This window comes from Lemur catta, chromosome 6 (assembly GCF_020740605.2).
Source record: "Lemur catta isolate mLemCat1 chromosome 6, mLemCat1.pri, whole genome shotgun sequence".
NCBI lineage: Eukaryota > Metazoa > Chordata > Mammalia > Primates > Lemuridae > Lemur > Lemur catta.
Genome location: NC_059133.1, coordinates 79898462 through 80042640, shown reverse-complemented (window position 1 = coordinate 80042640; position 144179 = coordinate 79898462). Strand labels below are relative to the sequence as shown.

At 35.5% G+C, this 144179-nt stretch overlaps 1 protein-coding gene, 1 non-coding gene and 1 pseudogene across 9 annotated transcripts; 1 reads left to right on the top strand and 2 right to left on the bottom strand.

Moving 5' to 3' along the window:
* The first annotated feature begins 23672 nt into the window (after positions 1 to 23672).
* Positions 23673 to 24156, top strand: LOC123639933 (annotated as a pseudogene).
* A 29333-nt stretch (positions 24157 to 53489) lies between these two features.
* C2CD5 (C2 calcium dependent domain containing 5) lies at positions 53490 to 143162 on the bottom strand. 8 transcript variants are annotated; one of them, XM_045554210.1, is made up of 28 exons: positions 142945 to 143126; positions 142666 to 142784; positions 134013 to 134099; positions 128734 to 128905; positions 127211 to 127306; positions 125620 to 125775; positions 124740 to 124938; positions 119655 to 119806; positions 116259 to 116450; positions 114609 to 114694; positions 107976 to 108084; positions 95496 to 95610; positions 92167 to 92262; positions 88804 to 88995; positions 86879 to 87065; positions 83796 to 83960; positions 80170 to 80310; positions 77644 to 77707; positions 77208 to 77269; positions 76889 to 76987; positions 76303 to 76392; positions 75724 to 75811; positions 74271 to 74357; positions 64465 to 64515; positions 63467 to 63568; positions 61928 to 62118; positions 59246 to 59392; positions 53490 to 54792 (listed from the first exon to the last, which is right to left on the bottom strand). In XM_045554210.1, exons 2-28 carry the CDS (start codon positions 142753 to 142755, stop codon positions 54661 to 54663), a joined length of 3348 nt encoding a protein of 1115 aa, XP_045410166.1. In that variant the 5' UTR covers positions 142756 to 142784; positions 142945 to 143126; the 3' UTR covers positions 53490 to 54660. The 8 variants fall into 8 exon arrangements, with proteins under 8 accessions (XP_045410166.1, XP_045410160.1, XP_045410161.1 ...); XM_045554204.1 differs by lacking the exon at positions 116259 to 116450 and having other exon boundaries at positions 142945 to 143162; XM_045554205.1 differs by lacking the exon at positions 116259 to 116450 and having other exon boundaries at positions 63467 to 63538; positions 142945 to 143162.
* On the bottom strand, positions 78406 to 78512 carry LOC123640817. The gene has a single exon (XR_006736061.1). It is a non-coding gene; the product is annotated as a U6 spliceosomal RNA (small nuclear RNA).
* Positions 143163 to 144179: the final 1017 nt, after the last annotated feature.

Here is a 144179-nt window from a genome sequence, read left to right as displayed (position 1 = left end):
TGGCAATTATTTGACTCGATGTATGTTTCACAACCCATAGAACTGTACATTAAAAAGTAAAGTTTACTATATGTAAAATTAAAATATAATCATAGACATATAGTTTAAAATATAACACATTAAATTCTAATCTTGTTGGATCCTCCCTCCATGTAGTTTTCCATTCCAGTGTGCTTTTGCCTTGTATATATTACTTGCACAATTCTATTACTATAGTGCAAGTGGAGAATAGACTTTTGTGAACAATCAGTAGTCTTCACTATAGAAAGTTTAATGCTACATGAGATTATTCACTAATGCAAACCCTTTCTATATAGGCCCATAAAGAGAAAGGATGAGGAGATTAAAACTTTGCGGATGGCAGAATAAAAAAAAAAAAGTCTCTCCTCCTTATAGGGACTTAGTAAAACCATGGCAGGCTATTCGATAAACTATTAAGAGATGAGAAAACCAACTCCAAAGGAATAGACAGGAAAGTGCAAGGCAGGATAAAAAGAGAAGAGTGCAGTGTAAAAGGGAGGAGAGAGAGAGCTGGAAAGGGAAGACGAGATTAAGGGGGAAGAGAATATGATAGAAGAAGTAGGGAGTGTATAAGATTTTTATGTTTCTTATGCAAAACATATTTCCCACTTCTGTAGCTATAAAGCAAAAACAAAGTCAACTGAGTACTAAGTGTTCCTTCTTGTTGGTAAGTTGAATTAACTTTCTCACACAGTGAAACATAGCATAGGAAATAACTTTTTTCATTAAAATAAAACACTAAATTCTTCAAATCAAACTATATTCACTAAAGTACCAACGAAAAGACATAGAAAGACAGACTGGCAAGAGCACTATACATTAAAGCTAAGAGAAGACAGTATTCCAAATTCTGAGGCTTTCCACTAAATGCATTGTCTATTGGGATGAATTGAGAAGAATGGTCTTGAATGATACACTATGTTTTCCAACCTACAACCTAAAACATGGCAGAATTTTCTTCCTGGCATTCCCAATGAGCACCCTTAGAATAGACATTGTATTTTTTGCCTTCCCATTCTCTAATGTGCCTTCTTCTAGTCCCAGCACAGCAAGAGCCAACCCTCCTTTAGTGCCTATTCTGTAACTCAGGGAAGGCTGACTGCAGCCAGTTCGAGGACCGGCCTGTGACCTAAGCGTGGAGAGTCAGAACACTTCTGCTCCCTCACTGCAGTGATTGATTGAGGAATGGGCACCTGACCCAACCCAGGCCAATCAGAACAAAAAAGACTCCAGTTTAGGACATTTCTTGAAACTGTTGGGAAAGCGAAGATCTTTTTCTTCTGGACTTGAACTACAGGTATGTGTATTTAAAGATATTGGCATCTCTCACTGCCACATGGAGAGAGTTGAGAAAGATACCACTACAAGGAAAGCAGAGCTGAGAGATATACAGGGAGACTGAGTCCTAGCAGCCTTGTGTAAGTCTCTGCCTCTACTCCTATAGATCTGCCTTTGGATTTTCCAATTATTTGAGTGAATAAGTTTACTATTTTTTATTAGACTCTTTGAGTTAGGCTTCTGCCCAATCTAATAGAAAGCATCCAACTAATAAAACTCATAAACTACTCTTTTCTACATTTATCATTCAAGTTTCTAAAAACAAATAAACAAACAAAAAAAACAGAGCAGTAAAGAGCAAAGGACCAGTGGAAGTATTAGTTAATTGCAAAAGTTAGTAGGAAAAGAGACAAGGAGAATAGTGCGTGCATGAGATATAGCACATTGTTCCTAACTGAAAACTCTACATGTCTTCCCATCTTAGATCTTATGATTTAAGCAGGAATATCTCATTTAGTAGGACAAAACTGCTAAATAATTCAGACCTGTCAATTACTGTAGTAAAGCTAGTGTGCATCACATGTATGTATGTGTATATATGTAAATATATAAAAATAATATGTAATATGGAGCCTATGAAAAACTACTTCAGTCTTAAAACAAGAAAACATTCTCCCAAAGAACAGGAAGAACAGAACTGTGAAAATATTTACTCTACAAAAACCATGAAAATTTAGTAGGCAACCACTAAACACCCTCAAAAACTTGAAAATGCGCAGCCTTGCTGACACAGGAGCGGGGAGTCGTAAGAGGAGAACTGGCTAAAGTGAAGACAGAAAAATGAAATTAGCTGACACAGGACAAGGATGTAAGAACACAAAAAAATCCAGCAAAAGGGTTCATGTTTACATTTGTATGGAACTAAGGAAATAAACCATCTACTTGGAAGCCAGGTGCAATACCTCACACCTTTAATCCCAGCACTTTGGGAGGCCAAGGTGGGAGGATCGCTTGAGGCTAGAAATTTGAGACCAGCCTGGGCAAATAGCAAGACCCCATCTCTACAAAAAAATTAAAAAATTAATCAGGCATAGTGGCACACCTATGGTCCCAGCTATTCAGGAGGCTGAGCCAGAAGAATCACTTAAGCCAAGGAGTTTGAGGTTACAGTGAGCTATGATCTCACCATTACACTCCAGCCTAGGTCACAGAGTGAGACCCTATCTCTAAAATAAAAAAAAAACCTTTCTACTTGGGTCTGATGGGTCTGATTCTCCATACAGCAGCACATGTGGTTTTCAAGCCAAAGAGATTTCATTCTCTGGGTTCGGCAATGTCCAGAGACATTTCTAGCTGTGATAACTGGGGAAAGGGAGCTACTGACATCTCATGGGCAGAGGCCAGGAATGCTGCTAAATATTCTACAATGCACAGGACAGCCTTGCACAACAAAGGATTATCCTATGCAAAATATCAGTAGTGCAATGGTTGGGAAACCCTGATCTGTATCTATTTCAACACCCATATCCTTATCTGTATCTATTTTTAAACCAGGTACTTGTTTGGAGTTTCTGGTAGTTTTTGCAGTTTGAGATGTTTGGGGTTTTCTGATAAGTGTGTTTGGTTGGAGAAGAGATAGCCAGACTCACTAGCAGACACATTGGAGGCCCTGAATGATGCCTTCAGGAACATTCACCATTCGGAGCCAGTTTCTGACTCAAGCTGCAGTGTCCTTGCACTGCCACATAAACTCCGAAGTGTAACAGACCATCTATGTTTAAATATTAGGAAATTTTAATGGGTTACATTAATAAGGGTTTATTTATAGTTGTATAAAGAGTTTGTGAATATTTGGAAAAGCCTGAATGAAGAGATGTTGATGGACATACAACAAAAAGTGAAAATTCGTCTGCACACATAAAAAGTCCTCTATAAAACTGTGTGTTTTACAAAATATCATTTGGTGTCTGCCCCTGCTTTAAGTCTCTCTGATTATAATATCATAAAGAAAAAGAAAACCCACAGAGAGAAAGCCCCGGTCAGAGAAGACTGCATTACCCCGTCACAAAATCCTTCTCCTTGCACATCACAGCACCATGTGTAGGAGTCCCTGTTTGAGAACCAGACTTCCTGGGTTCAATTTCTGTGGCTCCAACTCTTAATAGTGGTACCATCTTGAACAAATTATTTAATTTGTTTAACCACTCTCTGATTGAGTTTATTCATTGCTAAATGATAATAAAGACAGAACCTGCCCTATAGAGTTACTGTGAGAATTGAATGAGGTAACATTTTGAGAGACTTTGCATAATGCCTGAAAGCTGGGTAGCATTATTATATTACTCTAATCGCTGAAACCTTTCTCCCTATGCCTTAGGATAGGCAGGGTTGTTAGGATTCTTTTAGCATGTTAGAGACCCAATCCCGAAAATCAGAAGGGAAACTAACCAAAATCTTTCAAAACTTACCTTTGACTTCAGCAAACTGTGAAAGAAATATAAAGCTACTTTCACTAAAATGTTTTATTAACTCATTCCACAGATACAAACTATTTACAGAGTTGAAAATAAAACCTAAGATATTTCACTGAGTTCTGTTTAACACTCAAACAGGACAGAATGAGATAAAATTCAGATGAAAGGAGACATATGGACTTTCCCGAGGACGGTGACAAAGGTGTGGGGAGGTTGACATTGGCAAGGATGCCTACTGCACACCACACTCTCGTCAGGGTACCTGACATACGTTTGCTCGCACGGTCCTCAGAGCACCCTTGCAAATGGGCTCTGCTGTGACATCCAATCTTGTGAATAAAGAAGCTAACACATTGAGCTTCTTTAACTTCTCTGAGAAGTTGAGTAGCTTACCTAGGTTTGAATGAGTGGTAAATGACAGAGAAGTCATTACAACAAAAATGTTGAGACCTGTCACTCTGGGAACACAACATATTTTTTTAAGTTACTTTTGTCACAGTAATAACAACTTGCTTCTATAAAACAACAAGGTTAATAAAATGCTCTTATTGTTAATAACTGGTAACTCTTAGAGCTTACGATGCACCAAGAGCTGTTTTAAATGCTTTATTACGTATACTAGCTTACTTAATACTCACAACAACTCTATGAAAGGGATTACTGTTTAAACCCAATTTGTAGCTAAGGAACCAAGACACGAGAAAGCTGAGTGACTTGTCCAAGGTATACATATGTCGGGGCGGATAAAGGGATCAGGTCATACACCAGATAATCTGGATTAAAAAGGGATACTTCCTCTTACTATGAAAAAACAGTCTTTAAAATATTAAGCAATAAATGCATATTGTATATTTGAAACTAATGAAAAAGGCCTACTTACAGGAAAAATAGTTGAGTACCAATGCTGATTCATAAATTCTTAACTAATGCTTTTTAAATGTATACTAAAATCTTTCTCCTTAGTGACAATCCTGCTCTGATCACTGAGATTTATACAAACAAATTAGATTCAAAGAAAAAAGCTCTGTTTAAAGACAGAGCTTTAAAAATATTTCTCTGTTTGAAGCAGATATTAAATAGATTCGTGAAACTTCCCTTGCCAAAGTGTACATAACATCATTTCTTTTTAAAACCTCTGCTTTTACATGATCTAGGCCAAGTAAAATAGAATATTATTTGGATTAAATGTCTTTGAGACATTTGTAAGTTTCACTACTTGCAGGAAGGTCTATTTGACTAAATTAAAAAATGGTACTGTGGCCAGGCGCAGTGGCTCATGCCTGTAATCCTAGCACTCTGGTAGGCCAAGGCAGGAGGATCACTTGAGGTCAGGAGTTCAAGACCAGCCTGAGCAAGAATAAGGCCCTGTCTCTACTAAAAATAGAAAACAATTTAGCTGGGTGTGGTGGCAGACACCTGTAGTCCCAGCTAGTCAGGAGGCTAAGGCAGTAGGATCGCTTAAGCCCAGGAGTTTGAGGTTGCTGTGAGCTAGACTGATGCCATGGCACTGTAGCCCAGGTGACAAAAGCAAGACTCTAACACACACACACACAAAAAATGGCACTGAGACAAAACAACTATAATGTTAAATAACTGGCTTTTCTGTTTCAGATACAAATCTGTTTAGGTATGAATGGTCTTCATAAACTATGGTAGAAGAAATCTGGCATCATACCCAGATCTCACCAACATTTCAAGCAATGGGGAAAAATAATATGGTTTAGGTTAGTTTGAGGTCTTCACTGGAGGTCACGGCTTCTGAACAATTTAGGAAAGAAGTGGAAGGTTAGTTGCTCCTTTCTTACATTCTTTCATAAAAGAAGAGAGGGATGTTTAATAGACAGTATTAATAAAAGAAAAAAATGTATTATCAGAGTTTGTCAACATGCATCACTAGCTCAGATTTCAGGATCCTGAAAGCAAAACTAGTGAGAGATGAGAGAGTGGGTCTCAAACCGAAGGCTGATGCCAGGTGACCAAACTCCATAAGACGATGGATCCCCCCATACCTGCACATGCAGAGCCTGAACACAGCCAAGCTGACAGAACCAATTTTGAAAGGAAGTGTCAGAGAAAAACTGCAGAAACAAAGCAGGGTCCAAGAACAGGAGGGGTAGATGCAGGCTAGAATGGATAATTGTGATTAGCCTTATGGAAAAGCAGATAATCTCTGCCCCAGCTAGGAGGGTGGCACGATGGGTCTTCTCCAATCACCTAGAAAGACAAAGTGGCCCTTCTGGAAATTGATGGTATAAAACCAAGAGGTGCAATCACTTAAACCTTATGTAGTGTTATCTGTCCTATCTGCATATATACATTGTTGAGATCTGCAGAACAAGAGCCTGATACTTACCATCTCCAAACAAATTGTTCATTTAGGGTAGTTAAGCTCCTGGGAATCCCATGCAAAGTGATAGCCCTCCAAAGTCCAGGTAAAGGAAAAATTTTTTTGTGATTTCCATTTCTGGAGCTCAGGCTGGTTGTTTCTGGACCATCACTCCAGCTGAAAACAACTCTAAATGCTGAATACATTTATATGTTTTTACATCATTTTAAGGGCCTAGAAGAGAAGAGAAGATGAGAAGCAATTGCCAGGCCTAAATCTAGGTGAAGGCAGGTACCCAGAGTGGAAACTGAGCTCCGAAGCTAATTTTGCTCTTAGGGTATTTGCTGAACCTGGAAAACCTGTGATATTATTTTCACTGCCTCAAGGGTTATGAGGCTACTGTAGAGAAGTAAGGCAGAGCCCAACTTGCCCTAGTCTCATCTGCCTTCCATTACCTGATCAACAAGTTAACAGACCAGAGATTTCAGTGGTCCTGGAAGACCTGACAAGGCCCTAATCTCTTACCCCTGGCAGATCCTGAGGCTCTGTGCAAGCAAGTAGGGAAGGTGAAGGCAGATTTCTGAAATGCCTACTCTTGCATTGAAAACATATTCAGATGTACAGACAGAGGTGCTCAGCAAAGACTAGTGTATTTATTGGTTCAAGGCATGTAAGAAAACAACAGTTGAATCATTACCTGATCAATCAAAGAATACAGACTTTGTACATATTAGTCCAGGAAAGTCACTAAACAAACAAACAGCAATAACAAAAGCAAATAACCCTGAGGATGAAAGGGGTTGTAATTTCCAAGTTTCCAATTGGTATTATTTTAAACAAAAATAAGTTTTAAACAAAAATTATGAGATATGCAAAGAAACAGAAAAGTATGGCCCATACACTATATGAAAAAAACAGTCAATAGAAATTGATTTAGTATGCCCAGATATTGGATGTACTAGACATAGATTTTCGATCAACTCTTACAAATATTGTCAAAGAAATAGAAGTAACCATGTCTAAAGAATTAAAGGGAAGTATGAGAAAATGTCTCACCAAATAGAGAATATTAATGAAGAGATAGAAATTATAAAAAAGAACCAAAGAGAAATTTTGGAGTTGAAAAGAATATTGCAATGAAAATTTACTAGAGGAGCACAACAGCAGATTTGAAATGGCAGAAGAAAAAACCAGCAAACTTAACCTTAGGTTGATTGTAATTATCCATTCCTAGAAACAGAAAGAGAAGAATAAAGAAAAATGAACAGAGCCTCAGAGACCTGTGGGAAACCATCAAGCATATCAGCATACAAGTAATAAGCATAACAGAAGGAGAGGAGATTAAAAAAGGGAAAAAAAGAATATTTTTTAAATTATATTCAGCTAATTCACACATTGATGACTTCTTATCAGAAATCATGGAGCCAGAAAGCAGTGGGACACCTTATTCAAAGTACTGAAAGAAATAGACTTTCAATCAAGAATTCTATATCCCCCAAAGCTATCCTTCAAAAAGAAATGAGAAATTAAGACATTCCCAGATAGATAAACAAAAACTGTGATAATCCATCAGTAGCAGACCAATCCTACAAGAAATACTAAAAGAAATCTTTCAGGCTGAAATAAAAGAACACTATATAGTAACTCAAATCCATATGAAAAAATAAAAAGCATCAGTTAAAGTAAATATACTTTGAAATATAAAAGACATAAATGTATTATTGTTCATAAATCTCTTCTTCTCCAATTTGATTTAAAAGACAACTGCATATCTCCCCAGACTCTTAGAAAAAAGAAAAAAGAAAAATAAAAGACAACTACATAAAGCACTTGTTATGAAACTGCGTTGAATGAATTATAATAAATAAAGATAAAATTTCCATGACAATAATAGCACAAAGGACCAGTGAAGAAATGAAACTATATTGGGTCAAGGTTTATATGCAATTGAAATTAAGTCATTATTAATATAAACTATACTGTTTGAGGTAAAGATGTTAATTGTAATTCCCAGGACAACCACTACTAAAATAATTCATAAAAATATATTTATATCATATATTGTAATTCAAATATGTATACTTGAATTGTTCAACAATTTAATATATTAACAGAAACAAGGGAATTAAAATGATATACTACAACATATCAACTTAACTCAAAAGACAGCAAAAATGGAGAAATAGAGAAACAAAAAAGACACAATATGTAGAAAACAAATATCAAAATTCTAGATGTAAATCATACATTATCAGTAATTGCATTAAGTGTAAATGGATTAAACTTACCAATGAAAAGGAATAGACTGATAGAATAAATTTAAAAAGCACGATCCAGCCATAACTGCCTATCAGACACATTTCAAAGACACAATAGGTTAAAAGTAAAAGAACAAAGAAAGATAAACCATGCAAACAGTAAGTAAAGGAAAGGTGGAGTGGCTTTGCTAATATTAGACAAAATATACTTTAAATGAAAATTGTTACTAGAAACAAAGAAGGACATTTTATAATGATAAAAGATCAAACCATCAGCAAGACATAACAGTATATATATTATTAAACATATCAGAATATGTTTAAAAACACATAATCAGTGAACATCAGAGCCCCCAAAATACATGAAGCAAAATCTGACAGAATTGAAGGAAAAATAGATAATTCAATAATAATAATTGAAGGCTTTAGTACCCCACATTCAATACAGAACAAAGCAGAAGATCAACAAGGAAATAGAAGATTTGAACAACACTATAAACCAACTAGACCTAACTGAATATCTATAGAACATTCCACCCAAAAGCAGCACAATACACATTTCTTGAAAGTATATATGGAATATTTTCCACCTTAGGCCATATGTTAGATCATAAAACAAATTTCAACAAGTTTAAAAAAATTTAAATCATACAAAGTATATTCTCTGGGCACAAAAAATGAAATTAAAAATCAATAATCAAAGTAAATTTTGGAATTTCACAAAAAAGTGTGTAAATTAAACAACACACTACTAAATAATTAATGGGCCCAAAAATAAAGCACAAGGAAAACTACAAAATATTGCTAAATAAATAACAACAAAAATACAACATACCAAAAATTATGGGGTGCAGCAAAAGCAGGGCTTAGAAGGAAATTACTAGCTATAAACACCTGCATTTAAAAATGAAGAAAAATCTCAAATCAATAACCTAATCTCACACCTTAAGACTAGAAAAAAGAAGGGCAAACTAACTGAAAACAAGCAGAATGACAGTATACTATATAGTTTCAAATAGCTATTAACAGAATAAGGATACTGAATGTTCCCAACACAAAGAAATAATAAATGTTTGAGAAGATGGATATGCTAATTACCCTTATCTGACCACCATACATTATATGTATCAAAACATCATTATGTACCCTATGAATATGTACATAATGTCTGTTATTTGCCAATTTAAAAAATTAAAAACTAGAAAAGACTAGAGTGGAAATAAATGAAATACAGAATAGAAAGAAATAAAATAAAAAAACGAAAGTTGGTTTTAAAGATTAACAAAATTGAGACACATTTAACTAGACTGACAAAAAAAGAAAATTAAAAAAAGAAAAGATTCAACTTAATAAAATCAGGAGTGAAAGCAAGGACATCAGGACTGATCTTACAGAAATAAAAAGAACTCCAAAAAAATACTATAAACAATTGTATATCAACAAATTAGGGAAACCTTGATGAAATGGACAAATTCCCAGAAAGACACAAAACTACCAAAACAGATTGAAGGAGAAAAGAAAATCTGGATAAGCATATCACAAGTAGAAAGATTTAATTAGTGATCAAAAATCTCCCCTCCCCAACACACACACACACACACACACACACACACGCACATACACGTGTCAAGGACCAAATGGATTCAATGATGAATATTACCAAACAACTAAAGAAAGATTAATACCAATCCTTCACACACCCTTCCAAAAAAAAAAAAAAAAAAGGAACAGGAGAGAACACTTCCCAACTCATTCTATGAGACCAGTATTACCTTAACAACAAAACCAGACAAATATGTTACAAGAAAAGAAAACTACAGATCAATATATCAGTATAAATATAGATGCAAAAATCCTCAACAAAATACCACCAAATTGAATTCAGCAACATATAAAGAGGATTATATAAAATGCAAATCAAAACTACAGTGAGTTATTACTTAGCACCCATTAGAATGGCTATTATTTAAAAAAAAAAAGAAACAAAAGATAAATGTTGGCAAGGTTATGTAGAAATTGTACTCTAATACACTGCTGGTTGGAATGTAACCCAGTGCAGCAGCTATGGAAAACAGTATGGAGATTTCTTAAAGAACTAAAAATAGAACTACCATGTAATCCACCAATCCTACTCCTGGGAATATATCCAAAAGAATTGACATCAGAATCCCAAAGAGATATCTGCACTTTCTATGTTCGTTTCAGCACAATTCATAACCAAGATATGGAAACAACCCAAATTTTCATCAACGGATGAAAAGAAAATGTGGTATATACATACGATCGAATATTACTCAGCCTTTAGAAAGAAGGAAATTCTGCTATTTGCAACAACATGATGAACCCAGAGGAGATTAGTTAGGCTAAACGAAAGAAGCCATTCACAGGAAAAATACTGCATGAAAAATACTTGTATGAAGTATCTAAAATAATCACACTCATAGACACAGAGAATCCAATACGGGTTGCCATGGGCTGGAGGTACAGTAAAAACTTGGAATTGTTATTCAAAGGGTATAACATTTCAGTTATGTTAGATGAATAAATTCTAGAGATCTATTAATACTTATAAGTAAGTGCCTATAGTTAACAATATGGTATCATGCACTGCAAAATTTGTTAAGAGGTAGACTTCATATTAAGTGTTCTTACACACACATCTCTCAGAAAAAACAAAGGGATACAAGAAACTCTAGAAAGTGTTAGAAATGTCTGTTACCTTGATTGTAGTTATGGCGTCATGGGTATGTGCCTATGTCCCAGTTCATCAAACTGTATACAATAATATGTGCAGTTCTTTGTATATAATTATACCTCAATAAAGCTGATTTTCTAAGAAAGATTATATAACATGATGAAGTGGTATTTATCTGAGGAATGCAAGATGGTTTAGCATATTAAAATCAATTAATGTGTAACAACTAAGTAAGGTAATAAAACACAAAAACTACACAATCATCTCAATAGACACAGAAAAATCATTTGACAAAATCCAACACCCTTTCATAATAAAAACACTCAATAAATCAGAAATAAAGGGAAACTTTCTCAACCTCATAAACGCCATCCACAAAAATCAAACAGCTAATATCATAATTAATGTTGAAAGACTAAATGCCTTCCCCCTAAGATCATGAACAAGAGAAGCTTGTCCATTCTGACCACTTCTATACAACATTCTACTGAAAGATCTAGAGAAAAATTTTATTCATAAAAATAAAAAGTTTTAATATCAGAAAATAGAACAATTTTAAAATGTATATGTTCCTATTTACATAACCACAAAATATATAAAGCAAAATTTTACATAACTGTAAGGGAAGGTCAACACATCTACAATAAGGATGAAATTTTTTTTAACAAATCTTTCTCAGTACCTAGTAGAATAAAGACCAAAAAAAAAGAAAACTACAAAATATTTAAATAGCACACTCTACAAACTGCAAACCACATTCTTTCAAAAACACGTGAACAAATTACAAAAATTGATTGACCTGGCCCCAAAACAACTGCCAAAGGTTTAAAGTTATACAGATGATATGCTATTTCATTGACTGTCATTCAATTAACCTAGTCAGTAACAAAAATATAACTGAGAAAAATTCCATGTTTGTAAATAAAGAAATATGCTTCTTACTGATCTATGGTCCAATTAATAAATCATAATGGAAATAGATTACAAGAAAGTAAAACTGTACTAAAAATGGAGAGGAAGGACTGCATAATAATGTAATAAAAAAGGAATAAAGGAAGTGAAAGAACACTTAAAAATATAAACGGAAGTGAAAGATCACTTGAAAATATAAAATGAGGAAAAGAAAATACTGGGTTGTGGACATTGAGACTCTCTTTAGAAACAACAGGAGAAAACTAAAATAATAAGAACTGAGAATTTTTATTTTTTCTTTGTATATATTCATGAGGTACAAGTGCAATTTTGCCACATTGATACATTGCCATTCCAGTGAGGTCAGGGTCTTCAATGTACATATCACTGGAGCAACACACATTGTACCCACCCTGCAACTTCACACCATGCACCCCGCTCTCACTTCCTCAACCCTCCAACCCTCTGAGTCTCCACTGTCCACCAAGAACTGAGAATTTTTGAAAGCAAAGCAGAGTGGATGAAATTTTCTATCTAATCTTGATTTTTTTTAACTCAGTAAAGTGGTGATATATGGACATTCTCTTAACACCAACACCACATATAGATTTCAAGTCACTAGTTTGACTGACTTACTATCAGAACAGAAACAGCAGAAAAATGAAAACAAAATTAAAGAAAACAGAGGGTCATCACTCCGTGGTTCTCCTGTATACACGTTCATAAAATGTGTATGCCTTTTCTCAAAAAAAAATTTATATAAAGGAATAAAAGAAAACAGGTTTAAACTGAAGGAAGAGAGACATTTTCTCAGGAAGAAAGACAGAGGGCAAACTAGAGAAACAAGGTTGTAAAGACCAGACCAGGCTTATATGGAAAAAGACCTCCTCCTGGGATTGGAAAAGAGAGAGATGTGCAAGTTGTAGAATAGAAAGGGGATGACTGGAGCCCAGATACAACCGAGAAAGGAGGAGAGATGAGGTCTCAGACAGCCTGGACTAACCCACCGCTTGTTCTTCACAGGAGCCAATATGAAGCAGCCCTCTTTAAAGGGGCAGAGAGCCACAGTGAGATCAATGGGAAGAATCACCCTTGAAGACTGGAAAAGGTATGCAAAATTGCCAAATAAAATTTGGGCCATGCAAGAGGAAAAAACAAGAAGAATAGAATCAAATACTCAAAAAATTATTGGATGGGTTTCAAAGTAGCACAAAGTTTATTGTAAGTGGGTGATAGCTATGCCTTGTGGGGACATGCCCAAAAAATGTATGGAATTGGGACCCTAAGGGAAGGCATCAAGATAGGGTAAGATAAAAGGAAGCCAGGCAGGACAACAATAGCACAAGTGTAAGCTTGTGTTTGGTGTTTGTCGGACAGAAAAATACCTCCTGTGTCAGATTAGTCCATTTAAAAAGGTGAAGATGGATGAGGTTTATTTCAACAGCTGATGCTTTTAGTCGATCCATAACTTAATGACTCCTCTCTCTGACAATGGGAGACCCCACAAAAGAAATTCTAGAAGAGCACATGAGAAAACAAACACATGGGCCAGGATAAAAAGAGGAATTAAAAACAAAAATGCCCTCAATTTTGGATTTTTCTATAGAACAAAAGCATAAAGGATATAATTTTAAAAGCAGTTTAACTGTGAGGGATTCAGCTGGGCTTTCTGAAAGGAGTAGGGGAAGAGCAGAGGGGAAAAAGAAACACTGGAGACCCAGCCCGCAGCTGAGAAAATAGAGAGGTACCAGTAAGATGCGCCATTCAAGGCTCGACACATGCAAAGGCTGAGGGAAGCACGTCTTGAGGAGCACATGGCAGAAGTATTCGTCCACCTGTGCCCCCAGAGGCACGTGCTTGAGATCTGACAAGGGGACCTTGGCTTCGGGAATCTGCTGAGGCTCATTCTCCAGTTGGAACAAAAGTGGAGACTAAGTGAAAACCTGCAGATTTCACAGGCATTTCTTTAGCAAAAGGAAGTTGCAGACGCCTCAGTGGCACGAACTGAACTTGGCTCACCAGAGAGTGGAGGCTGAAGCCAGACGATGCCCACACTCGAAAGGTTAGTGGAAATGAAATTTTGCATATTCTTGTTAAGGCAACGATAGAGACCCAGAAAAGGCCTGGTGACTGGGGCTACCACCACTGAAAAGTCTCCATCCTTGAGAGAGATGATCATATATGCACGTGTATTTTCTTTCCCTTCACATGGAAACACGAAGTACCACGACTACCTCCGATGAACTGGCATTTACAGATCATGGAATCCAAACAGCTGGCTTGGAAGGCCCGGCATTCTGTTAAGTCTGAAATCAAAGTTTTCTCTCTCTGTCCACTACCTTCACTCTGTTTCCACAAATTTCCCATCTTTGGAGTTTGCCAAGTACTCCAAACATCATTTGGGGAATATCATCTTGCTTGCAATAGATCTTCTCTAGGAGCCTGGGATCTTTGTTTTGTTTTGTTTTGTTTTGTTTTAATTTTGTACTGGGGTGGGAGCAGGGGGTGAAATTGTGATTATCTTGTGTGTACTGTCATTTAAAGATGAGGCACGTTTAAATTAACTTTCTGAGGCTGGGTGCAGTGGCTCACGCCTGAAATCCCAGAATTCTGGGAGGCAGAGGCGGGAGGATTGCTTGAGCTCAGTAGGTGGCGACCAGCCTGAACAAGAGTGAGACCCCGTCTCTGATAAAAACATAAAAAATTAGCCAGGTGTGGTGGTGCGCACCTGTAGTCCCAGCTCCTGCGGAGGCTGAGGCAGGAGGATCGCTTGAGCCCAGGAGTTTGAGGTTGCTGTGAGTTAGGCTGACGCCACAGCACTCCAGCCGGGGCAACAGAGCAAGACTCTGTCTCAAAAACAAAACAAAACAAAACAAAACAAAACACCCTTTCTGAGATGCTGAAAGAACCACACCTATATCTGTTAAAGACAGTACTTGCTAAAGTTTTTAAAGCAGTGGTTCTCAGGGTTGCCTGGCATTAAAACCACCTTAGAGCTTTTAAAAAATGCTGGTTCTATATCCAAGGTGTTATCAAAGTGTGGTTCCCAGACCACAACCATAAGCATCATCTGTGAACTTGGTGGTGAGGCCCAGAAATCTGGGTTTTAACCTTCCAGAGAACACTACCGTACACTAAAGTTTGAGGATCTGGCCCATCTCAAGCAAACGAAAACAGAACTTCTGGAGCTGGGGCTTGGACATCAAATTAAGAACCACTTTGTTAAAGAAACTCAATCTACTCAGGCATTTGAGTGAGATTCCTGACTGAGATCAAGCAGAAAAGTGATTGGGAAACTGTAATTTGGAAAGTTTAATTTAAGAAATTTGGATTATAATTTCTTTGAACTTTCAAAGATTACGAAAATTTGATTGGGACTTTTAATTTTCTTTGGATGTATAACTCACAAAAGCAAAATAACTTGGCTTTAGATTTTAAATCTTTTGGACTTTAGCTAATTTGCAATAATTTTCTTAAAAACTTGTTAAGATGAAAATTGCCCAGCATATACTAACATGCAGAGAATAGCATAACTGACCTACATATGCCCCAGATTAAACAATGATCAACACTTTTCCATACTTGCTTCAACTATTCTTTTTTCCTTTTTTATTTATTTTTTTGATAAAATTGTTTCATTTAACCATTGATACTTACACTACCATATTTTTCATGAAAAAATAGGGACTTTTTTACATAATTACATAACCATAATCCTATTTCATTTCTAACAAAATTAATAATAAGTGTGTGGTATCATTTAATACCCTGTTTGTAATAACATTTCCTTAATTGTCTTAATATATATCATTTGCAGACTATTTGAAATAGAAACCAAACAAGGTTCTCAAATGGGGTTTGATAGTTATATTCCTTTTCCTAAGTTTCTGTTATTTTACAACTATCACCCCTCCCTTTTATATCCATGTCATTGACTTGTGGATGAAATAAGGTGGTTCTTTTGCAGAATCCCCTACATTCTGGATTTGTCTGATAACTTCCCCTTGTGCTGTTTAACTGTTCTCTCCTCCACTCCCCCCATTAAACTGGAGATTTGATCTATTAACATAACCCTGTTTAAATTAAAGTTGACGTTTTTTTGCAAGAGTGCGTCATATGTTGTTCTGCTTACTTCATAAAGTATGGTTGTCTTTAAATGTTAATACTAACAAGTATGTTCAGATGAGGGCTGTCTGATCCTTGTGTTATAGTCATCCACTTTTCTCTTGATGATTTTGAATTCCATTAATGATCACTATCTGAGTCAATTGTTATTTTAGAGATTATTAAATGATTCCACTAAATGCTATCACCCTGCCTATGTTTTAATCTGGAATTCTGTGAAACCAATTGCTTTCATCAATTAAGGTTCTTTGGTTACCTTAAAATATAGTACATACAGAAGAGGATGAGTACATGCTCAGCTCTTTCTCTCTTTGGTAACATATATCAACATTTTTAAGGAACATATTCTTCTACTCAGCAACTATGCCTCTAGGAATTTTTCCTACACATATACAAATGTGGAAAGCTGTATGTACAAAGATTTTTACTGCAACACTTTTTGTAATAGCAAAAACATAATTCTGCAAATAACCAAAATGGTCTTCAATAGGAAACTGCTTAAATGTATCATGATACACACAGAATGGGAGAAAATATTTGCAAACTACCCCTATGACAAGGGATTAACAATTAGAATATATAAAGGGCTCAAACAACTCAATAGGAAAAAAAATCAAATAATCCAATTAAAAAATGAGCAAAAGATATGAATAGACATTTCTCAAAAGAAGACTTGCAAATGGCCAACAGGTATTTTAAAAAATACTCTATATCATTAGTCACCAGGAAATGCAAATCAAAACTGCAATGAGGTACCATCTCACCCCAGTTAAAATGATTTTTACCCAAAAGACAGGCAATAATGAATGCTTGCAAGGATGTGGAGAAAGGAGATCCCTTGTACACTGTTGGTGAGAATGTAAATTAGCACAACCACCACGGAGAACAGTATGGAGGAGGTTCCTCAAAAGACTAAAAATAGAACTACCATATGACCCAGCAATCCCACTGCTAGGTATATACCCAAAAGAAAGGAAATAAGTATATTGAAAAGATACGTACACTTCCATGTTTATTGCAGCACTGTTTCACAATAGCCAAGATTTGGAAGCAACCTAAATGTCCATCAGCAGATGAATGGATAAGGAAAATGTGGTACACATACACAATGAAATATTATTCAGCCCTGAAAAGACTGAAATCCTGTCATTTGCAACAACATGGATGGAACCGGAGAACGTTATGTTAAATAAGATAAGCTAAGCACAGAAAGACAAATCTCATATGTTCTCACTCATATGTGGGAGTTAAAAATTAAAACAATTGATCTCATGAAAGTAGAGAGAAGAATGATGGTTGCCGGAGGCTTGAAAGAGTAATAGGGCTGAGAGGAGAAAGTGGGGATGGATAATGAGTACAAAAATATTGTTATATGGAATGAACAATATTTGACATCACAGCTAAGTGACTATAATCAACAATAAGTTATGGTATACTTTAAATAACCAAAAGAGTGGAATTGGAATGTTCCTAACACAATGAAATGATAAATACTTTAAGTGATGGATAACCTAATTACCCCAATTTGATTATTATACATTACATGCCTGTATCAAAACATCACATGTATCCCATAAATATATACAACTATGTACCCACAATTAAAAATAAAAATGTTTAGGCCAGGCAAGGTGGCTCACACCTGTAATCCTAGCACTCTGGGAAGCCAAGGCAGGGGGATCACTTGAGCTCAGGAGTTTGAGGTTGCAGTGAGCTAGGCTGATGCCACAGCACTCACCTGGGCAATGAATGGAGTGAGACTCTGTCTCAAAAAAAAAGAAAAAGAAAAAGAAAAGAAAAATAAAAATTTTTAATTAAAAAATAAATAAATTTGGATGTATTTGTGCAAAAGAATGTAGTCATTAAAAAAGATATACTTCTCTTAGAAAACTGAAAGAATGGAACTTCCTTAATTTAATAGAAACTATCTACTGAAAAACCATAGTAATCATCTGATTTTATAAATAAACCTTAGATACATTCTGTTTAAAATTGGAACTAAGACACTATCTACTATCCTATCTATTCTTTCATTATTAGAAGTCCTAGCCAACATAAAGAGGAAAGAAAAAGAAATAATAGGTACAAGAATTGGAAGGAAAGAGGCAAAATAACCAATATTGGTACCAGAGAATCTTATTAGAATAAGAGAGATCAGCAAGTGTGCTCAATACAAGATTGACATATAAAAAAATCAACAGCATTCCTTTGCAGCAGCAACCACCACCTAGAAAATGTAGTAGGATGTACAACACCCTTAAGAGTAGCAACAAAACTATAAAATGTCTAGAAACTAACCTAACAAAGTATATATAGAATTTTACAAAGAACAATTTTTTTTTTCTTTTTTTGAGACAGAGTCTCACTCTGTTGCCCAGGCTAGAGTGCCGTGGCATCAGCCTAGCTCACAGCAACCTCAAACTCCAGGGCTCGAGTGATCCTCCTGCCTCAGCCTCCTAAGTAGCTGGGACTACAGGCATGCGCCACCATGCCTGGATAATTTTTTCTGTATATATTTTTAGTTGGCCAGATAATTTCTTTCTATTTTTAGTAGAGACAGGGTCTAGCTCTTGCTCAGGCTGGTCTCGAACTCCTGACCTCGAGCGATCCTCCCACCTCAGCCTCCCAGAGTGCTAGGATTACAGGCCTGAGCCACCGCACCTGGCCCTACAAAGAACAATTTTAAACTCTATTGGGACTTAAAACTTAATAAGTAAGTCACCACACCTGGCCCCTACAAAGAACAATTTTAAACTCTATTGGGACTTAAAACTTAATAAGTAAGTCACCGCACCTGGCCCTACAAAGAACAATTTTAAACTCTATTGGGACTTAAAACTTAATAAGTAAGTCACCACACCTGGCCCCTACAAAGAACAATTTTAAACTCTATTAGGACTTAAAATAAAACTTATTAAATGGCAGGGTGCGGCGGCTCACGCCTGTAATCCTGGCACTCTGGGAGGCCGAGGCAGGTGGATCGCTCGAGGTCAGGAGTTTGAGACCAGCCTGAGCAAGAGTGAGACCCTGTCTCTACTGAAAAAAAAAAAAAAATAGAAATTAACTGGACAACTAAAAATATATAGAAAAAATTAGCTGGGCATGGTGGCGCATGCCTGCAGTCCCAGCTACTCGGGAGGCTGAGGCAGGAGGATCACTTGAGCCCAAGAGTTTGAGGTTGCTGTGAGCTAGGCTGTTGCCATGGTACTCTAGCCCAGGCAACAGAGTGAGACTCTGTCTCAGGAAAAAAGAAAAAAAAAAACTTAATAAATGGAGAGATAAAATATCATTTTTCCCATACACAGACACACACACAGAAAATAATCTATTAATATAAAATCTCTGTGATTTCAATGGACTGCGAAAGAGAATGACAAAGATTTTCTCAAATTTCGGTGAAGGAATAAATGGCTAAGGATAACTGGCACAATTTTGAAAAAGAAGAGTAAAGAGAACGTAACTAACACAGTTAGTTGCCTACACAGCAACCATTTCCCCATTCTTTCTTATTAGCAGAGCTCTTTTTTTATTTACCTGCTTCCACGTGACTGAAGGAATAACCCTATTTGCAGGTCATTCTCAGAGTACATCCTGATCAATCTTAGGTAATGATGTGGGCCCACTCTCTTTGCCAGTAATTAGGTTAGGTGTGGGCATTGGATGTGATCTGGCCAATAATACCTGAGAGAAAGCCTATTGGATGCCTTCCGGGAAAGGTTTCTTCACTCTTACAGAGACAAGAGAAGACAGCTCCTCTTCTAATACTGTTCTTTGGCCTCTCTGAAAGTGATCCCTGCTACTACTGCAGTCATTTTGTAACCAGGAGGAGAAAGCCAACACGCCGGTATCAATTGAGTAGAAAGTTGGAAAGAGTAAGGTATTTGATGATATTCTTGCACCTTTAAATTAACCTGCTGTAAGCTTTCTTATCTCAGGACTTCTTGTTCTTCACATAATAAATGTCCCTCATTGTATTAAAAAGGGGGTGAAATTGTATGTACTGATATGGAAAGATGTTGAAACATAGTTTGTTTTCAATAAATATGTTGAAACATATTTGAAAATCCAAAGTAGTAATATAGTATTCTTTCATTTGGGTAAAAGACATAGAAGTATAATATTATTTACACTTGCAACATGCATAAAAACTTTATTCAAGCAAAAAAAAAGAGAGAGAGAGAGAGAACCTATTAACAATGTTTGTGTTTTGTGATATCAAATTTTGCTTTGTAATACTTTTCTAATGTTGAATGTTTTTTATCATAAGCATGTATTACTTCTAAAAAAAGAGCAAAGAAAAAATGGTGATTTGTGAAGTCAGAGGAGAGCGAAAAGGGAGAATGGAGGTGTGAATAAAGAACAAGGAAACAAAGATACTGGCAGACAGTGAAGTCTGGAGTCAACATCCAGAAGCTGTGTGGGTTTGGGCTAGGTTGATGTTGCTAACTGAAGCTTCAGTTTCAGTTATAGCCACATTATAGCTATTCTGTGTTCTGGGACAATGAGGGGGGAAGGAGAATAAAGTCCAGGTGGCAGAGGTTTTTGCATATCTGCTCCCAGCTCTGAGGAAGCCTTTGTGTCCAAAATCTTGGCTCCTTTCATGGAATGTCCATCTGCATTGTTTGCCACGAGATGGATTTTGTGCTGCAAGAGGCAAGTTGTACAGTCCTTAATTATACCAGATGATGCTGGAAGACTTAACAGACAACGTAAATCTGCTTGGAAAACAAACATCCGTGAATGAGTTCAAGAAATAGCATCTGTCTGTGTATGATTATGGACGGTCACCAGTTTTGCCATAGCAGGTATCAGTCGTCGAAGTCAGTTGGATAGTCAGAAATTAAATCATCCAGAAATCCAAACAGGAAATTTCTATTTTTATAAAACATAGAATCCCAGAATGATAGATTCTAGGAGGAAAAGAATAAGTTACACTCCTTTACTTGAACAGAAATATAATCAAGGGTGAGAGAGTCAAATTGTACCCACTATGGAACCCCATAAAAGCAGGAAACTGCATACTTGTTATGATGAACAGAGACCTGGAATCTGTAACAGATTTGCTCTTTTGAGTAGAAAATGGTGTTGACGTTCCCGTAATGAAGTCCAAGTTGTGTGTTCAATCCCCTAGTGGGCTAATTTTCTTTGTTTTCATGCTACGTTGTGCAATTTGCCCTTAAACAAGACAAAAAAAAGGTGGGAAGGGGCCGTAAGTATGTACGAATCTGTCTCTATTACTGGAAAACTATTCCGATGGCTTCTCCTGCAGGTGGCAAGTCAGTGCAATCATTAAAATAGAAGAGAGGCCATCATTATAAGCACAGAAGACACTTAATACTCTTCAGTGGTAGGAAATGTTAAATATCATTTCAAGAAATATAACCTATGGTTTCACTTTTGATATGAGATAAACTAACTTTTATACCATATGGACCTTGTAACAACTTTATGCACCCTATTTTTTACAGAAAACTGTGCCTTTAAAAAAAATTTTCCTAGCTCAGCATTAAATATTAAAAGAACTCACCTTTGTAGCTCATGGAGAAGAGACACTTTCTAATGATCTTCCTAGCTTGCCCTTGATATTTCAGAAGGTCATATTGTTAGTTCTTCTCCATAACACTTGTTATAACAATATTTTTAGCACTTGGCACTTTTGTTGTGAGTAAAAGAAATAACTATTATGTTAGTGTTTATTTATTATGTTTATCAATTGAGACAGACCGTTCTCCCACATACCTGAACCACATTTTGGTTTTTTTAATTGTGGCAACATACACATAACATAAAATTTAATATCTTAACCACTTTTAAATGTACAGTTCAGTAGTGTTAACTATATTCACACTGTCATGCACCCGATCTACAGAACTTTTCATCTTGCAAAACTGAAACTTTAGACTCATTAATAACTCCCCTTTTCTCTCTTCCCCTAGCCCCTAGCAACTTGCTGTTTCTGTGAATTTGACTATTCTAGGTACTTCCTATAAATAGAATCATGCAGTATTTGTCTTTTTGTGATTGGCTTACTTCACTTGGCATAATATCCTCAAGGTTGATCCATGTCGTAATATGTGTCAGAATTTTCTTTTTTAAAAAAAGTTGAATAATATTTCATTGTATTGCATGTAACACATTTTGTTTATCCATTCATCCATAGATGAACATTTGGGCTGGTTCCAGCTCTTGGCTATTGTGAATAATGCTGCTATGAACATAGGTGTGCAAATATCTCTTCAAGATACTACTTTCAAATCTATCAGATACATACCCAGAAGTGAAATTGCTAGATCATACAGTAATTCTACTTTCAATTTTTTAAGGAACTGCCATGCTGTTTTCCATAGTTTCTGCATCATCTTACATTCCCACAAACAGTGCACAGGGGTTCCAATTTCTCTGCATCCTCACTAACACTTGCTATTTTCTGTTTTGTTTTTTTATAGTAGCTATCCTAACAGGTGTGAGATGATGCTCATGGTTTTGATTTGCATTTTGTTGGTGAAATCTCTATTCAAGCCCTTTGTCCATTTTCTAATCAGGTTTTTTTTGTAGTTATTGAGTTGTAGGAGTTTACATATTCTAGATATTAACTCCTTATCAGATACATGCTTTGCAAATACTCTTTTCCATTCTGTTAGGTTGCTTTTTCACTCGGCTGATTGTTTCCTTTGCATATCCAATTGTTTGGCCTGAAGTGAGGAGGGAAGAAGTCACAGATCCGACCACATCCTTTTTTTCTTTCCTCTTCTCCAATTATTTTCCTGCCCCCCCTCCCAGATCTCTTTCTCTTCCCAAACAAACAGCAGCCTCTCCATGTCACAGCTTGTACTCTCCCTCTTCTTGTGATCCCTTGTCAAATATGTTCAGACCTTCAATCTTTAAAGAGTTTGGAAATGTATAAATCCTTTTTCTCTAACAAACCTTGCCTTTCAAGAGCCCACTTTGACAAGAGCCTTAAATGCATTTGTGCGGTAAATAGCTTGTTCTGACCTTCCTTTGAAGGACTGAAACCCACTAGTTCATTAGGTAGAAAGTCTCCGAACACCATGATTTAAAGGGAGGGAAATACATCACTTTACTATTTTAAATGCATATCCTTTACACTCTCAGCCCTGCAGAAAAGCTTCTAAAAATACTGGTAATGTTTTCTTCCCACACATATTCCTCAGATACTACTTGTAACAAATATTATGTTTTAGGGGGAGATATCATAACTTTTCTCTCTAGGACAATGATAACACTTTGGATGACATTCAAATCCATCATTATATGACAACTTCCAGTATTTACTTCTCTGGCCCTTTTTCCCAGATGAGTGTTGAGTACTAGCCATTGTCTTACAGCCCCTCTGAGAACTTCAATGAAGCTATTTTTATGGGGTTTTTCTTTAATCCCTTCTCTTATTAGAATTTTAACTTGCTTTTGTCACTATTACAATTAAAATGGCAAGTTTTCTGTTTTACCAGTACAATTTTTCAATGAGATTTCTGAAACAAGCCTGCTCTTTGTGCTAGAAGTCTGGCTGTTAAGATCAGAAAAACTGCCTTTCGGCCAGAGCTGCCATCTTCCAGTAATTCGCCAAAATGATGAATACAAAGGGAAAGAGGAGAGGTACCCGATACATGTTCTCTAGGCCTTTTAGAAAACATGGAGTTGTTCCTTTGGCCACATACATGCAAATCTAAAGGTGATATTGTAGGCATCAAGGAAATGGGAACTGTTCAAAAAGGCATGCCCCACAAGTGTTACCATGGTAAAACTGGAAGAGTCTACAATGTTACCCAGCATGCTGTTGGAATTGTAAACAAACAAGTTAAGGGCAAGATTCTTGCCAAGAGGATTAATGTGCATATTGAGCACATTAGCACTCTAAGAGCCGAGATAGCTTCTTGAAACGTGTGAAGGAAAATGATCAGAAAAAGAAGGAAGCCAAAGAGAAAGGTACCTGGGTTCAACTGGAGCGCCAGCCTGCTCCACCCAGAGAAGCACACTTTGTGAGAACCAATGGAAAGGAGCCCGAGCTGCTAGAACCTATTCCCTATGAATTCATGGCATAATAGATGTCTCACACCTTGTGAGAAGCAGTGGAGAGGAGCCTGAGGTGCTGGGACCGGATCTGTGTATATAGCACACTTTGTGAGAAACATAAGAAAAGGATCTTGAGCCTTGCTGGAACCTATGCCCTGTGAGTTCATGGCATAGGAGACAAAACTAATAAAAAGCCGCTAGACTCAAAAAAAAAAAAATCAGAAAAACTAAAAATAATCCCATATAGAAAATTAGGAAATGTTATATAATCATAGAGGTTTGCTACTCTACGCTTTCCACATGAAGAATTTCTCTATGTCAAAACTGGTAGTGTGAGGGTGGAAAGGCTAGTGGGTGCTCACGGCACCGGTGGAGAAAGAGTTCTCACGTAGGAATTAAGATATATAAAAGTAAAAAAAGTTTATTTTTGCCTTCTCAGTGGAGAAAGAGAGAGAGAGAAGAGGAAAGAGAGGAAAGAGACGGCATGGCATCCCAAAGAAAGAGAAGGACATGCCAGCAGCAAGACCAAGTGGCTTGCTGCTTTTACAGGGACAAAAAGAGAAAAAAAAATAGAGAAGGCTGTCAGTTGATATCAAAAGCGGCAGCAGGTAGATAACAAAAACTGCAAGGATGTCAAAGTCCAAGGCTTGGTTTCCTGCCTTTCCTTGGAGAAAGGATTATCACAGGAGATGTGACTGACCTCCAGTGATGGTTGAGGCTTGGAGTTTGATGTCCTGCTGTTTACTCAGGAACTCTGTAAAAACAGATTCTCAAAAAAAACAATTTTGAAAGAGAGATTTACGTCACTTTTCCGTTCATTCGGCTCTTTTCAGAAGTTGTGCAAAACAACTCCTGCAGGGTACCTGTTAGTGAGAGAACTCATAGAATTGATCTTTAACTGTTACTGTGGAAATGATGGGATTAGATAATTTCCTGTTATTTTTGCAAGGCCACACCTTTCAGGTAGTATAGTGTCACTGTATAGGTGGCTCATTAGAGCATGTACGCAGGATTCAGGTCCAGTCTTGGGCGAGTGTGGAAGAGGAACAGCAGCAAGGCGGCAGCCACAGGGGCCAACCCTAGGGGTGGGGAAAGAGGGAGGAGATGAGGGGTCCCTTAGACTAGTGGTTTCATGTGATCTTAAAGATCTGAAACAACGTCTTACCATACCTCTGTCAGATGCTATTTTTAACCACAAACCATGAGAAATATTTTTTATTTGCAAAGTATGCATACATCTTTGGGAAATTACCCAATATCAGTGTTTTGATACTTTGAGTTGCATTTTTAAAATAGAATAAGCAGCCTTGTGAGTACTAAGCTTCTTGTCACAGGAAGTGTGGGGTTTCAATCTGGTTCCCGAAGCCACGCCACAGCAGTCAGAGTTCTGAATCCTATCTACTAGACCACAGCAGGTCGTGATCTGTCCTTGGTTCTTGGTACACTCTTGGCAAAGAATGACAAGACTCCCCAATTGCAAAGCAAGCCAGAAGCTGAGTTTTATTGAGTAAAGGCAAGACACGTTCGCCACAAACAGCTAGCGGCCCCCCTGTGCTACAGATGGCCCCAACTGTGAACTCAAGTTTTCATTTTATGTCGTGCAGGTTGGACTCTCCCAGGCAGGCATGCTTAATGCCTCACCTTGATGGACAACTGTTAGTTATATGACCTGAGTCTTACCGTGCATGCAAATTTCCTGTGAGCCTCTCTGAAAGCCCACTGCGGGGCAAGTCAAAACCCCAATGCAAATTTATGCTAACAACATGATAATTTGCCCCGAGGTTACTTTTGGTCATCTTCCAGACGCATCTGCACCTGCGATGCTTGGCTTTTGGGGAATTTCTTTCTCCGAGAATCCCAGCCACTTTTGGCTTAGCATGTTGAGTTCTGATTAGCAGGTTACTGCTCCTCCCTCCTGCTCAAGTGGGGCACTTGTCCCCTATCCCAGAGAGAGCCGGAGGCCTCTTGGCTATCTACCTAACAGAAGTATCCACACAGAGACTGTGAAGGCTTATTACTGAAACATAAAAATAGACTCCTTGTTAATTTACATTTAAGATCCACCCTCCTGTGGAATCTGAATCCAAACAAAAAAAAAAAGAAAGAAAGAAATATCTTGGAATTTGGGAAGAAAAATCATGTCATTCAAAAAAATGTTTTGATTTTAAAATAAAAATATATTCCATAATCAGAAACTTCTCGTTGTTTCACACATACAATTTTTCCACTTCTGCATTTTTATAACCTCAATGACACAAATATCAAAGCACCTCAACTTCCGCAAGGAATATCAGCAAGATGTTACTTTGTATTTAGCCAGTAAAAGGCGGTCAGAAGATGTTTTTTCCCACATCTGCTGAGCATTTACAGTAATTTCTATTTTAGCAGTTTTCAATGATGTAGCGGAAAATAGAAACCAATGTGTATCTTTCTTTTAAAAGAATTATAAATGTCCAAAATGCCATTCAGTAAAGGGAATTTCAGCTGCTCCTGAAACTCTCCAACCCTCTTGCAAATCCTCCCCTAGCTCCAAGGCCAGCCACCTCCCCTGCACACCCCTGTAGTACCATCATTAACATCTTGCTCTTAATTGCGTTTTGGGTATCCAGTAGTGTCAAAAAAATAAAGTGAGATTAGGTTAGGAAAAATTGTAAACCATATTGTCATACAATACAAGAAAGTACAAATTGCAATCAGCAGACATGAAACTGAAAGTGGTATGAAGCCCCCTCTCACACAGGGTTTCAGTGCAGCTTACAAAGCATAGATGAGAAAGTATTTTGACCTTTTTCCTGATTGGCTGTTACATGTTAACATTCTTTTTTCAGGCAGGCAGAGCTGTTTAAGCTGATTTGTCTGTAGCTGATTGATTTAATTTCATTGAATCATACTGACAGGGGCAAAAGCTTACATTTTGTGTTTCGTTTATGATTAGAGCTGGCATTTCAAGGAAATCAGAGTGACTTTAGTTTTGGCTATGTGGTTATGGATGGTTGGCCTTGAGGTATAGCTCAACTGTGGTCTCCATTTTTAGTTTTCTTTAACAATTCTCCCCTTTGGTCATTCTCCCAGCTAAACTGAGTTTGACCGGTTATTTAGCCTTACTCAGTCACCGCATGCTTTCTTTCTGTAGACATCTGTTGGTCTACAGTTGTTAATTAATAGAATCTCATTAGGTTTTTTCAGTGATTCTTGTTCTTGTTGTTTTTGTCATTCAATCCTGATGGAGATCATCTGTTGAGTTAGTGGCTGCTGACAAGCATTCAAAATTCTTGAGAGAAAATGACACAGAAAGGATATTTTGAATATGAGTAACAGGAGCATAATATTAAGGCTTTGAAAAATGCCCCAAACCCAAGGTCCCCAATGGCCAAGATTTAACCAATTAAATAAATCAATTGATTGTCCCTCCCCCCAAATCTGGTGGAATGCCTAGATCTGATCTTTTATTTTTAATTTTTAAAGAATTGTTAATTATTATGGGCATATAACAGCTGTATGTTGTTAAAGGGTATATGTGATGTTTTGCTACAGGCATACAGTGTGAATTAATCAAATCAGGGTAACTGGGGTGTCCCATCACCTCAGGCATTTATCATTTCTTTGTGTTAGGAACATTCCAATTCCATTCTTTTAGTTATTTTTAAAATATACCCTAACTTATTTTTGTGATCTTTTTTTTTTTTTTTTTTTGAGACAGAGTCTTGCTCTATTGCCCGGGCTTTAGAGTGCCGTGGTGTCAGCCTCGCTCACAGCAACCTCAAACTCCTGAGTTCAAGCGATCCTCCTGCCTCAGCCTCCTGAGTAGCTGGGACTACAGGCATGTGCTACATGCCCGGCTCATTTTTTTCTATATATATTTTTGGCTGTCCAGATAATTTGTTTCTATTTTTAGTAGAGACGGGGTCTCGCTCTTGCTCAGGCTGGTCTCGAACTCCCGAGCTCAAACGATCCATCCACCTCAGCCTCCCAGAGTGCTAGGATTACAGGCATCAGCCACCACACCCGGCCTTTTGTGATCTTTTAGATCTCTAATATTTTGGGTTACAATTCCTGACTTACTGATGTAGAAGTAGCATATTTTTTTTCTAATATGAAAGTTCCAACGTAATGGATTTTCCTGTTTGCAGTTGGAATGTCTCTGGCAATGTCATTGGGTATTCCAGTGAACTTTCTGCATGGCCCACCCAGCAAAAGGCATGAAGGTTGTGCGTGTATGAGCTGTTGTGGTGATTTCACTGACATTTATATCAAAGCATCCAGCTTCAGCTGTAGGCCTGCAAGTGTAGGAACAACTCCAGTTCAATGGTATGAGCTGAAAGTTATCAGAAACTTGTACGTGTCAGAGTTCTCTTGCAATTTTATAACATAGCTTCTTGCAAAAGCTTTTAAGAAATCATGAGAATAAAACAATAACTGTTCATGATTGACAAAAGACTCAAAGTGACCACAGTTAAAGATCTGATGAGAGTTTATTTAAATAATATTAACAAAGAAATTTGGTTATTTCTGTGACATATAACATTTTAAGGTAACAACTTGAATTATAATGCATAATACAGCCAGTAAGAATGTTGAAAAATTTCTAGGAACTTTATACAATTTCTGGAACACATATGTCAACATAAATATAACCTAAAGAAGGTTTATCACCATTTTGTATTTAATAATGCTTCCCACATAATTTAACATACCAAATAAACTTAATTACTTTAGCATCTCTCTTTGATAAGTTGAGAGATAAATGTTTTGAGGTTCTCCACCGACCCTCTGGGCAATCTCAAAGTTAGGTTTAGGTCAAGAAAATTGCGGCCGGGCGCGGTGGCTCACGCCTGTAATCCTAGCTCTGGGAGGCCGAGGCGGGTGGATTGCTCAAGGTCAGGAGTTCGAGACCAGCCTGAGCAAGAGTGAGACCCCGTCTCTACTAAAGATAGAAAGAAATTATCTGGCCAACTAAAAATATATATATACAAAAAATTAGCCGGGCATGGTGGCTCATGCCTGTAGTCCCAGCTACTCGGGAGGCTGAGGCAGTAGGATCGCTTAAGCCCAGGAGTCTGAGGTTGCTGTGAGCCAGGCTGATGCCACGGCACTCACTCTAGCCCGGGCAACAGAGTGAGACTCTGTCTCAAAAAAAAAAAAAACAAAAAAAAAAAAAAAAAAAGAAAATTGCACTTAAGATTTGGTTTTGAGAAGGCAAAATTGTCATAAATGTCAAAAGATTTTAAACACCTGATTAAATAGGATCACTGGTCACTGTGAAACAGTACTTAGTTATCTGTATAACCAAAAGGAAAGCTAAAGATTTCAATGGCAAATACAAAGTTGGAAAAAAAAAAAACTTTTAAAAGAGAAGCCTCAGTTTTTTTAAGTAATCAAGGACTTGGTCAAGACAACATGAAGCACAGGAAATTGTTTTGATAAGACAAAAAAATCTTGGTATTTAGGCAAATCACTTAAGAGGCAAAGAGAAACTTTTTATAATCTCTTATCAAAAGCAGACCAATAATCCAAGAAAACTTTGGCCTTTTAACAGAGAGAAGACCAAATTCTAGTTTTGCAAAAGAATCCATTCCAGTTTGTACCACAATGAGGAAATTATTCTCTCTGCCAATAGATGGACTGTAAGCCTTCACCTCATCCTTGCATTCTCAGGAGATAGTAGCGGCCTGGAAGAACAGAAACATAAGACCAATCACTCAAGTGCAAGAGAGAAGCACTAAGCTACAGCATTAACATCAGGCAGCTTCCCTGGAAAGCAAGATGCCTAGATTTATAGGTGCAAGTTGGGGTGAAGCAAAGTCTTCCATAGAAGCCATTGGCAAAGACTTAGATTTATTATACATTCATACTTTATGTACATTAATAAAGATTAGGGCTTGGTAATAGGGCTTAGACTCAAGAGGTAGCTGTCCCACTATTCTGTGGGACATTTGAGAGGAAACCCAGAAATGGGAAGAAGAACCTACACCAGACCAGAACCAGTTTCCTTGCTCATTGATTAGAGATTATCAGCAGTTCCATAATGAGCAGTGGCTGGAAATTTCTATCATTTTTTACATAATTTATGGCTAATTGTCTATTGTGATAGTGCGGGTTCAGCTGCTCTCAAGAAGTCTTTTTTTTTTAATTATTGTACAAACAACATAAAAGAAAAAAGCATTCTGACTTTTAGAAACCATAGTTGGATGGATTCTATGCACTTATCTGTCAAGATTCTTACAGCAAAACATAAGCAGCGTTCCTTACAGAAGTAGTTTTAATAAACCGAAATTATGAACAGTGCAAGTTTTTCTGGGTACTACATATAATAGTACATATATAATATATTATATATGAATGTATATACATATATGTATATAATATGTATGTATATGTATAAACATATATTATACATATATGTATGTGTCTATACATGTGTGTGTATATACATATATGTATATAATACTACATATAATACTTGCACAAAGAAGTAATAGTGGTAACTAAGAGTTATATAGCATTTAATATACAGCAAGGACTGTCATATATATTATAGCTCACGCACTTTATACTCCAAAGTGGAGACCATGCAAAAGCCCAAAGCAAATCATGTAGAATTTGGCTATGGCAACTCGCCAGAATGAAAGTTAACGAGCAAAGAGCATAAAATCTATATTAGTTATCAATTGCCACATAACACGCTGAGGGTGCGAATCAACTAAAACTCACTCTGTCACCTCTGGCAGCGATGCTGCTGTCTCCTGAGAACTTAGCTGGGGCTGACAGCATCTTTATATGGTGTTTTCACGTCGCCCAGTTTGGGCTTCTTGAAAACATAATGGCTAGATTCCAAAGGTGAGCAGGGAGAGGGAGAGAGAGGAGACAGAAGGGGCCGGGGGAAAGAGAGAGAGAGAGAGAGAGAGAGAGAGAGAGAGAGAGAGAGAAACTGAATGTGTCACCCCCTAGGACCGACCTAGCCTCAGAATTCAGGCAACATCTCCTCTATTTTTTTCTGTTCTGTGTCCAATTTCAAGTGGAAGAGAACTAGCCCCCCTCTTGGTAGGTAAAGGCAAGATTCTTGAAAACCATGTGAGCCTGAAAATATTGTAGTGTCAATTTTGGAAGATATAATCTGCCGCACAGTAACTCATGGCAGTAACTCATTCGACCCTCCTGAGCTGGGCCAGTATCTCTTTTAAATGCTTATAGATAGAAACTGGGCTGGGAGGGAGAAGGGTGTGTCATTCTCCTGTTGCTTATAGTGCCCTCATTTGACACACTGAGGTGATCTGGGCTTTTAAACCAAACCGTTTCATTTCGCACCTGAACCTCAGAGATATGTAAAGTACACGCAGGTGCTGTCTGTTGATGTTTTGTCACATCACAAGCAGGGGAGGGGAAGCTCAGCACTGGGTGAGCTCAGCCAGTGTGGCCAATACCCGGTCACGTCTGCTGGAATTGGAGCTAGGACGAGGCCAGTAAGGTTGTTTCCATTCACCCTAGAAAACAGCTTCCATTCACAGCAGAAGCATAAAGAGAATCTGAATGCACTTGTAATTATTCTGCCTGTCACTGTACATTTGCCCAGGGTTTCTAATCATTAAGTGTTGCCATGATGGAAAATGTTGTCTCCACCTTGGCACAAATGAGTTTTACAGAGACAACAGACTTCCCAGCGTAAGGACGCATGACTTTTTCCTCTGATTCAGGGCTGTTGTCTATGATTCACAAAATTCCCCCTAAACGCAGCCTTCATACCTTACACTAATTGAATCTTGGCTAGCTGAGTCGTTCCATCTTGTATCTATGTACTTTGCTTCCAGAGGACTCTGCTAAAATATTCACTTGCAGTCTGACTTCTCTGACCAGAGCCACTAACTTTTTCATGTATTTTCTGACAGCAATAAACACATTTTCCCCAACTATTGCTGTAATAGTCTTTTTTTTTCCAATACCAGTACCAAGCCATGTTGAATGATTCATCTAACTTATCAATTACTTGTACCAACTACTAGTGTCCTAGTAATCTAATAGCAAGAATATGGGAGTTTCAAGAAACTAGGGAACAAGATGGAGCTCAAAGGGAAAAAAATCACGCAAAGGCACCTTGAAAACTATAAAACACCACCATTAAAATAATTACAGGCCGGGCACAGTGGCTCACGCCTGTAATCCTAGCACTCTGGGAGGCCGAGGCGGGTGGATTGTTTGAGTTCAGGAGTTCGAGACCAGCCTGAGCAAGATCAAGACCCCATCTCTACTAAAAAAATAGAAATATTCTGGACAACTAAAAATATATAGAAAAAATTAGCCAGGCATGGTGGCACATGCCTGTAGTCCCAGCAACTCGGGAGGCTGAGGTAGGAGGATCACTTGAGCCCAGGAGTTTGGGGTTGCTGTGAGCTAGGCTGACGCCACGGCATTCACTCTAGCCGGGCAACGGAGTGAGACTCTGACTCAAAAAAAAAAAAAAAAAAAAAGTGTTCCCCACAACTGATAAGTCTTGTTTTTCATGTTCTTAATTGGGAGATACACCTCTTATCACTTCCACTTCAGTCCTAGCATCTATACAGAATCATAAGCAATAAAGGCTTGCATTTTAACAGTGGATACAGTAAATCAGTCTCTTGCCCATCTTCCATTTTACCTGTTTGTCGTTCATCTAGTAATGAATTGTGTCAAAATCTCCAATTTGTTATTTTTTTATTTTTTAAGCATTACAAAAAAATGTTCAGTGCTGTTACTATAAGCAAACAAACAAAAAAACAGTTGACCCAGGGAGGAAAACAAATTAGCATGTAAGTGGTTAAAAATGTGACAGGTAATTAGTTTTCCATAATCTAGAATTCTAGGATACTAGTTTAAAATGAATAATGTATCTGTAAGAGGGTGGCTGTTAGTCACAATCTCTGAGGCTTTGCAGTTTCAAAGAAAAAAAAATATATTCTATATATAACTGCATGGCATTTTCAGTGGCTGTAGAAATACCAATAACTAAGTACCTTTGATTATATTAACAAAATTTTGGCAGGGTACTTAGCCATTTTTAGCAAATGTAATATATTCAGAGCTGGTAGGATAGGATAAGTATTCCTGAAGTGGTCTTTAAATATTGAAATGAACTCCTTTCTAATATTTCTTTTATTTTGACCTGAAAGTAGAAATTCAAATTTTGCTGGGAAGAGAAGATTCCCACATCAGTGTGAATCCTTGGCACCGTGCCAAGTATATGAAGGATCTGAGGCAAGTTTAAGACATGTAAACTCTGTGTCATGTAACCAAAAGGAAATGTTTTCTGAGGCAACAAAATACAATAAATCATCTGTTCCCTCCAGAATGTTAAAATAAACAAACAAAAATACATAAAACCAAGGAATGTGCTGACTTTAGTTAATAAGAAGTAGTCCATTGTCCTTACAGTTCTCTGTGGAGGATCTCATAATCTGGAGAAAGAAACAGGCAGGAAGCAAGTAACTATAATAGAGCCAGATACTTGAGGTAACAGAAGAATGTATGGGAAACCAAATAATGTGTGGCGAAAAAAAAAATGGATCCTAATTTTCCTTATTCTAGTTTCAGTCCTTTCACTGATGTGCAGAAGGTCACTGTATCCAAGATACAGCCTCCTAAAACATAGCACAGGTAGATGTAGAGCAAGTTTAAGGCCCTCAAAATTAATTGCTATAGGTAGCCATGTTGGGCAGGGCCTATTGACATCTCTAGCTAGATGGTGCGTATCTACATACACCTTATTTGGTGGATCATGCAATTGTTCCCTAATTTTTTAAACATTGACTTGAGGCTTATAAACGATCAATACTGTACCCAGAAAGTGACATTTCAGCCACATCTAGAGATAGAGGACCCTGAGGCTGAGCACAGACAGATCTTACTTGGCAAAGATTTTTCAACATCTGCCCACTGGATCACCCACTGGCAGGCTAGCTCTTCCCACGTGGGCTAGAGAACCCACCATGGCTGCAACTGGAGGCCTGGTCTCTGCCTGGAGTCTCAAATGTTTTCTCACCTTGGCAAAGGGTCCAGAGTTCATCCCTTTCCCACATTATGGGAACTGGGCCAGAGAGAGGCTAAGAATACATTTTTTCCTGTTTATAAATCCTCTCATGGATTGGTTTTTCTCGCTGGTGGCAATGCTCTGCACACTGTATACTAACCAGCTACAACCGGGGAGACAGAAAGGGACCAACTAAGTCTGACAAGAAGCCTTACACTTCATATCACTTATATCTTCTGAGCTGAGATCCTGCCCCTCTCATCAATTATCTAAAAAAACAGCTGGGTGGGCTTCTTACTGTTTGATCTGGAAACCTGAACCCTTGAAGATCAGGCTGGGCATAGTATTTTTTCAATAGTTCACTAAAATTATATGATCTTTACCTTATAAAATTCCAGCCATTTGCAAAGCATCTACAATTTTCTTTAGCAAAAAGTGATCTTAGAGGACTTCAAGTGCAATGTTTTAATTTTCTAAATGAGAAAAATAAGGCTCAAGGAATAAACTGGCTTGCCCAAGTGCACATAGATTTAACAAGTCATTTATTCAGATGTTCAAAAATTATTTATTTATTGACTATCTATAACCCTATTTTTGCAATTTTAAGGTGTGCAATTTTTTTTTTTTTTTTTTTTGAGACAGAGTCTCACCCTGTTGCCCGGGCTAGAGTGCCATGGCATCAGCTTAGCTCACAGCAACCTTAAACTCCTGGGCTCAAGCAATCCTCCTGCGTCAGCCCCCCAAGTAGCTGGGACTACAAGGATATGTCACCATGCCCGGCTAATTTTTTCTATATATATTTTTAGCTGTCCATATAATTTCTTTCTATTTTGAGTAGAGATGAGGTCTCGCTCTTGCTCAGGCTGGTCTCAAAATCCTGGACTCAAATGATGCACCTGCCTTGGCCTCCCAGAGTGCTAGGATTACAGGCATGAGCCACCGCGCCCGGCCAAGGTGTGCAATTTTTCACATTTTGACATCTGTGAAATCAAGGTGAGTCTTACAGTTGCTGTCTGCCAGATACTGCTGACCAAAGAGCATGAAAACTTAAAGAATGAATGTCACTGTCTGGGAAGAAGATCTCAAAGACAATAGTGGAGTAATCTTTTCAAAGAACCAGCTTCACCAACACTCCTGATAGCACAATGATATTGTGTGGAAAACAGCATATATTGGCAACTTTTCACTGAAAATTAATGCTGAAGAGTTAGACTTGAATGAGAAGTTATTTCAAAAATAGGCTATTTATTTTGATTACACTATTTTTCATTTTTAGAGTGTACAGTAAGATATATGGTAAATCTATGGTCTTACATACCTACCATGATGGTGCCTCTTACAATTGACGTCATCTTAGATTTGCCGAGATATGGTATATTCCTGGCTTTCTTCCAGATGCTGGGTATTCAGCAATGAAAAAAGATGGATTAAAGTCCCTGAAGTTTAAATTCCAGGAGGATAATCAAAAGAACCAAACAAGAAAAATACCCAGTAATGAGTGATAAGTGCTTTGTAGAGAATTAAAATTAGGTGACATCAAAGAGAGTGACTGGGTGGCTTCTTTGGATTGTCAAGGTTCTCACTTTGTGGAGAAGGTGACTTTAAGCTGAATAAGTAATAATACCAAATGAATGGAAGAGCCAGAACTGTAGGAGTCTCCTGAATGACAGCGTTCTTGCCAACAAACCTCGGCAGGCTGATGGTACAATCATTGTGCCTATTTACAGTTTTTTATTTCACTCATGATATAATTCTCATTCCAAAGTGAATGTGGACTTTTGAGGAAACTACTTCCTCTGGTCACCTTTAGTGGAAATATAACTATCTTAGATGGGTGGTATTTTTATACAACAAAACATGTCCAACTTCTGATGCCACAGGTGACAGGGAGAATGAATCTTGCAAATCTCTGTGAAATGCAAAAAGCAAACAATGCAAGTAATGCTTAATGTCAACTTTTTTACTCTTCAGAACTTTTGCCAAATCTTTAAATAATTAGACAAAACCAATATTAGAATTGAAGAGTGTATCAATTTGGGGATTGTGCCAAGGGATAATTGACCTCATTGGCATTTTATTATTTTCCTTGATTGATTGATGTTTAAATAGCAGGTATTTAAAACCAGGATGTTTATGAAGGCATTAGCTCAAAAGTTCTTGGCCAGTAACCTTAGTTTTAAAGATTCTAAAAACAAGCCTGCAAAAGAAATGACATAACTTTAAAAGATAATGAAACATTGGGAGCAAAGAATGGTAAAACATTAAAACACACACACATACACACACGGTAACGCCTAGGGTAGATTAAAACTCAAATAGAATGATCTTAAAATGGTAACAAGCTATTAGAAACACATAAGCATTAAGAGGATTAACTGGTTTTTAGCTTAAAGAGCTTTATGCTTCAAAGTCTATCTTGGACCCTAAATAGCAGCATTTAATTTTTTTAAAAAAAGAAAAGTTTTTATTCATCTTATATGTAATAAACATTTACTGCATCCTTATTATGTACCAATCTCTGTGCTGCTAGTGGTAGAACTCTTCTTAATACACCAAGATCAGCTGAAGCGATATACAAAAGCCACTATAGACAGGTTATTATTTTTTTATTTCAAAATTTTATGGGGGTACAAACATTTAGGTTACATATGTTGCCTTTGCACCGCCCGAATCTGAGGGGTAAAGTGGTGCCTATGTCCATTCCATTGAGTATCAAAAAAACCGTTCTCTAGCTCGGACCCATTAAGTGGAGACCCCTTGGATTGATGCCTCAGTAACATAATAAGAATAAATAGGAAAAGCCTTTCTGGAAAATGCCCAAGAGGACAAATAGCAATCAATGTACTGAGCCCAGCTGCAACCCACTGCATTCACCCATTACGAATCAATGCTTCAGCTTTAATTTCCATCATTACAACCACTTCAGTAAATGAGATACTTGTGCCAACATGTGGAGGAAAACCTTATAGACCAATAAGTACTGTCAATATCTATACTGGGACTCCACAGTGGCTGAGTGCTTTATTTCAAAGTGGAAGATTAGGACACTGAACAATTTAAATTCTGAGGAGGCCCATCAAACATAACTGAGTGTGGCCAGACAAAAATAGAAATCATTTTTTCTTCAATTTTGGACAGTGAGAATGAGATAGAAATGACATCTGTAAATAGACCAGTTTCTCTAAATAAGCCTAACAAATACCACCCAAGGCAGGCAAGAATAACTTAATGAGGCTACTCTGCTATTAAAATGGTGTGTGTGTGTGTGTGTGTGTGTGTGTGTGTGTGTGTGTGTGTGTGTGTGTTTCTATCTTGTGGGGTATGGAATAGTTGCCTTCATCCTTATGTCAGAAAGAATCCAGCCTGTTCCATCAACCTGATCTCTAGCAGTTTCTTCAAAATTCTTATCTGTGAGGATAAAATATTGTGTGTGACTGGCTGCAATATAAAAGGAGGAGAAAAACTCTTCTAACCATTATAGATGATGGGTCATTATTCATCCTAAGCTTCATATGTCATCTTCTCTAGAAATCTAATCAATTCCCTTAAACAATCTCAAATAAATAATTTCCTGTCAAGAAAACATTACTGCTAGAAAGATCAAGTATTCCAATTAACCATTTATACTTGAACCTACTTCAAAAACCACCACAATGAAAACACTATATTGATATGCTGGAGGAGGGTCTTGAAATATACAGTACCTAGTCTTGCTGTGGCAGAACACATCTTTTAGTACACTTTTCATATGTAATAAATTTTATATGTAATTAATATTTCCTGTACCCTTATTATGTACCAATCTCTGTGCTGTTAGTGGTAGAACTTTTCTTAATACACCAAGATCAGCTGAAGTGATATACAAAAGCCACTATTGACACTAATTCATATAATTAAATCCCATAGATAAGAGTTGTTGATTAAACATAATAGAAGATTCTACTGTTTAGCAAGGAGAAATAAACCAACTTTATCAAATATTCTGAATCATTTGCCAAACACATTATCAAACTCAATAAGTAGATATAGATTTAAATCAGTATTTTGGAAATGTTTCTGAATTGATATTAATTATTTTATATTTACTTAGTAACATTAATTCCTTGTTTATTTGCATGGAGTGTAGAAGTCTAAGTTTAGACTTGTTAGAGAAATAAAATTTTAAAAATAAATGGAAAAAAAGGAGAAAAAAGGAAATAAAAAGAGAAAAAAGAAAACAGAAAAAGAAAAAAGGAAAAAAGGAAAAGACAAAAAAAGAAGAAAAGAAAAAAAACGAAAAAAAATAAATGGGAAGATGTAGGTCAAAAGGTACAAAGTTGCAGTTATGCAGAATGAATAAGGCTAGAGATCTAATGTGCAACATGAGGACTATAGTTAATAATATTGTATCATATACTGATAACTTGCCAAAAGAGTAGATTTTAGATACTCTTACCACACACAGAAGATAACTATATGAGGTGATTGGTATATTAATTTGCTTGACAATACTTACCACCTTACTGTGTATATAAATATTACAGATATCATGATGTACACCTTAAATATATGTATGGTAAACAGAATAATGACCTGTGAAAGTATCTATATCCTAATCTCCAAAATCTGTGACTGTAAATTTATATGGCAAAACGACTTTGCAGATGTGATTAAATTAAGGTTCTTGGGATGGGGGATTATCCTGGATTATCTGCTTCTCATCCTATTGTGACATATATTAATATGAATTCTCAATGCTCTTCTACACTTTACCTAGTTACTATTCATAGAAAATACCATTCAACAAAAGGAGTATGAACATTTTTTCAAGTGCATATGGAAAATCTAATAAGATAGGTCATATTCGGGGTCATAAAATAAGTTTCAATAAATTTTAAAGAGTTGAAACCATAAAAATCTATGTCCTCTGCAAATAAATAAAACTAAAAATCAACAACAGAAATATACCTGGAAAATCCCTAAATATTTGGCAGTTAAACAATACTCTTTTAAATAACACATATGTCAAAAATGGAGTTAAAAGGGAAATTATAAAATACTTGAATTGAAAAAAATTTAAAAACATGATAGCCAAGTGTGTGGGTCTAGTTAAAGTAGTGCATAGAGGGGAATGTATCATATTAAATGCTTGTATTTAAAAAGAAGAAAGCCTTCAAATCAATGATCTAAACTTCCATCTTAAGAAATTAGAAAAATAAGAGCACATTAAACTAAAAATATAAAAAAGGAAATAAAGATATGAGCAGAAACAATTAACAATTAAACTGAAAACAGAAAAAGTAAGAAAAATCAATAACATCAATAGCTAGTTCTTTGAAAAGATCAATAGATTAGATAAGAGGAACTCCTGGCCAAACTCATGATTGAGAAAAAAGATAGAAGACACAAATTACCAATATCAGGAATGATAGAGGACATATCACTATAGATCCTACAGATATTAAAAAAGAGAGAATATTATGAACAACTCTGTATCAATAAATTCAACAATTTAGAAAAACTGGACAAATTCCTTAAAGACACAAACTCCCAAAGCTTATACAAAAATAAAAAGATAACTTGAATAGCCTTATGTTTGTTAATAAAATTAATTCATAATTAAAGACCTTCCAATAAAAAAAAATGCAAGGGTTGGATGGCTTTACTGACATATGCTATCACATATTTATGGATCAAATAGCATCAATTACAGACAGACTCTTCCATAAAGTAAAGGAAGAGTGAACATTTGGTTCAGCATTTGAAAATCAATAAGTATAACTCACTATATCAACAAACTAAAAAAGAAAATCCATATGATCATCTCAATAGATATGGAATAAGCATTTGAGAAAATTCAAAGAGTGTCTTGGAAAACCCCACAGATAACATCATACCTAATAGTGAAAGACTAAATGCCTTTCCCCTAAGATCTACAGCAAGGCTAGGAAGCCCACTGTAATCACTATACATTGTACTTAATAATTTAATACAGTAATTATTAATAAGGCCAATTTAATATGGAACAAGAAAAACAAATAAAAATCATCCAGACCAAAAAGGAAGAAATAAAACTGTTCCTATTCACAATCATGACAATGACTGTCTATGTAGAAAACTCCAATGATTCTACCTTAGGCCCAAATTACTAAATGGCTGTAGGATGCAAGATCAATAATATAAAAATCAATTATATTTGTATATTTGAAGTACTACTGAAAATTGAAATTAAAATAAAAACAATAGGACCAAAAAAACTGAAATGTTTAAATATAAAGCCAAAAATTTACATTTATGTACTAAAAGCTATAAAACATTGATGAGAGAAATCAAACAAGATCTAAATAAACAGAGAGAAATGAATTAGAAGACTCAATATTGTTAAGCTGTGAATGCTGTATAAACTGGTGTATAGACTCAACACAATCTCAATAAAAAAAATACCAGCTGGGTCTTTTTTAAAGAAAAATTAAAAAGCCTATTCTAAAATGTATATGGGGAAAAAAAAGACAAAGAAGCTAGAATAGCCAAAAAAATTTTTTTGAAAAACATGAACAAAGTTGGAGGGCTCACATTTCTTGATTTCCAGACTAACTGTAAGTTTTCAGCAATCAAAACAGTGCAATACTGGAAAAGAGATAGACACATAGATCAATGGAACATGTGGCAGAATCCAGAAATATATATGTGGCCAAACAGTTTTCAACAAAGATGTCAAGTCCATTTAATGTAGAAAAGTTAGTCTTTTCAACAAATTGTGCTGGAGCAATTGGTTATCCACATGCAAAAATAAACAAACAAGCAAATATTGACCATATCTCACACCATGTACAAAATGTAGTTTAAAATGATCATATGCCTAAATGTAAAGCTGAAAACTCTAAAACGTCTAGATAATCTTTGTGATCCTGCACTAAGCAAAAATTTCTCAAGTAGAACACAAAAAGCATGAACCACAAAAGAAAAAAAATGATGATGAATTGCATTTCACCAAAATGAAAAACTTCTATTCTTCAAAAGATAATGTTAAGAGATATGAAGACAAGCCACAGACTAAAATAAAACGTCTGCAAAAAACAGATCTTACCCAAAACCCCCCCAAAACTGGTATCCAGAATATATAAAGAACTCTCACAATTCAACTGAAACACAGCTCAATTTAAAAAACAGAAACGGAGGGACAGGGCCAAGGTGGCAGACCAGAAGCAGCCTGTAGGTGCTACTCTCATGGGGAGGTTTGAAGGTGGTGCGTGGACATCCACCTTCAGATCGATCATCTAAGAGAGCATTGTGAACCAAAAGAGAGGGGACAGGAGGCACTCAAAGCAAAGAAGGAAGAGAGGCAACCTGCTCTGTGGTTTGGAGGTACACAAGGAAGACGAGCGCACATGTTAAGGAGAAAACCCTGGGTCTCCACACTCCCCCGAGGATCATTGCTACCTGAGCTACGGGCGGGACCCTCCACTGTAGATGGCTGCATGATTGACATAGGGATCTATCTGGAGACTGTGCAGCACTGTGGCTCTGGAGAGGCGGCACAGTGGTGACCCACTAGCTCGCAAACCCTGGGTACTGTGGCTGGAGCCATTTTAAAATTTTAGACCCAGAGCAATGCCTCTACCCAGAGGACAGACCTATTTCTGCTGCCTCCCCATCACGCCTGCCAGTCCAGGGAGGGAGAGGAGGCAGGGAGGCCAGGTGCTTTCCTGAGTTCTGCAGGCAGCTCCTGCACGCAGCTTCCACTGCGACTGGGGGACCTGGCTGGGCTGATGATCACCGCTGCCTTTCGATGTGGGTGGGGCTGTGCTCAAGCCAGTGCCGGGCTGACAAATGCTGCCATCTGCGGGTCTGTGAGGCGCAGATCATCCATTGCCACCTCTGGAGGGCATGAGCAGGACTGCACTCAGGACGCGCAGGGCAACAAATGCCACCACTCACAGATGAGTGGAGCAGCTCTCAAGCCAGCTTGGGCTGACAGTTGCCACTGCTGACAGAACTAGGTGAGGCATTCAGTCACTCTGCAATGTGGGGACCATCCGTGACAACCACAGGGGAACAATGAGGTAGGAGATGCAGGAGAGCTGCAATGTTAAACGCTCCCAGTGCATCTGCCCATCTCGTGCTGGGTCAAAACTCCAGAGCAGGACACGAGCACACCATCCAGGAACCTCTCCTTCTTTGCAGTAAGTAGGAGAGTTCCCAGCGGAAAACAAGTGCACTGAAGGTTTATCTGTCTTGAGCTGAGAGAAGAAATTTCAGGTGAAAAGGAACCAAAATAAGAACTCTGGCAACATGAAAAAACAAGCTGTTTCAACACCTGCAAAAGATGACAGTAAGTCTCTAGCAATGGACTCCGATCTAAAGGAAATTGTCAAAATGTCAGAGATGGAATTCAAAATATGGATGGCAAATAAAATGAATGGGATTGAAAAGAAAGTTGAAAACCACACAAAGAAGCCAAAAAAAAAGTTTCAGGACATAAATAAAAAAATGAAAAACTTGCTAAAGAGATAGACAGCATACGAAGAAATATAATAGAACTTAAAGAAATGAAAGAGTCATTTGGGGTATTTCCAATACAATAGAAAGCTTCAAAAGCCTTGACCAAACAGAAGAAAGAATCTCAGAGCTTGTGGTCAAGGCTTTCGAGCTACACCAGTCAAAGATGCAGAAATAAAGAAGAATGAACAATCACTCAGAGAAATATGGGACTATATGAAATGAGCCAGCATACAAATTATAGGTATCCTTGATAGAAAAGAAAAAAAAAAATCATGAAAAACCTACTTGAGGGAATTATTGAGGAAAATTTCCCTGGAAAGCTTCCCTGGTATTGCCAGAGATTCAAATATCAAGATACAAGATGGCCATCAAACACTGAGAAGATTCACAGCAAATAGGACATCTCTAAGACACGTAGTCATCACCCTGGCCAAAGTCAAAATGAAAGAGAAAATTCTACAAGCTGCAAGATTAAAGCAACAACTAACCTACAAAAGAAAACCCATCTGGCTCACAGCAGAGTTCTCAGCAGAGACCTTACAAACCAGAAGGAATAGGGGCCCCATTTTTAGTCTTCTTAAACAGAACAACTGCCAGCCAAGAATTTTGTATCCTGCAAAAGTAAGTTTGATAAATGATGGAGAAATAAAGACATTTCCAGACCAACAAACCCGAAGGGAATCTGTCACTAATAGACCTGCCCTACAGGGAATATTCAAAGCTGCATTGTACATGGAAAAGCACAGTAAATTCTTACCAGTGTAAAAACATCCAAAAGTTAAAGCTCACAGCTCTAATAAAACAGTAGCACAAGAGGGGAAACAAAACAGCAAGGTATCATCCAACATGATGAATATGTATCCCACATATCAATATGAATGCTATGATTGCCTTACTTAAAAGACATAGACTGATTGAATGAATGAAAAAAGACACCCCAAGTATATGTTGTCTCCAAGAAATACATCTAACTCACAAGTACTCACAGATTCAAGATAAAGGGATGGAAAAATAATTCTATGCAAATGGAAACCCAAAGCAAGGAGGTGTAGCCATGCTCGTATCAGACTTTAAATCAGCTATTGTTAAAAAAAAAAAAGACCAAGATTGTCATTATATAATGGTAAAGGGAGCAATTCAACAAGATGATATAACAATCCTAAATATATATACACCTAACACAGGAGCTCCTAATTCATAAAGCAAATTCTACTATATCTAAGCAAAGAAATAAACAGTAGCATTGAAATTACTGGAGATTTCAACACCCCACTGACAAGACTGGACAGATCATCAAAGCAGAAAATCAATAAAGAAATATTGGACTTAAATAGGACTCAAAAACAAGTGGAACTAACAGACATTTACAGAACATTCTACCCCAAAACTTCTGATTATTCATTCTTCTCATCAGCATATGGGACATTTTCCAAGATTGATCATATTTCAGGCTACAAAACAAGTCTTAACAAATGTAAAAAAATCAAAATCATAGCATGTATCTCCTCAGTACACAGGAGAAAAACACTAGCAATCAATTCCAAGAGAAGAATTCAAATCTACACAGTCATGGAAATTAAATCACCTGATTCTAAATGATGCTTAGGTCAGTGATGAAATTAAAATGGAAATCAAGATTCCTTGAACTGAATGACAAAGGGGACACAAGCTTTAAAAAATCTGTGGGATACAGCAAAAGCAGTTTCAGGGGAAAATTCATAACCTTAAATGCCTACAACAAAATGACAGAAAGATCACAAATTAACAGCCTAATGTCGCATAAATTTGGAAACGTTGAGGAAATGGACAAATTCTTGGAAACACAAAACCTCCCAAAGTTCGATTAGGAAGAAATAGAACTCCTGAACAGACCAATAACGAGCAATGAAATTGAAGCAGCAATACAAATCTCCCAACAAAAAAAAAAAATGTCCCAGACCAGGTGGTTTCACAGCCAAATTTTATCAGACCTACAAAGAAGAATTGGTATCCATACTACATAATTTCCTCCCTAATTCATTTTACAAAGCCAGTATCACCTTGATACCAAAGCTAGGAAAGGACACAACAAAAAAAGAAAACTACAGACCAATATCCTTTATGAATATAGATGCAAAAATTCTCAATAAAATTCTAGCAAACTGAATTCAGCAGTACATCAAAAAAATAATCTACCATGACCAAGTGGGCTTTATCCCAGGGATGCAAGGATGGTTCAACATACGAAAATCAGTAAATGTGATCCACCACATAAATAGAAGCAGAAACAAAGATCATATGATCATTTCAATAGATGCAGAAGAAGTATTTGAGACTACAGCTTTTTAATGGAAAAGTTGTGGTGCATTTTTTATGACACCATGCAGTTGCCTGTGTGATTAGTGCCTGGGGGACTCCATTTAGCACAAATGTAATGATAGTGATTAGAATCTGGTTGAGCAGTCAGGGAGGTATAAGGAGGAATGTGAGATTTCTAATTTTAATTCTTCTTATCCTATTGTGGAATATATTAATATGAATTCTTAAACGTTATCTGAATAACTTTCCATCCTTAGAAAGGTAGATTTAGCCTCTCAAGTAGTTTTAGTCGCCAGGAGGTTGCTAGTTCCTCCTCTTACTTAATCCTGAGTTATTAGGGCCAGCATAGGGGGAATTCCTTCATTTTTTACCCCCTAGGGGGGCAGTTAGGAGTGAGTCTACAGGCCACTAAAAAATAGGACTGCTTGGAACCAAAATAAATGGGAAAACCATGGTTTGAAAAGAAGCTTTTGGGAGGTGATGAATCATTTTGCACCAACTAATGGGGAAAATGGTGTGACCTCCAATAAACACATAATGGTTATTTCCTAAAGCAGGAAGCACTTAGGGGTTGTGGCAATTCCCAGTCTTTTATGTGTCCTGGTTTTGCCCTTTCTACACACTGTCCTTTTTGAAAATTCAAATATATCCAAATATATTCTGTTGAAACCTTGAAGCTTTGAAAATTTAGATTCTTGTCACTGTCTTAAGTTCTTCACGGTCCTCTTACCTCTCTATAAGCAGTCTCTGTTTAAGTCACATACCTGATCTCTATGGCATTTTATATCTCAGCCACTGGAAGCTGTGAAGGGAAGAATTACTGCTTTTCTCAAGAGAATTGATTCCTTCATGTCTTTTGACTCTCACTCCTTCCCTCCATCCATGTCTGCTCCTGCTGCTTGGAACTCTTTTACAGATCAGACTACTCTAGAATTGACAGTCTTGGGTAGTGAACAGAAGTGGACAAATAGGGACAGTTAAATTGGGAGCCTTTCTTACAGCCTTGATTGGGGTTTGTTTCTTTGTTTGTTTTCAACTTTCCTTCTTTCTGCTGAAATTCCACACCAGTGCTTGGATTTATTATGTGGCCTAGACCAGTGTGTGTGTGTGTGTGTGTGTGTGTGTGTGTGTGTGTGTGTGTGTGTGTGTGTGTGTGTGTGTTGGTTTTTAAGCTTCCCTTGAGAGAGCAAATAGTAATGGAGAGAACTATTTAACAAGGTCCTGGTTTCTCTTGCAACACAATAGCTAACCTTGCCTGCTTCTATGTGTAACTTTGTAGGGATCAGCTCCGTAGATGGTATCCTTCTCCATCGTGGGCAATATACCAGTACTTGAAGAGAAATGATATCTTGATCTCTTGTTTGCAAGACCTTTTCCCATCAGTCCTAGGTTAGACCCTGTCCAGCCACACAGAGGTGTTGGTTTATGTGTGCTGCAGCAGTGAGCATAATGAATAATTTACAAAGTGGACAAAAGGTAGCTTAAGTGAATTAACTTTAAATAATTGGCACAGATTGGCTAGTAGCTAGAAAGTGGGCTTTTAAAGAGAAATACACAAGGTTGAAAGGGTTTAAAAAAAAAAAACACGTTGATTGCAGATAATAAAAAGCTAGGGTTTGTCCTCTCCATGTCTACTCTCCTTCCAAAGAGTTATATCCAAAAAAGCTGGTTTTCCCACCCCCTACCTTGCCCCCACTGTTAAAATAGAAACAGAGTTTGATGTGTGCCCTGCTCCTGAATACATGTAAAATTTGTACAAAAATATCTTCTATGAAAATGATTTGTAATCTGTAGACTTAATACCTGGGAGATGTCTTGAGATGTAAAATCCCATGTTTTGGGTTGTCGGTTTTTTGTTTTCTCCAAATACATCTGATCCTTAAAGTTTAAAAAAGCAGAATTATGCTCTAAAAGATTTCATGAAAAGTACCAGGAAGCCCTATGGCTGTTACCAGAAAATCATCCTAACATTGCTAAACTCCCTTTTTAAGGGTAAGTATGAATACCTTGGAATTCCCTGACAGGGCTCCCTTTGGAGAGTAAGGGTAAGGCCCCCTGGAAGCACTTGAGGATGTATGAAGGGGCAAACCCCAGTCAGTTATGGTCCGGAGCCCCTGGGGCTTCCTGGTCCTGTGGGAGGCAGCTGCGAATGAGAACTAAAGGGTTGGGCTGGGCACTAGACACTAAACTTGCGCAGGCTTCCACGGCTGGAGTAGGCATGGAAGAAATAAGACTATGGCCAAAGAGCCCTGGAAACCTGTGCAGGGTCTCGACTTCTAAGGCATCATTCTGGTAGGAGGGCGGCTTCTTCGCTGTTTTGCTGTGTGGAACCCATTCCCACAGCGACACCATGTGACAGCAAGAAGCAAATGCAACAGGAACCAAGGAGGTTCTTGCAGGCTAATTAATAGCCGCACTTAACCGTTGGGGGCTGCATGGTCTCCCTGGAGTTCTTGGACAATTCCAGAAGTGGAGGCGAGCTCAAAGGCAGGCGATTCCAGACGACTTCTAATTATTCAGGTGGGTATACAACAATTATTTGGAAAAATAAAGCAGATATGACTACTTGTACCCTTGGTTTGTGAAGCATTTCGTATGAGATGTTACCACAAGTAGCAAAACTATATGGCTAGTTTTCCGTTGCTACCTTAACAAATTACCACAACCTTAGTGGATTAAACAACACAAATTTAATGTATTACAATTCAGTGGGCTAGAACTGACATGGTGTCACCAGGCTAAAGCCAAGTCCTGGGTGCGGCTCTATTCCTTTCTGGGGACTCTAAGGGAGAATCCATTTTCCTTGCTCATTCGAGTTTTTGGCATAATTCAGTTCCTTGTGATGTAGACCAAGATCTCCCTACGTATCTGGCTGTGAGCTAAGAGCCGTTCCAGGCGTCTAGCGGCCACCCACATTTCTTGGCGTGTGGCTCCCGTCTTCCCTCTTCAAAGTCAGCAATGGCACGCTAAGTCCTCCTCACATAGATTTTCTGACTTCCTCTTACAGCCCCCTTTCCACATTTACAGATCCATGTGATTATTCTCCCAGGTAAACCAGGATAATGTCTCCATCTCAAAGTCCTTAACCTTGATCACATCTGCAAGTTCCTTTTGTCACGTCATGTAATACATTCACAGGATTAGGATGTGGACATTTGGGGGGGGGGAGCATTGTTCTACCTACCATGGGTATTTTGAGGGTTTTTAAAAAATATTTAAATATAGTCTTTTTAAAAAACTCCAATGAACATATGTTTATTGAAAAAAGAATTTATACAGATTACTTTCAAAGAGCAGAGGAAACATTTTTATATTTTTATTTTTAAAGATACTGTCCCCTAGGCCTGGCGAGGTGGCTCATGCCTGTAATCCTAGCACTCTGGGAGGCCAAGGCGGAAGGATCGCTTGAGGTCAGGAGTTCTAGACCAGCCTGAGCAAGAGCAAGACCCCATCTCTACTAAAAATAGAAAAAATTAGCCAGGCAACTAAAAACACAAACAAAAAATTAGCCGGGCATTGTGGTCCCAGCTACTGAGGAGGCTGAGACGGGAGAATCACTTGAGCCCAGGAGTTTGAGGTTGCTGTGAGCTAGGCTGACGCCACGGCACTCTAGCCTGGGCAACAGAGCGAGACTCTGTCTCAATAAATAAGTAAATAAGGAAAAACACAGTCTTTTTTGGAGAGGATGTGGAGGAAAGGGAACTTTTGCCACTGTTAGTGGGAATGTAAATTAGTAGACATTATGGAAAACAGTCTGGAGGTTTTTAAAAAAATTAAAAATAGAACTACCACATGATCCAGCAATCCCACTACTGGGTATATATCCAAAGAATATGAAATCAGCATGTGTAAGATATATCTGCACTCACATGTTCATTGCAGCATTTTTCACAATAGCCAAGATATGGAATCAACCTAAGTGTCCATAAACAAACGAATGGATAAAGAAAATGTGATATATATGCACAATGGGATACCATTCAGCCTTTAAAGAGAAGGAAATCCTGCCATTTTTGACAACATGGATAAACCTGGAGAACATTATGTTAAGTAAAGTAAGCCAAGCACAGAAAGACAAGTACCACGTGATCTCACATTGTATATATGGAATCTTAAAAAGTTGAACTCACAGAAATAGAAAGTAGAATGGTGGTTACCAGGGGTGGGGTGTTGGGGAGATGTTGAACAAAGGATACAAAATTACTATTAGTCCGGAGAAGTAAGTTCAAGAGATCTATTGTACAACATGGTGATTATAGTTAATAATGTAGTGCATTCTTTAAAATACTGAGAATAGATTTTAAGTGGTCCCAACACAAAGAATAAGTATGTGAGGTAATACATGCTAACTAGCCCAACTTTATCATTCCACGATGTATACATATTTCAAAACAACACATACGGTACATGGTAGGGCACCGTGGCTCACGCCCATAATCCTGGCACTCTGGGAAGCTGAAGTGGGAGGATCACTTGAGCTCAGATTTCAAGACCAGCCTGAGCAAGAGCAAGACCCTGTCTCTACCAAAAATAGAAAAAATTAGCCGGGCATCCTGGCATGCGTGTAGTCCCAGCTACTCGAGAGCTGAGCCCAGGAGTTTGAGGTTGCAGTGAGCTATGGTGATGCCACTGCTCTCTATAGGGGCAACAGAATGAGACTGTCTCAATTAAAAAAAGTTGTGCATGCTAATATATACAAGTTTTTGTCAATTAAAAAATTTTAAAACAATAGGTAAGTTAAATACATATATAGTCTTTATAATGCCTTCGCTTTCCCACCAGAAAAAAGCCAAACTCTATCCTAGAAAATAGCATCTACCCAATCATTCCCAACACTTCCTTTAGCAAGGTGCCTTATCCAGCCTGATTTCAATAAACCTCCTGAAGGAGTACACTAAAGCTCATGTGTATGTTTATTTTTGAAGGTAAAGGTCCAGAGCTAGATCAGTTACTCAAAGTACTCTGTAAAAGACCCTCCCATAAAAAAAAAAAGTCCTACAAAAGTATTTGCAAATACATTTGCTTCCAGACGCCACACATTTTTATGCTTCCACATCTTTATGCATCTGGTTCCGTGAGACTAGGCGATGTAGCGGAAAGAGCACAGGCTTTTGATCTACCAGGTTTCTGACTCAAGCTAAAACTGGCAAAATAGTGATGGCATTTATTGAAATAGGAAATAGTGAAGGATAGCAAGTTTGGTGGGGAGCCACCAAGATGAGAGTAATTCGGGATGTGTTGAATTTGATGAACATTCAAGATAGCCAAAAAAATCAAGGGGAGAAGGGAGGTCACTTTAACTAAGGGAACCTAAAAGAAGGAAAAGATAGTCACATTGTCCATAATAAACTTAAAAGTCTATATATGGTAAAAGCTACTGTAAGCTGTGTGGATAGACAACAAAATAAATGGAAAATTTGTCACACACAGATTATATATTAGGTCATTAAATATGACATGTCTGACATCAAATCAAAAGTGTAGTTTATTAATTATATCTCAAACAAGAAGCAGTACAATTAACCAATGTATGCACCTAAACTGTCAACACAGTTTTGTCATCTTAACGGTAGGTTGTTCATGCCAACAGAGAAGAAGCCTGAAAAGCAGGTGGCAATGAAATCACACAAGGCATTTTCCATAGCCTGTTGAGAATTGAATATTTTTCCTTGCAAGAAGTGGTCCAAAGCCTGGAAGAAGTGGTAGTCAGTTGATGCAAGGTCTGGTGAATGCGGTGGATGACAGAGAGTTTCCAAATTCAGCTTCTGTAGTTTGAACAGTATTGTTTGTGCGGCATGTGGTTGAACATTGCCTTGCAAGAGGATTGGCCTGTCACTATTGCCCAGTCTCGGCTGCTTAATTGCAAGCATCCTCATCATTTCATCCAATTGGTTGCAGTAGACATCTGCTGTAATCGATTGACCAGGTTTCATGAAGTTGTAGTGGATGATACCAGCACTGGACCACCAAATAGACACCATTAGCTTTTCCTGATGATTATTCGGTTTTGCTCTGTGTTTCAGCACTTCATCTTTATCCAACCATTGTGCCAAACACTTGCAGTTGTCAAAAAGAATCCACTTTTCATCACATGTCACAATACAGTGTAGAAATGGTTCGCCTTTATGTCGTGACAGCAAAGACAGGCAAGCTTTGAGATGATTTCTTTTCTGATGCTTAATTCTTGCAGAACCCATCTATCCAGCTTCTTTACCTTGCCAATGTATTTCAAATGGTCCAATTTTGTTGGAATAGTAACGTCAAATCTTGCTAATTCATGTGTAGGTTGAGATGGATTCACTTCCACTACAGCTTTCAGCTCATCATTACCCACCTTAGTCTCAGGTCACCCATGTGGCTCATTTTCAAGATTAAAATCATCAGAATGGAACTTCTCAAATCATTGATGTACTGTATGTTCATTAGCCACATCCTTCCCACACACTTTGCTGATACTTTGAGCTGTCTGCACTGCATCGGTTCCACAATGGAACTCTTATTAGAACATAACACAAATTTTTGACTTATCCATGGTTTCACAAAAATTGCTCTAAAAAATTTTTTAAAGATAATCACAAGCCAAAACATGCGTTTTAAAGACTGAGAATGTACCTTCACAATAAAAATAAAACAAGAAATGTCAAAGTGATATGTCAGAGATATCAACCATCAAACTTAGTATTCAAGGAAATTGGACATTTCATACTTAATAACCTAGTTATCAACAAATGTCAACCTCACAGAACAGAAATTTCAACTTTTGCAAAAAAACCCCCTGCAAACTCAAATGAAAAATGGCTCTATTTTTCACACTAGCCAAAGACGTTGAACATGCATGGATGCACCTCGAAGCATTATGCTAAATGAAAGCTGCCAAGCACGAGATCCCATTGACATGGAAGGGAGAGTAGACAGCAAAGGGGCACAGGGAACTTTCATAGTGATGGACGTGTTCCATATCTTGGCTACATGACAATCTTATTTGTCAAAACGAACTGTACACTTAAAATAGATGAATTTTGTTGAATATAGATTACACCTAACAGTTTAAAAAATAGGTAAGGATACGTACTAGTTATTAACATGGATTGGGAAGGATGTGATGGGCAAGAGAAAGCCAGGAAAGAAGTAAAAAACACAACTACTCTAGTTAAAAATAGTATACATGATCCCATTTATGCATTTATGAAAAATTCTGTATGTATAAAAAAACTTTGCCAACTATCCAATACTGCAACTTTGCAACCCGATACTTGTATCCTTGGCATGTTAAAATTCAGGGGCTGAGCAGGAGATGGAAGCCAGATGCTTATGTTTTATGCAAGAGTGGAGGTGGGGGAAGTAAGACAGTGAGTTTAGCAAAATTGGGTAGTTTACCTTTGGAGCAGCAATGAAGGATAGGGATATGAAGAATGCTTAAATACTGTAACTGGCCTCAGTATTCCCAAGAGTAAGTCCCAGCATGTCCCTTTCAATTGGTCGTGTTTTGGGGGGAACCCACACATAGTGAACAGCAGTAGCTCCTGGAGAATAGGGTAACATTACCCTTTCTGGACAGAGCCAATTTTGACATGGGATGGTTGTGCTTCAAAGGTAGCCCACACGAGCAAACAGGCAGCAAGCCTGAGTAGTTACAGAAACTCCAACTTAGACAGAAGTCAGTCCGGGTCTCCTGGAGAGTATACATTTGTTCACACTAAACCAGAGATAATGCCATCCAGCTTGTTTTATGTGTTGTTGTAAGTATCAGCAATAATGTATAAACACAGGACATGGCACAAAACAGGTACTAAATAGTGATAGCCACCTTATTTGTCTGCCTAGAAAGGACTCTGAAACACGCTATGCAATCACAAAATAGCTGTTGTAGAGACAAATGGCCTGCATGGAGGATGGATGAATAAAACTATGAACAGTCAATTCCAGCGAACTATTTTTCCTGACTGAGCTCAAATGTCACCTGCTTGGGAAACTACATCCATTCCAAGCTACATTCACATTTTTCTTATTTATTATTGTAGTTTTAGGGCCAGCCTGCCTGTGCCTGATCTTGGCTCCACTATTTGTGCCTTTGAGCAACTCACACAAACTCCCTACTCTGCTACCTCAACTATAAAAAGGTGCTTAACAATAAGGCTTCAATAAGAATTAAAAGAGTTAATACAAAAATATATTTATTAGACTTGCTGCACAGAGTAAGCATTTGATAAATATTAGTTTTAATTGTTAAAATACTACATGCTACATTAATACAATTTAAACAAATTTTTTTGTGTAGCCACTGACTATAAGCTCTATGAGAACAAGAATTTATGTGGGCTTTGTTCACTGCCTAAAACTGTGCCCTGCAATCAGCCATTCAATAAATAGTTGTTGAATGAATACCTACCTACTCCTAAACAATGAATGTGCCACAAATTCAAACACACACATATATCTCCAAAATGAAGACCAGGCCCTTGCATATATAGTAGGTGTTCCACAGATATTTGTTGACTGAAGGAATGGAGATGATCAGACAGAAAGTGATTCAGAAAACTGACAGTACTACATCACGGAGGCAAAAAAAGATTTAGGAGTATTCCAGGTTATCTTTATAAACTTTTTATTTAAAAAATAAAATTATAAACAAAATACAGAAAAATATTGACACCTGTGATAACAAGGAAATGACTCTTAATCTTGAGGGCAGTTTGTTGTCCTGGAAGAACAAAATCATGACTTTTATAAAGAAATTTTATTGTGCAAAGGAGGAATGTAATATTTTAAGGTTCATTTACAATGGGCATTTGGCATTGACAGAAAAAGTATTTCCATGTATACATTCAACATTTTGCAGCATATTTACATTCAAGTTACATCTTCAAATTCTATGCCAAATAGTCGAACTCACCATCAAAAACCCCTAAGATATCATTAAAATTGTTTATTTGGTAGGAGTATAATTTTATTAAAAAATAATTGTATGTTCCTACTAGATCAACTGTGTTTTTACTACTTCAACAAAATTCAGACATTTTCTTCCAGTTGAAGCCAAGCCTTTTCTAGACAAATTAAATACTAACTCAAATGTGGCCAGTTGTAAAATTGTATTTTTTTCTTCCTTAGAGATATGAAAACTTTCAATGAAAGGACACTGGCTATGATAAATCACCTCTTTTCATAGCTAGCATGTATTATGGATACAAGTTGCAGAATTTTAACTTCTTTTCATATGATGGCTGAAGCATTTTTCCCTTTCAGTTGTTACTGAATTCCCCATCAAAATAACACACACTAAGAAACCCATACACTAATTTTCTAAAAACATTTCTCCATTTTCCCCATACATATCTCAAATCAGGTTGCTTACTAATTAACAATTTGTGGGCTTCTTGTTTAGTTTTTCTAAATTAAACTAGGGCAGCTATCCCAGATTCTAGATAATCTTCCCATTTCATCTTTTAAATTATGATTTTATTAAAATCAATATAAATTACAAATAGCTTCCATCTTTGCTACAGTTCTCTTAGAAATTTATCTTAACTTACTGAATGGTGAATATTCCAAGGGCCTGTCTCTCTAGAGTAGGCAAACAAAGTGTCAAACATCAAGATTAGAAAATTCTCATGCCTCCAAGAGACTCCAGACAAATCAAATCTACTCAGTTTTCTTAATTATCTTAAATTAAGTTCAATGTTAAGTCTACAAAGGTAATTAACGACAAAACAATGGAGACAGATGATTTTCATTTGGTTGGTTGAGCTCTTTCTTTCTAATTGTCTTCAGGTTGTAACTTCTCCTTCAGTACATGACGGCTGGCAGTTGGCAGAAGGTTGCTGGGCTGGTACCACTTCTAAATCAGATTCGCGAACAAAAACCACTGCGTCACCACTTACATTTATAAGACACTGTGCCTATAAGAACAACAAATGACACAGGCTCAGTTACATTCAACAACATGCTCATGCTCTTCTTTACACAAGGGGCAGTGCTGCATAGCCCCAAAAACACAGGCTTATAAATCATTAAGATAAAGACAAACAACCCAACAAAAAAATGAGAAAAGGGTAAGAGGGCAGTTCACAGGAGAGGAAACTAAAAAAGCCCAGGAACATATGAAAAAATATTTGAGCCCGCTATTTATCACATATACAAATTAAAATGACAATGGGAGACCATTTCATATATACTGGGGGAAAGATGTAAAAGTTGGATATTAGCAAGTGTTGGCAAAGACATGGGACTAGGGCAACACACTTAACACTGCTGCGGGTGCAGCCACTTTAGAAAACAATTTGGAAATATCTCTTAAAGCAGGAAAAGAACACACTCTCTGATCCACCAATTCCATATTTAATATATATTCCCTAGAGAAATCTTGGACATGTACACAACAAAGATTAACAAGCGACTTTTCACTGCAGCATGCTTATAACAGCAAAATACTGGAAACAACCTAAATGCCCATCAAAAGGGAAATGAAAATAAATTGTGGAATATTCATGCCTGCAATACTATACAGAAATAAAAATAAATGATCTAAAGCTCTGTCAACATGGATAAATCTCATAAATGCCATGATAAATTAACAGAAACAATTTGCAAAAAGATATACACAATATGAAACCATTTATATAATTATATAAAGTTTAAAAATGTGCAAACTAATCTCAATGGAGGGAACTTTGGCAATATCTATGAAAATTACAAAGGTACTGCTTTGACCTAGCAATTCTGTTTTAAGGAATTTTCCCTGTGATGTACTCACACTTGTGCTAATCACCTATGTCTCACACTGTATTTGTAGCACAAACATTCATTAGAAACAACCTCAATGTTCATCAGTAGGGCATTAGTTCAAGAAATTCTGGTTGATCCACATCATGGAGTGTTACATGATTGTAACAATGAGGATAATCTTAATGCCCTGAAATGAAACAACTGCCAAGAAAAATTAAGTAAAAGAGCAAGCTAAGCTAAGGAACAGTGTGTATAGTAATGCTATCATTTATACTGAAAAGAGAGATAAAAGAATATATATATATATATATATATATATATATATATATATATATATATGTATTTGCTTGTATGTATCTAAAAATCTCTTTTATACACTTTGGAGTGTTACATTTCTAGAAGTTACATTAAAAAAACCCTAATAATTTTGGTTGCATGTGGGGAAGAAAACTGATTGGCTGGAATACAGGGGGGACAGATGTTTCCATTTATACTCTTTTTGAATTTTGAATCATGTACTACCTATTCAAAAAATACATTAAAAACATTTTAAATACAAAATAAGACTATAATTACTGACTTACATATTTTGTAAAATATAAAGGCAGATATAGGAATGATAACAAAATCAGGATGGTTCACTCTGGGAAGAGAAAGCAGGTCCAAAGAGGCTTCAACCGTATCTCTAATATTTTATTTCTTAGGCTGAGTGTTAGGGGTAATAGTGTTTATTAAGCAATTCTCTATACATTTTTTGTGTATATGCAGATCTCAAATAAATGTGGAAAAAAGCTAAACGACATAAAGCATGGCACCTGATATGTGTGCCCATAAGTGGTGATCAGTAATTGACAGTTATTAATTGGGCATAGAGGGAGGGGGCTGGTGGTAGAAAGGCCCACAGCATTTGGAATCAAAGAAATCTAGGGTGTATTGTAGCTTTTCTGTTTATACCCCCGTACCAAGCACTTAAGGTCTCTGAGCCTCAGTTTTTTCTCCTACAAAATGGAGTTAGTATCCACACATTACAAAGTGCTAGAAATGAAAAAAAGCACAATTCATGAGGAAAACTAAACAATGCAATATACTCAGAGTACAGGGTATGTGTATGTTAGGATAGGTGGGAGGCAAGAGGTAAGTCTGAAAAGGTAGGTTGACCTTCCACCTGAAAGTGTGGAACACCTTGTATGACATTAAGTTTTATCCTGTAAGAAGTCATTAAAGACTTTTAAACATTTAAAAGATAGTAACAACTTTTACAGTATTTACTATCCACTAGACACTAAGCACATTACATATATTAACCCATGATTTCCCCAATTTTTATCCCAATGCTACAGGTGAGGAAACTGAGGCACAGAGGTAAGTTCTGTTTTCAATAAGTTGATTTTGAGGCACTTGTGAAGGTGTTAATTAAGTTAATTAGTGAACAAATCATATAACTCTAATACAAGGGGAAAAAAAACCCAAAATACAAATTTCAATCTCAAATACAAAATAATGAAACAAAAAAGAAACTTAAATAGGACTGGAAAAATCCTATTATATTAAATAAAATTATTACACAGATGTGTCCAGTTGAACAAAGTTAACTTAAAAATCTAACAGATGCTTTGTCACCAGATTATATCAAATTGTTTACAGCAAATAATCCTGATTAGGATGTGCTTTATCTGGTTTCCATTCTAAATCCATTTTCAAATGACCTCTATTGAGGTAGTTCTCAGCCTCTCCTGGTTTTCCTACCTCTCTATTCCTTTCTGGCTCTTTTCTTCTCCATGTCCCTTTTTAAACCACTCTACACAATCTCCTTGGCTCCAAATCATATCAATAAGCAGATCCCAAATCCAGAACTTCAGTCTAGAAATCTCACTAAGCTCTAGATATGCCCCAACTATCTATCAAAAATTCCTTTCACAGGTTCCCTTACCCCTCTAAGTTGTCTTAGTCATTGCTAAAATTTATCAGAAAGTTATCCTGTACTTTTATCACTATTCTTCTTCAACATCTATTAATGAAGTACAATATACTCTGAGTAACAAAAATGTCTATCAAAAAAAGCTGAAAAGGATTTAGTAAATGAAGTATCTTTCTGATGAAATTTATTAAACCTAATGATTCCAAAATAAAGCTAAAACTAGCCAGATGTGGTGGCACGTGCCAATAGGCCCAGCTACTTAGGAGGCTGAGGCAGGAGAATCACCTGAGCCCAGGAGTTGGAGTCCAGTCTGGGGAACACAGCAAGACCCCAACTCTTAAAAATAAATAAATAATGCTAAAACCGTTTTGAATTTCCATAATGTCTTTTCAAATTGCTTACATTTTTTTGATAATATCTCACTTTTACTGTAAGATAATTTTATCAATGACAAAACCAGAGTACTAAGAACTTAAATGATCTATCTTCAGTTACAATTATCTGATATAAAGCTGGGAGCAAAATATATACATACACACATCTATTCATTCTTACTCCTATTCGAATGATGAATTACCAACCTATATTAGAGCTTCCTAAACTCTGTGTACACCAAGACAGTGATCCCAATCCACACCCCCCCCCAACCCAGGGCAGCCCCTTGGGCCTGAAACCTGCGGTCAATTGCCACCAGCCTCAAGCAGCTTCTTCCACTTCCCACAGCATGCCATACAAACAATAAGATTTTTGATTTGTGCCAACAGGAGCAAGTTGGAAAGTACTGCCTTTATGATATCTCCTATTATTAACGTAGTTGTTTAATTTTTTAAGGAAATCTTTAACAATTTTAAGTGAGCTATTGTCTTAATTCAAAACTGACAGGCCGGGCATGGTGGCTCACGCCTGTAGTCCTAGCCCTCTGGGAGGCTGAGATGGGAGGATTGCTTGAGCTCAGGAGTTCGAGACCCCAGCCTGAGCAATAGCGAGACCCTGCCTCTACTGTAAATAGAAAGAAATCAGTCAAACAACTAAAAATACAAAAAAATAGCTAGGCATGGTGGCGCATGCCTGTAGTCCCAGCTACCCGGGAGGCTGAGGCAGGAAGATCGCTTGAGCCCAGGAGTTTGAGGTTGCTGTGAGCTAGGCTGACGCCACGGCACTCTAGCCCGGGCAACAGAGTGAGACTCTGTCTCAAAAAAAAATAAAAAAATAAAAAATACATTACAAAAAAAAAAACTGATAAAAGAAATTTATTCTAAAATTTAACCTAACAATATCTCTTTTATCCCCATTAAGAGAATTATATTGCTTATTAGAAACAAACCAGCAGTGTGGTCCCATCAGATACACTCTCCAGCAGAAAGGCAGTTAAATGGACAGCATCACAGTCCAAACTAAAGGATGTCGTTAGCTCTCCTCAGTTAGCCATCATGTATTCCAAACACCCACCAAAAAGATGGTGGAAATAGTAACTCAGGAGAAGAAATCCCAAAAGTGGTTAAGAATAACAGTAGTCCTACCTGTGGTGTGAAAATGGCATCTGAGCTATATATGACCACGGTTATTAATAAATTCATTAAAATATGTTTTACGCATCTAGAATCAAAGAGCCCTGAAGAGAAATTCTCTTCTGGAGGGGGTTAGGGGTAGGAGACCATGGAAGAAATTCTCAGGTTCCCCCCAGTCAGAGATTTTTAACTGCATCTCACCTGGTTTTTATTTGGATTCTCCATGAAGACACACTGCTTCATTATGTAGGAGACAACAGCATTCCCTCCTAATGCAGCAACATGAGCTCTCACCATTGCAAACACTTCAGCAATAAAAGCATGGAGAAAACCACTGACTCCTCCTTCCTAAATAATAACGAACAAGAAAATTGTACTATATATTTATGTAGATCGGAATGTATACAGAATGTCAAAGAATATATATTAAAACATCCTATATTATTTTAATATAATGATGATAGTTTATATTTCCTTCATAATGTGGATTTATTGCATGAATGAACAAGCAAAGCTTTACTGAAGTGGTCCCCAACCTTTTTGGCACCAGGGACTGGTTTCATGGAAGACAGTTTTTCCACAGACTAGGGGATGGAGGGTAGGGGGGATGGCGAGCCATGGGGAGCAGCCGCCACTCACCTCCTGCTATTCGGCCCGGTTCCTAACAGGCCACGGACCAGTACTGGTCCACAGCCTGGGGGTTGGGGACCACAGCTTTACTGAACATGTCTGGCAGGGATTTACTATACCTGCTTTACAGGATGATGAAACGAGCTCAGAGAATTTTTAAATTTCCCATGACCAGCTATGATCACATAGCTAATAAGTAAATGGCAGAGCAATAATTCAAATTGTGCCTCCATTTTCAACATCTCTATCAAATCATGCTCATCATTGTTAAAATAAATTGATGGTAAATGTAACAAAACTTCCCTGCTATCCATATATCTCATTCTGAACCATGTTCCAGTCACATTTGCCTTTTTTTCCAGTTTCTCAAATGTACAAGCACTTTTCCTGCCTCAGGATCACTGCACATGTTGTTCCTGAAAACTCCTTACCCAATTTTCAAACAGGACAGCTCTTACTCAATCCTGTAGGTCCCAACTTATACAAAACTTCAGAGATACTTTTGCTGACTTTCAAATGTAATTTAAGTTCCCCTGTTATATTCTCTGAGCACTGCTGTCTGATTTCTTTATAGCACTTACTCTCACTAGTAGTTATACTAGTTAAGTATGTACTAGTTACATGATTATTTGTTCAATGTCCACCATGCTCCAGTTCCACTAGACTGTAAACTCCATCAGGTCAGGAACTGCATCTGTTTTGCACACAACCAAACATTAACACTTAGTTCAACAGATGCACATAAGTATTTCATACTAATTTCATACGTAATTGTTACAGAATAAAATCCAGTAGTTCAGGGAACTTTTTCCATGTTCAAAAACAAACAAAATAGAAATCAAAGGCTAGTTAGTAACTTAAAATGTTTTTCAACCTAAGTTGCTACAAATTCTGATGGAGGTTAATTATAGTCTAGGAGAAAATTACCAACTTTAAACTGGAAGTTAAAGAAAAAACAAAATGCAGCGTGAGAAAACCATTTAGATTACATCTTTCTGAAATGCCAGAGCATCCCATATATAGTCTTGTAAAGGTATCTCTTTTTGTAATTAAAGAATTAAGAGAATGATTTCATCCTGCCAGCAACTCAATCATAGCTCAATACATTTTTTTTTCTCTTATCAGTTTCCTCCTTCCCATTAAATCAAGAGATTGTAATGACAGAGCAGCTTCAGAGAGTTAATTATGAAAATATTAATAGACTATAAGAAAATTACTCATCAGATAATTTGGGGTATCGTGCCATACAGTTAATAGTATAAGTCTCTGTTAAAGAGCAATCTACCATGAAGAAATATTTTGAGGTATGGGAGCTTAAGCAGTAGAGAAAACTTAGGTGTAGGACAGTGAGCATGATATTAAAGACAGTATGCAGCCTGTTATTTCTAAGAAAAGCACAGAAACACTGCTGGTAAAACAATGGGGGAAAAGGCACAATTAATTCATCTTTATAATGAACACACTTAAAAAATATAAACTGCTGCTAAAGCAAAATTTCAAGAGATTATTTGGTTTCATACCTCAGTAATTTAAAAAATTTCCCTATTCACAATATTAATTTGCTCGCAGCCCTATTCCATAAGAACAAAATATAATTTTGTTTTTTCTTGAGTATAAATCCCTGTGTTACAAAAGATATGAGCTGAATCTGATTCTGAAGTTAACCACATCAAGTAAAATATTACAACTTCTGTTATTTAAAAAACAAATTAAAGTTTAATGATACCCAGTGTGAGATAAAAATTTAATAGCATTCTCATATACTGCTGGAGAGAGTGAAAAATAAGCAGCCTCATTCCTTTTAGAAGGAAGAAACAGCAGCGCTAAATTATATCTAATATCTCCATAGTCATATACCTGAAATGCAGTTCCCTACTATTTCTAAATGTGATTCCTTAAAAATTGCTATTTAAATATATCTCAGGCAAATAACTATTGAGAAAACTAAGTGTTCTTTCAGGACTGTGCCTCTAATCAAATTTTTTTGTTTTATTTACTATGTGATGAGGACCTAGGATTTCTAACAATAAATAGGTTTAAACCTAACACAACTCTTGTGATAATACTAGCTGTTATATGAAAGAAGTCTAATCTAGAATTGATTTGGACAGATTTTTAAAATATAAATATACATATGAAAGTTATTTTGGCAAAAAATTTCAATTTGAAACTTTCTGGGTTTTCTTACTAAATCTCCAATCGGAGAAAAAGCAAAAAAACAATGAAATAACTTCTATACTTCTATAAAATTACCTCACGAAGAGAAGTGGTTTCTCGAATAAAAAACATGTTGATTATCCCAAGATATTTAGTTATTTTTGCGCCAGGAATGAAAGAAAGAGGTGTCATCTTAACAACCCCAACTGTGGAATTTGCACAAGGTGGAGCAGAACGATTCCGGAAATTTCCTTCACCCATTGGACTTGCTTTTTCAACTGTCACAGCTAAAATTGGAGAAAGAGGAGAAAACATTAAGAACAGATGCTGGTAACTTGATTATTCCCTAAGGTTTCCAAATAAGTGGTGACAACATTCAGCTGTCTGTGAGGCTAAGCCATGTAATGAAAGAAAAGAAATTATCATGCACCGCATGCAATTAAAAAAGAGAGAGAAAGAAAAACATAAGAGGAAATGCTGGAATGGAATTCGTTTGGAAGAAAAATGGCATTCCTGCAAAAGAAAATGTTGATGCAGTATAGCTACACATACAATGATCGGTTATAAAGTGAAGAAAAAGAAAAAGCGGCAGAGCATTAAAATTATCTGCTGTAAGAACAAATTATTACAAGGAGAGTGTGAAAGTTGTTATATTTCCCAGTATAGTTTTTCCATCTTTTTCAGACAACTTCATCATTGTCAACTTGTAGATAAACCTTATGTTAACTACTTGCAATATATTTCTTTTCCAAACCTTTTTGATTAAAAAAATTCATAATTTAAAAAACTTAACAAATGACCTTGGCTATCTAAGAGTTGATTGTTTATAAAGTGACAAATAATAGCTACCACTTAATAAATAACTACCATAAGCCAGACATATCTATACGTACATATATATACATATCTCTGATCCTTGCAACAACCAGCAACATAGGTTATTATCATGCCCATTTTGTGCATGAGGAAACTGCATCTTAGAAGAGTGAAATAGTTTGCCCAAGGTCACACAGCTATTAAAATGGCACTTCTAGGATTCAAAGCCAGATCTGGCTGGTTCCATATCTTATGTTCTTTCCTCTAAAATGTTCTTTCCCTTTTAATGTACTATAATATAAACTCTTTCACTCAAATATATTTACCTTAATATCTACCAAAACACATGGGGTACAGATAAAGAACATCTAAGTAATGATCCTGATTCTGGCAGTAAGATAAAAGTTAACTACTTTCTCTCCAGAAATACTTTATTCATTTAGCCCTCTAGATATCACACTTAGTAAGCTGACAGATGCCACATGCTAAATAGTACCTTGGGTCCTAGAACAATGTCTCTTCAATAAGAGAGCTGGTAATTTCCTTTCATCTAGAAGGATATAATATCTATTTATATACTTTTAAGAATACCTTCACAAAAAGTAATATTTTAAAAACACAATTCTATAGTTAAAATTAATAAATCTAAAGGCCTTTCATTAACTTTTCCTAAACAACCATTAGACCCTGCAGCTTTCACACTCCAATACATGATGGATTGGCAATGTTATTACTGGGCAGTAAGGTCTAGCCTTCACCACTGGGAAATCAGGGATAGGCTTCTCAGATCATCATAATGTGGTAGAAACATCCGCCTACTTGTCTTAATTGATCCACGCCTTATGGTCTGAGCTTTCAGTTTAATGAGCTCTATCCAGCTGCTGCATCTGTCTGCAAAGGAACTGTAATCAACTGACGTTGCTGAAAACACAGACAGAAAACAAAAGAAAAAACAAAGAAAAAATATGGATGACGTCTCTTACTCGTCTTAACACTCCTTCCGATGATGTAATTTAACTGTAACTTAGAAAAAGAATGGTCCTTTTCAAATCAGGTAAGAGATAGTAAAGAGTCAAGCTTTAGACACTGATTTGTCCAAAACCAAGTTCTCAGTTATCTGGCTGAGCGTTTTTTGGTGACGGCATAGTTGTGTGGTCTCTTAGGGAGGGCATAAGTGGGGTCTAACATAAATATCAATGAAAGGACCACAAAGTGTGCTTTAACTAACTTTACTTCCCATTCTTTTAAATTTACAATATTCTAGTTGTTTCTATTTTAGAACTTTAATTTACATTTCAAACTCTGAATAATTCCCTTCCCTATTTTGACCTTAAAATAAAAAAATGAGAATCAAATGTTGAAGAATACATTAAAAAAAATCACTAGCTGACTTATCTGTTATTAAAGTATCTTCTTTCCACCATTAGTAACAGGAAAACCAAAGGGTCATCTTTGTCAGTATTTTGTTTCTGTGTCTGATTTTTGACAAAAAAGCCTGTGATAATATAAAGGTTGGGGCAAGTGTGTGCCTAACAAGTTCCCCTTTTAAAAGGAATAACTTTTACCACTGCTAAGTTAGAAATAAAATGTTAAAGAGGTAAAATTTTAGTTCTAGAAACTGGGAAACTATTAAAATGCTAAAAATACTTAAATATTAGTTTAAAGTTTTTATAAAAAACACATTCTACCTATAATAAAGCCACATTTTGGTGTCTATTCCACTGTCCAGTGCATTTCTTCGATTTCTGTAATTTTATGCATCACCGAACTAGAATTTCACACCTTTGGTGACTATTTGCTTAATGAGACAAACTCACCTCTCTGTGCAGCTGGTATACCTGAGTTAGAACTTGCACTCTCCAGGTGTTCTAATAAGACAATATGAACAACATTAGCTTGGATGCTAAGTACAAGCCAGCATCTCTTCTTTGTTGGTTGTTAATACCTTCTATAAGCCAGAATAGGAGGAAATCTTTATGGCTTCATTATAAAAAGCAAACCAAACAGAAGTATTTAGATTTAAAATGCAATTTCCATTGATAGCTGAATTCATAAATATCATGCCAAGGAAGACTACTTGCTTGCTACAACAAAAAAAGAGTTTCAGAAACTTTATAGTCACAAGAAAATATACACACAGTAACAAATGTTAGTAGGGTGAAAGCAGGATGTGAGAAGACCAGGCAGGGAAAAGTGTCAGTGTGCTGGGAAGAATATCTTTAATGAAACATGGAAGGGAAATGTTTGTTGGGGGGTAAGAGCCAATAAGATTAAAAATTACAGACAAGGTAATGATTGATGCTTCACAGATCAACACAAGCTGCTTCCTAGTCTTAACCCTCCTCCTCACCACCAACCTCTTCATTCAAGGATTTCACGATCAACAGCGCCCTCTAGTGCTATCAAGACTTTGTGGAACTAAAAAGTGACTTCTCCACAGAAACAACGAGGAATCCCAAACTAAGATCACTCACTCCTATAACCTAATCTAACTAGCATCCTGAATTTTCCCTGATGTTTTAAGTTTATTACAGATATTTAAGGTATTGTACAAATTTAAGCATCACTATAAAAAACTTCATAATCTACCCACGCTAGCATATTTGAATTTTTATTTCAAAGAATTTTATAACTGAAAGAATAGTGTTGCCAATTTAGAAATAACTCAGGAAAACACTGAGAATAATCTAGGTCAGTTTTTAAAAAAATTATAAACTAAGTAACTATAGTCATCTCTAATGTGTTGATTTTTTTGTAAGAGTCTTAAATTAATAAAACTTTTCAAAAACACTATTGTACATAATGTTTCTGCTTATTGGGAGCAATGGACACATCTTCCCTCACCCCCTGTCACTTTTATAAAGCAAGTGACCACTAAGCTAAAACTGGACAGTGTACAACGGTTGACATTCCTGAGAGCTGATGAATAAATGGGATCACTAGGTGGAGTCCGCAAAGAGCCTGTGAGCGTACTATGCTGTAGATGTGCCCTGACGATCACGCCCACAGACTGTACATCTACATAGGAAGAGTCCCCTGATTCAGGATGGTGAGGGACTCTGGAAGCCCAGGAAGAGATGGAATCTATAGAAAGAAGACCAGAACAAACCTGATATTCTGAGGCTTTCCAGATAAGGGTCAGTTCAGCAAAGAAACAGACTCAATGCAGAGACTGGAACAGCAACTGGCCTACCCCAGGCTTACATATCCCAAGAGGGCTCTCATCGTATCTTGTGCAATATAGATTTTGTGGGTGTGGAATTACAGAAAGTATAGTTGGCATTAAGAATTCTGTGAAATTTTTGAAAATGGAGAGGGAAGGGGAATGGCTAAAAAACTTCTGAAAATCACTAAAATGATATTCTCTTCTGTACCTTGATATTATCTGAGTAATATGGAATTAATTCCCTAGTAGCAACTGTATATAATTTAATGGTGAATGTACACAGAAAGAGCTTACTTAAACATGTAGTATCTGCTCCCATCTCTAAGCCATACCAAGTGGAAAAAACAAGGTGTACAATGATCTATAAAATATTTGTGTTTTTAAAAAAGAGTAAACAGGATATCTTTGCAAAGACAGACAATAAGCTGTTATTAATAAAAGTACCTGCCTCTTGGGAAAGGAAATAAAAGGAGAAGAGAGCTTTGCTTTGGACTATATGATTTTTGTCATATTTTAAGTTTTCACTATGTGCATTCATTACTTTTCCTCCAAAAAGGAAAAGTATGGAGGAGGGAAAAAAGAGGGATGGAAAATGTTTATTTCCTGCCCTCAAATATGAATGCATTTGAATTAAATTCTGAAAACACAAAGTTTTTGGAGATATTCTTCAGAGACAGGTTGAGAGGGAAGATTTTTGATCACAATGAAGAAAAGCAGGTTCCGCTTTTTTTTTTTGGAGACAGAGTCTCACTTTGTTGCCCTGGCTAGAGTGAGTGCTGTGGTGTCAGCCTAGCTCACAGTAACCTCAAACTCCTGGGCTTAAGCGATCCTCCTGCCTCAGCCTCCCGAGTAGCTGGGACTACAGGCATGCACCACCATGCCCGGCTAATTTTTTCTATATGTATTTTAGTTGGCCAGATAATTTCTTTCTATTTTTAGTAGAGACGGGGGTCTCGCTTTTGCTCAGGCTGGTCTCGAACTCCTGACCTCGAGCGATCCACCCGCCTCGTCCTCCCAGAGTGCTAGGATTACAGGCGTGAGCCACCGCACCTGGCCCAGCTTCAGCTTTTAACATACTTGCTATGATCTTAATTTTTCTCTCAGAGAAAAAGGCCCAGGGAGTCCAAAAGGCCAGCTGGTCCTGGTAACAGATGAACAACGGCCCCTCAGACTGGTTTGAATACCTCACATGTCTAATGACCTCAGACTCTCAGTCCCTCTGCTTCTCCTGACTATGTTTGCCTCGCCAGGTAACAAAGGGGCTTTTCAAAAGAGAAGGCACTGCGGATATAAGCAGCCTGGCTCACTGACAAACTGGTAATTCTCGTTAAAAAGAAATAAATAAAAGAACATGCAATTTCTAGGCCAGTACTAAATAAAGGACAACAGATTTCATTATTCGAGGGTAGAAATCTCATTAAAAGTCTTTCAGGCTTTATTGAGGAGTTAATGCTCAGTTGTGTGCTATTTATACATCAATGTCGAAAGGTTTCAAACAAACACTTCCAATGTTAGATCCCCCTTCTAGCTGCAGTGAGAGTCTCAATGGAGCCACACAGCAGTCCACTTCTCTTACAATTTGCTTTCCCACATAAGAAAGAGTTTATTTTGCTTTTTTTTTTAAACAAAAGTCACCATTAAGTGATAACCCTGCTATCCCCAAATAAAAGACCCTAGAAACTTAGCAAAGGAAATAGGACTACAGTTTTATTATTCTCTTAGTGTACTCTAGCAATATTTAACAAGCCCTGTGTCTAGCAGTGTGGGGAGGGAAACTAACCCAGGTTAAAAGCAGTTTAGTGGAAATGAGCATATTGATGACAAAAAGGATTGTTTCTCCCTCAATTATGCATTCTCCAATGCTTCCAAAGTTTGAGACTCTTCCATTCTCCTAAATAATTTGTTATAACCAATTACAAAGGTATTGGTTAGCTGTTGCTATGGTTTGAATGTATGTTCCCTCTAAAACTCATGTTGAAATTTAATTGCCATTGTAACAGTATTAAGAGATGGGCCCTTCCAGAGGTTATCAGGCTAAGAGGGCTCCCTCCCCATGGGTGGAATTGGTGCCATTATAAAAGGGTGAGTTTGGCCCCCTCTTGCTCTCTTCTTGCCCTTCTGCCATGTGATGACACAGCAAGAACACCCTCGCCAGATGCCAGTAACTTGGTACTGGACTTCCCAGCCTTCAGAACTAAGAGCCAATAAATTTCTGGTCTGTATAAACTACATAGTCTCAGGTATTCTGTCATAGCAGCTCAAATGGACTAAGACAGATGTAATAAAGTTGTATACTGATCACTACTTCTTTTGACTATCTAATTCATTTTATATCATTAGAATTTACAGATCATCTTTGCTCTGGATAATTAAAAAATATTTCAGATAATCTTATCTGGACATCTTTAAAAAAATCACTGAAACTGAAAACATTCCTAAGAATCTGGAAAAGATTCTGTGGCAGATTAAAATATAGATTCTCTGGCAAATTAAAATATATGCAATCTGGAGTCTTTAAAATTTATGTTTTATTTTCCTATGTAAACATTCCCAGTTTTAAGTTATTATGATCAAAATTGGGTTTTATGTTCCTTTAAGGAATTTCCATCAATCAATAATGCATTGATTAATTATGCCCTAACAGATATAAAATCTGCCTTAACGAATGAGTCAGACAAATGTATCTAAACATTCAGTAAATGATATTCAAACATTGATAGATTGATAGTGAAATTGCCATATTATAGTTACCAATTATTAAGGCATACAGAAAGACAGAAATAGCCTTAACTTGGATAGTTCTTAAGGGAAAAACTCAACTGCAATGCACAGGTAATACACATACTAGATGACAAAGACAATTAACTTCTGTTTGGATCATTTAAATTTCCAATTAAAGGTGTACAACATTAGGTGTACACCTTGTCTTTCTTCTTCAATCCCCTTCTTGCATTTTCCTGCTTCCGTTTCCAGGCATCCACTCCTCTTACTCCTATCCTTTATATCTTCTTTTTCAAATAATCCCTCTTTTCTGTCAGTAACCCAATTTTTTTTTTTTTTGAGACAGCGTCTCACTCTGTTGCCTGGACTAGAGTGCCATGGCGTCAGCCTAGCTCACAGCAACCTCAAACTCCTGGGCTCAAGTGATCCTCCTGCCTTGGCCTCCCAAGTAGCTGGGACTACAGGCATGTGCCACCATGCCCGGCTCATTTTTTCTATATATATTTTTAACTGCCCATATAATTTCTTTCTATTTTTAGTAAAGACGGGGTCTCCCTCTTGCTCAGGCTGGTCTCGAACTCCTGAGCTCAAACAATCCACCCACCTCGGCCTCCCAGAGTGCTAGGATTATAGGCGTGAGCCACCGCGCCCGGCCAGCAACCCAATTTAATTTTTCTCTGCTTCTTATTCACTCTTCCTCTGACTCTGAATTTCACTATCCTCAAGCTGCCCTGAGGAAGCTACAGAGATAAAGATTCTTTATCCCTACTTCTCCAGCAATTCTCTTTGCTTCATTCCTTCCCATTTCTTGGATGAGTTTTTCATACAATTGCCTCTATTTAGTTTTGATTTTCCTCATTCTCTTCCCCCTTCAGCACCTTTCTCCTTTCAGGACCTGCCATTAATTGTTTGGCCATCCAGTAACATGGAGAACTTTAACAGTTTTTAATTGTTGCTACTATTTCATAATAGTGACAAAATGTACTTTAAAGAAAGTAGAAACAATCCATGCAATGGATTGTTAATAGATAAAGATACTTTTAGTTAGTACAAAGAATTATATATAGTTGTAAGAATTCAAACCATTAGTCAGCAGGAAAAATAAAAGCTAACTTTTATAATTTTTACAAATTTATATTTCTACTATAATTGCTAGTTTAAAATAATGTTAGGCAAGTCATTAAATTGAAATAGTTAAACTATCTTTTAAAATCAAATTTGGTTTAACAACAACAAAAAAGTAACTCTTATAGCCTACAATAAAAATAAAGATAAAAACTTCTGATGTGAGGCCAAGGCCGGAGAGCTGCTTGAGGTTAGGAGCTTGAGACCAGCCTGGGCAAATGTGAGACTGTGTCTTTATAAAAAAGAGAAAAATTAATAGTGCATGGTGGTGCGCACCTGTAGTCCCCGCTACTCGGGAGGCTGAGGCAGAAGGATTGCTTGAGTCTAGGAACTGATGCTGCAGTGAGCTATGATGATGCCACTGCACTCTAGCCTGGGTAATAAAGTGAGACCCTGTCTTCAAAAAAAAAAACTTCTGATGTGGACTGGAGTATAATATTGGCAGGTATAAGCCAACTTATATTCTTTTATATTGAAATCCAGATTTTAACCAATGCTTGCCACATTAGTCAGCAGACAATGTAATGACAAGTATAGTCCTGCCAGCCTACAACTTATGCCATTGATCATGAGGAAATTACCCCTAGTACAAAGCGAAATGAAAGCAGGAAACAAAGTGAGTACACAAAAAAAATTCTAGATACAGTTTCATTCAATAGTCAATAAAAAACTAAAATTAACCTAATCAAACCTTTTTAAAGCTTTAGACTATCAGTATTTTAATAAAAACTATTATCCTACTATAGATATATAAAGTATTTGAAATATACTTAAAGTGGATATGATTCACACATATTTGTCTAACTTCTTAAGTCCTACAATATGGTAATTAATATCTCTAGATTTAGGCCTTTAGATATTTAGGCCTTTAGATGTTTATCTAAAGTAATGCTAACCTTTTACAAAAATTATATGCATAAATTCTTGAGATCAACTGCAGTCTATGAGAAAAATCTTACTGATTTCTTTTTTACTTTTCATCCAAACTCCCAATTTTTACTATTAATATATTCTTTTTCTTTCTGTACATATATCATTTTTAAAGTCTTTTGAAAATCATTTCAGAAAAAAACTGAGGTGTGGATATCAATCATGAAGAAAAAAAATTATGAAAGCAGTATAAAAAATCTTCTGTAGTCATCTTCTTTCTCATAACACAGCCTTATATATGAACACATATAATTTATGTTGATGCCACATCATCTATGTTCCCCTATTCATCAAAGAATTCTGATGGCCTTCACATGATAATATCCTTTAAGAAATTATTTAAGCTCAGCACCTTTTAATATTTCAAATCAGAAAAATCAAGACAACTAACAAGGTAACAACAAATCAACCATTGATTTGAGACATATATCAAACTATTTTGTTACCTTGAAAAACAAAAACAAAACCAAATATAATAAACGATGGAAAGAAAAAATTGAACATGGATGGACAATTCAGGCCCAGGCTTACTCTACACAATGAATTAGGATACATGTAATTGGAGCATCATTTCTTCACATGACATTCACCCATTTTCAATAATACAAAAAGATAATGAAAGGTTTATCTACAAGTGAAAAGATGGAAGTATTAATAAACATACTATGCTTAGCTCTTAAAACTAGTCTCCCTGTCAACATAAAAAGAAATAAAAATTTTAACACATCATCCTGTTTGTGTTAAGAACATGAAATATAAACTGGAATTCAAAGTTATTAAAATTAAAGAAAACACTATCGCTTAGCTAACCACTTAAATTATAAAAACTATGTATTTATTTATCAATATTAGTAGTTGACTTTTAAGCCTCTTGTTGCATATAAGAAAGCAGACAAGTCTTTTAAGGATTTATTCCTCACACTCTTACCTTTCTCTCTTCTGCCTATTTCCTCTAATTTGCTATGCTTACATTTTTCCAGACATTTCTATCCTCTATTCCAAGCCTTCTGTCATGTTAGAACATTCATTTATTCCATTCATATCACTATTACAAAACTTTATTACTATATTCTTCAGGCCTTTTCAAAATCCATCTTACCCTCAAATTTTCCAAAATATTTTGAGATAACTTTTAAAAATACATTTAACTCATGTTCTCCTGAAAAGACTGGAGGAAGCAAAGACAATAAATAAGCATGCAACATAAGCCACAATTTACAAAACCACAGAACTATTTACAAAAAGGTACATATATACTTTTAAGTGTTGACTGATTTTAAAATGTAATATTCAAGGAAAAGCATATCCTTTTTGCAGTTAAGCACTTACTGTAAAATGTTTTACATATATTCCTATTAGATGTGATGATACTGATAACTGTGATAATGATGACAAGCTAAAGGTGGCATGATCTGACTTAGTGGTCTTCAAACCTTTTGAAATCCTTTCTTCAAGTAAAACCATATATAGGAGACCAACAGGTAAAAACACACTGAATTGAAGCTGATCTGGTTCAGAAGTAGGGGATCCAGAAAGCTACCCTTCTCACCACCCACCCCCCCTCTTTTCTCCCTCCCACCCTGCCTCCTGGATGGCCATGAGGCACCTATGACAAACCCTTACAGTTTGGAGGAGCAGAATTTGAAAATTATTGGTTTAACTGATTAGAAGTTACTCGGAAACATTTAATTTACATTAATTTACAGAAGGTCAGTGTGACCTCAGGCACTAATTTAGCTTTTGATTTACTTTTCTAATAATATGAATATGTTAATAATTGAAGAACCATAAATTATGGGAAACCCAAAGAATCACAGAATTTTAGAGGCCTGTGGGAATCTTAACCCTTTCATATTTTATATGTGAGCAACTGAGGCTTAAAGAGGTTAAGGCATTGGCCCAAGTTTTCACTTATCAGTAGCAGAACTGAGAAGAGAACCCAAGTCTGTTGCATTTTTACTCCACCTCTTGGCCCCTCTCCATTCTCCCTGAAATGAGTTGCAAATATTTTAGATACTATTCAAATATGACTTGTTCTACTCAAATTCTTTTCCTGTCCTTTAGTTCACAAAGTATCATTCTACACAAAATGAATGACCATATAAACACTAGTTATAATTACTTTTGAAAACATTTTGAAAGCTACTGCAGAAATTGTAAGTTATCAATATAATTTAGGCAAATTCACAGAGTTTAAATCTAATCTTCTGCAGAATTCAGTAGGTATTAACAACATGGTAAAATTGAGCTATTAGGGACCCCGAGTCCACAAATATCTATTCCTATAGATTAGCAATTGATCAAATCTTTTGCTGTTGATTTGGTTTTAGAGGATTTTTTTTGCTCCTATTGCAGGGTAAGGATAAATGAAATGATACTTGAAAGTGATTTGGAACTAACCCTGCATCAACACAAGTTTCTGTACAAAGTAGGTGTGTAAAGGGGAAAAACCCCACTTGCTATCTAGTAAGTTCAAGGAAGACTCTTGACGGTTCTGCTTTCTGTTCTCTAGAAGCTATATTTAATTCATAAATCTGAACTCAGATTACCTTTGAATTTGATTTTTCTTCTCTATTCTTTCAAGGATATTGAGATATGCTACAATTCTCTATGGAGTTCTAAATTAGAATTTTAGGTGATGACAAAAAGAAAAAAGGACCACAATTACCATGTTGGAAAGTTCAGAATCTAGAAGCAGCTTACTTTTCATCTTCAAAATATGAGACAGGATCTTTTATCTACATATTAATAGATAGGCCTTACATTGATTTAGTAAAGATTCTACTGACATATATTCAAACTGAATATAAAACTATTATTTATTATATACAATTTGGCATCAGATAAAATTGGTAGGAATCATAAAATAATTTCACTTGTATTACAAAATATAAAAATTAGAATAGCTGATTTGGTTTTAAATAACAAATGCATCATTTCTCAAAATAAAAAAATTTAGGAAAAACACATTTATCCAATAGGTAATGCTACAAAATAAGGTACTGTAATTTTGAAAACTTATATAATAAAAATTACAGTGAAATCAGATGAGAAATGGAAAACAATACCTCTCACTTTTCTCCAAATATTGCACGGATCAAACTAGATTTACTACTATTAAATTAAGGGGCAATCATTTTGCATTTGAAAAAAATAGCAGTGTCTTATAAGTATATAACAATGTTCTTCAATTATAGCCTAGGCGCACAAAGACAGGAAGCTCATCTCTTTCTCACTTGTACTACCCCCACTCAAAACTTCTCCATGCATCTTCTGAAAAGAACAAGCACTCTGTTGTCTCTGAAAATCTAAAAATTTTTGTAAAGTTTGATTGTTGCTAGAAAAAAAATTACCAGATATAATATAAATATCAAATATACTATGTTTAAATAGTTACATTGCGAAATCTAAATCTTTGAAAATATAACTTTAATACATTTGCAGTATGAGAATGGAATATTATAGAAAAAATCACCTGAATAATTTATGACAAAATTACTTGAGAAATTAAAATAAGAATAATATTATTTTCTCCCTTTTATGAACATGAAGAAACATACAATGAGGAAATGAAAGATAAATCTTCACCTCAAGATTAAGTAAGATCACCTATAGTGAAGAAGCAAGTGAAAGGAACTAAAAAGTGTAATTTGTGTTTGCTTTTTCCCTTACTTAACCAACCTTTAGCTGGTGGAAAAGGATGAGAAGGAAGTGAATCTGAACACAGTTCCAGCGGAAACTGCAGAAGTTCTTCATTATCTGTAGAGGCTAGAAAGGCAAGAAAAACACCAATTTTAATACTAACGATTATTATTTTTCTTATAAATTAATAATCTGTAATAGCACACATATATATATTCATATTCACATTCTCAGGTCCACCTCCCCAACCCAATTTATTCTAGTTATTTTCTTCTTGGTTTTTCCCATGAGGACCCTTTATCTGCATGGTGGTGAGAGTGGTGCTGCCTTCCCTGGTAGGACTGCTGAGAAATTTTAAAAGATTAATACCTGTAAATCCCTTAGCACAGTGCCTTGCAAATAGTAAGCGCTCAGTAATAATTATTAATATCCTACACTTTGTACCTCACTAGTTTCTATGATACTTAAACCAGTTATTTATCTTCTTTGACAAATATGTGAACACAAAATCATTTAATATATCTATCTGACATTAATTCAATGCTCAAATCTTATCAATGCCATAGATGTGGAATGTAATCAACTTTTAGAAGTTTAGACTAATCATGGATATTTTATTTAGCTAGTAAGTCATTTAAACTTTACAAAGTAGAGTATTTTCTTCATAATTTCTAATAATTTGAGTTTCTTTGGAATGTATTAAGAATGGTAGGCTGGGTGTGGTGGCTGATGCCTGTAATCCTAGCACGCTAGGAAGCCAAGGTGGGAGGATTGCTTGAGGTCAGGAGTTCGAGACTAGCCTGAGCAAGAGCGAGACCCTGTGTCTACTAAAAATAGAAAAAATTAGCTGGCCAACTAAAAATCAAAACAAAAAATTAGCCGGGTTTGGTGGAGGGCATCTGCAATCCCAACTACTTTGGAGGCTGAGGCAGTGGGATCGCTTGAGCCCAGGAGTTTGAGGTTGCTGTGAGTTAGGCTGATACCATGGCACTCACTCTAGCCCAGACAACAAAGCAAGACTATATCTCAAAAAAAAAAAAAAAAAAAAAAAAGAATGGTACTCCCTAAATTTTACTGGATTAAGGACACCTCTGAGAATCTGCTGAATAGTATGGGACTTTTCCTGAGAAAATTACATAGGCACAATATTTTGCTTACTACATCAGTATGTTCTCAGATGCCTTGAGGACCTCACCTCACCAGAGATCTTAGGATAGGAACTCCTAAATTACTGCAGGATTAATAAGCTATAATCTAAGTTTAAAAAACAGCAGCATTCCCTATGTAAATACCAGTCAAATACCACCTCGTTATGTATGAACAATATCATATGCTTATCAACATAGTTATCTTGACAAAGATGAACAGAGAAAGCAGTAAATGCATCTTCAGAAACAAGTCATTTATTTAATCGACCTGTCCTCCACATTTTGTCACTGAACTGTAACACAGACAAACACAAATTGTTTTTTCCCATCCATCAAAGGTTTACCTCTTTGCAATGACTTTTCAACATGTGTTTTTGTGGTCTGTAAAGCCTGATTTTTGTCAAAAGTTATTGCAACTGCTGTGACTGTAACCTAGAATTATAGAAACAGCATGATTAGCAAAATAATCATTGTGAAAATTAAGTTTCTTACAAATCTTTTTCAGTACTACAGAACGACCTATACCAACTGGCTAATTTTAGCCTTTCCTGATTAAGAACCTCAACCAGAATTACATATAAACTCAGACATTTAACTACAACTATGCCCAACATAAACCCTAAATCTAGATATTCCAGAAAAAGCTCAAAAACCTTCTCTAAAAAATGGGAAATGGTGAAATCCTACACGATGAGTACACATCCTATTGTATACATGCTGGAACACATGTGTGATTACACTTTCAAATAACTACAGTTCAGAAAAAAGAAAAACACATGGCCTGAATCATACCAATATACATTTTTTAGTATTTTGAGGTAAAACAGTGTGCACTTCAGTTATTCAATTATGGCAAAATTATAATAAAATAGATCAGATACAAGCTAGAAATCTTCCTTAATAATAGACTGAATCTTAATTACCTGAATTAATTCATCTTCAGGCAGAGATACTGTAAAATTTACATGGCAAAGGCAGCAGGGGATCATGGATCGTAGTTTAAAATACAAGCTCTACACAACAGAAAACATGAGTAATGTCACTTTTTTATTTAAAAATATAAATTTTTAAAAAATAATTAAAAAATATAAAAGCTGATTTTCTTAATGTACATTATATTACAGCAAATGGAAAGTTAAAAAGATTAAAACAAAACTGGTCCACTTTTGCTTATTTTTACATTAAGAATATATTTTTAATATTTAAGCAGAGAGTAAGATTTAATTATTTGTCAATAAGTCACAAAAAGTAAGAAATACAATTTTTAAAACTTACACATATACAGTAGATTTTTTAAAAATTTAAAACTATTAACTAGAACTACATTTCTTTTATAGTAAGTTAAGAGGGTGAGGATAACTTTAGCATCTCACCTGATGACAGAGGTAAGATATATAAATAAGAATAATTCAGCCCACAACTGTGTAAGGTATTATGGATAATATAGGCACTTTTAAAATTTAATGATTCTTAGAAGGTTTAAATAAAATTTAGTCAGAAGGTTCCTACCTTGAGCAAATTTTCACAGAGATCATTAAAGTTCTTATTGAGAGCTTGATTAGTCAGGTTAAGGCTGCTTAATCTGATTACTCTTACCGAAGTGAACATCTAAATATGGGGTGATATAACAACACGTCATTTTATTATTTTCAACTAAATCCTGTAACAATTGATAAAATTGCCAAATAATGAACAATAGCTAACGTGGGTTGAAAAAGGATAACATTTTAATTGCAATAAGGAGGTCATAAAGAAAAGAGATATTTAGATGAAACTTATTAAAATAACTTCTATGGTATTTGCTTAAAATTAAGAATGAAGGATTTACCTGTATTTCAGATGTCCAATTATTTATACCAGGCATAATTTCTGTATTACAACTATAAAAGCCTGTCAAAATAAATAATTAAATTATATAAGAATATTTCATTGATTTTCATGTTAAATAGTATTTTTCATTTATAACATGAAGTTCTAACTCTAAAAATTTTCTTTTTTTCTAAAACTATATCTTCAGGAGACTTTAAGCCATCTTAATAAATTATCAAAGTTTTTTTTCATGTATAAACATAAAAAGATTAAAAATCAGTTCCACCTAATTTCTAACATAAATACTTTTCAGTTATGTATTTTCAGCCTTGTAGCAGCAAAGTACATGATGCTGTGGTAATGCCTTTAAAAGTAAAGCTAGTACTATAATAATTGCAAACCAAAATATTGATATTTAAAACTAGTTTCATCTCAAGGTAACTTTTTCTGTTCACCTGAAGGAGGAGGAACATCAGTAAGTAGAGAATGTACATCTTCCATGGCATCTGTGTCATCAATCTGAAAATAAAAAGATTAAAATTATTATATAAGTAGTAAATGTATAATTATTTCAAATTTTTAAAAAATTGTTTTTGTTAAATAGAAAACGTTAAGAGTCAAGAAAAAGCATAGCTATTTTTCCCTAAGTTATAATATACAACATAAAAAAATTCTAGTATCAGTAAATTTCTCCAGAGTAATAATTAATACAAATACTTCTAAATGAAATATTTTACATATTAAAGTACACTAAGTTTACCAAAAAAGAAAAACCCCTAGGCTTGCCAGGTGCAAGGGCTTACAGCTATAATCCCAGGAATTTGGGAGGCCAAGGTGGAAGGATTGCTTGAGCCCAGAGGTTTGAGGCCAGCCTGGGTAACATAGTGAGACCTTGTCTCTACAGAAAAAAAATTTAAACATTAGCTGGGCATGGTGGCATGTGCCTAGAGTCCCAGCTACTCCAGAGAGTGAGGCAGGAGAATGGCTTCAACCCAAGCGTTCAAGGCAGCAGTGAGCTGTGAATGAACCACTGTACTCCAGCCTGGGCTACAGAGTGAGACCCTGTCTCTAAAATAAAACAAAACAAAAAACTAGCCTTTTCTCAAGTCTTTATGAGAGCATATTTCTTTTTTTTTTTTTTTTAAGGTGAAAAGATAATATATTTAGAATTGGCGAATTGGCCAGTTGGACTCGGTTTAGATGATCCCAATTTTGTTAAAAATATGGAACGCTTCACGAATTTGCGTGTCATCCTTGCGCAGGGGCCATGCTAATCTTCTCTGTATTGTTCCAATTTTAGTATATGTGCTGCCGAAGCGAGCACGAGAGCATACTTCTGAAGACTTACAAAGACACCATAAGTAACCATTATCCCAATTTGTTAAAATTAATAAAGTATAATTAAAAAAGCTTTTAACTAAATACAAAACTGTTTAACAATGGAATAAGGTAGAGATAAATTCAAAGGCATATCTAAAATAAGTAAGTCTAAATCCTATATTTCTTATATCACAATATTCCAATGTAACTAATAAATACTGAAAATATCCAGCTGGCCATATACTGACAGTTGTCTGTACATTGGGTGTCTAAGTCTTGACTCACAGACTCTAAGCTTCCCCCTCACATGACCCTCATGACTTCAAGAATCATTTTCACTTCACCTTAGCTACCCACATGTGTGGCCACACCTCAACTCCTATTCCCCAAAATGCTCCACACCCAGGACCTGACCCATTCTCCATCTATAACCCTGTCTCTTTGTCCCCTCTTGCTGAATCTGCCCCTTGCCCGCAGTGCTCTGCCCACATCTGAGGACTCTTTGTTCTCATGTACCTCTCCACTTAGCCAGGATCCCAATATCAGACATATCAATAATGCTTTAGATCAAACCCCATGTAATGCTTAGCATCACCTGCAAAGTTTGTTAAACAGATCCCTGGGCCCTACCCTGAAACTCTCATTTAATAGGTCTGAGGTAGGGGCCCAAGAATTTACATTTCTCACAGGCTCCCCAGGTAAGTACCTGCAACCTTTTACTTCCTTGAACTGACACATTGTTTTGCCAAGTTCTATTTGTTCCATTCTCAAACTGTAGAGAAATGTGGGGAAAAAGGCAAAACACCATACAATTTGGGTTTTCCATGAATTAACACTCTCAGCTCAGTTAGGCCTTGCACATCTCTCATGGCTGACACCCTCACCACAGTCCTTGGCACTGTTCCTGACTCTTCGAATCTCCAGTTCCATCCCAAAACAATTCTACCACCAGCTTCCTGCTTCACTGAGACCAAAGCATCTGATTTTTTTTCCCTCTCTCTCCAACTTGTACCTTACTGGATTTCTGAGCATCCTCATTTATTTTCTCTTCCTTCAATATAAAAAGGAAGATCTTCTATCTCTTCAGAGGAAAACCATTCTACAGGGGAGGGCAGGTAGAGCAGATTTGTGAGGGAGGAGGCTCCTTTTGTGCCACATTTATTCTCTAGGAAAGTTACTAAAATGTTCTCAGTGTCTTTTTATAAAGAAAGATTGTATCTTCTGAATTCAGTAAGAGAACACTACGCTCAGAATTCACAGTGCATATATTACTATATATTACATGCAAAAATGTTATAATTATAGTAACATAACATATAAAGCAGGCAATTATAGTAAATTAAAGAACAGCACTTTAATTTCTTATTTAAATTCATTCAGGTTTACAAAAATAACTCCAAAGGTTTAATACTACTTTAATATTTCAACCCATACATTAATTTTTTCATAACCATCTGCATTATTATAGTCTATCATCTGGTGTTCAACAAAAAATATATCACCAAGTTCTATATTTTCAAGTTTGTTATAATTTCTATAATAATCTCTTTTATAACAGTTGTAATGATATAAAAGTATTAATCAATTTAACATCTGATTAAAAAAATGTTTATCTTCATATCTTCTAAAACCTTTAAGAAATTAGTGCAATGCAACATTACCTCCAAAACAAAAGCATCTTTTTTCCCATGTGAAAGGTCTAATTCTGTGACTTCATCAGAACTTTCTGATTGAGATCTTAAAAGTCTTGAACGCTGTCTAGGTTCTGGGATGGGGGATCCTATAATTTCTTCAGATATCTCCTAAAAGAAATACAGTTGCTTTTATATCATATGACACTGTTTAGTTTTACATTTTTATATTAAAAGACAACTATCAGTGAAGAAGAAAGCCTGTAAAATACATTCAATGAAGTCTATATTTAAGAATGACCTTTATAATTAACCTTCTATAGAGGATATGGAAATTTCCTTTTATCCATAATAGCAGCCTTACTGATATACTAATCCTGAACCACATATATAACTGTCACAGTCATGACAAGGCAAAGCTGACATCTAGTGCACAGAAAAGACACTACAGTGAGTATGAACTGCCAGTCCTTCAGGCTCAGAAATCCAGCACTCCTAGCTATGTGTACATTCTACTCAACATTTAAAAGTCCTAACAGGCCATAAAGATTTAAAGATTTATGTCCCCAAAAAGAAGTCTAATCTTTTATATCTTTTCTTACCCATTGGTAACTTTCCAAAGCTTCACATAGTAAAACCTGGAATATGATAAATATATGTGTATGAAGACATATATACATTTATTAATACCATGTATGTACTTTCTGTGTGACTTATTAAGCTAAATAAACCCTGGTAGTCACAATAATGATCTTTTTAAGGCGAGTGTATAGTTCACTAACCATCTGGGTTAGTGAACTTTTCCCTATTACAAAACCAAAGATCAGAGCTAATTATAAGTCCTAAGTATTTGTTACCACAAGGAGTCCCAGAAGAATGCGGGTATGTAAGCACAACTGCAGAAGCCATAACCTATTGCTAGTGAAATAGAATCATCTTTCTAAAAACAAAGAAAATTATAAGTAGAAGTTTTTCAAAAAGGTAGTTTTAAATGTTCATTGCTAGTGTATACCTTAGATAAAAGACAGCCACTGCACAATTTCATAGCATAATGCTCTACAGAGTACTTTCATATCCATTTACCTTATTTGAGCTCCAAATTAACTTGCCCTGTATAAATTTGACAGGGTACACATTATAATAACTACAAAATGAGAAAGAGCAGCAATTCGGAAGTAAACTAATTTGCTTGAGTTTGAAAACTAGTAAGTGTATTACTGCAAAGTCAAACAGCAAGAAAAAGAGTAAGTAAAATAAAAAAGAAAACTAGTAAGTGTGGAACCTGTCTAGGTCAGAATAAAATAAAAAATTAAATTAAATTAAAATAAATAAAACAAAATAGTATGGAACCTGTCTAGGACTCAGTGCAATGTTTGTCCCAGTAGATATTACACTTCTTTTTAGGATTTTATAGTAGTTTTAAATTCTGTTAAGCCTCTGTTCACTGTATCATGGACCTAATAAATGCAACTGTCTGGTATTTAATATATGTTAGATCTATAATGAGGGTTCATTAATTGTAGTGTTATTCTAAAAGATTTGCATCTTATTTTCATACCTGTATCTACATAAAGTTCAATTAAGTGGTACTACATCTCTGCATTAGAAACATTTTTCAATGTATTGAGAAAAATTCAAACAAACGCATTTACTTCAGCTAAAGCTATCTTTCTAAGAGAAAGAACACTCTGATCCACATTTTCAGGGTGAGCATACATTGCTTTACAAAATTGAAAACACAAAACTGTAATGTAATTAACCTTGTGCACTGACTCTGTCAAACGAATTCTGAGATGTTATGCTAAAAACCTATAGTGTAGTATCAGATATAAGTAAAGATATATTAGAAGATTCACAAATTGTTGAGTCCTTTTATAAAAATACATGAAATTCATATACGCAGAAATTTTAAAAATCATAATAGATTTACTCCCTTCTTTATAATGTAAATTGTGTGACACATAGGAGCAACTCAGTAAGAACTAAAGGAAGTAACTTAACTCATATTCTTGTATCAATACATCCCTGTCTTCAAGGGGCTTACATTAAAGTAAGACAGACATGTAAAAACTAAGTGCAATAGTATGTAACAGGCACTGACGTACACATAGGTGCAACAAGAACATAATGGAAGAAGAATCAATTCTTCCTGTGGGAGATCAGGATGGATTTTACAGAGGTGATAAACACTATTAAGTAAAAGAGTTCAGCTCATTATCATCAGAACTGATAAATGAAGAATAAATAGAGCCCTTTAAATGGGCTCTGTTTGTAAATGCAGCTTTACAAACCATTCTCCCTGACTGGTATAAACACTATAAGCAGATGTTCAAATATAAAAATGTAATTAAAAAATAAAAATAATGTACCATAAAAACAAGCAGTTAGTAAAGTGGCATACAGAGAGCTTTTATCAAATTTATTTTTTAAGTATTAATATATTAACACATCAACATTTTCATTCAATTTCAGCAGGCTCTAAGTCAGCATTATTCAATAGAAATATAAAGCAAAACACAGATAATGAAGTAAAAAGAAACAAATAAAATCAATTTTAATAAAATATTTTATTTAATTCAGTATGTCCAAAAGATTAAATTTTCAGTGTGTAGTCAATATAAAAATATTCATGATATTTTACATTCTTTTTCATACTAAGTCTTCAAAATGCATTATATATTTTATACTTATAGCACATCTCAATTCAGACCAGCCACACATCACGTGCTCAATAGCCACACGTGGCCAGTGGCTACCACAATGAACACTGTAGCAGCTCTAGTTCGTATCCTGAAAAGTCCTCCCAGCTTAGCAATTTTTCTAGAATAATGATAAGAGCTGTATGTCTGATGTAAAGATTCAGATGCACTGCTCCACAAGACCAGCCAAAATTAGTATGTATAAAATAATAAAACATCAATAATAATGTTATCCAAACCCTTTCCTTTGTGAAAGTATTTCATTATCAGGGAACAAATGGTTTCATTCTAACTCCAACACATTTTTCTTTCAATTTAGACCGTGGCTATAAAGCATCCACACAAAAGGAAGCATTGTGATACCTCCTGAAAACTTGGTAAAGTGACTGACTGATTATGGAAATGACTGGTAGGAAAATTATAATAAAGAAACAATAAATGAAAAACTATATTACTTCACATTTTTACTACAGAGGAGCAACCTTTCTTTTTATTAAAAAACAGTATTTTAAATCATTCAGTTCATCATTTAACAAGTATTTATTAAGAGGCTACTACTATGAGTAACTATTCCAGGCATCAGGAACACAGCCTTCATGGAACTTTTTTATACTAGTTATAGCAGGCAATAGACAAAAATAAAAAACATTATCTGTACAGACACACACACATACAAGAGTTATAAAAAACAATAAAAGAAGGAAGGGTGATAGGAAGTACCAAAAATAGACAAGAGAGTTGTCATTTTTAAACAGGATGGTGAGAGTAGGCCTACCCAAAAAGGAGATATCTGAGCAAAGACATAAGGCAGGTGAAAAAACGAGTAATAAGCTAATTTAAGCAGTTAAACAAAAAAAAAAAAGTCTTTCATATCCAAAACAAGATAACCTAAAATATATACTAATAAACTAATAAACAGTAACTGACATATTCACAATGTAGGTTTATTTTACTTACCGGAGGATTAATTTCATATAACTCTTTGTTCTTAGCAATTGTGTCATTTATCTTTTTCTGCATGTGGGAGATATGCTGTTCATAAGAGCCATCATTAGGAGTCTTCCCAGCAATCTGAATACCACCAGGAGTTGGTAAAGCTGCTAAATATACACCTGTGGCAGACTTGGAAAAATAATAGGAAAATAATCAGAAAAAACATCTTAGAATAATGATCCTTAAGTTTTCGTATTTAGGAATGTGGTCTTTGCTCAGTAGGAAAAAGACAGTAAGCATCGGTGTACGCACAGGATGTCTCTGGAAGGGCACACAAAAACATAACTGGTAACAGGGACTGGTTTCTTCTGGGGAGGACCTGGAGTAGGTGGGGGACAATTGTGAAAGGAGGATTTACTTTTGACTGCATACCCACAATTGTACTTTTTATGCTTTCACTCTATAATTTTAAAACATACAACTAAAATTTAAAAATTGCTTAGCAAAAAAAAAAAAAAAAGAAAAGTTGCTAAAAAAAATTCTTCATGAGTGAGTAGACAATCTACCTTTAAATAGTGGCAAAAGCAAAAGGGAAACTTTTGCAAGGCAAGTGAAGAAACTGAAGTTCAGAAAGGACAGGAAACTTACTCAAGACCACAGTCAATAAATGTGGAGAAGAGATTCAAATCTAAGTGTTTCTCACTCCAAAATCCAAGAACTTTTCATTCTATCACCCTACCTTCATAATTACCAAGAAAAAAAATTTTACTTGATACAGATTTATTTTCAATATTTAATTAAGCTGCTATTAATTTCTGACTCTATAACAGTACTACATACCATTAGTACTGGAAAACTATTATGGGAAATACAAAAAGATAAAATTTTTATATATAAATTAAATATATAATGTATTTATGTCTAAATATGCTAATATAAGCAAAGCAAAAAATATATTAGAAGTATAAATATCAAATTGTTAACATCAGAGAAGTGGAATGGGAAAGAGAGAAGACAATTCTTTCAACTTTGGCTATTTGTGTATTTAATTATGGCTATTTTGTATATTTAATTGCTTGAACTGTTATTATTTTTGAAATTAATCAATTGCCAATTTTGTAAAAGTCCATCCAAGAAAGGGTATGATAGTCTACAATGAAGTCTGCACAGCAGATAAAATTTATCTTCAGGAATGCTCTCTCCTCGTTTGTTCATTAGTGTCCATCATTGCACCCATGGCCCAGTCTCTGATGCTTAATCACAGAACCAACACCCCACCACCCGTAATGAAGCCATAGCACAACATCTCTAATACTTTCTTATCTCCATTCGTTAATGGGGCAACAGCCCTGAACAGTTACGAACACAGATTCTGGAACCAGATAGGTTCTGACACACGTAACCACATCACTATGAAGTCTCAACCCATTACAACTTGCATTTTCTCCTCTTGTAAAGTGAAGATAACATTACATTCTGGGATAGCACAGTGTCAGATACCTAGTTGGAACTCATCAGAGATTACCTATCACAGAAGCTACTCCTAAGACCTTGAGATTTAAGCGCACAAACTATAACGAAGCACAAAGATGAAAATGTCAAATAGTTGTAATTAGTATCACTAGTGATCAAGAAGGAAAAGATTAGTATGAATCAGAAAAGCAGTTTTTGAAGCAGCTCTTGAATTATACTAGTGTCATAAACTAGTTTCCTGAGGCTCAACCATCAGAAATATTAATATTTGGTATAGTTAGCACAATGTTTTTTAACCCTTTGAATCTGAATGCAGCTCTTAGTCCCCATAGGCACCCACCAATAACCACATTCTTCTATTCAGCCCAAACTACACATTTATGCTATGTCCTCACTAAACATGCAAATTTTTAGAGCACTGAATTAAAATGAACACTTTTTCCCCAAACTGATCTAAGTATCAAACATTTTAATAAACCAGGTTACTTTCAATAATTATTACAAATTTCTGTTGTTAGAAAATTGTGGTACCTAATCAGTTTATCATGACATAATTATTTACTACACACAGAAATTTACGTATTTGCTCTTATAGAAATAACAGATGACACAGGGAATAATTTTGCATTTTTGCCTACAAATGTATACTGAGACAAAGAATTCAAATTCTATAAATTTCTTAAAATTAAACTTCTATGCATGTCTCAGAAAGATGGCAAGAGAATTCTAATTTGAAAATTGCCAGTGACATAGACAAAATCCCGGCTAGCAAAGTACCTAGAATATGAGAGGATTTTCATACATATTGTTGATCAGATTCCACGGGATCAATATGTATTTCACAGGCACCTAGATTTCTGGATCCCATGCCACTTACAGAGGCAGCACAGACTTTCCCCACTGACATCTTTCCGGTCAGGACTCATTTTCCAACAAGCCAAGATGCACATGAAGCTGAGACAGAACTTTTCCCCGTCTCATATTTTATCCACACTTAAGAAACACACATATTTTATTACACTTTCTACCACTGGCCACAGGTACACAGCTATGATGAAACTTACTTCTCTGTTCAACAGTAGGCAGTGTCTCAGATGTTTTGCTTTATTTTGTTCTTTAAACTAAAGATTATTTTAGTGCATGGTCCAACATCCAGGAACCCCCACAAGGGAGACATCTGGCAATGTCTGAAGACATTTTTGGTTGTCACAACTGGAGGGATACTACTAGCATCTAGCGGGTAAAGGCCAGGGATGCTGCCAAACATCCTACAATGAACAAGACACCCCCTGCAGCAGAGTTATCCTACCCCGATATCAACTGTGCCAAGATGGAGAAATGCTATTTTAGCAATATATGAACAATAATAAAGTCCAGAACAGTGGTGGCCAACTTACTAAACAAGCTACAAATGATAATTTTTAGAGATAGGACTATTGAGGTTATGATCACAGACCCTTTAAAATATGTGAATGCTTATCATCAGATTTTTCACTTCTTATAAAATCCCCATCCTTTAAAAGGCTTGATGTCAATTTCTTTGTATAAGTCTTTTAAAAGATTCTTTGAATCACATAAAACAGAATCTAAAACTACAGAAAACACAAAACAAAGCCAAAAACATCAAAACTTACCGCTAAGCCCATCAACATATTTTCACCCACTGTAATCTGAATTCTTAGACCAAACAAAGCATTCATTCCTTTGAGTTTTAGTTTATTCATTAGCTGAGTATGCACTTCATATTCCATAAATGGCAAGAGATTACTGATAGCTGTAGCATTTGCTTCTGCCTGTGCTTTCTTTTTTAAGCGACATAACCTGTTAAGGAAAATAATTTAGACACTGGACAATATTCTTGGTACCACCTTAAGAAATATCCAATTTTCAAAACTTCCTAAAAATGTGCTTAATAAAACATTTACTTGTTTCTAATAAGCTTATTAAGTTGTATCAATAATCTTTTCTGACAGTTTTTGTCACTGTATAAACTTTCACTAAAAATCATGTTTCAATAAACAAAAATGAAACAACCTCAAAATCTCTAAAAATGAAATAATGACCAAAATCACAAGAGAATATAATTTAAAATCTTAGGTTTCATAAATGCATGTGACTAAATGATGGATGGATAGTAAAGGAAAAAAGTTAATTTACTCATTAAAAAAATACGAAAGTTACTTGAGCATCTACTTTGTGCCAGAAAAGCCTTCAAAGCAACAGTAATTAGACTAATAGGTTATTTCTCAACAGTAGCAATGAAAGCCAGAAGGCAGTGCTGAAAGCGTATCTTCAATGTACTAAAACAAAACAACTGCCAGCCCAAAATATTTTTTAAAGATAAAAGTAAAATAAACACATTTTTCAGACAAACAAAAACAGCACACCACCAACAGACCCATCAAAAGAAATACGAAAGCATATGCCTCAGGCAATAGAAAAACAATGTCAAATGGAAGGTCTCAGACACAAGAAGGAACATAAGTAAATGGATTAGAAATATATTTTAAAAGAAAAATTAATATGACTTTGTAATGAATTTGATGTGGAATGGTTGAGAAAGAGGACAGTGTCAAAGAACACCAAGTTTGGCATGAAGAACTAGGTAGAAGAGAACCACTATTAAGATAAAAGGCTAATGATGAGAAAGAAGTGGAGAAAATCAGCAGTTCAACCAGAAACAAGTATGAGATGCCTGAGACACCAATATGAGACAGGAAGAAGACAGGTATGAGTCTGAAGCTCAGACTCACATACCTGACTAGAGTTATAAAGTTGGAAGTCACAGACATAGATAGCATATAGATCTACAGGAGTTAATGAGTTCAAAAAGAAAAGAGCTCTGCTTCAAAGCCAGGGCTCCCCCTCAAGGATCAAGAAATGAGAAGGAGTCAACAAGGAGACTGACGACTGTACTAAAAGGCAGGAAAACAGAGTATGACATTATGTGAGTCAAAGGAATTTCAAGAAGAAAAAAATAATCAATTGTTCACTGTCATATATCAACTGTGTGCTGAGATGTCAAGTAAGATGAGGACAGAAATGCCCAATGGATTTGGTAACCTGACAGTCACTGGGGACGAAGACAGTCACGGTTGTTTCCTGTATGCCTGCCACAATTTAGGATTTCCTACTCCAGTACATTTTAAAAGGAACTCTTACCAGCTAAGTAAGAGCAAAAGAAACACTACATAGCAATGTTCTTTAAAAGAAAAAAAAGATCAATTTCTAAAATGTGTTACATATGTAATGTCACTAAAGCAGTCTATACTTAGTCACATCTCTAGCCTGAAGCAGTTTAATTAATAATTCCCATAATAAACATTTGTATAGAATTTAAGTGTTAAAAACTTCTTTTGCATATAAACTTGAGTTTTATACAGGGAGGTTTTTTCCCTCCCAATTTTACATGCAATAAAATACAAGGTTCCAATAGAATTGCCCAGTTTGTCCAGGATCACACAGGTAGGAAACAGTAGAGCTGATGTTTGAAAATAGGTTTATGACTCCATACCTCATACTTTTTCAGAGACACTAGATGCTGTTTTCACAAACATACCTTGCTTGAATAAGACAACCTTTTCCAATAACTGTTGCATCTGTTGGGAGGTCTATGGTTGTAAAGAGAACATCAGGAACTTTTTGTTTCCTACAGTTATAGCAATATGTGAGATGAGCTGGAAATGGCATATTCAGTTCATCATATGGTATATGGCAAAATCCACAGCCTGTAGGCAAGTTTTCTTCAAGCCTATATAAATATATCAGGAGGGAAAAAAGCATTCTTGAAAACCCTATAAATTTTTCAAACACAACAAGTAACTGATACTACATACACAGTACTTGTATACAAACTATATAACTTCTATCACAGAAGACTGTAAGAGTAGCACTGTGACTGATAAGAATTACAAATGACCATGAAATCAGAACCATCTTTTTCTTATGAGAGAAAAGGCTTATCCAAGTAGAAAGTCATTTTGTATTAATTCATATGTTTGACGACTCAACACCTAACAAAGACACCTTTTATCCCAAAGTTCTTTCTTTGGATACAACATTAAAAAAAAAAAATGACATTTTCCTACTGCTTGACAGACATAATCACAAAAAATTCCTAAGAAAATAATGTTTAACCAAACAACCTAACACTTTTTAAAAATTTAATGTAAAAAAAGTACTTAAAAAGAAAAATAAATAAGTCAAACTTAGGCATACTCTAAGATTTCTAATTTCCAATGACTGTTTCAACATTTCTGAAGAACCAAAACACCTGTATTATAAATTGCATACTTATCAAACACAAACCACAAATGAAACACCCATAATCTCCCCATTTGTTGTAAAATGTTTGTTGTACTATAATATTTATAAATTCATTTAAAAATGATTAAGCATTTTTTCATTCACTAAATTTGAGGCTGTCAGGACAATAGGGATGGAAATAGACCAAAGCTCCATGGAGAACTCCAGACTTTCACACAGCTACATCTTCTACGACTCTGGAAAGAAGTGTATCTCAATTGTCCCTAACCTAAAGCAACCCATTAGAAGTTGAAATGTGGCAAGTAGGCAAATTTAAAAGGGAAAGGAAAACTCATACTATACTACGAGACAAGCTTTCTGCAAGTTCTTTATACATAGGTTTTAACTGACTCTTCACAATAACCCTCTAAATCACATTAAATTACTCCTAGATATTACTCTCTTACTGTGGAAATGGCATTCTGGCATATTAGAACAGAGAAGTTAGACATCTAAATGGAACTGTGTGATTCTGAATAAGTTATTCAACTTCTTAGAGCCTCCTCTATAAAACTGGAATATCTACCTAGAAAGGTTTGTGGATTTTTAAAAGATTAAGAAAACTATAGCTGAACACACTCCCTGTCCAGTATTATGTCTAGCAGACATTAACAAATACTAGTTCTACTTAGCCTGAAACCAAACTGAGATATTAACTTGTTAAGTCACACTAAGTACTAAATAGCAGACCTCATGTTTAAATTCAAAGCCAATGTGTTATAAGGGGGCACAAAATGATGAAAATTGAAACAACTTTTAACTAAACATCTCACACAAATTTGAACATTAGTGGTGCAACATCATAAGGCATAAAAATATAGATGTATTAAAATTTATGAACGCATTTGAAATATGAAATGTACACAAGGGATTATCCCTGAATAGTGAGACCATAGGGAATTTTTTCTTCTATCTACTCTGCTATATGCTCAATATTATTTCTAGTAAGCACTAATAATTTTTATAGCAAAGGGAAAAAGATTTTTCCTCTTTAACAACTAGAGAGAGCATCTGTTGTACCATACAAGAGAATATACTGTACCCATCTAAGTCACAATACAGAAATAAACAAACTGCATAGGACAGGTAATTTTTAAAATTAGGCTTTTTATCTACTTAAGAATGAAATCTACAGACATGTGTGGGAACTATATTTTAGCACTGGGAAAACTCACTGGCTAAGGCAGTTTTCTCAGTAGAACATTCCAGTTGTTCAATATACTTCAAAATGTCCCCCCTTCACTTATTTATGATGACCTTTAAGGCTTTGGAATTTATAATGGTCAATGTCCTTTTTAATACTGCCAAAAGAAACCAACCAAGGTCCTCTTGTGACTACCAGAGCTAGAATATCTTTTTCATATAGAAACTTACAAATTTATACTAAATTTCACCAGATAAAAAATTTTGTGCTTTCTTCCCTAATATAGACTTAATGTATTAATATTGAGGAAAAAAGTAAACATGCATAGCGTGACATAAGACGTAATTAAAATCTACATTATCCAGGTAGACTCTGGTACCCAACTAATTTATATATATATATAGAAGAATTTCAAGTATACATTTTTATATAAATATTTTTAATATTTATACATAATTTTTGCATTTAAATTAAATATATTTATATATAATACTTATGCATCTAAATATATAGTCAGCCCTCCATTATCCATGGCTTTGGCATCTACGGATTCAACCAACTATGGATCAAAAATATTTGCAAACAAAAAAATCCCACAAAGTTCCAAAAATCAAAATTTTAATTTGTCATGTGCTGAATATTATGTTGACTCCATGTGAATGAAATGAAGCATAGGCATTGTATTAGGTATTGGAAGTAATTCTAGGGATGATTTAAAGTATACAAGAGGATATGCACAGGTTATATGTAAATACTATACCATTTTATATAAAGGATTTGACCATCTGTGGATTTTGGTATCCACAGGGGTCTGGAACAAATACCCTATGTATACCAAAGGATGACTGTGTGTGTGTGTGTGTGTGTGTGTGTGTGTGTGTGTTGGATAGTTTCATCTTTTTTATGGAAAGCATTTTTGACATTTATAGAAGCTTACAGTTTAAAAGTTCAAGGGGAACAATAATTAAATAAACCAAAAAAATAAAGCTCATTTTACCTAATGCTTTTATTTTCTCTTTCACATAATATAGTCACACTTCATTTTCCATGAAGTTTCTATAATGTATTTAATTTTGGTATAATATAGTATTTTGATTATTTTATAAATTAAAGAATTTTCTTTATGAAAATTGTTTCATGACCTCTTTCTGTTTTTGGAGATGAGACAAAAGGAAAAGGAGAAGAAAAAAATCAAAAAGACATTATTTCTATATTGTGACAAAGTCAAAAAAAGGTATTCTTCAAATTTTTCAGTTAACATACTAGAAACAATAATGTGTGCAATAGAGTACAGAATCCAATACTTCTCTGTTACTATGGGTTAGTTAAAAATCAGTGAAGTGCTTGGTCCTGATTTCCATACTATACCACTGTAAGCCACCCTTACAAAGAACTATGCCAGCTCTGGGGAAATAAAGGTCAACCTCTCCCTCCTCTGCCCTTATTAAAAATAAGCCAGGATGCCATGACAACCTCTGTTCCAAACAGCCTTCCACGGTGCCATCCTGAAGAAATCTAGGATTCAGAACAGCCGCTGTGCCGGATGCAGATAAAATGCAGACCTCTTCACTATAAAGGAAAAAAAACAAACAAGTTAATATTTTCAGATTGTTTAACTATGAATAATGCTAAATATCATATGATTATAACATGACACTTTAAATTCAAATTAGACTCTACTAAATGTTAAATAATATCATGGGATTACCTCCTAACCCTAGGATAGAAAATAGAAGGAATGTAACTTTATTAGAATGGAAAGGGTCAGAATTCTTTACAAATTAAAAATCAAAAAAGATAAGGTATTTATGACAATAACTTCCTTTAAAATATGGTAAGGCTGAAAGAATAGAATGTCTCAAAATATAAGCAGTAATTAACTATACTGTTGAATCCAGCATTAATCAATTAAATTGTATTAAAATACTCTTTAAATGCATATAAAGTTTTGTTAAAATTATTCTAAAAGCACAACTATGTAAGCATCTATATTATCTATATTTACATAGATTTATATAGCTAATCTAAATTTAAATAATTATAAAGGTATCTGAAACAATATCCAAAATATACTAAATGAAGCTTAACATATTGACTACCACACAATAAAAAAAATTTTTTTTCTTGGGGCCACGGTGTTTTATTACCAAAATAGAATGAAAACTTCAAAAACAATCCTTTCTAATTTAATGAAAAATTTGTTATTTTTTATTGTTTTCTGTGTGATGAGTATTAATTGTAACAATAAGAACATCAACAAGGTAAAGAGACATGTGAGTTACATATGCTTCACGAGGCCCTGGACTTAAAACTAGTGTGAGTTAAATACCACTTACATGGCAGTTAATGTGTTAAACTACATCACTGTATGATAGAAAACTGATTTTCAAAAGAATTCTCTGAAATTCTTTATTATATATCATCCAATTTGAAAGCTAAAAAATTAACAATCAACATGATTACTAAGTGAAATCACCCAAAACAAATGAGAAAAGTAGCAATGTAGAGATGAAATGCTGAAAACAAGGTATAAATGAAACAAAAGCCCAAGAGACATGGAAGAAATAGTCATTTGAACTGTTAGCGAACAAAGGGAGACCAGGCTTAAAAGGTTAGTGAACGCTAAGCATGCCAGAAGGAATAACTTGAAGCCCCTGAAGACTTTGAATCAATGAGTTAGAAGAGCAGAAGTATATTTCAAAGAGTTTAATTCAGTAACAGTAAGTAGCATGGGTTGGAACAGCAAACATCAGTAAAAACTTAAATGCAAAGATTTTTTGAGGTCTACAAGGGAAAAATCTTTTATCAGATGAATTCAAACTCTAAGTAAATTAATTGGACTCATTTGTAGACTCTTGCATCTGTGACCTATCTTCAGCCATGCTGAATAGATACCCTGTGGCCTACTTCACATGCTACTCTTTTAAGCTTTGAAACCTCTCCCCATACCTCTTCTCTTTATTTATATAGTTCATATTCATCCTCCAAGATTCCATTCAAGCATCAGTTACTTCTATAACACTTTCTTGCAATCCTACTTCTGGCTTTCAGCCCTCTGGGATCCCAATGCATGCTGGTATATCACAACCATAAAATTTACTTCTAATGCTCCCGTAGAATGTAAATCTGATGGCAAGAACTATGTCTTTTAAAACCATATCCCCAGGGGACCTGAAAGTATATGATACTAAATCCATGAATGAGGCAAAATGATCTACCAGAGAGTAAGACAAGATAAGCATGACAAAGTTAGTGGCTAACAACAGTAGAATAGAATAGTTCAAGAATATAATACAGGCCGGGCACAGTGGCTCACGCCTGTAATCCTAGCACTCTGGGAGGCCGAGGCGGGAGGATCGCTCAAGGTCAGGAGTTTGAGACCAGCCTGAGCAAGAGCGAGACCCTGTCTCTACCAAAAATAGAAAGAAATGATTTGGACAGCTAAAAATATATAGAGAAAAAAATTAGCCAGGCATGGTGGCACATGCTTGTAGTCCCAGCTACTTGGGAGGCTGAGGCAGGAGGATTGCTCGAGCCCAGGAGTTTGAGGTTGCTGTGACCTAGGCTGACGCCATGGCACTCTAGCCCAGGGAACAGAGTGAGACTGTTTCAAAAAAAAAAAAAAAGTATAATACATGGCTGTCAAAGAAAAAAAGAGCCCACAGAAGATTAAATAGCATGGATCTGTAATGGCCATACTTACTAAAGCTTAATGATTTTCTCTAACAGTGATCACAACAAAAGCAGAGAATCTAGCAGTAAGAATTATCTAATCATAGAATGTGGAAAAATAAGATAGCAGAAGGTCAAACAGTTTCTAGATGATATCAATTATAAACTTTTGAAGGAGCTGAAAGAAGAGTTCAAGGGTGGCAAAACAACAACTAAAGCCAGAACTCACACAAGGAACTCAGAAAAGACTTGGTTAATATAAGGGTCAAAACAAACTTGATATAAATGAACAAATGATATTGGTTGGAGAAACATTAAGCTGTAAACTGAGAATAAAATTTTATAGCTTACAAATTTTAACATGGAACAGTTTCAAGTGATAATGAGGTTCAAAATATCACTGAAAGTTAAGTGGGGATAGAGAACTTGAGAATGAGAAACTATAATGCGAGGCTTCTAGAAGGGAGATAATCATATACAACTGGAGGAGACGGCAGAGGAGTAATTAAGAAAGGCAGAAGAACGTTTTGAAGGTATACAACTCTGAACGGCAGAGTGGCATTTACTTTAAATTAGAAGTTGTTCAAATGAAAGCTAGAAGAAAAAGGAATTGAGAAGCAAGAGTTTGAAAGCCGCTTCCTAACTTGGCAGACTTACGAAGAATGATTTATTAGCATGAGAAAGTCACGTTACACTTAGTAAAAGGAGGCAGAATGAGTTTACAGACAAACTTTAAAGGCACATGGCAATTAATTCACAATAGATCAAGGGTTTGAAAGGTCCCAGTGAAAGGAGTTAGCAGTCACAAACTAAAGTAAAATAGACCTAGAGGTAATATTTGCTATGTGCTAGTATTATATTCTCAATCCTAAGATTAAATTATTAATTGATCAGCAATATTATCTCCATTTTAATGTATAAACTGAGGCTCAGAGGAGTAACTCTCCCAAAGTTACACAGTGACTAAGTGGCAAAGATGACATATGAACCTTGATCTGATGTACTCCAAAGCCCATGCTCCTGACCACTTCACTGTTCTCTTTTTCTTTATATTTGCATAAAACTCTTCCCCTGTCAGATGACAATTTAAATTACGGTGTCTAAAAAATAAAGTTGTTTTCATCATTTACCAGATGCTAGTTGATTCACTGTAGCCCACTACAGCATGACAGCCTAATGCTTTAGCATGTGATTTTATTTCTTGTCTGATTTCTGCCCACCATGCATCTCGAGTTTCTGGTTCATCTGAAAAATAAATTTTAAATCAGTTTACTACTCAACAGCACATTGTCTATATGAACAAGAAATGTTTTAAAACAAACATACTATGGGAGGTAAAGAAATTTTGTTCTACAACAGATTTTTAAACTTCACATCTTTAAAATGATACTTCTCCAAAAGCATACGATTTAACATTTTAAACTTGATTGCTGGAAAACAAACCACCTAGCTCTATTTGCTCTATTACTTTTAGGGACATCTAAAGAAATGTATTTTTAGATACAATTTAAAATGTAGACCCAGAGATTCCAGATTTCTAACCTTAACTGAGAGGATATCCTATGTCTCACTTGAGTGAACAACTGATGTATCATATCCATAAACTTAATTTAAATTTTGATTTCATTTCCTGGTACCTATTTTATATAACCCACTATATTCTGGATTCTTTCCAAGGCCAAGATTTGCCAATGTTAAAAGAGAGAAAGCCACTTGTAGCAATCCTTCTACAGAGGTGTAGGTCTCAAAGCAAGACGACAAGAAATAAAGGGACTAGCTAATCCACAAAAAGAAAAAAAGCAAGCAAATACATTTAAAAGATTAATACAAATAATTTGGTTAAGGTATATAAGGACAAATGGATAAATTTCATATATAATACTCCATGTATGGCTCTGTAATTTTAAAAATGGCTTAGAATCACAGATTGTATTTTATTACTATAGGGAAGTCCAATATTGCTCATAATGGAGCTTTACAAATGGAGCATCTGTCACACACACTTACTAATCGCTTGCATTTAGCTGCAAACTATTGGTGACAGCAGCTGTAATTATAGTAACTTTTTATATACAAAGATGCTAAAAACAGAAACAGTCTATAGTTAGCATATCCTGATTTATTTCTTTTCATGGCCAATTCCTATTTGGGAACAATTTGAGATAGAAAAAAAATCAATTCTAAATAGGATGCTAGGCTCTTATTGTAAATTTTCTCCATAAAAGGCATTATTAAACTAAAAACCAAATAATTCAAACATTTTCTAATTTTGAATTGCAGTATATATCCAATTTTAAAAATGTTTTTCAAAATAAGTAGAATAAGTAGAATTATACTCACTAGTAAAGTAGTGAAGACAGCAAAGTAAAGAAAGGTTAAGAGGCTTGTTATAGCTCACATTCCTATGATGTGATTTTGTTTCCTCCACAGGGAGGAGAATGGCAAAAGGGAGAAATAGGAGATAAAAGCCAGAACTACAAATGATGCCAGCCAGGTCTTGAATTAAAGTTTGGGATCCAAGACAGAGCTACCCTAAAACTTTCTTTCAGAAGAAACAAAGAAATGTAGACTTCAGGAAACTGAGGAAAAGATCAAAGTACAGGATAAAATGAAGGAAGAGAAAAGGAAAAGACTACAATATGGTGTTAGCAATCAATATTATGAATTAAGAAATGTGTGAAACAATTAGGTGGCCCAATTTTACATATATACTACATATATTAAAAATCTCTTTATATTCCTAACTGAAATGTATACATTAACAGCACAAATACACTTTCAAATCCATACTCTCTTCTTCTTCTAAGACATACATGCTTATGGACCAATATGCACATCCATTTAACATGATCCTGCCTTAAAAGAGAATTTTTGTATCATAAGACAAACTATTCAAGTGGCAGCTCTAATCTATCAAATTATTTATGATTCTGAAAAAATAGATATCACAAATAATAGAAATGTTTCTCAGTTTAGAAAATAATTATTTTCCTGAAAAATTACACGAAATAAAAAGTCTAACTTTTCTTAAACTCACTAGTAGAACCTGCAATTTACTTTTTAAACCATTCTGGAAATTTAAAATATTATTTTCTAAAGCAAATAACTCTATACTATGTTTTTATAAGAACAGATTTTCTCATGTTTGGTTTGCCTGTATCTGTACCACAAGTAATACATGGTAGCTTTATTGTTTTAAAAATGAATTTTACAGGAAGTAATCCATAACACTGTTTTTTAAATTAATAAAAAATAGAAGAAGCTACTTAAGTTCTAAATATATTTACTTAGAAATGGCTAGCATGAAAGTATGTAATAATAATTCCTATGAGATACGTGTAACCACAGAGAATACAAAGTTTATTTACATCAAACTTACCTTAGTATAACACATAAAATAATCAAATAATTAAACCAAACACTATGAAAGAATATGTGGCTGATATAAAAAACAAAAAACAAAAAGCTGAATGCAGCGCAAGTGGAGCATTCATATTCTTCTGACAAATTCACAAGCAGCCTTTATTTTGACACATGAGCCACACAACTGCACATGGGGATGCCATTGTTATATTTAATAAAGTATTTACAAGTTTAATAAAAAGCTAAAGAGTTACATAACATGGGAGCTAAGGAAGCAAATGGCATATGTCCACACTCCAGAGAATTTCTTAAATTTGGTTTTTGGCTAAAGCAAAAGCTCAAAGAACGAAGGGTTTGCAAAGCAGATTCAGCATACAGGAGCCAGAAACAGTGGATATTTTGGCGCATGCTTGGATCAGGTGACAGTACAGACTGAAAACTATGGCAGCTCACTGAAATGGTTACAGAAAGTAATGGCCCTAGATTCTAGGTGAAAGCAAGGCAAGCATACAGTAGAGAGCACTTAATCACAAACTGGTAATTATATTAACAATAATTATCTACAACTGTAAACAAGAAGCTATAGGATAGATTTTTTGGCTATTTAATTTAGGGATTATTTAAGTAAAATTAAGATTAATCAATTTATTTAACATTAAAGAAAATTAGATTTCTCTTCAAAGCCTTTATTAAACTCATGCCAGAGATGAGCTAAGAATCTTCAAATAGCAACTGCAATGCAGACTAACTTATTATCAATAAAAATCAGAAATATCACAGTAGTTAATCCCTAATAGAATTTTTAAGGTTTAAAAGCTGCTAATTTACATTCTTATGGGAAACACACTTGTGAATTTGAATAATTTTATTCACTCTACAAAAGTACAAAATTGAGGATCTACCATACTTATAAGAGGCAAAACAGAGTCTGCTTTAAAAATTTATGGCAACTATACATGCCACACATGAAACTGGATACAATTTAGTTATTTGAAAGATATACAGCTGAGATGTGAGGTTACATTTAATAAACATTTCAAAGATGTTAAGGAAAAAAGAAATTTTCTTCACTTTAAATACCATGTTCTTCTCAATAATCTATAGAATTATTTATAATTATAAAAAGATACCATTTTATGAGAAATAAAATTTAATTATTTACAAATCATATTTCATACTATTTCATGTTTTTCTTCTATGGGTCAAAACTCTTCATAGATAATATCACACATCTTTTAATATATCCTTTTAACTGCAGGCAGGAACTGAGCTCTAAATCAATGCCTCACTGATGCCTCTTTAAGGGGCAATGCTGGCACCCTAAGCTTGACATTAGAATTAATTGATTTTTACTACTGTTACTTTCCTAAAGCATGGCCACAGCTTGATATCTTGCCATCTCTTTAGCATTATATCTTGTTTCTGAAGTGCAAATGAAATTGCTAAAGATTCCTAAAATGACAGTTTATATATCAGAAAATAAAGATGTGAATAACTCAACATAATATGCCTTTATTAAACTTAATTCCTTTGAAATTTTACTCAATCACACACTTGTAACTAAGACTGTAACTAATTGTAACTGACTACCTGAAGTGTTAAGTTCGTTCTATTTTTATATAGCTCTGGGACAGAATAACTCTGCCCTGGAAAATCTTTTAATCTGGTTGAAAAAAAAAGAAAATGTTCTAATGTTTGAAAGCACAGTAGGTAACTAGAGTTAACAACAATGTATTGTATATTTCAAAATAGCTGGAAAAGACGATTGGAAATGTTCCCAACACAAAGAATGGTAAATAACCAGGGGATGAATATCCTAAATACCCTGACTTGATCACGCATTCTATGCATGTAACAAAATATCACACGAACCCCATAAATAAGTACAAATATTATGTATCAATAAAAAAATTTAAAAAGGACATGGATAGTTACTCAACTTTTTAAATGAACAAAAGAAAATAAAGTGTTAGGTTGGATCAAGTAAAGGTTTTTAATACAATGATAATCTATCTTGTTAATGGACAGCACAAAAAGCTATATTCTCAAATACCCAAAAGTAATAGTCCCAAGAATAATAACCTCTTTTTTTTTTCTTTTTTTTTTTTAAGAGATGGCTTCTAACTCTGTTGCCCAGGCTGAACTTGAACTCCTGAGCTTAAGTCCTGCCTCAGCCTCCCAAGTAGCTGGAACTACATACACATGCCATCATGAAGAAGATAAAATTTCTCCTAATGAAACAGAAATAAAAAAGCTCAGGTTCAAGGGAGTATTTGAGTACAACCTCAAACTGGGTGGGGATCAGTACAAGACTAGGAAGAAGATTCTCATTATATAGTAAGTTATGTACATATACAAAGCAAACATCAAGACCTAGTAATTTGGAATATTAGGATAATAGCTAGGATATCATCTATGTTGGACCAAACTGGAGTCTTTACTATCTGTAAATTTAAGAAAGTCAAATACATAATCTACTCCTTACTTGTAAAATTTCACTCTTTATATATATAATGTAACTGGATATTCATTACTCCAAATACCAGTAATATAGAAAAAAAAAGCTCACATATTATACATGCTGTATTTATGCTGTCTTGAACTCTATTTACTTCCCGAAAACCTTATTAAAATACTAAAAATTAAAAACTGCATAACTTCTTCAGGCTAGTTTGCACATCTGTTCATGATCACTTTTCAGATAAAGTGAAAATAATTGCTGAGATGCTCAGTAGAATTCAGTTCCAAGAGAGCCTACCACCTATTTCCATTTAACTAATATACACATATGACCCCCCAAATAGTATAAGAATTAGCCTAGTCTGGGTGTGTAAACTGGATGTCTGCCTGGCTTAACAATGGCATTCCCGGTACCCAACACAGTGCTCAACAAACAGTAGGCACTCCATAAACATCCATTGAATAAAAGGGTTTTACTTAAAACTAAAAAAAAAAAAAAAAATTAGATGAGCAGACTGATATGTGCATTCTATATTTCCTTACATATCAGCTGACTCACATTTTGCCAACATTAAATATTTTATAAAGTAATAGTTATACTTATTTTTATAGGTTTTAATTATTCATTTTGCTCCCAAAATAAAATGAATTTTCTAAATAACTATAATTCTGATGGCTAACAAAACAGCAATATTTTCTAATTTTTAACCACTAATTTAAAGCTTGTTTAGCAAAAGTTTATTACAAGAGTGAGAAAATCATAAGTATAAAATGTCCTAAAATCTATGATCTGTCTAAAACATATTAAAGAAAATCTTAAAAATATTCTCAAAAGAAAAGTTATCCAGTTTTAAATAACTTGTTTTGCTAACTCAGGACTTAAAATATCAACTCAAAAATACTGTTTAAGTTTGGAAGCTATTTCCAACCAATACATAACTACATTTTGAAACCACATTATAATAACTTTGTATTTCTTCTGGTCACTTCCTAAAACAAATCTAAGCTGACATGCATCCTATACAGAGAAGAAATAGCATATTTTCTTCAACTACACTGAGACCATCACTGATTAAAAAATTTTATGTATGAGCTATTCAGAAACACTTTTAGTGGTAACTCAGGGGAAAAAAAATAAAAAGATATACACAAGTGAAAAATAATGAGCTAGGACTATTAAAATTTATTCTTTCTTTAAATATTTTTTACAACTCAACTTTCAAATAAATTTGAGTTTCCAAAGGATAGGACTCATTAATTAACTGAAATTTTAGACTTGTAGGTATGCAGGATAATTTGTCTCTCTTTCAGCTGAAAGCTGACAAGAGCCTGCTTTATCAGCCATATTCCACTAGTTACTAAGTCCTGCTGATTTTACACTCTAAATATTTCATTTATTTATAGTTAGAGTACAGGTCCTGAAGCTGGAGTACTCAGGTTCAAATTGTGGCTCAGCCACTTTCTAACTATTCATCTTGGGAAAATTGCTGTTTTATTTGGCTCACCTATAAAATAGGATTAGTGACTGTTTCAGACATCTGTTTTGAGGATTAAATAACCTATTTTAACATACTTAGAAGAATATACAGTAAGTGCTTGATAAATGTTAGCTCTCCTATCACTATCAAACTCTAGGTCACTTATCTGGCCAGGACTACTGCACAGTCTACTAAGTGGTCTCCTTGTCTCTAGTCTTGTTGCCTTCAAATCCATTCTCCATCCTACTATCTGTTAATCTAACGCAAATGTGACCATGGGACTTAGTCCCACGCACTCCTCTTCCCGGTATGTCACACACAAGATTTGTAAATGCTGCATCTTCCTTCTTAGCAGCAAGATTCACCTTGCTTTTCTCAAAGTCTCTTACCAGGCCGGAAACATAAATGGTAATATTTTTCAAATAAATTGTCAGATATTGTGTTACCTTCTTCCTGTTCTATAAAAATATCTTCTATCACTGTAGTTAAGACAAACTGAGATAGCAAAGCAGCAGAAAAGGAGACAGAAAAAAAAAGAAACTAAACTAACCGAGACATTTTGTACTTAGTAGCAAACAACTTAGTAAATCCGAAGTAACTATGTAAACATCATCAAATGAGTAGTGGCTACCCCTTGTATCCCCTAGAATATTGTTTTGCAAGTGCTGGAAGTTTCAAAACCACACTCAAAAGTATGTATTAACATGGGTCCAAATGCACTGAAATATAAAGCTATACGGATTTTCCTATATATCCTTCAAATCTGAGCTCAAGAATTACCAACTCTGTAGACTTCCCTGACACAAAGTTAATTATACCTTCTTCTTCAACTCTATCTTGTATTATACCACACCACATAGTAAATCATTTAATGTTTTTCTATCCTCCAAAAATATGAGCTTCATGAAGGCAGAGGGACTGGCAATTTTTGCACCCTAGTATCTAGCAAATTGAATGGCACAAAATAAATTGTACAACATATGTTTGCATGATATATTATACTTTATAAAGCATTACCGTGTGATATAACATGTTTTTCTATTATCTTTCCACACCTTAATGTTTCTGAAATAAGAATGTCAAATAATTAAGTATATTTTAACATGGCAGTGCGTCTCCTTTCTCTTGGAAGGCTATTATTAAAATGATGATGCATCATATAATATATGGTGCCCAATAATCCAGAAAATACAGTATAAATGAATAACTCCAGCATTAATGAAAATGGTGCCAACAATTATTTTTCTTATTAATGTGGTCACTTCTTCATTTTCTCTAGTAATATAGGACAGCAATGGCTAAATGTTCCCAAATTACAAAGAAGAACACATAAATTATTTAAATATATTTATAAAATATATCACATTTTTCTTCAGAATTATCAATATTTTTCCTAAACTAATATAAATCAGCTTTACTTCTGAAGATGTACTGTTACCAGAAAGATTCTAATACCTCAATCAAAAGCGTAGTACTATGAGAACATTAAACTGAAAGTATCTTTTATATTCTTTTAATATTCCATAACTTATATCTACCTTTTTTCTTCATGCACTGCCTACCTGACATTATTTTAAATGATGGCAAGATATACTGCTTCCTCAACCATGTTTTTCTCTTTACCAGACTCTGTAATTCTGCTTACATGGGACAACGTCCTAATTATGTCTCTAAGATTTAATTATTGCCTTTTCCACTTTCCAAAATTATTCTATCGTCTGACCAACACACACTTCATCCTAAACATTTTTGCCCTGACAAGATTTCAGTTCCTTAAATTATGAATGATCAATCTGCTCTCAATATCCTTTTTCTTTTCTTTTCTTTTTTAAGAGACAGAGTCTTGCTCTTTCACCCAGGCTAGAGTGCAGTGGTTGGATCATAGTTCATTGCAGCCTCAAACTCCTGGGGCTCAAGTGATCCTCCTGCCTCAAGCTCCCAAAGTAGCTGGGACTCCAGGCATGCACCATTACACTCAGCCATTTTTTTTTTTTTTTCATTATTTTAGAGACAGGGTCTCACTGTGTTGCCCAGGCTGGTCTCAAAGTCCTGGGCTCAAGTGATGCTACCACCTCAGCCTCCTCAACCACTGTAATTACAGCACATGTGCCCCATTCAACGTCCTTTTTCTACATAGCCTTTTTCTCTTCCCACTATGCTAATCTGTCCATGTGTTAAAAAAAAATTACATTCTTTCTTTTATGAAATGAATCTAACAAGGTATTTTTAAATTTTTTGCTAAAAATCTATTATACTACACTAAAATAATAATTTTAATTCTAATCAATGACAGCATGCTGGCAAAAACTTGGATAGGAAATACAGGTAATTTCCCTAAAGATTTACCAATTAATATCAGTCTACATCTGTAAATGTTGGACATAATCAGATTGTTTACCAGACTGAATTTAGGTAAATCTGCATAATGAACATGAATTACTTCACAGTCAAACATGCATTACTTACATCAGAACTTACATCTTTGAATTCCTAAGAACAAAAAAAGTTTACAATATTGAAAAGATTATGGGATATTATCTAAAACCCTGAGCCCCTTGTTGCTTCTGCTTTCCCGTAAGATATACTCTCTCCCACAAAGAACTGAAAATTTCTTTAGGCAAAATAACAGCTTCTGATACTGAATCAAAATGGTTCCATCATTTAATTCTAAAAATAGATAATATAAAAATTTAGAAATTTATATTAAGAGAATATGCTTTTATCAAAAAAAAAATTAATTGCCTTTGACTCTAAACCACATCATCAGCTGTAAAGTTCTCTATCTTAGTTTGGTTTCTTTAAAAGCTACAAACTATACCTATATGTAAAATTACTTAAAAAGAAAAATTATATTCTCATGTGGAAGGGGATGGATGAAAGCTTAGGAAAGCTGTTAATTCCCCCCAAATCTGCTCTTAGTTAAACCAAATTTTGGAACACTTCCAGACCTAGATAAAAATGCTAAGTTATACTTAAAGTATTTTATAGAACACCAAATATATTCTATTCAAATCTAAATATGTAGTTTAAATATACTTTAAGATTTATCAAACATTAAATAAACATTAAATACTTATAAATATTTAATATTTGCTTAATCACAAAACTAACACCTGTGTCATTTACCTGATATAAAAAAACCATCCAAAATGTAGTAAATATAATTTAAAATTATCACTTTGAAAGTTAATCACCTAAGAAGTCATTGATAATTTATGGTACTTCTATGGTTTTGAGTAATTCATTTTAATTAATGCATTTTTATATTTGCATTTCCATGGAAATTACAAGAGTTATTACATACATAGTGCAGAATGTATCTGTATAACTAAATTGACATTAAACCTATTTAATCTAGAACGTTTCTAAAAACTTCACTGAGCTGCCATAATTTTTGTCAGCATATGTAGTACTGAATGACCATTAAAATACCTGAATTGAAACTATTCCAGTCTAGCAGTTTGTAAGATCTTGTGTTACCCATAATTCCGACAAAGGCTGAGTTCAAAACAGCAAATTAGTAGATCAGTTTTAGGTGCAGAATAGTAGGAATAAAACAAAAAAACACTACAAACAAGAACACAATTAATAACACCACTCGACAGGAACTGGAAAGACACAGACAGCAGAGTTAATAAGAAGTAGAAACAGGAAGGGAAGAAGAAGCATGCTACAGTAATCTAACATTAACTAATCTAATTATTTAAGTTAATTACCTTGGTTTTTAAAACCACCCCATTCTTTCCCTTGTTGTATACTCCTGCTTAATATTTACCAAAGGAGTAAGTTCTAAAAAAACCTCCAAAATAATAATCCATAGAGTTGGAAGGTGGCAGTGGTTTTAAAATAAGATTTTTTTCCTTCTCTAGTGAGAATAAAATAAAAATTTCCCACATTCACTAGTCAAAAAATAGCTGCGAGATTCACTTGAGAATGCAAACACAGCATTTTTAACACTAGGCACATGCATCTCAATCCATCATAAGTTTCTCTCAGTAGAATAATTCAGTGTCACAACATTAATACATCATCACTATGGTAGATACTAATCTAAAGTTTTAACATTCAGCTTTTTTTCAAAAAATTAAAATTTTTCATAATTATTTAAGGGGCCTGGAGTTAATAAATGCTCTTAAGGAAATGTTCCATTTTAGTGCATAATAGTACATAAAACAATCCAAATAATGTGATATTTTAAATCAAAATAATATAGCACTGGAACCATTAGAATATATAATTGATACATATTTAACTGAAAATAATACAAAATGAAAATATAACTCATAGACCATTAAAAGCACTTAGGTGTATATGCCCATAACCTCTTAGGAAATAATACATTAATAACTGAGAATTTCTACATGTGAACTGAAAAAATATTCTAAAGGAGGAGGAAAGAGACAAAATAGATGAGCTTGTAATTACAATACACAAAACACAATAAAAATTCTTTTCCTCTCCAGGCCTGGATCCTTATATTTCTTACACAGCTATAATGAACTGGCAGGTATAATAAACCCTAAATGGCATTTTTTTTTAAAAAAAAAGTAGTGACATTTTAAATACAGCTTTCTACTTAAACTTATTTAAGTAAACTTCATTTGTTCTCCCAGACTCTACAGCTTACTCAGAGTACATGGAAGCAACAAAATAAAATCAAAATGTTTTCAGTAAGCAGAAGACATCAAAAACAATGAATATATTCCTAAAATTTTTGGAACTATCAGATCAGTGAGTGCCATCTATTAAAATATTTGATGGTCCATAGAAACACAGATAACTAGCCTTGGGTCATACAGTTAATGTCAAATATCTTAACTCAGTATTTCTTTGCACTTTCCAAATAATTCAAGTTCTTAAATACAAAGATGTAGAATTTGGCATAGTCTTCAAGATCTCAATACATTAAAATGGCATCAGTCTGAATTTTCCTTTAAGTACTGTGGATTATGCAAATACAACAACGAAGAAAAGATCTAAAATTGACCAGAAAAATAAGAAACAGGAGAAAAAAACAAAACAGAGAAGAAAAAGAGAAGACTGGTGCTTAAAAGATATGTATTTGTTCAGCTTTAGAGTTAAATAATCCTCACTAGCACTGTTTTTCTGAAATCTCATTCAGGGTCCAGATGAATTCCATTGTGCTTCTCTGTAACAAACTCAAATGACACTAAACCACAGGGTATATAATAAATGTTTAAAAATTTTTAAAGAATGGTAATGCTCTGTAGCCTCAAAATTTCTATCTATAATGTTTTCCATCTAGTAATTTCAGAGCATTTTACTCATCTATTTATAGCTATCAATACAAGCCTCACAAAGAGGTCCTTGGAAGTGACAATTTTCAAAAATATGTATGCACATATGCTAACTACGAATACTAATATAACTTCAAGTTTAAGGTAAGTCAGTTGAGCATCTAGTCAGCAAGAGATGCAAGAGCACATTCCTTATACAAAGTTTCCACCATTTATTACACTTATTTTAGACTTAAAAAAATCAATGCAATATTTCTAATCCAAGAGCCTGACATTACTGGGTCTTTGATACTATTCTCTTTTAGAATTATGGCCCCATGTTTCAAAGAAGTGAGCTACTATTCTTACTTGTTTGCTTTACATGGAACAAACGGCTATATAAAAGAAACTGAGGAACCAGAGGTTTATTTTTTTTTAATTCTTAGATACTCTACACAATATGTACAGTTACTTTTTTCTTTTCTTTTTTTTTTTTTTGATAGGGTCTCACTATGTTGCCCAGGCTGGAGTGCAGTGGCTATTCATAGGCCTTATCATAGCACACTACAGCCTCTAACACCTGGGCTCAAGCAATCCTCCTGCCTCAGCCTCTGAGTAGCTGGGATTACAGGCACTCACCACTGTACTCAGCTTTACAATTAAATTTTAAAAGATTACCTCTTTTAAAAACAAGGAAATTAAATAATCTCTAAGGAGCTATTGCTAACAAAAAGAATTAATACATTAAATTAATGGCCATAATGGTCAAATTATAAAATTTGCGTCAAAGAAAATAGCTGACTCCAAAGTTAGTTAAAGATTTCCTAAAATGATACCTTCGTCTAAAAGAAACCAAGATCTGTTTAGTTTGTATAGAAAAGTAACTGAAACATACTTCTTCATTTGATTATTTTTAATTAAGACTACTACGAATATTTTAAAGTAATGTGCCAGTTTATACTTTTTCATTTTTCTTTTCAGACAGGTTTGGCTTTAAAAAATCATAAAAATCTATTTTAAAAATCACAATTTAAATAAAGAAAACATTGAAACAAATTTTTTAAAAACATACCAGGATTGTGGATACGATCCAAAAGCTTCACAGAACGTGCGCTAACAACACCCCCAACATGCACGAGAAATCCAGGAGGAAATGCCGTCAAGGTAAAAAATGGAAATTCCTAGTAGAAAGAATGGGAGGAAAATACAACTGACCATGTGGAAAATATAAAAAAATTGCCTGTTAAAAAGCTTGTCATAGGAAATGTATTCTATCCCTTGAAATAAAAGGCTGCCCATTATACATTAAACATGCTTTGTAATTAAAAGTTTCATTAGATATTTAGAGTTCCAAATCCATTTTCCCATATATATACTTTTATACAGAACCTAAATACTCTTTTTATTAATTCTCAATGAGAAAAAATGTTCTTAGAGTTCCCATTTGAGATATTTGGAACACACTCTTCCTTCCTCTCAACCTCCTACCTTAACATAATTTTGCAATAAGATGAGGGGACTGCCTTCTGTACCCCTTATCTATTTCTCAGTGGTGCAGATGCCCCCTTCACATACACACCCAATATAAGCCATTGAGGGGATTGCCCTAACTCTCTACCCCTTTTCTATTTCTCAGTGGTATAGATGCTCCCTTCACGTAACACACCCAACACAAGCCATTGGTAAAGACTCCAAAGGCCTGGGGCAAGAGACCTAAAAAAAAGTGGGAACAAGGAAGGGGAAGTGAAAAGATGAGTAGTGTGGGTTAAAAGAAAGGAGAGAGGATGAGGGCAAATATCAAGTTGAGGCAGGTAGAGAACTGCTGTGTGGGATTATTTACTCTCTAGCAGGAGCAAATCCAAGTACATAAATGTATATTAAGGAAAGGAGAAAGGTAAACAAATAAGAATTAGGGAGGCAATAAAATTCCACAAGCTCTTCCAAGCTTTATTCTCCCCTTTTCTCTCAAGGACATAAAACTCGTCAACTTAAGAGACAAAAAGAGAACCGATAAAGCAGAAAAAGGAAAGTCACTGAAATACCATGAAGGAAGAAAGGGGAGCTCCTGTGGCTGCACAGAGGCCCCTCACATTATACAAACTGGAAGCAGGCAAAGGAAACTTGGTATCTGACCTGTCTGGTGCTAAGACTAATGCAACTCACTTAACCAGAGTCAACTTACCAGCAGCCTCAGCTATTTTAAATATAACTGAGAGCTGCAAAGTAAGTAAAACAGAGCTCTCCACAGTGAAAAAAAAAAAAAAAACTGTTATGGTGTCAATTATCAAAGCTCATGCATTTTATTCACAGAAGATCTCCAAAGATCATATTCATATTATAATATATAGTAGTTAAATATCTTTTAAGAACATAAATTAGGTATCTTATTTTCTAGACCACAGTAGATTCAATGCAACAAATAAAAGCTGGGAGAGAAAAAGATACAGAATACTACTAGAAGCAGGCACATTAAAAGCAACAAGATTATTGACTGGCTGCTTAAAGCATGGAGAATACAAACTCACAAAAGCTTAATTCACAAAGCATAGCAACTTGGAATCATTTAGTACAAAAGCAAACAGTCCTGCACACCTCAGTAATCCATGAAGGTTGAGTATAAAATAAATATGTGTATGTATGTATATCTACGCACACACAAATATTTAGAAATGGATTCAGTTTGAATTTAGAAGTAATCTTTAAATCAAAAAAACCAAGAAAAAAATTTAGATTGTGTAAGAAAAGAATACAAAACCAGTCTATGGAAGTGGTTAGGTTTGGCCCAGCAGAAACAGGGAAAGGAGAAGGAAGAGGACAAAAGGGGAAAATGTCACTTAAATGTGTTATAAAATGTTTAGACAAAATGCATTCTTATTTCCATTTGAACTTTTTAAATGTAAGTTTTAAATGAGAGATGTACAAGTGAGCTTATGTTATTAGTAATGTAAGTTAGGTCTTTATGATTTTTCTTCAATGTCAGAAACACTTAAATTTTAAAATTTCCTCAAAATATCTGAGGTATGTGATGGTCCCATAGAATAAAAAAGCACTTTACATTTAATCTTTATACTTAAATCTTTTAAGTATCTATACAAGAGACACTGAAAATAAAATTTGTGTAAGCTAAATGGAAAATAGTACTTCCTTCTAAAACTAAGAAATAAATTAGGTTAAGTTCACATATGAGAAAATACCCGGGGCCAGGTGCAGTGGCTTACTCCTCAGCACTCTGGGAGGCCAAGGCAGGAGGATTGCTTGAGCTTAGGAGTTCTAGACCAGCCTGAGCAAGAGCAAGACCCCCATCTCTACTAAAAATAGAAAAATTAGCTGGGTGTGGTGGTGTGCACCTATAGTCCAGCTACTCAGGAGGCTGAGGCAGGAGGATTGCTTGAGCCCAGGAGTTTGAGGTTGCTGTGAGCTATTATGACGACACTGCACTCCAGCCCGGGCGACAGAGCGAGACTCTGTCCATCCGCCCGCCCCCCCCAAAAAATCTGCATATAAGATTTTAAAGAAGTATGAAAAAAATGAAATTAAATGGTTTCTCTATTCAGGATTCTTTAATCTTCTCCCCAAATTATGGGACACTGGATAAAGAAACGAGGGAAAACATACTAGAGCTGATCAGAGCAGAAAAACATAGGGCAACCAGAAGTGAAGGCCCACTCTGCCAACTTTACACATTAACTGCCACGTGAGTTGAATTTAAGTAATGCTAGTTTTGAGCCCAGGGCCTCACGAAGCATATGAAGACTCAGTTCTCTGAAACAAATTCAATAAATATGTCATGAGTCATATACAACTCAACTGGCGTGCAAGGTAAAAATTGATTCTAGCATTTTCTGAAGTTGCACATAACTCATGCACAGAAAATAAAAAATAAATTTTTCATTAAATTAGGAAACAAAATGATCCTATTTTCATAATAAAACATGGTGGCCCCAGGGAAAAATTTTTTTGTGTGTGGCAGTCAATGTGTTAAACTCTGTCTTACATGTCCCTAGTTCACTAATCAGCATACCAATTCACTCTGAAACATAAAATTTAACCTATAATAAATAAAAATGTCACTGTTATTTAACCAAAACTCCAGTTCCAGATAATTTTCTTCTTAGAAGAGCTACTTGCTGAAATCCATGAGAGACTGTTAAGTATCTCACATCTCCACCACCATCACTAGGTAATACTTTTGAGTACTTAACAAGTACCAGGCCCTGTGGAAAGTATTCTAAATCTATGTTTTATAACCTTTCCCATGCCATGAGAGGGAGATACTATTATTCCCATTTTTTATATGAAAAACGGAGGTCAAAAGAGCCTTTTATTCCTAGACTCTTTCTGAGCAACAAACCTTATATCTGGTTTGCTTGTCATTCTAAGAACTTGATTTTTGTCAATAATGTTTATTATATCTGATAAATTTACAGATTTTTTCCACTGAAAAGGAAGCTTCCTTATGATCAGTCCACGCACACCTGCTTTCAATGCCTAGATGTGAATTTCAGAAACTGCAGAAGAAATTTTCTCCAGCAAATACGTAGTACCTAGATGGACTTTCTATGTTGATGCTTTGACATAAGCCAAGTGCATGTAGCTTAAAAATATTTAATATTGTGCACTCAAAGACAGGCTAACTGAAAAATCATCAGAACACAATGGGAGTATTCTTTTTAAAAAGAGATTTAAATAGGATTTTTCTTAGAAAATATTTATTTTTTAAAAAATTAATTTTTTTATTTCAAAAGACCAAAGTAAACATTTTAGTTATAAAACTGATGCCAGATTCCTACTATGATTTATTGTACAACTTTATCCCCACTTCTAAAAAGATTACAATTCATCAAGAGTTTGCTTTGTTCCTCACTAATAGCTACTTTAAAAGGAAGGTTCCATGCCATGTATTTGGGAAATACTAGGTTAAGCTAAATTAACTACGTTTCTTTACTGAAAAAAAATATAAAACCCAGAAACTAAAAAGTAACTTCCATTTTTCTTACAGGTAAAACAAGAAATTTACTGAAAAACAAATCTATCTACTCTATGTCAAATAATGCACAGGTGGAATCTAAATCTAAATAAAACTTTCATTTCTCTCATTTCCCAAAAATATGGCACCTTTTGCAAGATCTTGTCAAGTTCTTTTTTTAATGCTCTTGTGAGAGAAAAGAATAACACTTTTATTTTTGAGAACTGCTACTTGAATAATCCATTAAATAAAAGAGGTCGGGCAAATAAAGTTTGTCTTTCCTCAAGAAAAAAAAGGCCATACAATTTATTAAGGGTGGTTTAGCAAGGAATAAAAATGAATATTAAAAAGATATATATATATATAAAAAAAGATAAAAGTAGGCTGGGTGCAGTGGCTCACGCCTGTAATCCTACCTAGCACTCTGGGAGGCCGAGGTGGGAGGATTGCTCAAGGTCAGGAGTTCGAGACCAGCCTGAGCAAGAGTGAGACCCCGTCTCTACTAAAAATAGAAAGAAATGATCTGGACAGCTAAAATATATATAGAAAAATTAGCCAGGCATGGTGGCACATGCCTGTAGTCCCAGCTACTCGGGAGGCTGAGGCAGGAGAATTGCTTGAGCCCAGGAGTTTGAGGTTGCTGTGACCTAGGCTGATGCCATGGCACTCTAGCCTGGGCAACAGAGCAAGACTCTGTCTCAAAAAAAAAAAAAAAAGATATAAGTAGTTTAAGTTGGCAGAATTAAGGCATATTGGAACACATATTGGGAGAATTCTTCATAATTCTATACAAATTTTTCTTAAAACAAAAGCCATGCTAATGGCAGCCACCCACGGTGAACAGGAAAGCTAAAGATAATGATGCTTTTGCTATTTGCTATGGACACAGGGTAGAGAAGTAGTCTCCTAAACTCAAGTAGCTAATGTTGATATAACTGCCATTCAGGATTTATGAAGTTGTAAATGAAAACTATCACTCTCCACACCTTTGCTTTAATTCCATGAAGGTTATCTAGTAATGTATGTGCAGTGTGTTAACATGTCCAAAATTTTAAGAATGTTTAAAAACATATTTGAAAACATAAATTTTATCCAAACTAAATTTAAAATGATTTTCATTGATTAATATTTTTTCCCTTAAAGTGAGACGGTTTTAAAGATTCTTAGTATAGACAGTAAAGTCACAGGCCCAACATACAGGCAAAATCCCATTATATCAACTTTCAGGGGAACCCAACTTTTTCTGCTGATGTAAATTCTGGAATGGTAATTAGAATTACAAGAAATCATATTCCTAGTATGAAGGGCTCTGTAGAGAACATAAAATTGGGAGGGGGGAAGAGATAAGAGCATTCCGGACACACACACACTTTCACTCTGACCGTCTTCGATGTTTTCAGTCTTTTGCTATATTTGGTTGAAACGGATTATTTGAATGTTTAGGTAGGCCTTTTGGTGACAGTTGTTGGTATGCCTGCAAGGTGTGAGAGTAGCTGAAAGGGAACTAACTGCTGCTTGATAAGAGTATAAAGCAAAGAACTGGGGACAGCTAAAGTCTGATCACTCTACTTATTTCAGCTCTGCTCTTTCCAGCCTTGTCTAAAAGGCAAACAGTGCATACACAGACACTTTCAACATAAGCAAAGAAAGTCTAGAAAAATTAAATTGGTATTATTTGTAATAATAGGATCTGAAAAGCAGTATTCTCAAGAGCCAACCTCTAGAAGAAAAATACCTATATTTTATAAAATGTACCCTTTTACAGGTATTTACCATGTTTCACCTTTTCCCCCCTAAATCCTGGTGCAGAATAGAACATGTTAAAGAAGATTCAGTAAATGCGTGTAGCTTCCAAATGAGACATAATGAAAGCTATGGAACTGTGTCTTAAAAAAACTGACATGACACATAAAATCATGCACTGTATTAATTATTAGAAAAAAGAACATGAGCCTCACAGTATTATTAAGTTAAAAAAACTTTGCATTATGAAAAAAAAAAAGCTAGCAACACTTGCTAAAAGCTTAAATAAAACTTAAATGACCAAGATTAAAACTAGAAAAGCTTCCAACACAAGAAATAGGCTCTCACACATGTTCAGAAACATACCCGCCTTCTACAGAACCTATGAGGCGATCCTCCCTTAGCAATGAAGTTTATTAAAAAAAGAGAGAGAGAAAAATCATCCAAAAACTGTAACTATTCATTTTCCTACTCAACAAATGTAACTAAATGTTAAACTTATAATTAAAATAGCTGCATTATACTGAATAGCCACATTATTTATATTAATATGTAGAAATACAGAATCTGAATCTGTACATTTCTTATCTGTGATTGGCCAGTGATAAAGATAATCTCAACAAATAAATATATTAACATACTAAAGAATTATTTTTAATGTAATAAAATTCTACTGAAATTTTTTTTCTGTAAAAATTTCTACCATTTCTTTCCTTTACTATAAGTTTAATGGAAAATAACATTAGCATTCAATAGGTATTTCCAAAAAGAATATTTCTTATAAAAGATTGGAGGACAAAACAAAAATAGTTATAGAATTATTCCAAAGCAAAAGTAATTATGCATAAACAAATTACTTCAATATCTTGAATATGTTCAAAATTACAATATTACAGATATATGAACAAAAACAGTTTATAAAAGTACATACGTACACAGAAGCATAAAATAAAGTCATATTAAGTGTAAGAATAAAGAATGTATAGTGAATCTTACCCTCTGTTCCAATGCTGACTGAGTCTGTTGTCTTAAAAGAGCTTTAAATGGCCCCCCTTCTTTTCCAGCACTACCACTTCCCATTCCTACAGAACATCAGTACATAAATAACAACCAAAAAACAACTATAGAAACAGAAAGTTTAATTGCATTCATCTTCATAAATATCGTAAGTCAAAATATGATAAAATGATCCAAAACATTTAAAGCATTTGAGATGACAGCTAAGCATATATTTTACTGTATTTTATTCACAAAGTTTCCTTTAGAAGCAAGATATCAAAGTCCTACTGACCACAGCTAGACTTAATTTGTTCTAAAAATTATATTCTGTTAGGTGGTGAAACTTTATATAGTATTGCATTTTTAAAAATTGAATCTTCTAATAAAAAATAATCAAGATAACAATTACTATGTTAATAACTTAAGGATACTAAAAGAAATAAATATTAAATATTTAATTAAATGTAAATATAGAAAGGAAATGCACTAATTCTGCTCCCTTAAAATATTCTAAAATTCTCTAAAGAGCATGAAATTTAGGCAATTTTGAAATACAGTCAAATCTATTTTCTGATAACTTCCCATTTCTGAATATATCATCGCAAAATAGTATTACTTCATACTTGTTAACATTTATTTGCAAAAATCAATAAATTTCTTTAAGAAGACTACAAGTCACAGACATGTAATAATAGACACATCACAAATGTACATAGTTAAGGATGAAAGACTTATATTTCCCAAACTCTTAGATGTATTTTTTAAGGCTTAATTTTAAATTTCTTTCCCTACCTTATTTTTTTGACAGTATCAGATCAACTACGGTCAAACAATTACAGAAAGCAGGGAGAGATGAGAAGCCAGTGCTCTACATACTAGAGTTAATCCCACTCCTTTCAAAACTGAAGATGCATACAGTCAAACTTACTGCAATGACTTAAAAAGGAACTGATTTACTTTTACATTTTTAGCTGTTCTTGGATAAGGAAACAAAGGTTAGCATGTGTATAGTCCCATTCTGTTCTTTAAAAACAAAAAGAAATTCATTTTTCTTATAGTAACCTAAACATTATTTTTTAGAGACTATACAATACTAAACATAGACATGAAACTAAGATCTTTACATGAAGGATATTAAAAGCCACAAAATAAAATGTAAATTTGTAGTGATAAGCAAAATATCAGAAAATATAGAATACTTGGATAATTAATGCAACAGACAGAAAAAAATGGATAATGAAAGAATATGACCAAAATGAGACTTAAACTGATTTAAACAGAATAATTTACTTATGTAACCATATGGTTTAGCAACATGATGATACAGGTCCAATGTGAATGGAATTAGGATGAAGGGAAAGATAGTAAAACATCTAAAACAGAAACTCTAATAATAAGAACCTAATAATTGTTGGAAATATCAACATCTATGTCCTTGGACATACTTTTTTAATATATAAAGTAATTTAGAAGAATATACATAATTATCCATCAAGTAATCCTCAATTATACCTTTATGATAATTCTAATTGTTTAACTCTCTACTGGTAAGAAAAATAATAGCAATGCATCCTGTAGAAAATACCCAGTAATTTTTTAGCACGAACAATAAAGGGATTAAAAAGCTGACATAATGTGTGATCCTACCAGAAGCAGCCAGGAACAGCTCTTCACTGAAAGAAACACTTTTCCTCAGAACTGGGCTGACAAGGCTAGAATGATGAGGGGTAAGGCTAGATTCCGAGAGGAGGAGACAGGACTTTTTAAGATGAAGGGAACCACAAGAGAGAGAGGGGGAGCTGGGAAACAGGTAAATCCTAGGTCCCTGTGGGTAAGGTGCTGTGGAGGAAAGTAGCAGAGAAAAGATGCAGATTCAGAAGATGATCAGAAAATGCAGGATAAGGAAAGCAATGATGAAGCAAAACATAACAGTAAAAATGAATTTTAAAATGTATAGACAAATTACACTAAGCAAATGAAAACTCAGTAGCAAGACCATCTATCCAACATAATGTAAATAAAAGGTATAGTCTAATACTTAACAAAATCTTTATAAACTTTGCAATCATCAGAATTTTTTAAATCACTAACTTAAGATTTTATGCCATTCTACTCACTTAACTGACTTCTTCAAAATACTTAAATTACCTACCCTTTCTTGTTTAAGAATTTGTAAGGTTAAAATGTACCACATTTTCAAATTTTTAAAGCCAGAAACTTGTTGGCTCAAATATAAACACCTATTTAAAGCGGTGAAGGTATAGTAAGTACTTCAAATGTTACCAACTAAAAGTAACATTTTTAAGTATTTTAATTGAATATCCATAAAAAATCAAATAGTACCAGATGAGGTGACAGATACCATTATTAATTTTAAATACATATTAACTTCCTTCTGTCCAGCTTTGAAATGAATATTAATACTTTTCTTTTTCCTCTAAAATTTTTAATAATTTAATCTGATCATAATACTATCTGCATTTATAGAGACTTGAGTACCCTAAGGGTCAAACACCCTCAGGATCACAAAAACTATACATGGTTAAAAGCCTGTAAGGAAAAAAAAAAAAAAAAGCCTGACTAAAAAAGTAACAATTAGCTTCAGTCAGTATCCTAACAATGACAATCGAGAATTCCATTCCTATTGGTTGATTACTTAGGAAAAACATAAAAATAAAGCCTTGTAAAAATAGAATCTACAGAAATAAATAAGAACTGTTTTAAAAGAGACCTACCAAAAAAGCAGACAATAGCTTTAACTATAAACAGAAAAAAGATTCAGTCTAAGTTTTATTAACTTTATTTTACTTTTGGTTTCCCAGTCCACATATAATAAATCAATTATAATCACATTATCTCTTACCACTATTTCTGATGACATTGATTTTGTATATAGGTAAATTAATAGGCAGAGAATCATAAAATACATGCTAAATTACAGTTTTAAAAATTTTAGAACAATCATAATTTTGCCATTTTAAATCTCCATGAGAAATAGGAATGCTCCTCAGGACTATTCAAGATATTTAGAGATTCGTGATAAAGCCAAGGGATTAAAAACTGCTAATATTCTACAAATAAGCTATTGTGTCAGTGAATAACTATTAAATGTAGAAATACAGGACAATAATACCTCATTTATAAATGAATTTTTAAAAACTAAAAATTTGGAGCTAGAAGATAAAATACAAAGTTTTCACTGATACAACAATTGACTGCCTACTAGAAAGCTAAGGGAAGAGAAGTCTGGTTCAGTTAATTTATTACTTGACAATCTTCTTTAGGCTTGATCTTTTGGTGAATTAAAGAAAAAGAAATAGACCAAGAAAATATTTTCAAATTTTTATCTCTAGTATGGTAAAGAAAAATAATAGATAAAAGTGCTGAAAAATGGTCTGGAATATAGTCAGTGGACCAAAGCCTCAAAAATATTTTCCAGGCCAGGTACAGTGGCTCAAACCTATAATCCCAGCACTTTGGGAGGCCTAAGTGGAAGGATTGCTGGAGGCCAGGAGTTCAAGACCAGCCTGAGCAACATAGTGAGACCCTGTTTCTACAAAAAAATTTTTTAAGTATCCAGGCATGGTGGCATGCTCCTGTAGTCTTAGATACTTAGAAGGCTGAGGTGAGAGGACTGCTTCAGCCCAGGAGCTCAAGGCCCCAGTGAGCTATGATCTCACCACTGCACTCCTGCTTGGGTGACAGAGAATCTGTCTCTAAAAATGTGTGTGTGTGTGTGTGTGTGTATGTATATATATTTTTTAAATGTATTCTTCAAATACCATCCTAAATCTTCCTGTTTTTATTGTCATAAATTTTAAGGTCAGAGTCTCTTATTCTTTATTTAAAAAAATTTTTTTTCACTATAATTTGAATGGTTCAATTTTTGTGGCATAAATATCGTTAACATGCCACATTCTAAAGTATCCATTACTATCAAATGCTACATTATTTTCAGACATTACTCACAATTACGTATATGTAAAAATAAAGCTAGTATCTTCAAAGAAACTGGTGAATATAATTATCTTCTTTATATTTTGTGACTACATTTATAAAAGTAGAAATTAAATCTACAGGCTTTTTTAAAACGCCCTTTCTTTAGAAGTAGCACTGGTTTGGAATTAAATTTCTTTTCATTGTTTTCACAAAATCTAGATTTATTTTATAAATTTCTTTTCTAATATAAAAATAGAGTTATTAAAGATGCTAAGTTAAAAATAACACAAATAAGAACTATGTTTTAGGGAAAATTGCCAGACAAAAATACTATTTATAAAACTGCAAACCATTAACTTTTAAAATTTATTTATTTATAATTTTTCTTAAAAATAATAATTTAATGATTTAAATAATTCTATTTCAAGTAAGGAACTAATTTGACTTTTTATCATAAAACATATTCCTAAAAACCCATAAAGATTATACATCAAAATACAAATAGGAGAGGGAAAATTATAAATTTAATAAATCAAGAAAAATTCAAGAATAAGTAAAATAAAAATGCTATTTTCTAACCTAGAAAATAAGACTAGGAAAACCAAACATTTTAAATCATAAGTTAATAAGTAGATAAATAAATCTGTTTTCCAATGTAACCATTTCAGTGGTTCTTAAGATTTTTTTTTCCATAATAAAACCTTAAAATTAAATTCAGAAATAGGCAGAAACAAATTCAAAAATGCTTATACTCCATGAGGAATTTGATTGCTAGTTACTAGTGTTATTTTCTAATCAAATGTTTTAAGATATTATCCTCTTAATTTTAGCATGAAATGAAAAATGTTTACATGCAAAAATAAATCTTGGACTTGATACCTACACTATGATTAAATTAATAAAATGTAGATCTCCAAACAAGATAATTTCTGAACTATACAAAATTTTCATATTCTAATTGCAGTTAACTGGAAATGATCAATATTCACATTATCTTTAACTTAAATGCCAAAAACAGGAGGAAAGATTTGGATGGAAAGCTAGTAAGAAACAGAAACAAATTTTTAAAAAAGAAAAAACAAAAGGTGGGTGGAAGCGCCTTACCAGTTTTGGGTGTCAAACTCAAATCTGTGTCAGAAGAAGAGGACTGTCGACTGTAGGACTTGGAAGGTGAAAAGGAATAAGTTTGGTTTTTCAGAGGGGTTGAGGGTCCTGATGAGTGAGTATTGGGATTGGGATCTTCATTGAAGGGAATCCTGCCAGAAGAAGGTGGAGAAATATTAAGTAATCATGTGCCAAAGGGCTTGACGGGTGGCAGCATGATCCAAACACCAGAAATGTATTGGGAAAGGGCCAGCAGTCATTTCTTAAGTGTGGAGCTGGGAATGAGGCCAAAGACAATCAATCGCTGCTTAACCATTCATCATTCTCCAGATAAATATTATCTACATTGAAACAGTTAATAAGCCAAGTGAAAAAGCAAAAAAAGCATGAAATGACAGACTAAGGGGTAAAAAATATTAAAAGGAGAAATAAAAAATAAGTATATGATAAAATATTTTCAAATAAACAATGCTTTTTTAAGTTACAAAAGAAAAAAATGATAACTACAAATGGTGTGTGTAAATATTCATAATTGGTTTTATATTTGCACACACAGATATCTTTGAAAGAAAAAAATGTTTCCTTATCCTATAGCATCAAGAGTGCCACAGCTAAAAACACAGCAGAGAGAAAAATGAATACAGCTACACAGAAACATTGCATTTAATGCAGAATAGTTGCTTACCTGTTTTCCAATAGCTCTCTTCCACAGAACGAAACAGAACCTACTGTATGTAACAGGTTTTATACATAAAGTAAATAAGCATATTGGAAGCTCTGGCGACTATTTCATTTAGAATCTAATCACCAATTTTATTTCTAAACCAACACAGAAATAATCACAAAAATACATACTGGAGAATTCTCAAAATTCACAGTATATATATGAAAGATAAGGTTCTTAGAGGTTCTGTGGAAGAGACTTTGGAAGCTGGAAGAACACTTTCACTTCCATATAGTCACAGCCTCTGTGGCGGCCAAATACAGTTCTTCGACTGAAGCTGGACTGCGAGTAAGAAAAGGAGGAAGCAAAGACTTGTGGTACCTGCCTACACTACCTGCCTGCCTGCCTCGGCAGCCACTCTGCCCGTGGCTTGCCTCTCCCCATCTCTGGAGTCTGAGCAGTCTCGTACCAGTATAGATGAGAGTGGGAACAGACACAGAGAAGTTCTGAGTAAGTCGTGAGCCAGTAGCAGTGTGAATTGGGCTGTTGTGAGTCGAGCGGCATCCATGGCTTGGAGGATGAACCAGCGGAGACCTGAGGGAATTCGCGGTCAAAGTGGAAGAAAAGAAAACAACACGTACAACAGATTGCAAAGTTATGTTAAAATAATTTCCAAAGAGCTTTAGTTAGGGGAGAGTACTTATTTTCTTTAATCCCTAGCATGCAAAAAACAAGTTAAAAGTAAAAAAGAAAAGCTAAAAATTAACTTGTTAGGACACAGTTACAAAGGATCGGATTAATAAATTAGGACTCTGAATAAGAAAAATAGCAAGCAGAACAGTCAATGGAATTAAATAAGAAAAAGACTGAGATTTGGATTTTAAGTTGCTTTAACACATTTGTTATTATTTTGATCACAACAGAACTTACTATATAGTATTTATGGGGGTGGGGAGGACATCCATAAAACTGAAAAGTCAAATATAAAGTTCTCATATTACTTTTGAAACTGAGATATGAATTGCTGATATAATTAATTATATTTTTCTATAAAGAAAGTTTAACAACTGCTTCTGTCTAGCATCTCAAGATAGGGGTTCTCAAGAATATGAAAATGACAGCATAAAGAGAAATAAGTAAACTCAATGGATATAAGCAAATACCCAAATTCCATATTTTAACACACCAAACATGCGACTTAAACCCAGGTTACACTGGAAATAAAACAAAGCCAGGGGATACTGCTTTTAAAAACACATTAATAAAGCCATGTAAGTAATTTTGTCTGGCTCTCATACAGAATATATTATGTAAACTACATTGTGAATTGAAATTTCGTAAGATACTAACTTACATCCTATAACAGATCACATCTGTGTGTGAATATAGATATACTTAGATCAGATATACAAGTGTATATTCATATATAACATTTAAAATTTTCAAGAAGAAATTTGGCTAAAAGGGTTACACTGAAGAGAGTAAAAAGGTATATTACATAAGAATCTTGAACTTCATATTAGCAATTATTTCACTGTACAATGTCTTTGCTTACACACGAGGGAAATAAAATCATATATGAGTACACTCTGAAAAATGATCATATCTCCATTTTCTAGAATTCAAGTTAAAGGAAGGCCAAGAGCCCAACTTTTCCTGACCTTTTTTCTTTTCCATTGCTATACTATTGACTGCCCAGACAACATTACCTCAACCATGATTTGTGAAGGTTTAAACATGAACTATCATTAATTGACCATAATGGTCTTTCCTAGGGTCTACAGCATACTTTCCGAAAATACTGCTAATTTTACAATAGGACAAATGTTTCTGCTTTTTGCTGTAATATAAATTAAAAAGATGTTTATTAAAACTGATAAAAAGCAAACATCTCATTGGTGATCTATTTGTATACAAACGAGGGAGGTTTTGTTTTTGTTTATTTCTAGGCTGAAGTGAGAAAGTCTAAGAATCAGTGCTGTACACAGGAGAATTTATAGCTAAAGTCTCTTAAAAAGCACTTTTTTTAAGTAGAGAAGCAATAAATCATATTTCAAGGCACTTTCTATCAAGAGAGTTCAGCTAGAAAACATCAAAAGGATTTATATCGTGCATTACACTAAAAATCTAAAAAGAAAAAACAAACTAATAAAGTGGAAAACACCATTAACACAAGTAAAATGAGTAAAATAAAATGAACATTGTAAAATGTTCAAATTATGACATCAAATTAAAATTCAAAGACACTGGAGCATCACCATAATGTATTCTTAGGGTTCTACTTCTATCAGTCTCCTTTTATGAAAGGCTGTCTCACAATAACACCGTTGTGGTACTTCTAATATTAAATCCATTCAGACAGGAATGTAATCTAAACTATCTCTTAGTAAGTTCCTATCTAGAATCAACAATGTTATGTGATAATTAAATGTCAGAATAGTTATAATCAGCCGAATCATAAAATAAGCTATGAAATAGCACTCAAATTGAATCATTATGAAAAATACAATGAAGCTTATTGAAATAAAGCAGCCTGAGTACTGAGAGTTTGTTTTTTTTTTAAATAACTAGACTTTGGTAGTAATATGCTTTTCAGAAAATCCTAATGAAGCAACTTAAATCAGTCATGGTGTAAATGTTTGACAATTTAAGGCAAATGGCTAAAAGATTAGAAAAGGAGAAAACTTACACAATCCCAGGAGGTTTACATAATGGAACTCTTCCTGAACCCACACAAACACATTCCCCTGCTATCCATATCTCATTCTAATGGCATAGCTTTATCTTTCTCTTTCGACTAAGTAACTGCTTAAATTTGCTATTAACTATTTACTTAAATTTGCTATGCAAAGAGGGGGAAAAAAAGATCTGCATCCCTCAAAAATCTATACCTGCAATCTGACTCGACCTGTAGCAGCTAGCAATTCATATCCCTCTAGGAGATATCATAAATGGAATGTAAAGCAAATTCACTCTTCAATTTATTTAAAACAATTATTTTATTTGTCAATGTGTTTCTGAACAAAATTAGGCAATATGTAATATTGTACTCCCTCTTGTGAATAAAATTTAATCCAAGTGACTAATAGCCAGCAGAAAGAAAATGGCTAAAAAAAAAGAATAAGTTTAAAATGAAAATCTCATTTTAAAAAAGATTGTTAAAAAACAAAAACACCTTTTTTTAAAGACTATGATTACTTTATATTCAACCTCTCTTGACTGGGCTGAACTGGGAAACATATTAGGTTTTCTGGACTACAGAATTCTGACTCCCTGATTATCTAGAACAGGAGTCAGCAAACCTATAGACTGCAGGCCAAAACCATTCTGCCATCTGTTTTGTAAATAAATAAGTTTTATTTGAATATAGCCACACTCATTCCTTTGCATACTGTCCACACCTGCTTTCACACTATAATGGCAGAGTCATTAGTAGCTTCAGCAAAAACTATATACCCATACCATCTGGTCATTTACAGAAAAAGTTTGCCAAGCCTTGATCTAGAAGAATCTCTAGATCAATGGTCCTCAATGAAAGCACTACTGGCATTTAGGATGGAACAAGTCTTCATGGTATAGGGGTGTCCCTTACTGTGTGGGATACTCAGCATCTCTAGGCCCCAACAGGTCCTATCCCCCCAATCACTATCACAGAAAAATCTTGTTTCAAACATTCTGTGTTGACAGTACCACCACAACCATGTTGAGAATCTTGGCCTTTGGACAAACAATGACAAACACACAGGCCAAATCCAGACAACAGAAGTGTTTTGTTGAATTGCACATAGCTTTTAAAAAATGTTCAAGTCTAAATTCCTTCAGATCGGGGATCAGCAATCTCCTTTTTTTAATAAAGACAGAGACTGTATGGCCAGTATCTAAAATATTTATTATCTGGCCTTTTACAGAAAAAGTCTGCCTACTTAAGCTTTACATAGACCCTGGTATTCCCTATTTAATTACACCTAATTACTTTATTTATATAAACTGCTTAGCCTCTGTAGACAACTGTGTTTGACACTCCTGCAGAAGTCAATCTTTCCTGCTTTCTATACTGTGTTGCCAATAATAAGCATAATTGGATTATCTGGTAGAGGGTTTTAAGCATTCTTCAGAAAGTAAGTAAAATTCCACATAATGCATGAGTATTCATTTAATGCTTTTGATACACAGTATCTAAAGATCTGGAATAAGTTTAATTTTATATTACTTGAGTTTCATATTAAGACAGTATAAATAAAACATTAGGAATATCTAAATATTTTTAAGTTTTAAATTTTGGCAGTCATCTCTGATAAGAAAAACCATCGTAGAAAATAATGTATGTTGAATAAACCTACTAAAATGTTTCAAATCAAATGCAAATGCATAGGTAAAAGATAAAAATCTCCATAAAAACAATTTAATTGATTCATACTTACTCCTTCATATCTTTAGATGGGGAATTACACGCAGGAAGGAATGCTGCTGGGCTACTTAATTTATCCAGAGTACACGCTGTTCCTATGGCTCGTACCACTAACCCAGACTCGCCCTCCAGATCAAAACACTGTAAGTACCCAACAACTGCATTGCCTCTCATTTCAAGTACTTTCAAGCCAATCTTTCTCTGCAGTTCGCCTACAAAAAAAAGGAAGAAAATTCATTCTTGCTTCATTTCTCTACATTACATACTATAAAGCTGGATACGGTAGTGATAAAAAACAAGACAAAATATCATACATTTTTAGAACTTAAAGGGAACCTAAAAGATTATCTGGTTTAGCCTTCTACCTTCAGGAAAGTAAGATATTATTAGCTGCATTTTACAGATGTGGCAAGTTAGGTTCACTCATTCATGCATTCATTTACCAAACAATTTTTAGTTCTGTATGTGCTGGTTCTCAGGGAAGAACTGTGAAAAGGCAACATTTGAACAGAAAGTATTAGAGAGAGAGGTAGGTGATTTGCCTAAGCTCTGACTGCGAGTAAATGTTAGAGGGAGGGAAACTAGAATCCAGTTTCCTGATGCTCAGATCTCCTTCCTAAACCTCCTTGCTCAGGGCTCTTTCCACTACACCATTTCATGAACACAATTTCCTTTTACCACCTAGTTAGGAACAAGCTCCTGATTCAGATTTCCAGTTGTTAAAAAGACTGCAATGCACATGTGTGTTCAGGAGGGTGGGTCCAGGAATAGGGAACTATTCACTTACAATTCATAGCCTTCATTGTAAAATTTCAGGTAGCATGTCAAAGAAAGAAAAGTGAAAAATTTTAAAGTATTAAGTCAATCAGTAATTAAGCTATTTTTTTTAATACCTGACATTAGAGAAATGAGTCTCTGTCTGGCCTCATTTGATGCCCTGGGCGTGCGAATTCGATCAATCCATTGATATTCTGGGTCTTCATTGACAACAAGTTCTTCTACAAATCCATGAATTATCACAGCTCTATAGCACTTTGGAATAGATGTTGCTATTAAAAAAAATTATCTGTTATGCTTCTATTTATCAAAAGGTAAAATTCAATTTCTAGAAAATGTATGTCTAAGTTCTTATCTCTTAAATATATAAGAATGTCTTTTACTATGATCATCTCAATATAATTATAATAACAATACTTCTAATCAGTCTTCTAACACCCATTTTATTCTTAGGAATAACCATTTTCTTTCATGAGAGCTCTCACCTTTATCATGTAAGCACCGTAAATATAAATTGTATTTTTATAATTTAGAAAATAGCTATAGACTACCTTAAATAGCATTCGATACCAAGTTTTAAAAAAATCAAAATTAAAATCAGCTAGATTATAGAAATAGGTAGAAAGCAAATAATAAATAATCTTTAATTATTCAAAGCCCTTTGCAAAAGTACTTCTGTACATCACATCTATAACTCAAAAATCAAACCATTACCTTTCTGACACAACTTGAGGAGTCATACAGCTCTGCAGTTTCTAATAATCCACGGTCACAGGCTAACTGGTTCAGTAGTCAATACGCTACTTAATAAACTCATTTAATATGACTCATTAAAAAATAAAACTCATTTAAGTCCAAATACCATTGGATTTAAATAAGATATGGTCAGATTCAAAAAGGGAGTTGGGTGTGGTCGCTCACGCTTGTAATACTAGCACTTTGAGAGGCTAAGGCGGGAAGATTGCTTGAGGCCAGGCATTCGAGACCGGCCTAAGCAAGAGTAAGACCCTGTGTCTCTACAAAAAAATAGAAAAATTAGCTGGGATAGCCAGGTGTGGTGGCACATGCCTATAGTCCCAGCTACTAGGGGACTGGGGGGTGAGGTAGGAGGACTGCTTGAGCCCAGGAGTTTGAGGTTGCAGTGAGCTATGATGATACCACTGTACCCTAAGCCTGGGCAACAGAGTGAGACTCTGTCTCAAAAAAATGGAAAACCTGAGAACATCCAGACCAAACTAGTCTCTTAAAAGAGACATTTGTACATTGACACTAACTCAACTACCTAGAGGTTTTTAATCTTACTAATAGAGGCTGGATGTGAGTCAACCAGACCTGCCCAATTCAGACCCATGCATTTCTTGGAGTTCTCAGGGCTCCCTACCTGTAGAAGCCTGTATAATCTGGGGTAGCGTCATAGTGCTTAGCTACAATGGTCTACTCCTATCTTTCACTGTCCTGTAAGATATCACTGAATTTTTCTAACAAAAATTTCCATAAATTTATTAAAATTAGATACCATTTTCTTTCAACTCAGATAAAGTCTCAGAGCTACCGTAATTGTGTCTGGAAAATTAACAATTTTCTCTTTGGCATTAAACCCAAAGTATAAAACCTTTTCTATTAGCCTTCTGAAAAATTAATTTGATTTCCCATATTTAACAATTATCAAATTTTCTGTTAAATGAGTAATACAGTGTATTTACTTACTGCAAAAGAATTTGACTCCACATGATGACTGCCTAAACCGATTTAAATCATTGAAGAGGTCTACTTTAACAACTACGTTGATTTCCCCACGGATACCTATAAATTCAAAAGGAAAATCAAGTTTCTATCTTAAGAAAATAATGTACAATTAAATAATGAAGCAAATAAATGCCAATTAATGATTTTAAAATACAGACAATCCTTGTCTTACAACGATTCAACTTACAATTTTTCAGCTTTACAATGGTGCAAAACCATTCTGCTTTTCAATTCCGTTACAGTGTTCAATAAATTACAGGAGATATTTAACATTTTATTATAAAACAGGCTTTGTGTTAGATAATCATACCCAACTGTAGGCTAATGTATTAATAAGTGTCCTGAGCACGTTTAAAGGTAGGCTAGGCTAAGCTATGGTGTTTGGTAGATTAGGTGTATGAAATGCATTTTTGACTTAACAATATTTTCAACTTAAGTGAGTTTCTCAGGACATAACCCCATCATAAGTCATGGAGCATCTGTAATATATCAATCATAATAGTAATGTTAATTTTGTTTCCTAATCATTTTCATTCTCAGTTTTTTAATTACATTTGGTAAAGCAGAACATGTATGCGGTAGAGAATGATTTTCATTTTTGCCACAAGTCTTCACTTATTTGAGCCAAACTAACTGGAATGGAGTCACACTTAAATTGATGATGATGATGATGGCGGTAACATGTGCTGGGCACTGATAGATAATAAATATACTAAATGCTTTACATATCTCATCAATCCAATAAGGTAATTTCTGTAGTAGTATCATTCTCATTTACAAAAGAAGAGATTAATATTTAATTAATAAAAGTTAAATAATTTATGTAATGTCAGTAGTGACAAATGGCAGAGCCAGGATTAAAATTCAGATCTTTATGATCCCAGAGTATATACTCTTAACAATTAATGCAAGAATCTGATTTAACAAAAAAAGTTGTTTTATTCATTTCAATGTATATAAATTAAAATAAGCTAACTAAAACACTCCAAGAATAATGGTTTTCAGAACACACTGTAATAAATAAGAATGACCCAAGTGAGAATAAAAATAGTGAATGACATCTGAGTAGTATGTTGAAAACAGTTCTCAACTCACAGACCCTGTAAAAGAATCTCAGGGACCTCTATATGTTCCCAGACCATATTTTGAGAATCCTGCTTCAGGCAACAAAAATCCTTTGAAGAATTTTTAAGCAGAAAACATCAAAATTACCAGTTAGAAAATGTGTTTTAGAAATAGAGAGTACCAATACTAGCTCATTTTTAAATCATGCATTTACTTACTATATTGCACAAAATTAGCAAGCATCATTTCAAATTATGTTCAGAGAAGTAACAATTCTATGAACACTACTACTACTTGCTTATTTTTAAAAAGGCATCTTTTAAAGATACATATTTTAAAACCCAAGTGTACCACAAATGTCTTTAAGCATAAATAAAAAAGATTAAGATTGTGATTTATTTTCTTAAAATACTACTTACCATGTATGGTGTCATATATTGGAAACCATCCTGAGATGACTGTTGCAGCTTCACTATACAGTAAAGGATCAATATCAATGTACACTTTACCAATGGCATCATTTGCACTGTAAGTATCATGGTCAAGAACTGTGATCTGTAGAGGTTCATCTTGTAAGTCTTCATCATCCACCTAAAAGTGTACCTTAAAATTAAATCTTATATAGTTTTAAGATCTTAATCACCACACACACACACACACACACACACACACACACACACACATATACACATCTCAAAAGATAGCTTATTTCTGGGGAAAAAAATCTTAAAGATTTATCTCTAAGCACAAAGGTAGAGAGATTAACACACAACAAAAAGTTATAACACTTTTTTCTATACAAGATATCATCTTTCTGAAGAAAAAGAGTATAGTTCACCTCCAAGCACAAAGATAAGGTGATTAACATAAAGTTTTAACTCCATGTTTTACATATTGCCCTGTATTTTACTACTATGCCTATGATATACAGCAAAAATGATTACACAGTATCATAAAAGAGTTCATATATTTTCTACAGAGAGAAAGGCTAATGAGCACAGTGACACCAAAATTTCTAACGACAATTTCAGAGAATAAAACTGTAAGCAAAACTAACTTTATGTAAGAAAAAACAGAATCTAAGTTCATGAATCAAGTTCAGAAAACAAATGTCTACCCTCTCTTCTTCTTTTATTCAGTCACTATCAAGTACTTATCATGTGCCAAGCACTGTGCCAGATAGAGCGACTATCTGATAGTCCAGATAGAGGACAGAGAACACAGCAAAAATGATTTCTCCCTCATGGAAGACATGTTGACTATTCTGGCTGCCATCCTCTGGATATCATGCCATCTTCCAATTTGCCAGTACTCCCCATCAAATGTAGTGGCTAGAATGAACATATTATGGATAGTAATAAGACTGGGACAGAATACAAAAGGACTATTATTTCCTATAATTAGAATATTATACTTCTTAAATGCAGTCTGTGAATGTTCATTTTTACATCAGACATACCACACTGTTAATTAAGATTCAGTCTGTGGTTGACTAAAATCTCTGTATTATCCTTACGTATGTTTGAGTCAAGTAGTAACTATGCAATCCTTATACTTGGATTAGTTTTTTAAACTTAAATATGAGACATTATTGCCTTTCCCTATCCCCTGTTTAATTTCTTGTTGATTTCAGGCTAATAATTCAGCCTCTGAAGATTAAGAATTAAAGTACATTAAGGAATTATTGTTGATATCATTGGTGTGATAATGTGATTTGTGGTTTTGCTTTTAAAAAGGGGGTCCTTCTCTATAAGAGATACATAATTAGGAATTTACAGATGAAATTGTATAACATCTTAAATTTGCCTTAAAATATTCCCATACAAAAAAACTGGGGTGAGGGAAGTAAACAAAATAAGAACAGCAAAATGTAGACAACTGTTAAAGGTGGGTGACTGATAGTTAAATATACTAATTTCTCTACCTTTGTACATGCTTAAAATTTTCCATAACAAAATATTAAAATAAAATGATCACTTTGAATCCCAATCCATTCTGAACCATCTACCATCCAGTGGCATTCTCTCTACCACTACTGTGTTATCTATACATTTAATAAAAGGGAAAGCATCATAAACCATTCCTCCAAAGACATTCTCCCCAGTTTCTAACTCCATTAATGATACTCCCTGTGTACGCTTATTTAACCATCTGTACCTTCACCTATGGGTATCACCATCTTTTCTCACGGCACACTAAGGTATCCCTTCCCTGACATGAAGGGGCTCTATATCAGCTGAGTGATTAGAAATAGCTTGTGATATAGATAACTAATTATATGAATAATCTGAATATAGAAGTTTAAGAATTATAACGAAGTAATTAAGAATCTTTAATATATTCAATTGAGCCCATTTCAAGCCATGAAATACTGTAAATTAAGACTTCCTCAGAAATGTTTTGATTGTTTAAATTTTTTAGCTGCATAGCAACATGCTATGCTAAAAGACATTTCCTAACCTCCCTTGCAACTGATGAGATACAAGCAAAAATCATTACATAGAGCTTGTTAGGGAGGGGGAAAATTTCTTAAAGAGGGCTTCCTCAATTGAAAGTGTTATGTTAACTCACCACTCTACCTCCTGGACTAGCCCCTTCACTTTAGCTCCTTCTGCCATCCTAGAACACTGACATCATCACTGGAACTCCAGCTGCTAACTTGGAGCCTAAAGTGACCTTGAGTCGTTTTAAGAGAAGACACAGGCTATGCATAGATAATGGAGAAAAAAGACAGATGGGTCCCTGGGTCCCAAATGACTGCATGGAGCTACCATTCTGCCCTTACATGCCTGGCTCAATATTTCTTTACATGAGGAAAAAAACAAACATCTTTTTTGTTTAAGACATTTGAATGTTCCCAATATATACAACTGAATGCAATTCACAACTGATAAACAGGGTTAAAAAAGAACTATAGGCCGGGCGCGGTGGCTCACGCCTGTAATCCTAGCACTCTGGGAGGCCGAGGCGGGTGGATCGGTTGAGGTCAGGAGTTCGAGACCAGCCTGAGTGAGACCTCGTCTCTACTAAAAGAAAAAAAAAATAGAAAGAAATTATCTGGCCAACTAAAATATATATGGAAAAAATTAGCCGGGCATGGTGGCGCATACCTGTAGTCCCAGCTACTCGGGAGGCTGAGGCAGTAGGATCGCTTAAGCCCAGGAGTTTGAGGTTGCTGTGAGCTAGGCTGACGCCACAGAACTCACTCTAGCCTGGGCAACAAAGCGACACTCTGTCTCAAAAAAAAAAAAAAAAATCTATCAGGCAAACCAATGCTTTTCTTCCCTTGTTCTCTTTCATTAAAGAACACACCTCACCCTGCGAGAGCTAAGCTTTACCCAGGCTCCACAATGGCTATGAAAGCCTCAGAAAAGGAAGCACAGTGGCCACACTGCTACCCACTATAAGGGCTGGCATGAAACAGCAAGGGAGGAAAAAGCAAAGTGGTTCTCCCAAGGCTCATAAGTAGTCCAGTGGAAATTCCAAAGAAGAAGAAAATCTCCCTTCCAGATGAGAGGTGAAGGAAATGGTATCAGAGAGGATGAGCAATATATGTAATAAATATTTACTGAGGGCCTATTACATGTGTTATTAGGTGTTAAGAATACAACAGTGAAAAAGACCAAAAACAGTGGGGAAAACATTGCTGGCACAGGGAGTGATCAGTGACAGGGATGTTCAATCTTAGGAGGCAGGGCAGAGGAGAGATCGGAAGACACTTCTTCAACCTGTAAGGTGGAAGATGGAGGTGTGATGGCCTGGTAATAGCTCTGAAGTCCGACTTCAGTTTGAATCCTCACTTTACCACTTAGCTAGCTCTGAGCTGAACATCTGAGTCATCTGCAAAATAGAAGGTGCCTCACAGAGCTGTAAGAATTGAATAAGGTAACACATGTAAAACACTTCTCCAGTGTCTGGGCTAGTAAGTGCTCTATAATTGAGAACTGTATCTTTTTGTTCTTAGAGATGGGGTATCACTGTGCCATCCAAGCTCACTGTAGCCTCAAACTCCTGGGCTCAAGCAATCCTCCCACCTAAGCCTCCCGAGTAGCTGGGACCACAGGAGCGTACCAACATACCCAACTAATTTTTTTTTTTTTTTTTGGTAGAGCCAGGATCTAGCTATATTGCCCAGGCTGCTCTCAAACTTCTGGCCTCAACTGATCCTCCCACCTCAGCCTTCTGTATCTGTTTTTATATTTCATCTTCTTGTTTCCAAAGCCAAGTATAGTGCCTGGAATGTTTTGAAGGATTTGGGCGTGCTGACAGACTGAATCATAAAAAATTAATCTGTGTGCAGAGAAAGAGAGCAGAAACTGCAGGGAGGTGGATGGGCACAACAGACTTCCTAAGGAGAGCACATGGGGAAAACCTGGGATGGGGGATGGAGAGTCCTCCAGGTTCAAGCACCTCAAGGGAGGGAGCATCGGGGGCCTGATAAGGAAGCATGAGAAAGAAGAGGAGAGGAAGGAAAAGGAACCTAGATTTGGAAGTGGGAAGCTTAGAGAAGTCTTAAAGAAGCCTCCTCAGATCTGAGCCATGAGCCATTTGGATGTAACCACCTCCCATCATTGTGCGTGCTGCCATTCAATGGAGAAAGAACAGTCTCTTCAACAAATGAGCTGAAACAATCGGATTTCTACATACAAAAAAATGAAGTTGGCCTCTTACCTCATACAACTACAAAAACTTAACTCAGAATGAATCATGACCTATATATAGCTAAAATCATAAAACCCTTAAAAGAAAACACAGGAGTAAATCTTCATGACCTTGTTGTTTGCAATGGATCCTTTGCTATGACACCAAAATAAAAACAAATACATTGGATTTCATCAGAAGTAAAAACTTCTGTTCATCAAAAGAAATTATCAAGAAAGTAAAAAGACAACCTACTGAATGAGAGAAAATACATGCTAATTGTACATCTGATGAGATGTTAATATTCAGAATATACAAAGAACTTTTACAACAAAAAGATAAATAATGCAATTAAAATGAGCAAAATGTGGACTTATATATATAGAATGAAATATTCTTCAGCCATAAAAAGGAATGAAATTCTGATATATGCTATAACATGGATGAACCTTGAAAACATTATGCTAAGTGAAAGAAGATAGAATCGAAAGGACAAATATGATTCTGCTTATATGAATTATCTAGCATAAGCAAATTCAAAGACACAGAAAGTGGATTAGAGGTTACCAGCATCTGGGGAGAGGAAAGAATGGGAAGTTATTGCTTAGTGCATACATAGTTTCATTTCAGGGTAATGAAAAAGTTTTGAAAATAGTGGTGATGGTTGCACAACATTGTGAATTTGTAATTAATGCTATCGAACTATACACTTTTAAAATGATTAAAATGGCAATATTATAACACATATTTTTACCATAATTTTTTTAATTTTTTAATCTAAACATTGTTCTTAAGTAATTTTTGGTATATGCTAAAATCCAGAGAAAACTATAATAATAATATCTGAGGACTTGTATTTTTTTCATCTGTGTTATATTTTATTTTCTTAACTATAAAGTAATTTTTTAAAAAACTCAGTATTACTGATTAAGCAGAAAGTATTTTTATGGTACAGAAAAATTACTATACCTAAAATAAAAGGTACTCTTATCACTCCTAGAGGAAAAGGGCCACCTCAAAAAAATATACTCAAAAATGCTGACATTTAAAAACTTACCTCAAATTTAAACCATTCTGAGTTCCACTGAGGGTTGAGTGACTTGAGGTACACATCTGTTTTAAAGGTGGTATTGCCAAATTTTACCTGTAACAAATAAGAAATGATTCAAATATAAATATCAAAAATGTGAATAAAAGTAAATTTTAATGTCAGCCCAGCAATGAGGGGATTAACCCTGGAGGGGAAAAAAGAATATTATTACTATCTCTTGAGACAAAAGGAAAAAGGTATAGATGGGTCCAGGTAAGTGTGAAGAATACACCTGAAACAAGGGAATACCCACCGTTCTGCTTGACCAGTTCACAAAGAGCTAATTTCCCCAATTTCTAAAAAGCTCCTACAGCAATAAGAAAAAGATCAACAACCCAACAGAAAAATGGGCAAAGGACATGAACAGTTAAGTCACAGAAATGGAAATACAGATGTCTCTAACCATAGCAAAAGATGATCAGTTTCATTCATACTAATAGAAGAGCAAACCAAAACAACATTTTTACTCATCAGGTTGGCAAGTATTAAAAGGTTTGAAAACAATATTGGTGAAGCTCTGCCATACTTCACTGGTAGGAGTGTAAATCAGAATAACTTCTATGGAAAGCAATTTGGTAACATACTAACATATCAAAATTCTAAATGCCTATACCCTTTTAAAGCTAGAAATTCTACTTCTTATAATTTATCACATACAGGTATGCAATGACATACATAAGCAGCATTATACTAGCAAAAGACTGAAAACCACCTAAATATTCATCAATTTCAAACTAGTTAAATTAACCATGGTAAAGCAATACAATGCAGTGCTAAATAGAAGAATGAAGCAGCTCTGTATGCACTGATAAGGAACAACATCCAAGATATACACCTTTCTATTGCAGAACAGTGTATATGGCATTCTCTGGGGAGGAAAAAAAATTTAAAAAGTTGGAACACATATAGTAGGTATATGCCTATATATTCACAGATTATTTCTAGAAGAATATATAAGAAATATAACAGTAGCCACTAGAAAGAACAAAAGAGGTTGGTTAAAGGGAGGACAGTGAAAGGAGACTGACTCATTTTGTAGCTTTTGAATTTTGAACCATGCATATATTTTATCTATTTTTTTAATGCATTGTTTTAAAATTCAAGAACATCAAAAATTTGACCAGGCACGGTGGTTCACACTTATAATCCCAGCACTTTGGGAGGCTGAGGCAGGAAGATCACTTGAGCCCAGGAGTTCGAGACCAGCCTATGCAATATAGCAAGACCCCCTCTCTAGGAAAAAAAAAAATTAGCAGGGCATGGTGGTACCATGCCTGTAGTACCAGGAGGCTGAGGGAGGAGGATCGCTTGAGCCTGGGAGTTCAAGACTGTAAAGAGCAATAACCTGGCCACTACTTTCCAGCCTGGGTGATAGAGAGAGATCCTGTCTCTTAAAAAAGAAAAAAAAAAAATCAAAAATTAAATTCAAGTGGTAATAACTTTATTTTGATTCAAATTACAGAATTCTGGATCTAATTCTAGGAATTTAACCCAGAGAAGTACTTTCACATAAGCCCTCAGCCCAAAAAAATATAAAAACCTGAACAGTCATTCAACGGGGAAGTGACTGAACAAATCAGATGATCCCTACTAAAAAAATGGAGTCGATTATATGTACTGTCATGGAAAGATATCAATGACACAATAACTGAAAAAACAAGCAGCAGAATATATAAGGTATGATTACTTTTGTTTCTAAAAATAAAATGTGTATATAAGTTCTGTTTTTCTTTTTAAAAAGAGTGGAGGAAAAGTAGACGAACACAAGCCAAAGAACTGACAGCAATTATCTCTGAAGAAGGGATTGACAGAGTGTAGGGAATACAGTACAGTATATAGTAAGGCTTTCAAGTTATATGAGTATTCAAATCTTTCTAAATGGAAATACATATTACTTATGTATTTTTTTAAAATCGCAATGTTAATGAAATGAAACTTAGGGAAAAGAAACAGAAAAGAAGAGAGGGTCTTGCTCAGTTACTAATTTAATTTTCCTTACCTTTCAATATTCAAGGCATTATATAAATACTTATTGTTTAATTTATCTAAAATCTCTCTATTTGAAGTAAAATGTTGGGATTTATGAAACCATACAAAACCATTCAGAAAGGTTTTGGCTCAATTGGCAAAAACAGCACATCATTTTCAAGTTGTAAGTTCAGAGCCCTCTTCACTTTTGTCTCACTATAGCAGTTGTGCTATACTGTGCCCTTTTTTGGTCAGCTGTCCATTCTAGATATAGTAAAGGTCAGATAGCCCACAAACCTCATTAAACAAACAAATCTAAAACAAGATTTTAGAAAAAGGAAAAAGGCTAGAGTATGTATTTTGCCAACATTGTGATGGTTTCCCAATCTAGTAAAGGAAAATCACAGTTCATTTGGTATTATTTAATTTAAAGGAGATTTTATTACTCAGCAATTACATGAATGTGTTACAACAAGAACATCAGTGATTTTAATGGAGATTCCTCCAGGAAAGCAAAGCATTCTCTTTCCCCATTCATTAGCTAAATTACCCTGAGAAAGTTATTTAACCTGTTATTTAAATCTGTTTCCTCCTCTGAAAAGCGGGGATGTAGAGCACATTACATGAAATAATACACATAGAGCTAGCTAGCAAAATGTCTGGCACATACAAAGTACTCATTAAATATTAATTTCTTTTCCTCTCCCTGTTCCCACAAAGGCTCCTGGAAAACACTAAATGACAATTTAGTTTAACCAGTTTGTAACATACACATTAATATTGAGATATATTTCCATTAATGCTTCCCTGATACAGAACCCCACTTATTCACCCTAGAGATTCTTGCAAGAATAATCACCTTTAAGTATTACTTGCTCTTCACTGGCTCCCTAACATCTTGCATCATATACAGTAGAAATTCTCTCAACTGGTCCTGCAATCAGGACCAGTACTCGGTCAGTTAGTCAAAAAACTTGGTTAAATCAGAGAATCATAAAAAATAATAAAAACCATAAACATTTTAAGATAAAACATAAACATCCCTTCCTCTGTCTTTTAATGTAAGGCTAAGGCCTCTTTGAGTAAGGGTCTACTGTTCAGAGTTCTGCATCTTTTTTACATAAACCACATTCATAACATATCCTCTGTGATTTCTGGTTTGATGTAATGACAGTTTTTAGAAACACCTGTAAAAAATATGAAGAATCCTATATTTTTTACAATCTTTTCTCCATCTAATTCAAGAGTAATTTTTAGTGACTTTCTATAGGTCTTTACGTAGCATTATTAACTTCATTTTCACACTCATGTCATCAATTTATATAAGATTTAAACAGATTAGAATAACAAATACAGTTGATATAAACAGATTTGGCAATAAACACAAATGCCTCTCAGTAAAGTGTTATTAGCCAATCAACTGAGGGGAGACTCCAGGCACACTGGAGAGTAGTCCAACTCACAGAAATATTCGAGAATATGCCTCATGGGAGGAATACGGAGCACTGGGGACCGCAATAAGTCAGTTAATGGAAGTTGGCTAAGAGCTTCAACTGTATAGACTTCTCCCCCTAATTGTCAGACTACTCAGTAGTCTGTATCCTCCTTACCTACTTAGATTTCATTCTCACTTCTATTCAACAAGAACCCTCCCTTCAATTACACATGGTTTATCCTGCCTTTTGCTTTTACAAAGGTTGTCCTATTCACCTGAGAGCTGCCCTTTTCTTTCTGCCTACGGAAATTTTATTAATACCATCCTCCAAGCCCATACAAAAGATTCTTATGACTAGCCTAAGCTTCATTATCTCCCCCTCCTATGAGCTTATATTACTTACAGTCTACACCAATTTATGCCTTTATTACAGTCCTTCATTATCCCCTTTTTCCTGCCTTATTTTTTCTCTTTCTGATAGACTATTAAATACTAAAAGCTACATACTTCTCAAATCCCACACTATTTCCTCTTTCCCCTTCATAGCCGTATTTCTTGAAGCAGTTGCTTCATGCTGTTTCTACTTCCTCACTTCCATCTACTTTACTTCTCTTTAAGTCACTATAGGATGGGCTTCCATCCTCACCATGCCTCTTGTCAAGATCAGTAAAAACCCCCATATTATCCAATCCAGTGACTTCTCTGTCCTTACACTTGACCTCTCAGTGCCATTTGACACTTGAGGGCTTCCTCTTTCTAGAAACTTCCCCTCTTGCCTTCCAAGACATTACTTTCTCCATTTTTCTCCCGTCTACTGGCTCACAATCTCAGTTTCCCTTCTCTCGTCTTTCTCCTCCTCTAATACACCTTTTACTATCAAGTTTTTTCAAGCATCCATCCTGCTTTTCTCTCTCTCTCCATAAGTCAGAGGTTTGCAAAAGGGATAGAACCAACCCCCAAGAGGCTTTAGAAATTTCTAGCGGTGTTTTGGGGGAAAATTGTGGCATTATTTATCAATAGCATTAATATACAGCATGTAATGAGGAAGAGCCAGAGTTGCTAGGTATACTACAATGCAAGAGAGTCAACAATGATTTGTCCCATGTTATGACTTTAAAATGTCCCACCAGATAGTCATATGGGTAAGAAATTTACCTATACCCTAACTCAGTTTTACAGATAAAAATATCATCATGGGATTTCAATATATATTAATTGTCAAGAACTACAACCATCATGTAAATCAAGATGCAACTCTTACTTTTTCCCAAGAGTTCACTATTTTGGAAAATCTGATAACCAATGGCAATGAACATCTACCTGAGATGCCAAAACTATGCAACTGTCTCACTTTGTGTGAGGAGCAGTAATATTCATGTGATTTTACATACAGGTGAGGCACTCCCTATCCTGTGTCCCAGGTTTATTTTCTTCACATGGGGGACTTCTTGCTATCTAGTATATTCTACCTCTTACTTAATTACCTTCTTTATGAACTCCCTTCTCCCATTAAAATGTAAGTTCTGCAACTGAAGAAATATTTGTTTTATTCATTGCTATATCCCCAGCATCTAGTACAATGTCTGATACATACAAGGAGGCTCAATAAATATTCATTGACTCAATCTGTTACTTCATGTTTTATGCTATGGTCATGAACAAGTATTTCCATATTAAAATAACAAAAAAATACTTTTATTTCTGATATATTAGAGTTTGAGCATTGTACTGATTTTTTAAAATTATTGAGTATAGATAGGTTTTATTAGCTAAAGAATGTCATGCCAGGATAGTAAAGGGGAGATTTCAAAATGCCTGAATAAAGGCGGTGCTAGGTCTCACAGAGTTGAGAAACAATGGCCTGCATGAGCTCATTTTTAACTCAGACCTTTCTTTTGAATTCCAAAGTCACGAACCCAACTGTCTTCTTGACAACTCCAATTAAAGGCCCTATAGACATCTCAAACCTTATATGCTCAAAGGGAAATTGAGTCTCCTCATTCAGTCTCTGCCATCCCCTTAGACTCTCAGAAAATTACTCAATGACTCCAGAAAGCTAGGAGTCATCTTTTAGTCCCCCTTTCCCTGGTCCCCGACTCCAATCTACCAACAAATCCTCTAGAGACTATACTCAAAATATATGCGCAATTTATCCACTTCTCTCCATTACCAAAACCATCACCTTGGCCCACACCACTTTGTTATCAGAACTATTATAGAATCTCCTAACTGTTAACAGTTGCCTGCTTCCACTCTTTACCCTTCAATCCATTCTCCACCTAGCACCAAAAGGGCTCGTCTGAACAACTGCTGCCCATTGAATTAGAGTAAAATTCAAACTCCTAATCATGGCCTATAAGGCCTTGCCTAATTGGCTCTTTGGCTAACTCTCCAACTTCGTCTTACACCACTCTCCTCTTCACTTCCTAAAACATACCAAACCTCCTCAGAGTCTTCCCTCTGCTGACAAGCTCTTCTTCAGCTTCTCCTCTGCCGACCGCCTCCCCGCCCCACACACAAATACACTCCCTCAGCAGCTGGCTCCTTCTCATCCAGCAGGTCTTATACTTGACTGACACTTTCTCAGAGGCCTCTCCTGATTACTCAACCTAAAGTAGGTGTTCCCTCTTATTCACTTTCTACTGTTTTCTTTCAGGGCACTCATCACAATTTGTTAATTATATACTTATTTCTTTACTTTTTAAATGCCTATCTCTCCCATTAACATATAAGCTCCATAAGACCAGAAAACAAGTCTGTGTTGTTCACCATCTATATAATCCATGCATTGGCTGGACCACTGACTAGCATAGAGCCCTGCAAATAGCAGACACTCAATTTGTTGAAAGAAAGAAGTAATGAGTCACCCTTGAATATGCCCCCTTCCTCCCCAGCAAAATCCACTTACTTATCAAAGCCGGACAATTTTAACCTAAGAAATGTCCCTCAAATCTTTCTCTTCTAAACCATTCCCATTCCCATATATTGCCTGGATAATTTTGCCACCTTTTTAACAGATCTCCCTGCCTCACTTCTCATCTGTCCAGTCCATCTATAGCATCACCCTTCAGGTCGTCCTATAAAGAAATCATCTACCACAGCAGTCCCCAACCTTTTTGGCACCAGGGACCATTTTCATAGAAGGTAATTTTTCCACGGACCGGATGAGGGGCTGGTTTCAGGATGATTCAAGCACATTACATTTATTGTGCAGTCAAACCTCTCTGCTAATGATAATCTGTATTTGCAGCCAGTCCCCAGCACTAGCATCACCACCTCAGATCAGGTATTAGATTCTCTTAAGGAGCGTGCATTCTCATAATCTAGCGCACTAGATTCTCACAGATCCCTCACATGCTGTTTACAGTAGGGTTCACGCTCCTATGAGAATCTAATGCTGTTGCTGATCCGACAGGGGGCAGAGCTCAGGCGGTGATGCGAGTGATGGGGAGGAGCTGCAAATACAGATGAAGCTTAGCTTGCCTGCTGATCACCCCCTGCTGTGCCTCCCGGTTCCTAATAGGCCATGTACTGGTCTCAGTTGGTGGCTCCCGGGTAGGGGACCCCAGATCTAATAGATACATGATCCTATTTCATTTCTGCTTTGAAAGCTCCCCTGGCTTACCCCTGCTTATAGAGGAAAAATAGTATAGAAAATGAGGATTGACTCCAATATACCTTTCCAGTCTCATCCCCCACAATCTCCACTACCCACATATCCCCTTTTACACCAGACATGCATGTTGCAAACTAAAATGATTCCCTGAACATACCACGTATCCCATTCTGTGCCTTTGCCACTGATGTTCCCTTTGGTAAAATCCTGGATGTTCTTCAAGGCCCACCTCAAATGTACCTTTCTTAGGAAGCCTTATCAAACCTTCACAAACATAATTAAGTTTCCATATTCAAATAAAATACTCATTCCCTTGTCTGGAGAGGCAGGATTAGCACAGTGATTGCAAAAACAGAATGCCAGGCTATGGAGGTTAATAAACTAAGTAACTTCAGGAAAATTATTTACAGTCCCTGGACCTCAGTTACCTCATCTATAATATGGGATAATAACAATGCTCCTGTAGCAGGACTGTTGTGAGGACTAAGAATTAAAAAGTACTTAGCACAAATCTGGCAATATTGAGACTGAACAAACGTTAACTATTAGACATTAAAATAAACCGTGTCAGTGTCTGAACTACCTGAAAGCAAAGACTATGCTTTAGTTATCTGTGTATCCCCTGTTCCTAACATCTGGCACAAGAGCACTCAGAATTTTCTCTAATGAAAATGAAGCTGGGATTAAGAATCACCATGACAGTATGTGGGGTGGCGGGATATTTGGGGGAAGAGAACTGCAATTATTAGGTCAGAAAACCTTTAGGGAACATCAAGAATATTTTATATTGAGAAGAAATCAGGCTGTATATTATCATTTATCTATCAGCTCTAAGCATTAATAGCCCAAACGATTACTGCTCTAATGCTCTGGCTCATCACGACAATGTTTATTGCAATTTTTATTTGGCTTTCTTTCAGGCTTTGGGTTGTTACTTTCTGGGCCCTAGGCCTGTGCTAATTTGCATGACTTTTAAAGTAATCATTAGATTTAAAAAGCAATTCTGCAATTTAAACCCATGGCCCTTAATTGACTTCCTACCTCAAGGCACTAAATTATCCTGAAACAGCTCATCAGGCCTACCAGTCTATACAAGAGCAGAAAGTGTTACAGTTGGGTTTTAGAACTTGCACTGATGATTCAGAAAATGTTAGGCTTAAGAGCGGATCTCCCAGCATGGCAGGACTCCATGCACCCATAAAGGGATGTGGACGTTTTTAAACGTGATGTCCACCAGTCGGGCCTGAAGAGCCACCCCTCCCGTGCAGGGCGTGCGTGTGCGCGTGTGCGTGTTTTTCGGTGGCTGCGCGGCCACGCCCTGGGATTTCCTGACTGGCAGGTGGCCCGTCAATGAGTCCTGACATCGGGGTCACCCCGGCATGCAGAACAGCAAGAGCCTCCCCCGCGGACGCCTGCGAGCCGCGCGCCCATCGCAGGGGCTGAGGTCCGGGCGGTCATCCCTCGTGGGCGAGCCGGCCAAGCCCGGCAGGCAGGAGGGCCGTCCGAAGGGGAATGTGCGCGAGGGGCCGTGGGCGAGGCGGACAGATCCTTCACAGGGCTTGGCGCGCCCCGTGGTTTGAGGGGCAGGACCTTGCACCAACCTCCACGAAGGCATCAGTCAGGTCACTAGCACGGTCCATCACTGGCAAGTGGCGCCCGGCCACGATTTTCACCTTCAGCTTCCCAGGCATCGTCTCGGCTTCGGCCTCTCCTTGAGCTCCTGCAGAAACAAACAAATGAGTCTGCGCCGAGCGCGGGGCCCGGCGGGGGAGGGGCGCAGGCGCGTGGGGAGCGGCGCGCGCCGCGGGAGCGCGCGGGGTAACTGACAGCGGAGGGCGCGCGGGGGGCGCGCGGCCGTCGCGCAGCGGGTTGCCACTCACTCTCGCAGGAGAAAGGGGGTCGTCCCGCGCGGGCGCTGAGGCCTCATGCCGGAGAGGCAGCCGCAGGAAAGAGCCCGATGGGTTCTTCTGCTCTGACCCCACAGTGCTGGAAAGAGAAGCAAAATCCAGTCAGCATCGCGCTGAGCCTCCGCCGCACCTGCTTGTGTTTCTCCTCCCCCCAAAATGGCGGCTCTCGGGGCGTGGAGGAAGCATCGATCACTCGGCGCTCTGCCCACTTGGCGGGGGAGAAATTAAATTCCCCGAAAAGAGATGAAGGGGGCGGAACTGACTTGGAGGAAGCGGGAGGGCAGGGAAATGGGTCGAGTCCTGCATCATCCACCGAAGGGGCGGTCAGGGGGGAGTTGGTGCAGTGCTGCTGCCCTCGAGGCCAACGCGCCATCCTCCTCCCGGGGCCACGCGCCCGCCCGGGCCTTCCGAGCTGCCAGCGCCGCGTTTCGGAAGGGCTGGGGCAGAAGTAGCAGCGGCGGAGACTTGCTAGAGGAGCGTTTTCAGTCGGCCGTTAGTGCGTGGTCCCTAAGACCAATCTATCTGGTTTCTACCCGGAAGGGGTACAGGTGCGGTGAAGGTTTTTGTTTTCTATGAAATAGGGTAAAAAAATAGAGACATCTCCGATAATGTAATAAGTATTATTTCGTGAAACTGTTGATTTGGTCTGGTCATATGTACTTTGAAATCGAAAGTCACGGCTTGAAAAGTTTGCCTTGCACTCTTAAATTGTCTCCTGGTGCGTATGCAGCAACGCCGAGCCTACAGACCTCCGCTGCTGGCAGAAGTCGCGCAGGGCTTTCCCACCGTGGGAAAGTTTAGTCAACCATGAGAAATGAACCCGAAGAGCGTTAAACTATCTTGAAGACTTGACCCAATTGCACACAGGTAAACGTGCTAAAATGAGGCATTATCTATAGGCTCAGACCATCTGAAAAAGATTAGGGAAATTGAGGCACACAGAGGACGTAACACAAATCACTCCACAGCAAATATGAAATATAAAAACCAGCATTAACAATATACTCCACATCAAATACCAAAATCAGCGTTAACAATGCCGGTGGAAACATTATAACATTGGAATCGTCAGGAATGGAAAATTCCTAAATGACGGTATCAGTATGATATTTTTAACTTCAAAAATACTCAACAGGATAGAGTAAGTACTCCAAGCAGTAAGTGACCCGGAATTACCTGTTCAAGGCAAAAATTCCTTTCACAGAAGC

What these genes read in the sequence shown, in the direction of transcription:
- C2CD5 (XM_045554210.1), bottom strand. Translation starts at nt 142,755, where the DNA reads ATGCCTGGGAAGCTGAAGGTGAAAATCGTGGCCGGGCGCCACTTGCCA. An exon ending in ATTGGACATCTGAAATACAG is followed by an intron (nt 76,988 to 77,207) that starts GTAAATCCTTCA and finishes CCCCATATTTAG; the next exon opens with ATGTTCACTTCGGTAAGAGT. An exon ending in AAACCACTTCTCTTCGTGAG is followed by an intron (nt 59,393 to 61,927) that starts GTAATTTTATAG and finishes GTTATTATTTAG; the next exon opens with GAAGGAGGAGTCAGTGGTTT.